Genomic DNA, 126,488 nt, shown 5'->3' on the forward strand with positions numbered 1-126,488 from the left:
ACAAAAATGGCCATAACTAAGCAACTGTTTGTCCTATCAACATGAAAATTGGTATGCACAGTCTTGGTCTAAAGTGCTGAAAATGGCTATAAGGACATTTGCATATCTCAAAAAACATGGCCGCCATAAGACGATGAACTTTGAGCACCTGGTTGTTCGTAACGAAACTCGGTGGACCTGCTTGACTCCCAGCTCTAAAGGTCTGTGAGAAATTTGAAGAAAATAGGTTTTTCACTTAATCTAAAAAAAAAAAAAACACTGCAGGGCAATTCTCCGGACTCTAGTTCAAAAATAATTAAAAACGGCTGAAATTATAAGCTGTAACTGGGTCGTTTAGTAAAGGGGCCTGTCCAGATATACGCAAAAGCCTATAAAGCCCAAACAAAAGCTCAGAACTTTACGAAACCTGGTGAGCACATGCGGCAGGTAATTCTAAACAAGCATGCATGCGCTGTAACAGTCATAAATGTTGAAAACATCATATTTTAAGGGTAAATTACTAGTATTTGCAAAAAATGCTTTTTTTGGTTGATTAGGTGGTTACAGGCTTGCTACAGTAAATAATATGTAGTGTCTTTTTTCATATGTGCTTAAATGTCTTAAAGCGCTAATTGCTGCTTGCAGCTAAATTTTTTATTACATTTTGATTGTTTCAAAATTAATTTTAAAAAATCGTACAGACCCCAAACTTTTGAACGTTAGTATATATTTCATGTATTTGTTTGTTTGTATCAAACATTCCTTAACCATCTCCACTCTCAGGAAGGTCTCTCTCCGTGCCACCTGAAGAAAGCCAAACTCATGTTCTTCTACACACGCTACCCCAGCTCTAGCACACTCAAGACATATTTCCCTGATGTCAAAGTGAGTATCATTCATATCTAGAACAAAAAATAGTATAGCTGTGTGTGCATAACCTGCACAAATTATATGGGCTAATGATTTATTGAGTGAATTTACGCTGACCTATATACAGTGGTGTGGCATGGTTTCCTTTTAAAACGGTTTGACTCAATTAGAACAGTCAGAATATGTTCCTGCATTTAAAATAAATGAGTATCTATGGATTCTTTTATTTAAATTATGTGTTATAATAAGGCATTAAAAATCACAGTGTCTCCAAAGCATTACACTAAAATGTGCCAACTTACAATCATTATACAGCATCTTTTGAAATGCTGCCGGAATTAACTTGCCGTTTCTGGTTTTTCCCTACATAGTTCAATCGCTGTGTCACTTCCCAGCTGATTAAGTGGTTCAGTAACTTCCGGGAGTTCTTCTATATCCAGATGGAGCGCTTTGCCCGTCAGGCAGCCAGAGAGGGGCTTACATCTGCCAGGGAAAGAGCGCTCCGTCTGGGCAGAGATACTGAGCTCTACCGCATTCTCAACATGCACTACAATAAGAGCAATGATTACCAGGTCAGTGTGTGCATGTGCACGTGTATAAAGGCTCGAGTGGTGCTTGTAACTGTTTGGTTACGTGTATAAACATCACATACATTTTCTAGGTTCCAGAGAGGTTTGTGGAGGTATCTGAGGTGGCCCTGAGGGAGTTTTTCTCTGCCATACAAAGTGGTCGGGATGCTGATCCGTGCTGGAAGAAGGCCATCTACAAGATCATCTGTAAATTAGATAGCCCGGTGCCTGACAGCTTCCGCCTGCCCGGCTGCCCTACGGACACTTACCGGATGAGCTAAATAGAGTTCATCACAAACACATGCACAGCCTCATAAAAAAAAAATATGTGCACGGATTGATATCATTAAGTGTGCATAGAATGGTTAACAGTTAGTGACAAAGAACCAAGAAGAAAATACAAAATCGTGCTGTAAAGATTGAGAACACGGAATAAGTGGTTTAATATAATCATGATGCTCAAAAGTATTACTTGTTTAAGCATTATCTGAATAATAATTCTACTTTAGTCAAGCATTATTGCAGTTAGCACTGAAAAACGTTCTGATTATATGGAAAAAATGTTCTCATTTTATTCACTGTTACATTAATGCTAATTAATTTATCTGAAAATGCAGGCCTGGATGGCTCTTAAGTTTTTTTTATATTACTTGTTACTCGTTATATAATGTTGCTGAGTTTCTGTAAACCTGTGGTGTCATGTAATAAAAAAGTCAAACACTCCTTGCTCTCAGTCAATGCTACAAATTAGTGCAACGGTATAAATGCTTATTGTAAAATGCGTATGTAGCCTTACATTACATATTATTGGCCAAGTACACTAAACAACATAAAAATGTCATATGTTCTACTGTGGGAGAGTAAGGAGACCCTGGCTCTCAAACTATATAACTGTGACAGTTACCCTGAAGCTAAGCCCAAACACCTGACAGCTACCACGAGTCTAAAGTGGAATGAGCATCTACTGCTGCTTATTTTACATTCAAGATTGGTTGACAAATTATTGGAAGTGTAAAGGTTTTTTGCTGTGTGCACTCATCTTAAAGAATTAGTTCACTTCCAGAATAAAAATTTACTGATGATTCTCACACTTCTCACACAGTCACACTGGAAAGGTTACACGTGACGCAGACAGAAGTACCGACCCAGTGTTTACAAAGTGTACGTGCAAAGAAAGTCAAACGCCCTTTACAAAAATATCAATGTCGGGCAATTTTGATTTTGGAGGAGAAAATGAGATGGAGTTTTTCGCCCTACCTTAACTTTTTGAACCAAAGTGCACAGATGAAGAGCTAACCTCATGTGATGTTTCCAACGTAATTACATAATGCGTCAAGTTAAAAATGCACATCGCAAAGCAAGTAATACAAGCATTTGTGGTTAAAAAGTATATAAATATTTATTTTTCTTAGAAAATGACGATTGTTTTGCTAGATAAGACCCTTATTCTTTGGCTGGGATCATGTACAGCCCTTTGAATCTGCAACTGAAACTGCAATTTTGACATTTGGCCCATTGGGTCCCATTGAAGTCCACTATATAGAGTGTTTTCATCAGTCGGCCATATTGGCAGCACTGAACGTAAACAATGCCACTGAACTGAATGAAACTTGCATATTTTTCTGATTATTGCTCCTGAACATGGTCAATTATTGTCATGTTTTGGGCTGTGCTAATAGGACGGACTGGGAAAAAATACTTGGAGTTATATAGCCAAAAGTTAGAAGAAATCAAGGAGAAGAGTGCAAAAAAAAACTTTCAGAGGAACAAAAGGCATTTGTGGTTGGCCAAACTGAACCAAGATTTCCAGGGTAAGAATCTTGACAACATTCATGTTTGTTCTTATCATTTCCAGTCAGGTAGGGCAATTATTAGGCTAATACCTTAATTAATACTGATAATACGTATCTTTGCCACCTATTAGCTTTAGTTTGTCAAAATATTGCGCCCTTTCCTGCATACTAATTCCTTCTCTATATGATTTAGCAGCTTCCACACGTTTTTTCGGTGGTTTAGACAGCATAAATTACCAGAACAACATAGTACATTAACCGTGCAATCCATGCTGTTGTTTACATATGAGTATCGCCAGTATTGCCGCGCATCCGGGTAACTGAGAAAAATCGTGCAAACCCACTACAAAGAAAAAACCTGGAATGCTTTTGTCAAAAACCTTAATTTCTTTTCAACTGAAGAAAGAAAGACATGAACATCCTGGATGACATGTAGGTGAGTCAATTATCAGGAAATTATTCTGGAAGTGAATAATCTAACAGAAACCAATTACAAGTAATAAGGTATGAAATAATCATAGTTCATCTAGTTATACACTAAAATCTAGTTAGAAGTAGGTAAAACATGTAAAACAATAAAACATTTACGCATTAAGGTGGTCGGTATCATAAATGTGACCTATGCTGTACTTACAAAAAATGCAAAAGAATGTGGTCCAATTTATGGCTTTGTGCGATCATATGATTGTCGTTAACTCATGATGCGTTTTGGACGCACGAGTGTGTATGCGCGCCGCCGCGGCTGGTTAAAGACAGTGTAGAGTTGTGGAGCGCGCACACACACACACACACACACTATGGCGCTTCCGCGGCCTCTGTTGCTGGAGCTGCTGCTGTACGGCAGCTGTTTTATTTGCGGGATTGTCACGGCCGCCTCCGTTAGCATCTCACAGGTATCTGCTGTTTGTTATTTGACATAGAAGACTATAAGAGACTTTACCTCGGTGTTACACGGTGCTTCCCACTCGGAAACACGGCAAAACGCACGTTTAAAACTCATAATTTTAGCTGAAAGCTTGTTTACAGCTTTGTTTGGCGCAGTTCTTTGCAGGTAGTGTGTTTTGGTGTCGATATGTAAAAGCATAACTTTCTCTCTGGAGGTATTTTGTGCTTACTCTCACGAGTTGCCCTCAAAATCGTCATAGTCATGTGACTGAGGAAAATAAGACTAGAAATCTCTTTAAATTTGTTTTGAAAGTGTCAAGTTTATTTATCAGTGCTGTAGAAGAACTAATACGATTTTAAAAAGTAAAAAAAAAAAGTGAGGGAAATGTCCGGAAGTGAGGACAAACTGAAAGTGTGACAGGAGGAGCAACTAAGCCTTCCACTTCTATCACTTTCACCACTGTTTTCTGTCATGTGACCAGATGAAAATCTGCTCCCAAGAGTAATTGGCTTATTAAAGTCAGATGAGCAGGAAAACGGTGTGTAAAATTAGTGTTTGAAGCGCCTCAGTCAGGTTTCATTCTGCTAACATAAGAAAATTATGTCTTTATGTAGTACTGGAAGATTTCAATAATAAGGTACTCATATACTGTACGTGAGTCTTACAAGGACAAATCTCATTTGTTTTTAAATAATAGATATGTTTGATAAACTGTTATCTAACATAACATTAAACATTAAAAGTATATAGTTGAATGAATTAAATTATATATTATATATTCCACAATTTATTTTTGATTTTAAGGTCTTAATCCAACAAATAACCTACTGTATCAAAAAATTAAAAACAAAATCTGTAAAAACAATTTTATGTAACATAATTTGAAATCTTTCTAGCATAATGCAAAGTTTTTTATTATGATTTTTAATAAATGCTGTATTGTAAAAATTGCAAACACCATAGGAAATTAATAAAAACATATAAATAGCTCATATAAAATTTAATTTGACCCCTAGCTTTACATTACCAGTCAAAAGAACAGTAAGATTTTTTAAATGTTTTTCAGAAGAAGTCTCTTCTGCTCACCAAGCCTGCATTTATTTGATCCCAAGTACAGCAAAAACTGTACAATTTTGAAATATTTTCACTATTTACAATAACTCTTTTCTATTTAAATATATTTTAAATTTTAATTTATTCCTGTGATCAAAGCTAAATTTTCAGCATAATTACTCCAGTCTTCAGTGTCACATGATCCTTTAGAAATCACTCTAATATGCTGATTTGCTGTTCAAGAAACAGTTATTATTATTATTATTGTTATTATCAATATTTAAAACACTACATTTTTTCAAGATTATTTGATGAATAGAAAGATGCAAAGATCAGCATTTATCTGAAATAAAAAGCTTTTGTAACATTATACACTATCATTCAAAAGCTTGGAGTCGGTATACATTTTTTCTTTTTCTTTTCTTTCTTTTTTTTTTGGAAAGAAATTATAGAAATAATACTTTTATTCAGCAAGGATGCTTTCAGTTGTTCAAACAGACATTTATAATGTTACAAAAGATTTCTATTTCAGATAAAAGCTGTTTTTTTAACTTTCTGTTAATCAAAAAAATCTGAAAAAAATTCTACTCAGCTGCTTCAACATAATAATAATAATAATAATAATAATAATGTTTTTGAGCAGCAAATCAGAATATTAGAATGATTTCTGAAGGATCATGTGACTGGAGTAATGATGCTAAAAATTCAGCTTCAAATCACAGGAATAAATGACATTTTAAAATATATTCAAATAGAAAACAGTTACTTTAAATAGTAAAAATATTTCAAGATTTTACTGTTTTTGCTGTACTTTGGATCAAATAAATGCAGACTTGGTGAGCAGAAGAGACTTCTTTAAAAACATTAGAAATCTTACTGTTCAAAATCTTTTGACTGGTAATGCATGTTGTACCTTGTTACGAAGAAAATAAACACTCTTCATGAATAAGATGCATTTTTGTAATCCAGAATTTTTTTTAACAGGGCAGTTTTGATGGGAAGTGTATGCTGTACGGTTCAGTGCGTCTGAACTCCTCATCCATCGGTGTGCTTTCATCCAGTTCTCCCTCTCTTTGTTACTTTGTGTCAGCCATCTCGGTGTGTGTGGCCGTCTTCTGCTTTTCACTCACTCTCTACTGGATCTACATGGCCTGTGTTGACGGAGAGGTGAAAAGGTATGTCCAGGAATGCAGTAAATCATGTGCTAGTGAGTTTGGTTCAAGAATGAGGACAGAGGTTATCTGATGGTACCTCCGTTTCTGTTTCCTGTTATGCCGTGCTCTAGTGTGAATGGATTGCAGGAGGAATTCTAAACGGACATGATGCAAACTCATAAAAATAAGTTGTTATTATTTAGATATGTGACAATGAGGTTCCTTTTGAAAGGAATTTATACTTTTATTCAAATAAGGATGCATTAAATTCATCAAAAGTGATGTGAATGACTTAATATTACAGAAGATTTCTATTTCAAATGAAATCAGCACAACTACAATTTTTTTTAAATGTAATGCAAACATTGTGCACTGTTGTTTCTGTCTGATGTCAGAGAGAAATTATGGATGAATATTACTCTTGGCTTGTCTGGAGTCTTCCTCTTCTTCCTCTTGGTAACGGGATGCATCCTGAAAATTGGCCGAGACACACTGTGTGACTCTGTGGTTAAAACAGTGAGCAATATAACCAGGTGAGTGTGAGAGAAAGACCTCTGTAATAGCTTTTGATTATTGCAGAGAGATGGTATTGACAATGATAGCAAGCGTAAATGACTTGTGGGACTCGTGAGTGTGTATACACTGTTTTGTGCATTTGCAGGTGTGAAGAAGCACAAAATAAGCCTTGGATAAGTCCTATAAATGGGAGTCAGTTCTACTCCAGACTACACAGTGCAGAGGTACTGCAGCTACAAACCTTGATCACAAGCACATTGAGATAATAGCTTTTCATATATACGCTGCCAGTCAAAAGTTTTTGAACAGTAAGATTTTTTAAGCATTCTCTTCTGCTCACCATCTTTTTATCCAAAAATACAGCAAAATCAGTAATATTGTGAAATATTTGTACTATTTAAAATAACTGCTTTCTATTTGAATATATTTTAAAATGTCATTTATTTCTGTGATCAAATCTAAATTTTCAGCATAATTACTCCAGTCTTCAATGTCACATGATCCTTTAGAAATCATTCTAATATGCTGATTTGCTGTTCAAGAAACATTTTTATTATTATTAATATTTACAACAGTTAAGTACATTTTTAGAATGATTTCTGAAGGATCACATGACTGGAGTAATCATGCTGAAATTCAGCTTTTAAATCATAGGAATAAATGACATTTTAAAATGTATTCAAATAGAACACAGTTATTTTAAATAGTAAAAATATTTCAAACTTTTACCATTTTTGCTGTACTTTGGATCAAAAAATGACTAGTGTGTTTTGAATTTTATTCAAAAATTATTATTATTATTTAAAATTTTAGTTTAAGTTTTTGTGTTTTTATAAGCTTTTGTTTTTAATTTTTGTGGGTCATTTTTATTCATTTTAATTTCAGTTTTAGATATTTTAGTACATCAAGTTAAACTAAATGAAGAAAAAGAAAAAAAAAAGATGGAAAAAAACTAAACTAAAATGTGAAATTTGGGGCATGGCAATTAAAACAAAAAAAGATCATACCATATCATGAAATTATTTCATTATTATATTGTTATTGTTAATCTATTTATTTATTTATTTGAAGTAAGGAAATAAGGTCTTGATATAATCGTAGTTAAAGGAGAAGTCCACGTCCAACAAAAATTTACAGATGATGTACTCACCCCCTTGTCATCCAAGATGTTCATGTCTTTCTTTCTTCAGCCGTAACAAAATTATGTTTTTTGAAGGAAACATTTAAGGATTTTACTCCATATAATGGACTGCTGTGGTGCCCCGATTTTGAACTTCAAAAATGCAGTTTAAATGCGGCTTCAAACGATCCCAAATGCGGTTGTAAATGATCCCAGTCGAGGAAGAAGAGTCTTATCTAGCGAAACAATCAGTTATTTTCATAAAAATAATACAGTTTATATACTTATATACTATTTTTTTCCGGTTCATGACAGTTAGGGGATGTTAAAAAACTCCCATCTCATGTTCTCCCTCAACTTTAAAATCGTCCTATATCACTGTTTTACCTTTTTTGTTAAGGGTGTTTGATCTTTGCATGTTTACTTTGCAAAGACTGGGCCGGTACTTCTGCAGCGATGTAGGATGATTTTGAAATGATTTTTGAGGTTGAGGGAGAAAATACGATGGGAGTTTTTCGACATACACTAACTGTCTTGAACCAGAATACACAGAGTTCAAGGAGAGAAAGGCAAGACGAGCTTTTGAGATTAAAAAGTATTTAAATTGTATTTTTTTCAATGAAAATAACCATTCGTTCCGCTTGATAAGACTGGGATCGTTTACAACCACATTTGGAATCGTTTGAAACCGCATTTAAGCTGAAGTTCAAAATCGGGGCACCATATCAAAGGTAAAATCTTAAAATGTTTCCCTCAAAAAACAGTTTCTTTACGGCTGAAGAAAGAAAGACATGAACATCTTGGACGAGAGGGTGAGTACATTATCTGTAATTTTTTGTTCTGGAAATGGACTTCTTCTTTAATCTAGTTATACACTAAAATCTAGTTAGAAGTAGCTAAAACATTTAAAAGAATAAAACATGTATTCATTAAAATAAGTTGGAATGGTCATTATCATAAATGTGACCTATATATATATATTATGCACTATATTATATATTATGCACTACTCTTCAAAAAGAAAAAAATATTTAAAAAATACTGTAAAAAATCTTCTATTTTAATGAATTTGTAGCAGCAATTACTCCAGTCTTCATTGTCACATTATCCTTCAGAAATCAATTTAATATAATTTAAAAGAGGTACAAAAAAAAGTTACATTTGAGGCATGGCAATTAATAATTATTATTATTATTGTTGTTTATTTTCATTATTTTTTTTATTTTTTTTATTTTAATATTGTATTTTTCCTCATTTTTGAAAAAAAGTACCATGTCTTAAACTACAATGGCATACAAATTTTATTTATTGTTTTTCCTCCCCAACATCATCTTTAAGGAACTTTTGTTTTTCTCTCTCTCAGATAGCAGTATGGGTGAATTTCTTCTTCTGGTTGACCATAGCAATCCTGGTCCTGCTCCAGCGTAACAAAGGGTCAGAAATCCGGTCCAGCGGAGAGGACCCATCAGTGACCCCTTCTGAAACAGAGCCCTTCTTCAACCGCCCAGGACGTTCTTAATGAACAGAGACGCAACTAATCTATGTCGCTCCACACTAAAGCAGTCTACGTGCCGCTTAAATGCACTCACTCACACATACATATGCTCGCATTGACAGTTGCACTGCTGGCTAGCAGTTGGCTAGCTGAGCCGAGAGGATTTTGGCAGCACCAGTATACGGTCTTGATTTTGTTCACTAGCTTTGCCAAGGGTTAGTTGCCATGGTTACTGATCTGTGGCTGGCAGCACAGACCTGGCAGGTGATAGTGTGCGGTTGCCAGATTGGTGGTGTGACCTGAACTGATTGAGACACAGCTTCATGTAAAGAGATCAACTCTGACAACGTCTTTGGTGTTTTCATAAGTGACAAAACGATTTCAGAAAATAAACTTGTGGAGTTCATAGACAAATCTTTAAGAAAAGGCTTTATATTTCAGCACTTATTGCTAAAACATTTGATGAGTGCATATATCAGCTCAAAGGCTTTTGTAGAATATCAACCATTAAATCAAACCTAACTGACGTCAAAACGAGTTAACCACTGTACTGTAACTTTTAACTTATCTCAAGCAAAGCTTGCTCTTTATCAATGTACAACATTTTCGCCCTCTGCTGTCTGTTTATATGAATTACTCCAATAAATCCCATTAGACGGTGCTCGCGTGCCTATTTTGTAGGCCAGGAATCTCCCACAAGTGTTTTTTTCTCCCTAATTTCACATTTCTCCTACTCATAGTCCTTGGCGTCCTTAACATAGGCAAAACTACTTGAGAGTGTCTTTCCGAGAGTGTTTGGCTATTAATCTTATGCCCAGTAGAGATGTCATTTTTTAATGGCTTTTTCCTGCACACAGCCACGGGAGGTAGGAGTGTGTGTGTGTTTAGGATGACAGGGACATAAATCCATAATTTGGCCTGTGATGGTATCCGCTTTCCACAGGCGAAGTGCCAAATCCGAGGTGCTGTCCACAGCACTAAAGTCCTCAGAAACACAGTGTCCTTCCTCCCATCCTGGCAACACAGTGTCCATGTCCAGTGTCCACTAAATGCTACATCATCGAATCATTTTTCCTCCTCTTTTTTTGCAACTTTTTGTACATTTTCATTTAACTTACTACTGTTGTTTTAGAACTGCTGGTTATGAATTACGCACTGACGTTTTTTATTAATATTAAATCTGTTGTATTACGCACTATTTCAGAGTCTATGGCTGTGCGAACATTTCAAAACAATTAAATTTGTCAACCTTATGAGACCAAGTGCTTATGGTCTCATAATATGGTTTGTATGTTAAAGGTGCATGAAACGAAAATGTCTTTTTCAGTTAATTCTCATATTGTATTTTCAGAAATATTTGTTTTTCAGAAAGAATTTGTTACTACAGAAACACAGTAATAAAAATTTACTTAGAAGGGTTATATTGACCTATTAAGAGTTTGCTTATATCTGCTGTACACTGTAAATATATTTGCTATTTTATAATTTTTTTTAGATTTGAATGTATTTTAAAAATGTAATTTATTTCTTTGATCAAAGCTACATTTTCAGCATCATTTCTCCAGTCTTCAGTGTCACATGATCCTTAAAGAATCATTCTAATATACTGATTTGCTGTTCAACAAACTATTTTTTAGAATGATTTCTGAAGGATCACAAGACTGGAGTAATCATGCTGAAAATGCAGCTTTTAAATCACAGGAATAAATGGCATTTTAAAATATATTCAAATAGAAATAAGTCATTTTAAATAGTAAAACTATTTCAGAATTGACTGTGTTTGCCGTACTTTGGATCAAATAAATGCAGGCTTAGTGAGCAGAAAGACTTCTTTAAATAAACATTAAAAATCTTACTTTTCAAAACCTTTTGACTTGTAGTGTGTTTTGAATTTTATTAAACAAAATATTTATTATTATTATTATTTTTAATTTTAGTTAAAGTTTGAGCAATTTTGTGTTTTCATAAACTTTTTTTTTTGTAAAATATGTCTAAATTATTAATTTTAAATATTTTCCTAACCTTAATATTTTAGAAAATTAGAAATGTTGTTTTGACAACTAGCTAAACATATATATATATATATTTTTAATATTTTATGCACTACTGGTCAAAATGTTAAAAAATACAGTAAAAATCTTAATATCATGACATTACGATTAAAATTTATATTTTAATTCATTTTTTAGCAGCCATCTAGTCTCAGTGTCACATGACTGTTCAGGAATAATTCTAATATAATTTAAAAGAAAAAACAAACTAAACTAAAATGTGAAATTTGGGGCATGGCCATTAAAAAAACCATACCATATTATTTTGTTATAGTTGATCTATTTATTTATTTGAAGTAAGGCAATAAGGTCTTAATATAATTATAGTTCATCTAGTGATACACTAAAATCTAGTTAGAAGTAGGTAAAACATTTAAAAGGGCAAAAAAAATCCCACATTTTGGTAATGACTGCAAATTTTCAGTAGCGACAGTAATGCTTTGGTAGCGACAACATCACATTACAGAATTTTAACTTGCATACTAAAACACTATTAAAACACGCTAAAATACTAAAATTTGCGTAACTGTACTAAAAAAAAAAGTTATGTCCCTCAAATATGAGGATTATGTGTTACTTTTTGTCACTACCTAAACAATGATGACATGTTTTGGTTGTAACTGTGTTGGTAATGACAAATTTATGGAATAAATGAAAAAAAGATGCTCTTCATACACATACATACATATACATATACATACATATATATATATATATATATATATATATATCAATAAACATATTTGGAAGCAAAAATTCACTAAGGAAAGCTTTTAGAGTTATTAGAGGCCTGCATGTTTGCTCTTAATAAAACTTTATTTATGTACTTGAAAATTATATAAATAACTTTTTACATTGTACTTTGCCATGTATTTGCTTTCTTACAATTTTAATCTGTATTAGTTCTTTAAAATGGTACTCTTTCTTCAAAGCTGCTTGCTAAGTTTTCTTGTTTGCCTCTCACGGGCCTCGTAGGTGTGTTTTGTATCCAGCAGCTCATCTAGTGTTCGTCGCAGGCGAGCCATGTCCAGCTGTGTGGCTTCACACTGTTCCCGCAGGCTCTGGGTCTCCTCGTGCAGCTCCGCTGCAGCCGCAGCCAGCTCCGCACTGCGCTCCTTGCACTGGCTTTGTATTCGGGCAGCGTCCGCCAGCATGGACTCCACACTGGACACCACTGAATCGGCCTGTGCCTTTGCTATCTCAGTCATCATCTGGCAGAGGGAAAAAGAGGACAACATGGCCATGAGTGAAGACTGGAAGCAAAGACATATCTTACGCTGACCAAGACTTTGTTCGATCTTAAATACAATAAAGACGGCAATAGAGTTTGCACTTACGTCACGGTTTGGTTTGTACCTAGATGCACGGCCATACTGGAGATACTTGGATGTAAACAATAGCGTGGATTGCACGGATAATGTACTACTGAATATGTTGTTCTGCTAATTTATGCTAAAAATGTGTGGAAGCTGCTAAATCATACATTGAAGGGCTTATTAACCAGGAAAGCACGCTATATTTTGACAAACTAAAGTTAATAGGTGGTAAAGATACATATGAGCAGTATTAATTAAGACATTAGCCTAATATTTCACCTACCTGACTGGAAATTATAAGAACAAACATGAATGTTGTCAAGATTCTTGCCTTGGAAATCCTGGTTCAATCTAGTCAACCACAAACACTTTCTTTCCACAGACAATCTTTTGCACTCTTCTTGATTTGTTATAACTTTTGGCAGTTTATAGTACTTCAAATGTTTTTCCCGGTCTGACCGATTAGTACAGCCCAAAATTTCGTTCAGTTCAACGCCATTGTTTACATTCAGTCCTGACAATATGGCCGATTTATGACGCGTCGTGAAAACACTATAACGGCTACCGTAAATTTTTCACGTTCTAAGAAATATGTTTTGTGTGTGCGTCCAACAGAAGAAAATCATTCAGGTTGGGAACAACAGGTGAGTAGACAATGACATTTTTAATTTTGGGGTGAACTGTCCCTTTAAGAAAACAAACTTTGGCGGCTTTTTACATCTACAACCGTCAGAAACTCAAGAGCTGTGTCGCATTGTGTAGATGATTTATGTACAGTGCTTGCCAAGGACTGTCATTAAAGGCATACTAGCAGACATCAGTCGAGCATTTACACTCGGTCAAAGTGAAAATGCGACAGTCATCAGTCGTGACGCCTCATTATAGAGCAGCGGCACTCGGTTTGATCCGCCGGGCTGCAAGCGGTATCAAGCGGCTTACAGAGGCTTACCTCACATCAGCCTCATCTTCTGATTGCGAACATTAGCTACTTTTAAAACACCAGGTGGTATAAAAACAACAGCAGGTGAAGTCGTAACCAGTTAAATGACTTAACTGGAAAAGGTAGCGTTACTGTGAATGTTTTGTATGCAGTTCTTGACTAGTTAGCAGCCAAAACAAACTTTACAGTTGAACGCAAACAGCTAAAACGCACATTAAACATTAATCATATAAGATACCAGACTTACCAGACGTTTCCTTCTGTCTTGTTCATGCAGTTTTTCTGCTTGCTGTCTCTGACGCGATTCAGCTTGACTGTTAAATCCGTGATTTTCTCTAACGAGTGGCTTAAATCTACTTCACCTCAAATTAAATACGACAGGATTAAGAGAGAGACAGGGACAGATTGAAACTGAGAGAGACATTTTCATAACAGGGATTCTGTTTACAATTTGTTTACACTTTTGAATATAAATAAAAGTAGACCAAGGACTAAAAGGGACAATTTACAAGTGAGTATATTAATTTTAAACCGAGCTATTAAGAAACATGTAATACCAGCACTGACCGCATGGCGGCGTAATACAACCTGCGTGCTCAACGTCATACACGACGGTGAGTTCTTGATTCTGATTGGTTGATCAATGGCGTGGATTCGTTTTCACCACTGCTGTCAGGTATGTTGACCTTCATATAACTTTAACACGTTCTTTATTAAGTAATATTGGACCTAACGGGGGCTTTGACTTAAAAACAAGAAGTTAATCAGTGATATAAGGAAGCAGTTCTACACAAAAGGACTTAAAAATCTGCAGACATGTCTGGATAGCATATCAACACTACAAATTGTGGTAAACACTGCAATTAAAAGGTCACTGCTGTTGAATTGACCTTACAGGTGCAGTGCACATTTTCACACAACAAATTACTTAAGCAGTTAAGTTTATTAAATGATAACTGGACACCAAGTTGATAATGTCAAGGCACAAATACGTTTTTAAATCAAGCAGTTTATTATGTACCATCAGTATTACTTGTATCATGATCATCAGTCTTGACAATCCTTATTTTCAGGCTGCCCTCCAACACACACTCTCAAACAAGCTTACATACCTCCTTTCATAACTTTAAACCAGATTACTGTAAAACATAATTCAGGCAAGCCTTTTGTTTGAGGCATAACAGCAATATTTTACTTGCTAACAACCTAGGGGGACGGACAAATATAAAGCTCTTGTTTATTTACTGTAAACTGAACAAATTAATCATACCGTATCTCGCAAACATCTGTTATTTTGGCTACATCTGAAAAGGCATCGTCACAAAAAGGAAAGTATTGCTTTAATTTTGCTACTTTTAAATATTAAAGGGTTCTTATGTCTCATCGAAATCTCAAAAAAATACAAACATTCGCATTTCCTTGAAAACACACACATGCCAAACACAAATCTTCTGCAACTTAAAAGTAAATCTAAAAAAAACCCCTCTTGTCATCCATTTAAGCTCCAAAAGACAGTTGTGCATTCAATTAAACAATTCAGATTTCTGAAAATTCAAGTATACTGGGAATCCAAGTTTCCACCATCTGGGTATCAACAAGAGGTGAATGGATGAAACACACTGCACAGTCAAATACGGATGACGTACTTTACATTCTCATTGTGATTTAAATAGACACCACATCACTGTTAGATCAACATTCACGTTGTGACATAACATTTTGACAGTATTGCAAGAATATTTTTTTTTCTTAATCAAAGGTGTTTTTAAATTATCTGCAGTACTCCAACATCTATGTGACCCGCTAAAGGATAAATGAGAGAGCATGTCTGCATGCTGTAGGCTTATGGTAGGACTAAGCGTGTGCATTTTGGCTTATTTGCAGATTATATTTGAAGCTCGACAGCATAACACAAGTAGGAAGATTTGCGTTCGTACACATTTTCCAATTATGAAACACATTCACATGTGTATGCTGCAATGAGCTCACTACTAAGACGTCTCACGAGGATCCACAGTTACCAGGAGATGGATGTATCTTGGCACACTAAGCAGTCTCATCTACGATTGGCCTATTTATTCACATGACGTTTCAGCCAATCACAGACGAGCACAGAGGCTACGATGGAGGGCAACATGCTGTGCCATTATTTATGTCTGTGAGGTGCTCTTCTGTGTCAAGCTCTTCATGAGGCAAATTGGTGATATGATGTTGTACAAATAAACAATTATCCACTAACAAACAATAAATATAAAATACATACATACATACAGTAAATACAAATTGATCACAGCACCTCACAAAAGCAAAATGTAGTGCTTTAGTTTCATCTGAGGAAACATTTTCACATACTTTTACTAGTTGGACTTGCAAGCCTGCAGAAAGAAAATACTCCCAATGAAGCTGCAAGAAAATAGCTTAATATGGTTATACAATAATGGAATCCATTAGTTCTTTCAAAGATCCGTTTCATAAGAGCAGTAGATGAGAGAATTTTGAAAGAAAAAAGAACAATAAATAAATAGTTACAACATTTGTGCAAGTTTATGATGTTCTTTTCTTTTTTCTTTCTTTTTTATAAAACAAAACTTTTTTTTGACTTGTGGGACACACGGCTACAGATTAATAACATTCCTCTTGATGAACTGAAATGTTCTGTTCTCTTCATGATCTTTGGAAGACTTTCCAATGGTATTGTCTTTCGATAACATGTCTTTTGGTGCATTTTGCTCCTTGACCAGAGGAGGTGCGGTTTATTGAAAGTTCTTCTTTTGTTGCACATCCTCTTACATTTTTACAAACACACTCTTGCTATTTCTTTATTGCATAGATAAGTTTATATTAACATCAGTCATTGTTTGGTCAATTTATGCATCAGTCTTAAAGGAATAGTTCACCCAAAAATGAAAATTCTGTCATTAATTACTCACCCTTGTGTCGTTCCAAACCTGTAACGGTACATTCACACGGGGCGTCTGCGCCAATACTTGACGAAGGGCGTGGCTAAAGCTTAAAGCTGATGAAACGGTCAAAACTGCCAATCACATTACTTCTCTGGTGTTGCATGAATGTGATTGGCTAGCGTCTGCACAAGTATATTTGAATAAGGCGATCTGATTGGCTGACGCCTGCACTGCCGCTTAAAAAGTTGAAGTGTTTTCAACTTCTGCCGTGAGTAACCCTAGTGATGTGACGCAGCTGCCCTCGGCAATGCTTGACGTCACTCCAAAGTAAACGAGAAGCACTGACGCCCCATGTGAATGCACCAAAAGACCTTCGTTCACCTTCTAATAGAGATATTTTAGATGAAATCCAAGAGCTTTCTGATACTCCATAGACAGCAAGGGTCCTAAAGTATTCTCGTAGCTTCGTAAAAATTACAGTTGAACCACTGATGTCACATGGACCATTTTAACAATGTCCTTACTACGCTGCCTTGATCGTGGTAGGACTCTTGCTGTCTATGCAGGATTAGAAAGCTCTCGGATTTCATCAAAAATATTATAATTGGTGTTCAGAAGATGAATGAAGGTCTTACAGGTTTGGAACGACATAAAGGTGAGTAATTAATGACAGAATTTTCATTTTTGGGTTAACTATCACTATAAGCTGAACCAACTGACCATTCTCTAAGTGCTGCCTTAAAAACTTTATTGACCAATCCCACTTAGCAACTGTTGCCACTCAAGGTTTTCTCAGACAAGCTTTTGCACTTTTTTTATGAAAGTCTATGGTGGATCTGAGTAATTGGATACTTTTAAATGCAATTTTACCGATATTATGGTAAAGCATTGTTGCCAGGTCTTATAATAGTGGCACGAAGCACCTGGAGTCAATACAAGCTGTATTTTTTTTCTTTTTCTGATCTTTAACCAAATATGTATTGATTCATCTTTTCATTCTCCTGTGGTCAGCATTCGCATTGGTTTTCACCTTTTTTTTTTTTTACTCAATCATATGCATGCATTATTTAAAACTGTAAAAACTCACTGTGTAAGTATATCTTCAGTTCATTCCTGTAGTATATTCTGTAAAGTTTGTCTGAGTTAGCAACAGTGACCAATGGGAGTGGAACTTACTTTCTTCACATTCTATTTGGACATGACTTTTCTAATCATCCCCCCCTCCAAACTCAGTGCACTTTTTAATGGGAGTCCTTCAGGAAATGTCCTCACCTGAATGGCAACTCTCCTCTCCATGCACAATCAAGACTGGGAAGAAAAAGGCATCCTGATATGTAGGAGGTCTGTCTCCTTCCCTTGCTTCCTCTTCTACTGCGTCCTCCTGTTGCTCTCTTTCCTCCCCGTTTCTCTCACCTTCTTCTTCTTCTCTTTCTACCACATTTGGCACCTCCTCATCCTCATCACCCTCTCCCCCCAGCACTCTTCTGCTCTCTTCATCTTGTCTAGCTCCCAAACCCAAGAAACCACCTCCCCCACTTGCCTCTTCTCCTCTTGTTGCAAGTCCTCCACCGACACTTCGGGAGTGGAAGAGAGACGATGGCCTAGGAGCCTGAAGCCGCCCCAATGAGAAGCCACTCCTGCTCAGGACAAGCCGTCCTGGGCCTGCAGGAGCACCTCCTGATCCACTTGCTCTCATCCCAGCCATGGTTCCACTCAGCAGGGCCGCAGTTGGGCCTCTCAGCCGGGACGGCAGGGAAGCACTACTTGTGGTGCGCCGGCAACGAGGACAGTTCTGGAGCAAGTAAGCCGAAGCGAAGGCCACTGGAAGAGTTGGGCCACCCGCTGTTGAGTTAGTCCCCTGCCCGGCTGGAGGAGTGTTGCTGCCTTGGTTAGCCCCTGAGCCGGGATCCATCAAAAGGGCCTCGGAGTAGCTTGGCACCATCTGCTGGTTGCAGCGAATGTGCCATTCCAACTCCGTCATGTCCACCGTATTAACACGTGAAATGGCACGATAGCTTGAGCCGGTCCCAGGACCAGGTCCATTTCCATTCTCGTTGCTGCTTCCATTCTCGGTTACATCACCCCTGCTGTTATCATCAGCATCACCAAACAGTTTCTCTACGTGGTAGTGCACATACGCAGTGCGATACTCCGCGACAACCCGAAGCGGCCAGGACAGGAGCAGGGCTGAAGCCAGCCAGAAAACTTTACGCCTGGCATACCAGGGCTGTCTGGCTGGGTCCGGGAAAGCAAGGATGTGCTCACGGAAGTCTACGTTCTTCAAATGCATTCCCTCCCGTGCCTCCATGTAATCATCTAGCCCTTCATTTTCACCAAAAAAACGTGCACGCTGGGTGAGGTAGGCAGCCTCCGCTCGGGCACTGGCAAAACTAAAGCATTTGGTGAAGCGCAGCCGTACCGCAGGGTAATCCATTAAGCCTCTAAGCTCCTTCGAAACATCTTTAACGCCATACCTCGCATAGTCAAACTCTGAGCTCGCAGCATGCGTGTTTACACGCTCGTGATACACTTGAGTAGTTGTATAGGCGTCCCCGTTGCGGTAGCGCGTTACCTGTCTCGTCCGTCGCACGTAGTGGTAACTGATTGCCTTCCACCAGATGCACGGCGTTGCTTGCTGCAGCCTCTGCACACGCTCGTACACCTCCGCAACCTCTGCTTGAGCCAACATGGCCGTTTTGGAGTAGCAGTGCCAGCATTCCACCAGGTAGACCACGTAGAGCATAGCCAGGAAAGCGAGAGGAATATAAATGTAGCCGCTGGAACAGGGACTATCCAGATCCACTTCTAGAGGGATGTAGACATCAGAGCTTGCTGAGGTTGCAGAGGGGTCTCCAGGCTCTACAACTGCAGCCTCAGGCTCTGTCGGAGCTAGCACTGGAACTTTGCACAGCTTGCACCAGGCCAGTGTGCCAAAACAGCCGAACATGAGCAGAGTGAGGAGAAGACACTTCCAGTGAGACTCTCGACACAGAGAGGCAGCCAAGGACTGCTTCACTGGACGCTGCTGCAAAGAGGTAGGGACAGAGAGAATATATCAGAGTGAGCATGTGGACAATAGGTTATAATAATTAAAGGATTAGTTCACTTCCAGAATAAACATTTCCTGGTAATTTACTCACCCCCATGTCATCCAAGATGTTGATGTCTTTCTATCTTCAGTCAAAAAGAAATTAAGGTTTTTGAAGAAAACATCCCAGGATTTTTGAGATGGTCCTCACTGCGGAACATGAGATCCACGAAGCCAGGTTGGATCCAGATCCAACTCCTTCCACCTTACATATACCAATAGGTGTGTTCGACTTAAAGCACGGCTACAGACGGCAGAGTAGCCGAGAGCAGTCGGTTGAAAACTGAGCCGTCAAGTCGGACACTTTCTGCACTCGTTAGTGACGCTCTCGCGGGGTTTGTATGCTCTATCACAGATTAAGTGAATTAAATGCAATATTTTTCAAATACACAGTAATTTCAGAAGACTTTTCATGAGCAACGGAAACACTTTTCATATACTGCTTAATACAGCGCCATCTGACCAAGAATAAAGTTCAACATACACATATAGTATTTAAATACTAATAAACTGGGGTTGAATGTTTATATCAGTGTTTTACGATAAATGTGACTACACATTGCGTAAAAAAAAAATTTTGCTGTTCTAAAAACAGATTGTGAGCATTGCACTTGAGGATGTTAGAATAAATCCGAAACACACGTGATCGTTGTCATGCGGTGAATCTGGCCAATCGTAAAACAGCTGTGTCGTCATCAGAGCTCCTGCAGCTGTTCTGGAGAAACTGCGGCAGCTGAGTCAGCCAGCTACTCTCGAATCGCTATTGTGGTACTTTGATTCCACACGTGACAGTCAAGTGATGCCGGCGACATCTAACTAGCTTTCTAACTAGCATGCACTGCTTTAAGTCAGAATCCGATCAAGCTGCACTAAGTCGAACACACCTTAAACCTACTCATCTCCACCCCCTAGAAATGGATCCAACCTCACCCCCTGGATCTTGTGTTCTCCAGTGAGGGGCTACTGGGATTTTTCTCCATATAGTGGACTTCAGTGCAGCTTCAAAGGGCTGTACATGATCCCAGCCAAGGAATAAGGGTCTTATCTAGCGAAACGATCAGTTATTTAAAAAAAAAAATAAATAAATAAAAATTTTTAAATTATATACTTTTTAATCCCATTGGAATTCACTACATGGAGTAAAATCCTAGAATGTTTTCCTCAAAAACTTGAATTTCTCATCGACTGAAGAAAGAAAGACATGAACATCTTGGATGACATTTGGGTGAGTAAACTATCAGGAAATTTTTATTCTGGAAGTGAACTAATCCTTTAAGGTACATATTTAAGATTTTTTTGTGTGTGTAAATCGTTGAATATTGCCTGGAGAAAAACAGATATCAAACTATACTTACAAATTACCTGTATGGTTAAATTACAAAACACTCTTGGCCTGGTCTGAAATAAATTGCATGCACATTAGGTTGAAATGATAATAATAAATAATAATAATAATAATAATAATAATAATAATAACCTCATACAAACCATGAGATTCCAGACAATCACTTTTTAGTGCAACTGTCAGAAAAGGTATGCCAACACTTGCTGAGAAGCTCTTTGCGAAACTGTCTGCTGTTTTATTTTTTGCACCTAATGGATCCCATTATGCAAATTCTTATTATTAACTGAATTCTGAATTTTAAGCATTTTTAGTCTATAAACAATTCATTCATTCTCATGCATTCAAAAAGACCTGCCATGACAAAAAGAAACCTTAAGTCTGATGTCACAGGACCATTATTTCAAACATACTGCAAAATAATCTTATAAGTACTTCAAAACGATCAGAAATTCCAGATGCTTCTTTCTGTATATATAAGATGTCAACTGGGATAAAAGTTGTTTCCTAATAGAAAAAAAAGAAAAGAAAAGAAAAAACATAGAAAATCATGTCCTTGTTATGTCTAATCTATAATCGAAATGTGCATTTGTACTCTTAAACAATCTGCATAATAATCTCCTCTCTTCCATAGCTCCATAGCCCATTTTTCCACTCTTTGTTTATTAACCAAACCACAAATTTAGAAGTTAACACTGAAGTGGAAGCAGCAAGAGGATATTCGCTTTTGAATGACTGGTGTAGCTATTTGAATCTAAAGATTCTGAATTTGTGGTTTGGTTAATTGAAAATGGGCTGTGCAAAAGCGAGGAACACAATACAGAGAAAAACATTTAAAGAAGGAATGTGATACATCTTTTCAGTCAGAGAGATAAGTATGTTGGCAGGTGGAGCGATAAGTCAATGCCAGATACTCTGTCAGCATCCTTCACTTGACTTCAGTCTTTCATTATCTTTCCACAGCCTGTGCCACACTAATGCCATACTAAAATGCACAGAAATAGCACACTATCTGTTGTAGCCTATTACTGCTGCCATCCAAATTCATTTAAAACTGCATTTCTGATATGACTCGCAGCTTTCTTCCCTTCAAGCTGTCTCCATTTCTATTGATCTTCATGTAACAAGAGACAGGAGGTTAACTCAGCAGCAATGAATGAATAGAGGAGAGAGAGAGAGAGAGAGAGAGAGAGAGAAATGCTGTAGTTTGTTAATATGGAGGGCCTGGAGGTCAGTGCTGACTCTGGTCTTGAGCATTGTCACAGATTTGTTGACCTAAACGAAGTCATTATCTGCCTTGAAATAACACAGGCCTCCTTTGATCAGATACTGTACCAGTGAGAGGACATCTATCAGACGGAACAGCATGATAAATGTTAAAAGTGCAGAGTCTAGCTAAGTACAGTGGCAGACAAAATGAGGAAGAGACGTTGCCAAGAAGGCTGGTAGTAAAACAACAGCCCCTAGGGAAAAGCTCTGCCAAGACCTGAAGGTAAAGACCAACATATTACCCTGTGTGAAGATGTATCATTTTATGATACACGCTGCATTATTTAAATTGTGTTCTATGGGTAACATGTTCTGATTAATAAACTAAAATGTGAGTTACCAATTTAATGCATCTGTGGAGATTATGCACTTGTGAGATGGAATATGATTTTACACCCCCAAACAGGGTTACACACCAACACTACATAATAATACAATCTTTTTAAATATCTGCCATGTTACTACAGTGGTTTTCTTTAAAGTACCTTATAATATAATCCAAACATGGTATGTGAACATGGCAGTCATTCAGTGCCAAGATATTAGCATATGATACCATAAATGCATCACCACAGCACTTTTTGTGCAATTATATTTTGTGCCAATATGACCTCTTTTTTCAAAAGAGAAAAGAGAGCCAGATTGAGGACAGAAAATCTGGGGAAACAACAAACTGCAGTGCAGAGATAAAACATATGGCTAACAGGGAATATTTTGCAGCATGTTTGCTGTGGAGAGACATAATAATATTAAACTGGTCTCAATATTTACCACTAAAACAATTATGAGAAAGACATTCTGTGAAGAGAACAGTTTGACCACGTAATATGGCAAGCTGATTATATAATTTATGATATTTCCTCATTATCAATGGTATGTATTTTATGTTACTATACCTTAACTATATTTATATACAAGTAACTCAACAGAGACCTGTATCTTTTTCAAGTTCACTAGTAACTCTTCATAATATTCACTAAACATATGTATACTATAAGTCACTAGTACTTATTCATTACATATAAATTTTATTCTTTCGCTAAGAATAAAATAAAAGAGCTCAGGTGTTTGTACATTTGTAATTATTCAGATAAAAGTCTGTTTCAGTACTCTTAGTACCAACTGAATACACAGTGGTATTTATTTATTAGACAGTACTGTCTAATCAAAACTCTGAATCAACAATGAACTGACTTTAACTGAAAATTTTGTTTTTGTCCTTTTGCATTACTGACAAACTATTTTCTTGTTTGACACTGTGCAGCCGCTTTGACACAATCTGTATTGTATAAAGCGCTATGTAAATAAAGGTGACTTGACTATTTCCATTGTTGCTTACATTTATAACCTAATTGCAATTATGACACTGCGTCTACGCTGGATGCGACAGTTGTCACGCCACAACAGATAAAGTCTGTCTACACTGGACAAAATGACCGTTGCAAATCATTTGAACTTTGTGTGAGGACGTCATAAATAGAATGCGGAAGCAGTTTACTGTCGGGGATTTGTTGTTGCGCCGCATCCAGTGTAGACAGCGTCAATGATTGTAGTGGCTCCTGCTGTATTTTGCACATCCAGTGTAGACACGGTGTGAGACTGAAATACTGGCAAGTGTACAGTTTCATCACATCATATGGCAAGCTGTTCATATGGCTTATGATATTTACTCATTATCAATATTATGTATTTTGTTACTATAACATAACTATACAGGCCTAGTTATATAAGCAACGTGAGACCTGTATCTCTTTCAATTTCACTAGAAACTCTTCATAATTCTCACTAAAAATATGTATAATATAACAGTACCTAATACTTATTCAATACATATCCATTTTATTCTTTCGCAATTAAGAACTTTTTTGGGTATTAGTACTTTTGTTGTAAAAGTAACTATTCAGTTTAAAGGTAGTTACAGTATTGTTAGTAACTACTGAATAACCATTGGTATTTATTAAGACAGAACTGTCTAATCAGTACTCTGAATCAACAATGAACTCACTTTAACTGATAAACTGACCGTTATTGTCTTCTTGCATTATTGACAAAATATTTTACTGTTTGACACTGTAAAGCTGCTTTAACACAATCTGTATCGTATAAAGCGCTATATAAATAAAAGTGACTTGACTACTGTATTTCCATTGTTGCTTACATTTATATGCAATTGTTAATATTCTTAAATTAAATTATAAATAGGCCATTCTGACTAGTCCTGATGTGACAAGTAAATGTTTAAGACAATAAACTGTAACAAAGCTAACAAAAAAATGTGACCCCAGACCACAAAACCAGTCTTAAGTAGCATGGGCATATTAGTAGCAATAGCCAAAAATACTTTGTACGAGTCAAAATGATCAAAATGTTCTTTTATGCCAAAATCATTAAGTAAAGATCATGTTCCATTAAGATATTTCGTTAATTTCCTACCGCAAATATATCAAAAACCTTTGCCTTTCGAAGTTAATAGGTATAGTTGTCTAAAAAGTAGCCCTACTAGTAAAAGTGGAGTAAAAATACGGAATAAATACTAGTATCAAATATAATTAGGTGAAACTGAAAAAGATACAACTGTATTCGCTACTCGAATGTTTAGTAAGTAATTTAAAAAAAAGAAAGAAAAGAACATAATGTTAAAACGGCTTGCCATACATGTCGTGACAGTGTTTCCGTGCTCAACATTAATAATGAGCGTACTATACAATGCTAGCTAACCTGTATATGTAAACACACAAACACAACATTTATGAACAATTTGGGAGAAATGACATGCCCTCGTCTCACCTCTTCCCTCCCAGCTCCGTTGAGAATGGGCTCCTCTGCATCTGCCGTCGCCTCCTGCATCTTTCCTCCGTCCCTCTAGCCCCACGGAGACACCCCGGGGATCGCTTCAGGATGTGGCGGCCCTCGTCCGGGTCTTCCCCTGCGGGTAAGTCACCCCATCCGCCGCTGGTCCCGATACGGTTGCTCGAGAGCGGCAGCCTGGGCGAAGTCGCATGAGCAACGCCACATTACCCACCCGCACTCTCCGTCTCCTCCTTGCCCTTCACACATCAAGTGCATGCATATCTTCTCAAATAGTCTCTCGGTTCTGACCATTTCACCACCAGCTTCATCACCTTCACAGTGGTGAGGATGATGAGGTTGTTGTTGTTATGGCTGCATGTCCAGAAACATGGATGATGGGAAGAGAATGCATCGAGGATTTTCTAACGCACACGCCTGTCTGGATACTGGATGCAGGCAGCAAAACGTCAAAACACATTTCCACGAAAGCAACCAGCGTCGATCCAAAGCGCCCTATTTGTTTTTGTCGATATGCGTGTTTCTCCTTGAGGGAGATTCAGAGGACGTCAGCGGAGTCCCCCTCCAATCTCCTGTAAGGCAGAGCAGCTGTTACCTCAACACTCCTTTCTTAACACTGATGTCACCCACCTGCCCCATACAGCTAGTCCCAATCCATTGCACCAATGCCCCTTGCAATTCTTTCCCTCATTTTAATGCACATTTTGCCTTTTTCGAAATCTTACGCTTCAGTGCTTAACGCTTAGGCACAGCAAGTTTGCAGTTTTTGTTTGGAAGCATAGAATTGAACTGAAATACTCCAGAGGGGTGAGAGAAACACACAGACAGCAAGTTAGAGAAACTGTAATTTATATCTTTATTACTTTAGACATTATTTGAGGGTCAACAAATGTACAGAAAAAAAGAAAATACAATGATTAAACTGAAGTGCACCACGTAATAAGGTGAAAGCCTATGATAGAGGTCCTTTTGTACAGTAAAGCTGATAGATAGTGCGGCTCAAGGCTGGTCCAAGATTCCTGCAATTAAAAAAATGATTTGATCAAAAATACACTGAACCCAGTCATATTGTGAAATAATATAACAATTTAAAAATAACTTTTCTATTTTAATATTTAAAATTATTCTTTATTTCTGTGATGTTTAGCTGTTTTTTCATCATTGCTCCACTCTTCAGTGCCACATCATCCGTCATAAATCATTTTAATATGAGACTTCATGCTCAAGAAACATTGCTTATTTATATTATTTTGTGGAAATCGTAATGCATTTTTCTAGGATTCTTGGATAAATAGATAAAGAGCATTTAAGATAAACAGATGTTCAGATAAACAGCATTTACTTAAAATATATCTTTACAGTAACTTTTAATTTATTGCATCTTTACTGAACAGAAGTATTAACTTCTATAAAATACTTATCCTTGAAAATATTTTCTTTAAAAGAATTCTCTAAAAATATCTTAACCCAACATCCTGAACACAAACGTTTGAACTGATATGTCTGTCTATATATGAAGAGTTCAGATGCAAAACCAGCTAAAAGCCATCTTGGTCAAAAATGAGATAATGATACTGAGTGAATGCTCTCGAAACATATAAGTCCATCAAATACCTTTTCTTCAAACTCGCTAAAATACCAGCCTCAGCCCAATCAGAAGTACTGGTACTTACATAGAAACCTATACATCTGAGCCTGATAAAAAGGCATTTTTAAAGAAAGACATCAGATAGATTTAGCTGGTTTTGCATCTGAACTCTTCATACACATACATACACATATATATATACATATACATATATATATATATATATATATATGCATATATATAAAGAAATATTAAGCAGACATATAATAATCCACGCTTTTTCCAGTGTACAGAGGTTTACAGGTTTTACAGGAGTATTTTGTTAATTAGATGCAAAGAAACCCCACAAAAACACACACTGTGTTAAAAAACTGAGGTACATATTGAACCGTGGACAAATTGTATTGTTGCATCCCTAATAATATATTAATATATTAATATATATATATATATATATATATAATAATTTTTATATTTTTAGAATTATTCATAGCAGATAAGCAAGCAAAGCCAATATATTATATTAATGTAAAAATGAATTATTTAGAGAGAGAGGGAGAGAGAGAGAGAGAGAGAGAGAATTAGATACTAGAATATTTACAATCAGTACAAATAAAACAAACCTTTTCAGTTTTCCATATTTGATAGATGAAAGAAGCTTCTCTTTTTCTGTTTCACTGGAGCACTGATTGTACGCTTGCAATAAACTAGAAAAATAATGAAAAAAGATTTTAAAAAAAATCAGGTGAACCAATAACAGGGTTCCTACACATTTTCCATTTCAAAATGCCATACTATTCCAGGTTCAAATTTCCAAACATCTAAGTAGATTTTAAAACCATATTTAACATGAATGGTTCATACAGCATTATTTTCGACTTTATATTTGGTATGTAGTACAGTCATCTGTAAATATTTTTTTTTGTATCATTGATTTTCACGAAGCCCCTACAATTAAAAAAATAAAAATAAATAAATAAATAAATAAATAAATGTTGCATGTGCAAACTTTTTTGTGCCCTACAGAAAATACTCACATGCACATGGGCCTTTTTTTTTGCATGCTTACGCATTATAGTTTCTAATCTTACTGTGAATAAAGCGAGAGCATGGATGCATATGAATTAATTAGAAATCCACCTGGTCAAAATTTGGCTTTCCTTATGGTAGTACCTCTAATATCAAGGCCTCACGTCCAATTTAACACATCCTCTGCAATAGGTAAAATGACATGGCTACGACATGTCAACCATGTGTGTTACCAGCAATTGCTATGAAATGCAATCATTTCAATTTCATACTGTGAGTCTGTGATAGTGGAATATAAATGAGTGAATTAATGAGTGTCTGTCTCTGATAGCAGGATGGTACACAGTAATTTAATGAGCGAGTGTCTGTGATAGTGGAATGTAAATTAGTTTTAATGAGTGAGTGTTTCTGCAATAGCAGTGAGTGAGTCACACCTGCTGACTGTGCTGTAGTGTTCAAGAACAGCGGCTGCTTTATCACCAGAGACTCCACTGATCTGCATAAGCTGTCGTGCAAATACTTCCCGTACTGTCTGGCACTGTTTGTACGAATCAGAGATCTTGATTAGAAATAACAGTAGAATTTAAGAAGGGGAAAAAAAAAAAAAAAAAAAAAAATTCGAACATAATTTTAATATCACTGCAACCCTACTTTCTCAAATCTCCAATGATTTGTTTTCACATTACCTTGTTCTTAATAGCCCCATAGTTAAATTCTGTGAAGGCCATGAGAGAACAGGAGAGGTTTGCCGTTTGCTCGCTCTCATCTTCTCCATCACCCTCCAGTTCTCTGGAGCGACAGAATAATGTACAATTCTGTGGATGAAAAAAAAAAAAAAGTCTCAATGGAAATAAATGAAGGAATATTTAAAGACATGATTTACACATGCTGCACTGATTTGGCTTTGAAAAAACACACCTGGTAGAGTTTCTGGAGGTATCTGGTCATGATGGTGAGGTAAGCAGCAGACTCTTTCACATCCTGTACACGCTTCACAAAGAAGCCATCAACCACCTGTGAAGTACACACTTATACAATCACATCATCATCATTATCCATTATTGCACTATGTCTGTACGGCCTGCTGTATACCTGCGTATTGACTATAGCTTGTTGTAATGTACTCTCAGGTAAACTAAGATGAGCAGCCGCTGATCCGCACTCCTCCACAAGATAAATGGGCTTACGCAGACCACACCTCTTAAGTCGAAACTAGAAAAAAAATAAAATAAACAGGAAAATAAATCTCTCACAAATTAGGTCACTAATGTTTTCATTATATATAGAAAGCAGAGCAGGTTATAGGGAAAAATGGGATTCAAGGTAAGGCTGCATGATAAATCAAATGTGATATCCAAAGCGCATCTTGTCAGTAAAGCCAGTTGTGTAACCAGTAGTAAATGTCCATCACATGCGTGCTTTCAGATAGAGCAGCGTTTACCACACAGAGCCGTAGTTCACTGACAAGCTGCACAAGCTTCACAATATCGTCTGCGTGGTTTTGTGGAGCTTCTCATTGAACTACAGCTCTGTGTAGTAAATGCTGCTCTATCTGAAAGCATCTCGTGGAGCCCTAATTCAAAGTTTATTTTTATAACTTTCTTTTTGGTCATGGTTCAAACCTTCTGCTCTCTGAAGCGTCCATCTATGATGCTTCCACACAGATCATCCATCCTCTTCCTCTCAATTATGTAATCAAGCACCAGTTCTTTTCCCACAGGTGGACGCAGCTGTCCTGAAGGAGGACACAGCTGTTTGTTGGAGTTTATACATGTGGAAACTTTATAATTTCAGCAAAACTTAGTGTATTTAACATATTAAAGGAGAAGTCCACTTCCAGAACAACAATTTACAGATAATGTACTCACCCCCTTGTCATCCAAGATATATTTATGTCTTTCTTTCTTCAATTGTAAAGAAATTGTGTTTTTTGAGGAAAACATTTCAGGATTTTTCTCCATATAATGGACTGATATGGTGCCCCGAGTTTGAACTTACAAATGTAGTTTAAATGCAGCTTCAAACGATCACAAATGCAGTTGTACACAATCCCACCTGAGGAAGAAGGGTCTTATCTAGCGAAACGATCGGTTATTTTCATTTTAAAAGATAAAATTTAAATACTTTTTAATCTCAAACGCTCACCTTGTCTTACTCTCCCTGAACTCTGTGTATTCTGACTCAAGACAGTTAGGGTATGTTAAAAATATCCAATCGTATTTTCTTCCTCAACTTCAAAAATGATTGAAAAATCATCCTACATGACTGCAGAAGTACCGACCCAGTCTTTGCAAAGTGAACATGCAAAGATGATCAAACACCCTTAACAAAAAAGGTTAAACAGCGATATAGGACGATTTTGAAGTTGAGGGAGAAAATACGTTTGGAGTTTTTCAACATAACCTAACTGTCTTGAGCTAGAATACACAGAGTTCAGGGAGCGCAAGTTGAGTAAGAAGGGTAAGACGAGCGTTTGACATTAAAAAGTATATAAATTGTATTACTTTTATGAAAATAACCAATCGTTTCACTAGATAAGACCCTCCCTCCTTGGCTGGGATCGTTTACAACTGCATTTGGGAAGCTGCATTTAAACTGCATTTTGGAAGTTCAAACTCGGGGCACCAAATCAGTCCATTATATGGAGAAAATTCCTGAAATTTGCTTAATTTAACCACTCTCATCTTAGATATAAATGAGTTTGTTTCTTCAATGGAACAGATCTGGAGAAATTGATCATTACTTGCTCACCGATGAATCATCTGCAGTGAATGGGTGCCGTCATACTGAGAATTTAAACATCCAAGAAAAATTATCACAAAAATCCAATTTGTTCCAATGAAGAAACAAACTCATCTACATCTTGGACGGCCTGAGGGTGAGTAAATTTTCAGCTAATTTTAATTTTTTGGGTGAACATTAAAAAGCAAAAATAAATAAAGATTTACAATATTAAACTGACATCATATGGCATTATTTGTAGTTTATGTGCTTTCATTGTAACAGAACTACATGCCAGCTTAAATAGAAGAGCCTTCCAATATTGTCTCGGACAAATGGGATGCTTTACAAAAATGACTTCATTTGACCTAGTAAACCATATCTTCTAAGAGCAACACTGCCATCTGCTGGTTAGTAACTGGTCCAGCACCTCTGTAAAACGATGTTAAAGTTGCTAGTGGACTCACCAGGAACAGGTGTCACTTTCTCACGTGCCACCCAGAGGAAGTCGCCCACATTCAGTTTCCTAATGTCAAAGGTCACACCATTTCTTTGCAATTCTTTAACCAATTCTTGTTTGCGACCACTGCTTCCCCTGTCGCATTACAGAGAGAACACAACCGTAATATAATTCTATAAACTATTTTGTGTTTTATAAAACAACACATTAGAGAAAATCTTTTCCTCTCACCCTGTTGTTTCTATGAAGTCTACGCATAACACAATGTCATAAGAGCCAGGTGGAAGATTCCAACCCATTGCTGTTCTCCCCGTCTCTAAGGTCTGAGATTTTCCTGTGGGATCTGATTCAGAGATGTGACCTCTGGGCTGGGTTACAGAAAGAGCTGTGGCAGGCCTTTCTGAAGACTTGCTGGACCTATTAGCAAATGAAAGTATAATTTATACAGTTAATATGCAGCACTTATGCAAAAGCCAACTTGATTTTACCAACCAACTCTGTTTCTCTTCCTGCTCCTCTTCATCCTCCTCCTCCTCCTCCCCCTCTAAAGTCAGATCTACAACGTCTGGTGCATCCTGAGAGTCCTCTTCTTCACTAATTTTCCCCACCTGTTCTTTAGCCATCCCCGTCTCTTCTGAATCCAGCTTCTCGGCTAGTGCCAGACCCTGATCGGTCAATGAATACCTGAAATAAAACATGGACAAGACAGATGAAGAGCAACTGAACTTGCCCTTAAAACAAAAACAAAACAAAACAAAACAGAACACTGGGGCTGTGATTGCAGTTTACATCTCACCTGGCAGGATTGTGCGTCTTTACCACAAGATCTTTCTGAATGAGCGTGCTTACCGATGACCATGCAGTGTACTTGCTACCAAGATCAGGCTATGTGTAGAGAAAAACAACATACTTAGGATACAAGCAGTGGTTACAGAGTGTTTTCATGATGCATCATCAATCAGCCATATTGGCAGCACTGGACGTAAAAAATGCCAAACCTGAATATTTTGCTGATCACTGCTAGTGAAAATGATCAATTATTGTCATGAGTTGCGCTGTACTAATCGGTCAGACCAGGAAAAATATTTGAAGCACTACAGACTGCCAAAGGTTAAAACAAATCAAGGTGAAGAGTGTAAAAGACTGAAGAACAAAAGGCACTTGGTTGGCCAGACTGAACCAGGATTTCCAAGACACGAATCTTGACAACATTTGTGTTTGTTTTTACTTCCATCAGATAACGAAAATATTAGGCTAATATCTTAAATAATACTGCTTGTATGTATCTTTACCACCTATTAACTTTAGTTTGTCAAAATATTGCACCGTTTCCTGCTTACTAAGCCCTTCTCTATATAATTTAGCAGCGTCCACAAGTTTTTTTAGACCGTATAAATTAGCAGAACAACGCATTCAGTAGTACATTAATTGTGCAATCCGTACTGTTGTTTACATCCAAGTATCGCCAATATGGCCGGACATCTGGGTAAGTGACTAAATTGTGACGTAAGTGACAAATTCGGCAAGTTTTGTGTAGAAGCGTGTTTGCCTTACCACTGTGAAGGACTTCTCACACAAAGGCTGTGCCTCAGTTTGTAGTTCATTCCTAAACATGAAGCCTTTACTGCCAGGCATCTAGAAATAAATAACACCCTTACATTTTATAAAGTGCATTAGTGCCACCACTATTTTTGTAAAATTGTAATTTAGCACAAGTGCTATTTACCTGTGTGTGTCTATACAAAGTGAGCAGCACAGCGTAGCCTCCAGACCTCTTCTGTGGCACATACTCCCTCCTTTTCTTAGTTCCCTTCTCCTTTCGTACTTCTTTTTGTGTTTTTTTCTGCAAAACGAGTCATTCGTTTTCTAATATTAAATTGAACAAATAATTGCAACTCTTGTTTTTTTTTTTTTTTTTAAAAGGGTTAGTTTACCCAAAAAATTTAATTCTATCATTAATAACTCACTCTCATGTCATTCCAAACACTTAAAAAAAAAACAAAAAAACAAATTAAGCTATTTTTGATGAAATCCGAGAGCTCTCTGACCCTCCACAGTCAAGGTCCAGAAAGGTACCAAGAACATCGACAAAATAGTCTATGTGACATCAGTGGTTCAACTGAAATTTTATGAAGCTATGAGAATAGTTTTTGTGCGCATCTGCATGCTATCCTCTGAACATAACCAGAGCACGGGGCACACGTGTTCTACGTCAACAGCACCATGTGCATGCCTTGTTTACATGCAGAGGAAAGCACAATACTTTCCAAAATAGCACTAGGGTGACGCAGAGGAGAACAATTGTTGAATAAAGTCATTATTTTTGTTTTTTTTTTGCATGCAAAACAGTATTCTCGTAGCTTTGTAAAATTACATCTGAATCACTGATGTCACATAAACTATTTTAAAGACATCCTTACTACCCTTGCTGTCTATAAAGGGTTTCATCAAAAATATCTTAATTTGTGTCCGAAGACGAACAAAGGTCTTATGGGTTTGGAACGACATGAGGGTGAATAATTAATGACAGAATTTTCATTTTCGGCTGAACTATCCCTTTAAACCAACCGAATGTCCACTCAAGTTTCCTGAAGGTTCCTTCTGAGGTCCTTCCATCTGTTTAGTGGAAGCCATGTTGCTCCTATGGCAAGAAGCAGCCAAGTGGATTGGAGCATCAGAACCTTTCAGGAACAAAACAGAAGATTGTAAACATAACACCAACAAGTTAAACAACTGTGGATACTTTAAACATTTCAGGGAAATTCAACGTCTGCACTACACTGAAGTCCCTCACCGTTTTCCCGATAATGCTTCTGCAGTCGCTCGTCCAAAATCTTACAGATCCCGTCACCAAAGTTCTGCAGGATCTTCGCCTCCTTACCGTTTTTCAGCGGCAGAGGATATTTTTTCAAGGAGTTTATGGCCTGTGAGAAAGCACAGCATTGCAGTCTGGGTTTATTTACGTGTTTACAGTCAGTTAAATGCAACATTCGAAACTGAATTCAAGAAAACCATCACCTTCTGGTACACATACTGCGTTTTCAGGCCTTTCTCTTTAGCGCTGTCTCGCAATTCTGTTAACCACTCCAAGAATAGAGGATTCGGGCATGAAGGCACCGGGCGCTTCCGACCCAAACACACCTGATCCGTCGGCATACTTGCATCGAAGATGCAATTTACATCCTAGAAAGTAAAAATTATTCATGTTGCTTAAATATCTGAAATGCAACTGACATAACCTCATTATATAATAAACTATATAACCTAAAAATGAATATATTTACATTAAAAACTAAATGCAGTTGCACGTTTAGTTATTTGCTTGCAACCGATGTGCTAAAAATCGGATTACAAACTATGTCGGATCCTAGAGCGATCATCTTTTAAAATGCATGTAAATTATCACTATTAATATATTGTCTGAAGTGGTTTATTTACCTTTAGCGGCCCACCGTTTCCCTGCCTGTCCTTTCGAACGTATTGTAGTTACGTCATTTCCGTCTGATGATACACGAGTAGCGCCACTCCAAGGATTGATGGTGCATGTTTATAAGGCTCAAAACGTTAAAAAGGGACATACTGCATGCCAATTGTTTGGACTAAACACAGACACAATAGCCTATGGCTAAATGATATTTACTGTTTTGCAGTAATATGCAAAGATAATAGTTAACTTATCTAACTTTGATTCGATTAAGTACATTTTCTATTTCACTTCAGCTTGTGTTTGTTTAAACGAGAAATTCTTGTAGTGTTACCGTTTAAAAGGGTGGTACTGAATGTGTTGGTGCTGTTGAAAATAACGGTTCTAAAGGGATAGGCACCTTTGAGCCGTTAATGCCTGATGGCCCCACAATGAAACAGCCACTGAATTCCATGAACAAGACCAAACAAGGATCTGGAATCCGCCGACATCCACCCACTGAATGTCTTTCTCTCCTGCTGTGTCTTTTTCATTTGCTCTTGCATGCAAATTCTAAAATGCTTTATTGTTCTTATCTCCTTCCATAACTGTTTGCGTCCATGCAATCATGCATTAAAAAAGTACTGTAAAACATTAATAATTAAGTTCTAAGTAAGTAGTTGGGTTTCTGATATGTTGCTTGTTCTTAAAATAATACTGAGAGAATGACTCACACTTCGTTTTAAACCATCAACAAAACATTTATTGTGGAGGTGTGTTGTTATAGATTGCCACAGCGCCTACTTAATTTATCTAACAGTGACACGAAATTAAAATGTTATCACATTTATGATGCCTTTGAATATAAAAAGTACAAAACATAATGCATCCCAAAAAACACATGTGTTACAGAAAGGCTATTACATGTGAAAATGTAAGTAAATGTATAAAAACTAGCAAAACATACCCAGGAAAATATAAAAACTACACCAGGATAAATATAAATCTTTTATGATAAATTTATGCAAGTATATATTACATACAGTAGTAAATCAGCAACACAAAATTAGTTTTCTTTCAAAATCCCTTTTTCAAACATTCAGAGACCACTGATATGTAACTATCAGCTGCCGCACAGTTCACAAAAGTATTTTTTAGCGTTGAAACATTGCTACATAAAATCATTGTCCCACACAGTTCAAATGGAACCACTGAATGTCACATTCATCCGTGTATGTCTCCTGAGTTGTTTTATCTCATCTATCTTAATAATAATAATATTATTATGTAAACTGAAGTAGTGCATCCATATGCCGTAGACGTTATCGTCTGCTTTTGTGTGTCTCACAGGGAAAGGTACAGCCTGATTCTGCAGCAAAAGTGTAAACTGAATCTCAGCGTACTGCCATTAAAAGCATTTTGCATGACTTCACTTTCCCTTTTTTACATTTTCTAAATCATTAGAATGCACATTAATTGCATCCCTTTATGTATATAAAAATATTTTTTTAGGAAACTCTCTTGCTCTACCTTCCTCCTGACCCTATAGTGTCATCACTATTATGAGAGAGAGGAGAACCAGGTTGGGAGGTGTCATCTCTCATAGCATTCAGCAGTGGTGAGTGTCTTCGTGCCCCCTTGGCCCGTAGGAGGACACTGTTTGGATGTTCGGTGTGGAGGTGGCGCACCAATGCATCCTGGGTTGAAGCCGTATGGCCGCACTCTTCACAGACGTACAGCTTGCTGCGGCGCTCCTTGTAAGCGTACTGTTGCATGACACCGTGAATCTTCTTCATGTGGGACTCCAGAGAGCAGCGCTGAGTGAAGGCCTTCTCACAGAGATTGCACTTGTATGGACGAACTCCTACAGGATGAACGGAAGAATATTTTTGTGTTAAAAAGTTGATGTTTTACATAGCACTTATTTATTCTAATTAAAAAAAAAATCAAATTGAGAAGGAAATTACATGCTGATTTGTTCTAATTTAAAAAAATAATTTAAATAAATACAATTTAATTTAATTTAATTTTTATTTTAATATATATTAAATTAAATAATATTTTTTGTTTTAACACACACTACAGTCAAGTTTTTGAACAGTAAAGTTTTTTTGAAGTCTTTCTGCTCACCAAGCCTGCATTTCTTTGTTTCAAAGTACAGAAATATTTTTACTACTTAAAATAAGAGTTATATATAAAAATTTTATTTTATTTTATTTTATTTTATTTTTTAGGAATTTATTCCTGATTTCAGTTGAATTTTTAGCATCATTACTCCAGTCACATGATCCTTCAGAAATCATTCTAATATTCGGATTTGCTGTTATAAAAATCATTATGTTAAAAACAACTGAGTAGAATGTTTTTAGATTTCTTTGATGAATAGAAAGTTCAGAAGAACAGCATTTATCTGATATAGAAATCTTTTGTAACATTATAAATGTCTTTATCGTCACTTTTGATCAATTTAAAGCATCCTTGCTATATAAAAAAAATTAATTTATATAATTTCTCCAAAAAAAAGTATACTGACTCCAAGCTTTTGAACTGTATAGTGTATAATGTTACAAAAGCTTTTACTTCTAATTATTTTTATTTTAATCATCAAAGAATCCTGAAAAAAAATTTACTCAACTGTTTTAAATATTGAAAATAATAATAAATGTTTCTTGAACAGCAAATCAGCATATCAAAATGATGTCTGAAGGATCGTGTAACACTGAAGACTGGAGTAACGATGCTGAAAATTTAGCTTTGATCACAGGAATAAATTACGTTTTAAAATATAATCAAATAGAAAACAGTTATTTTAGATAGTAAAAAATATTTCAAATAAATGCAGGCTTGGTGAGTAGAAGAGACTTTTTCGAAAACATTTAAAATCTTACTGTTCAAAAACTTTTGACTGAATATATATAAACTTTTTTTTGCCTTTTTTTTTTTTTAAATCAAAGTGTCTTAACTTGTTCTTCCAGTGAAAACACTTAAATCCCGCCCCTCTACAACATCCAAATCTCAAAATCCAATCAGCAACCACTCATTTGTGGCTACTTCCGTTTCACCGCAAACAGATGAAGCTCTTACCTGTGTGTGTGCGGACGTGCCTTTTGAGATCGAAGGTGTCGTTAAATCCCTTCCCGCAAAAGTCACACAAGTGTCTCTTCTGCTCGCTGTGACATTTCAGGTGTCTGTTAAGCATCCGCTGAAACTGGAAAACTTTTTGACACACCTGGCAAACATAAGTGCCACCGCTCGACTGCGCCGGAGGTGACTTAGCGGCAGGAGGGGAGCAAGGTGTCACTATAGAAGCAGGTGGACTTGCAGTTAAACTAGGAACAATAGGTGAAACCTCTTTGGGAAGCTCACCTGTAGTGACCTGCAGCGAGATAACAAACAAAGAGGGAAATATAAAGATGAAATTAGCGGTAGTGTAAACATTCAGACTAGTAAAGCGATATGAATATAACCTACACACACAAGCAACTCGCAAATCAATTATGTCCAACAGTGGCACAATGGCGGATGAATATGAGCTTATTGCCTCCGTAACTAGATCTTAGATAAACATAGTAAAAGTAAACATTTTCCAGAAGCCTCACCTTTATTTTAGTGCGCACATACGTATTGTCGTGTGTGCTTCGGATGTGCTCTGTCTCTGGACTCTGGCCCAGAGCAGTGCATGATGGGAGCTCAGCAGCAGGAACCACCGCACCGGGGTCATTGGTGTACATCTGGTTGTACGTGTACATGCTGTGGTCCTTGCGCGTGGACAGGCACAGCGCCACCTCCGCCGGACTTGCTTCCGTCTCCTCTCGAAGAGCAACGGGAGACATGGAGACTGGAAGAAACGGAAAACAAGCTTGCGTCAAATTTTAGAAGTACAAACTGCATCATTCACTGTGTCGCCACAATATTTGCTTTGCACATTTAGCCCGAGTATTGTTTAAAGACAAATGATGACAAGTGCAAGATGTACAAATCTTTCCTGCACAACATCTCAGCTTTGTGAACAAGTGTGGATTACATCCTACATAGCTGAAGATGAAGGATGTGAGTGCTAGACAATCAGAAACTGGGTGTGTATGCGGCTCTCGAGGCTAAGGGGGACAGTTGTGCCTCTGGGCCAGGTGTGTGAGAATGCGAGTGTGAGTGGGTGGGTTGACTGGTGCGCTGAGTGTGTAAGCGTATTGTGCCGGGTTGAAGTCAAACCACTCCTGTTACTGCTTTACCAGTCAGACCAGCTGAGCTAGAGGCACAGGCTCGAGCTCCCTTTATACAAACCTCCACGCAGCACAATACATCAGATGGATAATCTACAAATGTTTGCCCGTAAACTATCATGTTCTTTCCTGAGAGGTCGTTCGATCATAGCCGCATCCACTGAGGAGATTATTAGGTCACGGGGGAGAGAAAAAACATTGGTTGCATGGAGATTTCAGATGATCAAAAACGCTAATACTAGTAGCCTGAACAATGAATCTGTTGATTCTGGTGTGGCACAATCGACTGGGTTGCAAATTATAATGCAAATATCTAATGTGTGCAATGCCTAACGGTAACATGCACCAATCTATATTTCATAACGACCATATGATCCAAGCTTAGACTTGTAGAGTTGGTTGGTTACTGGTCATTAACAAACAAAACAACAGCCTATAGTAGTTTCACTGCTGAAAAGACCAGAATGTCTGTATGATTTATAAACAGTGTTGGGGGTAATGCATTACAAGTAACGTGTGTTACATAATCAGATTACTTTTTCAAGTAACACATTACTTTTTAATGTACAATAAAATATCCGAGTTGCTTTTTCAAAGCAATGCCAGTTACTTTGTTTTCCCATTTATTGACTGACAAGTCTACTATCCTCATGTTGAGGGAAATCAGAAGTATAGAGGCGTTGTGTGCACTGAGTGAACACGATGTTACTGTACGTCTAGACTAAATGTGAACATGCATTAATTCATGTCACTCTTAAAAACAGATTCAGTATTTTAAAATGAATTAAAACAGTGAAATGCAAACTTAGAATGTGTTTAAATATGTTAAATAATGTATTTACTTCCATTTTATTAATTAATTCCTTTGCTGCTGACCTTTGATGATCCAGTTCAATAAGCAAAAATCACTTTAGATTAACCAACATTTATGCTTCACTGTTTGTTTTATGGCTGAAGAGTGTTAAACCTTCTTCTCCTGCATTCAACTGTACAGACATGAATTTAGTTTTCCTTCAGCCTTAGGCTTTTTCATTTCACTTTTTTCCTAAAAATATAACAAGCGCTGCCCAGATTTTAAAAGTAACGTAAAGGTAATGCAACACGTTACTTACCATAAAAGTAACTAAGTATTCGTAATTTGTCACTTTTTAGAGAGTAACGCAATATTGACAATATTGTTATTTATTGTATTTTATTAATATATTTTTACGTTTTAACAAGCTACACGTAAAAGACAGTACATAGCAGTGATTGTTTCTTTTTGCCTTTGCCCTCATGTTTGCCAACCCCTCCCTTCACAGACAGTGACACCGCAAACAATAACACGAAGATGAACGACAGCCAACAGTTTTATCTTAAATATCACAAATAGATTTGACTTTATTAGGATATAATAAATATTATTAAGATTTTATTATTTTATTTGTAGGTTGATGAGTGAAAAAGCATTTTAATTAAATGCATAAAAAACATATTTGATCTCATTACTGAATATAAAATGCGCAGCAGGCCTGAACCTAAACTGGTTTATCAGTCACTGAAGCAATGCAAAGCAAGTGTGTAGTTAATTTAGATTTTTCAAAAATTTTTATTGTTGTTTTTATGTTTCAAAGACAGTTTTACCCGTATAACCGTTTGTTTTTGCCTCACGCTGAAGGCGCAGAAGAATAAAACCATTAAAAAGAACGAAACTAAGTTAATGAATGGGTTAAAACAAGAGTCATAAAACGGGTAGGCGACGTCGATAAATATATAACAATGCCTGTGCTCCGGGTTTGTTCAGCTGATATCGAAAAGTGAGGTGAAAGGTACACTCGCTGTGTGTGTATGTGTGTTTGCTAAGGGTGTAGCGGGAAAAGGGAGACAGCGCGGCGAAGCCCGTTATTTCCTTCACCGCTGTAAACATTAACCCAAAACCATATCACGGACGACAAACTAAAGAACCACGATGCGTTAAAACGGATGCGGCATTGATTAGAAAAAGAAGAAAGAAAAGAAAGAAAGAAAGAAAGATTAGATAAATTAGACTTTTTCATAGCCTTTCAGCATTGCTGTATAGGGAGATTATCACAATTAATTTAATCACTGATTAACACCGCTTTAAGTAATTAGCCTATACAGTAAACGTTATGGCAACGAAAAGAACAGGTACAACAACCTCCTGACATACCTGCGTGAATCAGTGATATAAATGTCTCTGTTTCAGGTTAGTTCAGTTTATGAATGGGCTGTTATGCAAATGGATTAAACTTTCGCACACACACAAAAAAAAAAAAAAAAAAAAAAAACGCAGGGTGACAAACACTAAAAACATCTGAACGCATTCTTTTAGAATGTCACAATTCTACAACACACAATTCGTCTTTAACTATTAACCGTTCATATTTAAAAATGACACTAATACATTATAATATCTCATTGCGGATGATCATAAAATGATGACCCGTAGTCTTAAGAAGGGGCTCATAATGAACACTTGTGTCTATTCCGTTAGGTGACCCGCAATAATAGCCAAAATGTTTACCTCGAAAAACAGTTAAAATAAGCTTGTAATACGAATACGTAAATAAATACCACCTAATATATAATCTACACTGCCTAATCTAGCAGTAGCAGCTTTCAGTTAAAAAGTTTCCTTTACCTCGAGAAAAAAAAAAAAAGCTTATATGGTGCTTGACTATAAATGTTTTGTGTGGGCCACTGGCACCTTACTGTGTTGCAATGAGTTTTATGTTATAAGGAAGACAGTTGGGTCTGAAGGTCAACTAAAAGAGCAATAACGGCCCTCTTACACACAAACTCATTGTATAAGAGCATTTTTAGTTCAATCACTCACAAAAATAGTGGAATTTAGGTACGTTTTGTAAGCCTTTTAAAATAATGTAGCCTACCATAAAAGCTACGCACATTTTTAAAAATACATTTAAAAACAAAATGCACAAAACAAGCTATTAAATCACAAATGGATGTTGCTTAAAATCACTTAGGTTTTCTTGGGAATGAGCTGTTGTGTTAGTGAATGTGCCATTCGATGCATCCGTACCGTTATCCCGGATTGTGTGCTAAAAGTGTTTACTTTTGTATCGTCTCACCTGGAATATAAATGTCACCGCGTTCATGATCTGGCAGATCGCTCCAGTTTCTCTTGCCGGGTGAATTTCCCGTTTTCTTCACTAGGAAAGCTCGTGGCATGGTCTATTCCCGAGGTCCTTCCCGCTATCTCTCAAAAATTAAACAGCAGTTTTTTTTAAACACCGACCTACTTTTGGAACTGCTTTAAAATACACATTAACTGTAAAGTCCTTCTTGGATGGCGTCTTCAAATGCTTTTCCTCAGTTTGGAAAAACCAACCCAAGTTCTTGGCTCTATACGCACACCTCTGGACTCCAAACTTTTTGTACCTGTGCAGGTTTCCGTGGAGTTTCCCACTACATTTACCCGCTTCTGCTTACACCTTCCGCCGTCTTCCGCTACTCGGAGTTTACGAAGTCTTCTTCGAAAAATTCACCCAGTCCAGTAGGTTAAGACACAGCTAGGTGTCTTTGTCAAGATGGGAGGTGATGTTTGTGCCAGGTAAATAGTCCAAACTGCTCAGCCGACGGACTACAAAACGAATTTCAGTAGCTGATTAGAGCGCAGGTACACTTTTCATGAGGAAACAGGTAACAATGCGCATGCGTTTGAACATAACGGTGACAACAAACCCGACCCAGTCCGGCCTCTACGCCTTACCTGTCCAACCGGTTTTCTCTCTCTGTCTTCCCCCCTCCCCTGAACAATTCCGCTTCAAGGTGGCAGCGAAGTGAATGTAGAGGTAATAGCCTACGAGGAAAGATGTGACCAAAAACGAACTAAGACGAAATGTTACACCGATTGTATACAGGTAAAGTTGACTATTACGTCATGTACAAAAAACAAAAAAACCTGAAAAACGGTGTAGTTTCCTCCTTGGGTTTTTCTTCTGACACTTTGAGAGCATGTCTTGGGCATTTAAATATGGTGGAAACAGCTCAAATGACCAAAGGTCATTTATTATTTTTTTTTGTTTAGTGTAGTCACTCATATTGCTTATTGTTCATTAGACTAAGCATTGGATGTGGGAACAGCTAGTGATGATGATCATTGTAACTCAACGGCCAAATGCAGCTGCACAGGCTTTGTTCCTCTTAATTCACTAAAAATAAAACTTTAACAATATTACTGTGAAACTTCTGAGCTAATCCCCTGGAATTTCACACCTTATGTATGAAGCAACTGATAATGACAGTTAAACTACACAAGTGTACACAAAACAGCAGTTCATCATGATGCTAATCGAACAATTAGGAAAATACTCAGTTTCAACGGTTTCATGTCAGCAGCTACTTTTTGCAGTTTCGCTTACACTTCAAAAAATAAAGGTTCTTTATTGGAACCTTTCAAATGCAGAAAAAGTTCTTTGGATTTCTAAAATTGGATTTCAAAACCTGTTCTTTCAAAAATGGTTCTTCTGTGGAGCCTATATTTTTAAGAGTGTACGCTGAAATGTTTGCTAGAGTAGCAGTACACACTGTATATTTTCCGAAATGTTCATGCTATTCTTCTGCTTTAGCCTACAGAGTGCTTCCATCATATGAAAACTAAAATTGACATCAAGTCCTAAAATGCTTATTTTCCTCAGTCATGTGCGTTAGCTTTAAATGACCCAGATAATGGGAGGAGAGAGCAATATATAAATGAAAAACAGGCTGAGGTAAAAAGAGCAAACAGGCGGAAAGATGAAGAGTTGATAGCACAAATGAGAAAGAGAAAGACTTTGAGTGAAAAAAGGAGTGTGTAGGTGTGCAGAATGACAGGTATGCTGTTTGGGCTGTTGGAGTGGTTGTGGCAGAACATTAGGCTTAAGTTTTTTTTTTTTTTTTTTTTTTTTTTAAATCAGCCTCTCCATCCAGCTCTCACTAAAACGGCTCTATCAAAATTAATATGAGAAATTATCATGATTTAAAACTTCTAGAGGTCTCATAAGTGAGAATGAACATCCCTCATAATGCAGGCCTTGCATTCTATACGCCGTTATAAATCAGTTCAGCCACAAGACGGAAGTCCCGTGCACCTTATACTGTAAACTTACTGTTACAAACATCGGTCTCAAAGACCAGACGTTGGCAGCCATGCAAGTAGAGCTGCCAGGAGGGCAAGAGTCAGTACATTCAAGCTGAACCTGATAGACGGCCTACGACCATTTCTCTGACAATCACCCCATCCCTTCCCCCATTTCTCTTCTTCTCTTTCTGCTCAGAGCCTGCTTTACTTCATTCACTTCTAAGCCATAAGAATGACTGGTAGTGACTTTTATTAAAGCTATGGGTTTTTTCCACAGCTGGGTGGAGTTGTGACCAGCACGCATTACTGTCACAGTATTTGTGTGACATGACTTTAGCGTGTGTCACACCTGTTGACCAGAATCGATTTGTGGTCTGAAAAGGTAGTTTGGAAAAACTCTTCTCACAGATCCACATTCTAGAGTGCATTAGTAAGGAATGTTTGTTACTATTGAAATATGGTAGCAGTCATCACACACACATGCTTTCTCATTCTGTCTTTTTTGTTATGTCAGTGTGCGTTCCTGCTTGGCTTGTTACACCTGTGATTTGAGCCACGATGAATTTTAAAGTTCACATGATGCTATTTTTTCCATTTAATCATCTGTTGAACTTCCTGGAATGCTTTTTTGCCTTTATTATTAAGTGGTAATATCTGCCACGTGGAATTGTTATGATGCAGTTCTCTTTTACCTTATGAGGGCAGATTTTCTTCTAACCATAAAAAGCAGTGTTAATTTTCAATACGAGGATCATTATAGTTGGTAGTTATCAATCCAAAATTAAAAAAAAAAAGTAGCTGAAAATAATGACAGCTATACACTGTCTATGCCCACGGTGTATGCTCACAGTTTGCATTGTCTGTACGTTCAGAGCTTTAATGTAATGATTTTAATGAAAGCATACTTGTTTAGCTACACATTCAACAACTTACACTTCTGAGGCAGCAAATACAAGCACCTGAAAGCTACTGTAGTTTAGCACAGTATCTACAGAGACATTTCAACTTTGCTGAATATTGACCTACAACAGAATATCAGTCAAATAAATCAAGTATTCAAAATAAAAACAATAAAGGAATTCACCACAAGGCATTTTTGCCACTATTTTAAATATTTAGGGTATTTTTTGCTCCAGCTCTGGTTAATTTCTGACCGTCATTCATATTTTTATTAATTTTCATTATAGTAGACTTTAAATGCCCATTTCATGCACATTTATTTAAGCAATTTATTGCATTCAAATGACATATTTACAGATGCTACATAAGTTGCTTTTGCACTGATTTCAGATGTTAGATTTAGTCATGTTTTAAAAGCAGAAATAGCAAACATAACATTAAAACACAGAAATAGCTGGTGCCAGAAAACAGGAAAACAAAATGGATTTATTAAATACAATTAAAAACAATATTCCAAAAAAAAAGTAAGTAAAAACAGGTCGCAATGAACTGTGTTAGTAGGAATTTTCTGTATTGATTTTTCACAGGTGTTTTACCTGCTCTGTACCTGTTTAGTTTTTTTTACAGTTTTATTGTTTTTTTATTTTTAAACAGTGAAACAAAAAAGAAATTTGTAAAATCGTAAATGCATGATGAGTTAAAGCATTTAGGAAGACAGGACTAGATGTCACAAGATTAGTGAATAATTCTAATTATGTTTACTTTTAGAAGCAAATTTCTGAATAGGCACATACCTTAAAGTCTTGGCAACACAAAAACTATTGAACTTTACCTTTAGTGATGCCTATAAGAAAAAAATAAAGTTTATCGAACACACTATGACCTTTTGTGACAACATGCATTTAGTGGGGCATGCTATCACAAGGGAAACTGTCATTAAGTATCCCATTAGCCAAATTGAAACAGTAAAACGATTATACAATACAAAACAATAGATACTGAGAAACTGCTGTTGTGACAACTTCGATGTGTGACAACTATCCCTGGTCTCCCTTGTTTGTTTCATATGGATCAGTTTAACAGATTGGCAGTGGCATCTATTGGTTAGCATAGAGTGAGTTTACTTTATGTAGTTTTATATGCCACTAAAGGGCCTTTGGATAGATGGCGAATGTAAGCACGTGTTTGCTTTAGGAAACGTTAGCAAAAAGTGCAGTTATAAAATCAGTAGGTCCGCCACCTGGCGGCGCGTTGAGGAAACGCAGCCTCGCCGAATCCAGTCAACCCTCGGGTATTTTCTCTCTGACAGTTACTTTTTGACATGCTACAACACGAACGATGTACGGAGAGAGAAAATACCGTTAGGATTTGATTTGGGAGTTACCTAGAGCGGCAAAAACAACAATGTAAAAACAGTTAGTGTTGATTACGGTGCCATTAACAAACACAAAGTAGTTGTACTGTATTATGTAAGTCTAAGCTGTATATAGTCTCACTCTGATGTTTGGAAATAAGGCCCAGTCTCGGTACTAAGGTATGTGAAAGAGAGAGAAAGGGTGGGATGTTATAAAGAGAGAAATTACCTGCAGTAACTTGCCATCTGACACTGTAATGTTTATTTCATTGTGTTCAAGTACACTCATCTTAACAGAAAGTTTGAAGTGCAGTGTGTGAGAAACTAGGCCAAATGAACTGTATAGGCCTGCAACAGTGAATGAAGCTAATTTATAAATGAAACAACATGAATTTACTAATGTTCATGTTGTATTAAAGGATTAATACCTGAAAAGTAATGACTATTTGTTGGCATACATAATGGATTGCAGTGCAGTCTTGTTTAAGAAAAATATATTGTATTATTTTAGTCTTTCCATCCTGAAGAGATGATTAATTAAAGGCTCCTGGTGTTTTGTTAATATAACAAGTAAAATTTGCATATTTGTTTTGTATAAAAAGACTTTTAGTAGTGAAAGTAGTGTTACCATTCGTCCTCTTTTTCCCAGACATGTCCTGGCGGGATTTCTAAATTGCCTAAAATGTCTGCGATTTGGCTCTGTTTTTTTGTCTTCATATTTGCTGAAGATAATGACTGAAAAGTAGTTTTACCATTAGCAGGCAAGCATTGCACATAAGTACATAATCCACTAATTGTTGGGATCTACAGAGAACGGACAAAGCAATGCAAATTCACATAAATATAATGTATGAGCACTGTAGAGATCATGTCAATATAAAAACAGTAGCAAAACATGGAAAAACAGGATGTGTGGTCATCCTAGTGGAAGTGCTCTTTGTGTTATACATGAAAATTTAGTGCCAATGTGGCAGCAAACAAATCATTTACTGTGCAAGACAAAAAAAAATGTCACTCTTCAGTCCAGCAGGACAGGTGTGATCACCAGCGGAGCGTCATTTTTCCCTGTTTTGTTGGTACAGGGACTGAAGAACGGATAAATAGTCTCAGAGAAGTTGTCCATAAATGTATAGATGTGTGTCTTTGCATCCACATTATAAAAGGACACTTGGCCTTTGTCGTAATCTACAAACAGCCCTATCTTCTGGGGTTTCTGGCTGAGGGGTAGGACCGTGGAAGGCTCAGTCCTGAAGGCATAGTTGTTCTTGTCCCGCAAGCTAAGAAACCAGTAGCCGTTGCTGGGGCTGACTGTGATCTTACCCTTCCTGTTGCAGGAGTGACTCGCCACTCCCAGGTCCCAGTCAGTCTTTCCACCCACCTCCACCTCCCAGTAGTGTCGGCCACTGGTGAATCCCTCGCAGCCGAGGACACAGACTACACGGTCGAAGCGCTCACGGTTGTTGGGAGCATGCTGGTGCCTTTCACCACACCACACCTTCTTCTTGTCTTCTGATAGGAAGAGACGTGGATGAGCTGTGTTGGAGTCCAGGGTCACATTCACTGGGGTAAAAAGGTAAAATAATAATTATATTTAGTATTTAGGTAACACTGACTATATGATGTATCTGGCTCTGGCTGCCACGTTTGGAGTACTTTTTTTTTTTTTTTTAAAGAAATTAATATTTTGATTCAGTATTTCAATGTTTCTTGGGCAATCATCATATTATGATGATTTCTAACGGATCTTGTGACAATTAAGAAATTGTAGCTTTACTACAAAAGGAATAAAGTACAAAGTACATATTTTTAATAATAAAAATATTTTATAATATTGTTTTTACTGCATTTTGGATCAATTAAATGCAGCCTTGGAGAGCATAAGTGACTTCTTTCAAAAACATTAATAAATCTTACCAACCCCAAATTATGTATACACATACATAATATTTGTATGTAATGTATTGAAGAATTGAATTATATTTACTTATATTACAATTTTAACCAGTTAAATTGATTTTTATTTAATTAATTTGATATAAATACACTACTAGTCAAAGGTTTTTGAACAGTAAGATTTTTAATGTTTTAAAGAAGTCTCTTCTGCTCACCAAACCTACAGCAAAAACAGTAATATTGTGAAATATTTTAACTGTTTAGAATAACTGTTTTCTATATGAATATATTTTAATATGTAGTTTATTCCTGTAATTAAAGCTACATTTTCAGCATCATTATTTCAGTCTTCAGTGTCACATGATCCTTCAGAAATCATTCTACTGTGCTGATTTGCTTTTCAAGAAACATTTTATTATCAATATCTAAACAGTACATTTTTTCAGGATTCTTTGATGAATAGAAAGATCCAAAGATCAGCATTTATCTGAAATAAAAAACATTTGATGATAAAGACATTTATAATGTTACAAAAGATTTCAGATAAATGCTGTTCTTCTGAACTTTCTAATCATCAAAGAAACCTGAAAAGATTTTACTCAGCTGTTTTCAACTTAATAATAATAATAATAAATGTTTTTTGTGCAGCAAATCAGAATATTAGAATGATTTTTAAAGGATCATATGACTGGAGTACTGATGCTCAAAATTCAGCTTTAAAATCACAGGAATAAATTACATTTTAAAATATATTCAAATAGAAATCAGTTATTTTAAATAGTACAAATATTTCAAAATTGTACTGTTTTTGCTGTACTTTGGATTAAATAAATGCAGGCTTGGTGAGAAGAAACATTAAAAAACATTACAATTTTTTGACTGGTAGTGTATATACCTGTATATTTAATTCAATATATATTTTTTTTATAAATAAATAGTCCTATATGTTTAGTTTAGAAAGTATAATGCACACGCATCTATAATGTCTCTTAGTTAATATACTGGCATGTAAAAAAAATAGAAATTAATATTGCTGTTTAATAACATTTTAGATAACATGCCATACTTCCTAACAAGTTCCAAAATGCTTAAAAACATTCTCATACTTGCACAAAAACAACAGAACTGAAGTTCATATGGCCTTCAAGGGATGCAGATGTGATGTGCAGGAATTAACAATCAATAAACTGTTATCTCAACTATTCAGGACTTTATACATAACAGGACAAAGCTGTTATCAAGTCTTGAGAAAAAAACTTTATAGCACTTGCTTATAAATGCTCAGCAATAAAAGCAATAAAATGTAATCTCTAACACATACCTGCATATTCCTGTATTCTCTTGACTTCTGCAAAACATTGAAATAAGGTCATTGTTATTTAAGAGACAAAGATTAAAATGCATTTCATAATTCTAAATCCATAGTTATATAACGAATCATAGTAAGACAAATACTTTACTTACTTGGGTGTGACTTTACCGGTGATTGGTTAGCGGATACAGACAGGCCTAGAGCAGAAAGAAACAAAGTCAACCAAAATAGGCTGAAAATGCATGAAGTAACTTCTCCATCTGCCACTAGATGGCACTGTAGTGTAATGTTTGACAGGTGTCACTCACAGACTGCAGGTACTTTCTGAAGCTCCTCCTTAAACTGTTCCAGTAGCTGACAGACAGAGGTGTAAATTGTTTTAGTCCCAAGGTCACAGGTCAGCGAGACACCCGTCCAGTCTTTCATTGACATGGGAGTGCTGACCTCAGAGTAGCCCTGTTAGAGAATTCAAGGCAAATTTATTTATATAGCACATTTCATACACATCAAAGTGCTTTACATAAAAAATAATCACAACAATAAAGGCAAGGAATTAAAATTTAAAACAAATTAAAACAGTCAAAAATAAAAGATGATGATATATAAAATAGTACAGAGCAATTAGTTGGGATGTAGCACAGTGTTTATTCAGTAAATAGCAGAAGACCAAGAGCAATTTTTGATCTTGATTTTTGCTAAGTCATGCTTATTTTCTTTTTATCCACCTTTTCATATATTTAAGGTGACTTAGGTTAGATTTTATGGGTCTGGCTTCTGGTCTCATCTGCGTTCAGCTATTTTTAGCTGTACAAAACAGCTCGTTTTACTACTTGATATTGCAAATTGGTGTTTCTTACAATATTATTTTAATGTATTATCTTAATTATGGACACAGTGGTTTGTAGTGCAAACAGTTTTACTATTTACAGCATGTTGTTATTCTTCTCATTATTTCCCTATAGCGACTAATAAACCGGAAGTTTTGCTCATAAGCATACTTTCACATTGAAGAATAAGGTGGATAATCTCTATAGTTTGTCAGTTGTTCATTGACTGCTTCCATTGTAAAATGTCTAATAGCATTTTTAACTCCACTGGCAAATAGATTAAAAATAAATAAACAAATAAGTATGGACCACAAAACCAGTCATAAGTAGCACGGGTATATTTGTAGCAATAGCCAAAAATACATTGTAGGGGTCAGAATTATAAAATTATTTTTAAATATATTTTATTTTAGAAATTATTTTATGCCAAAAAATCATTAGGATATTAAGTAAAGATCACGTTCCATGAAGATATTTTGTACATTTCCTACTGTAAATATATTTTGCTTAATTTTTGATTAGTAATATGAATGGCTAAGAACTTTAAAGGCAATTTTCTCAGTATTTAGATTTTTTTGCACCCTCAGATTCCAGATTTTCAAATAGTTTTATCTCGGCCAAATATTCATATTCATTTCCAAATATTCATGTCTTAGCAAACAATACATCAATGGAAAGCTTATTTATTCATCTTTTTGATGATGTGCATATATATATGTATATATATGTATATATATATATATATATATATATATATATATATATATATATATATATACATATATATTCTTAAACAAATATTAAATATAACAGGTAAATACAATTAATGTCTATTTATTTCTCAATGAATTAATTTAAATATAAAATAATTGCATTTTAGATTTATTGTTGTGTATTTATTTATTATTATTTATTTATTTTCATTATTATTTATTTTTAGTTAGAAATTTAATTTAACTCAAATATAGCTGTTATTTGTCAGTAATTCATTTATTTGCACTGCTGTTGAAAGCTTTGGGGTCAGTAAGAACAGTTTTTTTTTTTATAAAGTAATACTTTTGTTCAGCAAGGATGCATTAAATTGTTTAAAAGTGACAGTAAAGACTTTCTTTATTACAGAAACCTAAAAAAAAAATCCCTGTTTGTTTAATAAGCTGCACAACTGTTTTCAATACTGATAATAAAAAAATGTTTTTAGAAAATTCTGCTTTGCCATAACAGAAATAAATGACATTTCTAAAACATTCAAACAGAAAAGAGTTATTTTAAACTGTAATATTATTTATTGTTTTTAATGTACTTTTGATCAAATAAATGCAGCCTAGGTGAGCATTAGAGACTTCTTTCAAAGACCTAAAAAAAAAAATCATACCAATACTAAACTTTTGATCAGTAGTGTGCATTTCTTTCATTTTTTTAATAATGAATTGATAATTGGCAGTAATAATCCTTCGTCTTTCAGAATCTTTTTTTTTTTTTTTCAGAGCAAAATACGCATAATGCAGTTGTATTGTGAATGATTGCTAAGGGCTTTGCTATGTTGTTACTCAGGTATTCTGTGTTTTCTAATGTGTTGCCCCAGTTGAGATCAAAAGTTTACACACCTTGCATGATATTTTTTATTTAGTACTGACCTGAATAAGATATTTCACATAAAAGATGTTTGCATATAGTCCACAAGATAAAATAATAGTTGAATTTACAAAAATGACCCCGTTCAAAAGTTTACATACACTTAATTCTTAATACTGTGTTGTTACCTGAATGATCCACAGCTGTGTTTTTTGTTTACTGAGTCCCTTCTTTGTCCTGAACAGTTAAACTGCCTGCTGTTCGTCAGAAAAAATCCTTAGGTTCCACAAATTCTTTGATTTTCCAGCAGTTTTGTGTATTTAAATCCTTTCCAACAATGACTGTATGAATTTGAGATCCATCTTTTCACAAAAGGACAACTAAGGGACTCACATGCAACTCATAATGCTGAAAAACCAAAGAATTTGTGGGACCTGAAGGATTTGTCTAAAGAACTCAGCTGTGAATCATTCAGGTAACAACACAGTATTAAGTGTATTAAGTGTATGTAAACTTTTGAACAGGGTAATTTTTATAAATTTAGCTATTATTTTCTAATATGAAAACGTGAAATATCTTAGGTCAGTACTAAATAAAAAATAACATGCATTTTGTATGATCCCTCTTATTTTGGTCAAATAATTAACATTCTGTAAGGTGTACGTAACCTTTTGACCTCAACTGTATGCCTTTGTCAGGGCATTGAGGTGATTTCTTATTGGTTCATGTCAAACAAACCTACTTGTGTGTCTGTGACATTCGAAATAGAATAAATAGCAGAAAAGATGAGACTGAAAAGAACTGGAGAGTCTGTTACTCAGATTAAATCTGACGCCTAAGGCGTGTGTATGTTGTTTTGACACATTACAGACCTTCAGTCCAGTGATGTAATTTTCAGTCCGGGCCAGTTTAGCCAGCGCTGTGCTTCTCCTCCTCAGCTCGGTGATCTCCTGCTCCAGCTCTCTGATCATGAGCTCAGCCTGATGCTCTGCTGAGCAGCGGTTTATCTCAGTCATTTCCAGCAGCCCCGCCTGACTGCGCTCGAGAGAGCTTATCAAAGCTCCAAACAGCTGCATGCTGCGCTGTACCTCATGCTCTGACAACATCTGGAGCACAGGAGGAAACAGTAGCAAGAATGATGGAAGACTGTGTGACCAAAGGTCCAATGCTCGTTACCACTAAAAATCAGTTGACATTTATACTATAGCTGTTTACTTTTCTCCAAGACTTTGGGGATTTTTTGATGCTGTGGGATGAAGAGAACAAGTGAAGCTACTGCGTTACTCACTTTGACACCAACCAGCGATTGTTTGATCTCCTCCACTTTCTGCATCCTCTCTTTGGTCATCTCCTGTATCTCGGTCTCTGTGATACCAATCTTCATCTTTGTGAAAGAAAACAGGAAATGATGCAGCAGGAAGTGCCCCAGATTTTACCAGTAAACACATGGTCGTAATGCAACATTTATTTCAAACAAGTGCTTAAGCAATGTCAATGCTTCATATATGTTTACCATACAATTTTACATCCAAAATGACAGAAGAATGACAGCTTTTTGATTTTGAGTAAGAGTAGTGGCCAAAGGTCTCTGCCCCACAATTGGTCAGTAATATACAGTGGACCCAAAATGTATGTGAACACCTAAAACACTTCCAGTTGTAGACTCTCAGAATAAAACGTGCAAAAATTGTACCTTCAGGGTTGCAACAGCTTGCCACTGGGGCAATACTCTTAAAGGGACAGCTTTGTGCATTAAGGCTGTATTTTATTCCATTGAGACGTCATGAGTACTCTAAGGCACTAATATGCTCCCTTTCGGGGTAAAGAAGGTACAAAGGTTTCATTTTGAGATTTCTGACCCTGTGATAAACTGTTGTACCCCTAAAGGTACAATTTTTGCACATTTTTTTTTTCTGACAGTGTATGAGCACCACTGGTTTAGCTAACAAAATCAAACCAAGTGGTATTTTTATTATTATTATTTTTGTTTAAATATTGACAGCACAAGAACACCTTTTAAAAAAACAACAAAATTTCATGAGTTCATTTGCAAAACACAAGCACAAAAACTAAATTTTTTACATGTATTTTTTTTTCAATTCTTATTTTATTTTATTTTATTGAATAAAAGTCATTGTTAAAAATGTGAAACGTTTAAAAATTTTATTTTATTTTATTTTTGCATTTATTACTTATTTCTTATTTCATCTTACCTTATTTGAACATGTGTTTTGTTTAATTTTCAAAGATAACACTTTTTTTTTTACCTTTTTATTTATTTGTTTGTTTTGTTTTAAAGATCGGTAGCACAAGCACACTTTTCAAACAAGATTTTTTAAATTTAATTTGTATTTTATTTTATTTTATTTTATTGCTTTGTTTTAAGTAGCACAATTACACTTTTCAAACAATATTTTATTTTATTTTATATTTTTTATTGTTTTGAACAAGCACACTTTTTAAACAAGATTTTTTTTATTTTAAAATTTTGCTTTAAACATCAATAGCACAAGCACACTTTTCAAACAAGATTTTAATTTTATTTTATTGCTTTGTTTTAAGTAGCACAATTACACCTTTCGAACAATATATTATTTTATTTTATATTTTTTATTGTTTTGAACAAGCACACTTTTTAAACAAGATTTTTATTTTATTTTAAAATTTTATTTTAAAAATCAATAGCACAAGCACACTTTTCAAACAAGATTTTATTTTATTTTATTTTATTTTATTAGCAGTTATTACTTATTTCTTATTTCATACTACCTTACTATTCTGCTGTTTTGTTTAATTTTCAAAGATAACACTTTTTTTAACCATTTTATTTATTTGTTTGCTTTGTTTTAAAGATCAATAGCACAGGCACACTTTTCAAACAAGATTGTATTTTATTTTTTATTGTTTTATTTTAAAGATCAAAAGAACAAGCACACTTTTAAACAAGATTTTTATATTATTATTATTATTTATTGTTTTGTTTTAAAGATCAAAAGAACAAGCACACTGTTCAAACAAGATGTTTTATTTTATTATTTTATATTCTTTTGTTTTAAAGATCAAAAGAACAAGCACACTTTTCAGATTGGATTTTTTATTTTATTTTATTTTAAAACTTTTTTAAAGATCAATAGCACAAGCACACTTTTCAACCAAAATTTAATTTAATTTTATTATTTTATTTATGTTTTATTTAGTTTTAAAGGTTAATAGCACAACAAGCACACTTTTCAAACAAGATTCTATTTTTTTTTTTGTTGGTTTTTTTTAAAGATCAATAGCACACACACACTTTTCAAACAAGGTTTTATTTTATTTTTTTATTTTACTTTACTCTACTTTACTTTACGTTATCCAGGTAACCAGTTATTGATGAATTACAGTACACTAAGTTAAACCAGTTGATTATAAGGCATTGCTGAAAAGGTAACTGATTTGTTTTCAAAATTTTTAACCCTGTACAATGAAATTAACACATTTTTAAAGTGTCTTAAGTAATAGTAGTTTTTAGGGCCACTGTTTGGTTAAGATGTTACGGCTTTTATAGATTTTCTGTCAGTATTAATTATAATATAACATCTTACCTTATGACTCTGCCACTCTTTCTCGGCACATGTGATGTCATGTGACTGGTGTTCCGTCTGTCCACACTCAACACAAATACATTCCAGATCAGATCGACAGAACAGCTCCAGGTTACGATGATGTTTTGGACAAAGGGGCACTTTCATGGCATCTGCAGCCCCACTCAGGGTATACCTTCGCTGGGACAGCTGTCTGCAAAAAACAGGCAGCTGGGTGTCACTAGTACTATCAGTGTTTGGTGTAACGGTTTGTTCGGACCCCGATTCGTGCTGAGAGGCCACTGAATTGCTGTGAGCCCTGTGCCGTGTGAGTCTCCGCTTCATTTCATCCATAAGATAACCTGGAAGTTTCCCATCCATTGAGTCTTGTTTTACACCTTGCTCCGAATCTCTACCTGTCCCCTCCCCACCAGAGGCCCCCGGGTTTTCCTTCATGCGCTTGAACTGTTCAGTGATCTCACGGAGAGTTCGATTAATGTGGAGATCGGGCTTTCTCTTGAAGGTCTGTTTGCAGAGAGGGCACTGGCAGTGCTTCACTGCGTCCCAGTAGTGGCTGATGCAGGTCATGCAGAAGCTGTGGCCGCATGGCGTGGACACCGGATTGTCAAACACGTCTAAGCAGATGGAGCACAGCAGCTGCTCTTCAGACAGGAAGCTTCGTGACAATGGCATGGCTATAGAGAGGGAAAAAGAAATACAGAGGGAAAAATGGCAAGATCAGAGATGACAATGAGGGAAAAATGAAAGGAAATGTAAAGATTTGAATGGCATGGATAGAAAAACCAACACAGAGTAACACTTTACAGTAAAGTCCAATTTGTTAACATTAGTTAGAACTAAGAAGAACTAACATCAATGTACATCATGTGGTACTAATCTAATTATACGTCAAAAGTGTTATTTATTAAATTCACCTTACATACAGGGTTACACCAATATAATCATTTGCAGGTTAACACTTTTTTTTACACAACATTTATTAATCTGGTTAAATCCTAATCTGGTCATATATAAATATTGTTTTGTAGATTCATGTTCATTTGTGTTAATTAGTTGATTCATAAAACATTAAATAATATTAATTTGTTAAATGTTAACTTGTAATGTTAAAAATGTATACACTGCCAGTCAAACGTTTTTGAACAGTAAGATTTTTTATGTTTTTTTTAAAAGAAGTCTGTTCTTCTCACCAAGCCTGGATTTATTTGATCCAAAATACAGCAAATGTAGTAATATATTAAAATATTTTTACTACTTAAAATAAATGCTTTCTATTTGAATATATTTAAAAATGTAATTTATTCATGTGATCAAAGGTAAATTTTCAGCATTATTACTCCAGTCTTCATTGTCACATGATCTATCAAAAATCAAAGAAAGATCCAAAAATCAGCATTTATCTGAAATAAAAAGCTTTTGTAACAATATATTCTGTACCATTCAAAAGCTTGGAGTCAGTATATGTCTTTTTTTTAAAGGGAAAGAAATTTTAGAAATTAATACTTTTATTTAGCAAGGATGCTTTCAAATCAAAGAAACCTGAAAAAAAATCTACTCAACTGCTTTGAATGTAATAATAATAATTATAATAATAATAAATGTTTTTGAGCAGCAAATCAGAATATTAGAATGATTTCTAAAAGTTCATGTAACTGGAGTAATGATGTTAAAATTTAGCTTTGAAATCACAGGAATAAATTACATTTTATATTCAAATAGAAACAGTTATTTTAAATAGTAAAATATTTCAAAATGTATTGTTTTTGCTGTACTTTGGATCAAATAAATGCAGGCTGGGTGAGCAGAAGAGACATCTTTAAAAACAAAAATCTTACTGTTCAGAAACTTTTGACTGGTAGTGTACGTACAAATAAACTTGAAGTAAGATTAATAACTGTTGTACAAATATTTACTGTTAGTTCATGATACCAAACGCATTAACGTTATAAAAATGTTAACTGATACAGAATTCACTTCTACAGTAGACAAATAGAGACAGTTAAGGATATTGTAAAAAACAGTTTTCTTTTTGCCCTACAAGACAAATCATAGACAGTGTTATTTTAACCGAGATACTATTACATTTTTTATATTTTGAACTTGAATTGAATTTAGTATTTATTTGTATTTTCTCTTTTCATTTTATTTTTGGTTAAAAAATTTTGTTGTAATTTTTATTAGTTTTTTTTAGATGTCTCTATAAGGGTTTTTTTTTTTTTTTTTCAATTTTCATACTTCAAATTACTTGGAAATGAGAAATATTGCTTTGGCAAATTTTTTTATTAAAAAGTTTTATTTTATTTCATTTATCATTTATTTTAAGTGAAAGTATGGGTTTAGTTTTACTAGTCCTTTTACTTTAATTTTAAAGGGGTCATCGGATGCACATTTTCCACAAGTTGACATGATTCTTTAGGGTCTTAATGAAAAGTCTATAATATACTTTGGTTAAAAATTTACACAACCACTGAGAACTTTTTACCTTGTCAAAATGAGCTCAGCAAAAATCATCTCATTCTGGTCAAGGCTGCTTTAAATGCAAATGAGCTCTGCTCGCCCCGCCCCTCTCTTGTCTCTGTGGAGAGACGAGTCTGTTTACTTTAGCCACACTTTAGCCCCGTTTAGCCACTAAACTTGCTAACTAGCACATTATTTGGAAAGGCAGATATTCTTGTCTAATTTACATCCTGTGACGGCAATGAAACAAAGAGGGCGGACTGTGACAGCTGATCTGAGGTAAGACGCTCATGTCAATCAACTATCGTGGGAGCGGCCTCTGTTGGTGTGACGCCACAACGACAGGCATCTGAGAACGGCTCGATTTGAAAAAGGGAATATTATTTTTACTGATTAATTGAATACCAGTGCATTTATTTTTATCATTATAGGGTAGATTTGTACATACACGTCCAACACACATTAATGTTCAAACATGCAAAAGTGAACTTAGCATCCGATGACCCCTTTAAAGGATAAAGCATTTTTTTTCTCCTTCCAAGGTTTTAAACTCAAGCACTTGGCTTGAGTTTAAATATTTCAGCCAGCACAACAGCAAACATACAAGAAGAATATGATCACAAAACACAGTGCCAATAATAACACTGTGAGAATAGTAGCAAGTACTAAAACTACACTCCAGACAAAAATGGTGCTAAATAGCACTAAAAATTGTTCACTGGCTTGTAATCATATGGGAACTTTAAGTGCTATATAGGACCTATCTTTAAAGTTGCTATACAACATCTTTGTCAAATGGTGCTATGTAGAACCATAAGAGAAACCCAATTCCCCTCTTTAGATTTTAGACATGTTACTCCACTCTCATATGTCTGCTATGAATGGGAATTTACTACAATGGCAAAAGCTGTTCTGAATCACTTTTATGCTTTTCTAAGGTCAAAAAGTTTTGTGTGGGAGAACTGGAATATTTTTTATTTCATTTTTTATTCCTTTCCCCAACTAAACTAAGAGACTAAACTTAATACTTTAATTTAGGATGCTTTAAATTGACCAAAAGTGATGATAAAGAGAGCCTTTAAAGAACTACACTCTTAAAAAAATAAAGGTTCTTTTTTGGCATCAGTGGTTCTATAAAGAACCTTGAACATCCATGGAACCTTTCAAATGCAAAAAAAAGTTCTTTAGATTTTAAAATGTTCTTAAAAATGGTTCTTTCAGGAAGTGTTCACTGAAAGGTTCTTTGGGGAACCAAATATGGTTCTTTTATGGCATCACTGCAAAAACACCTTTATTTTTCAAGAGGAACACTCTTGATTCAGGGGCTGAATTGGTTCTTTATATGGTAGCGGTGGTATATTTCACCTCAGCCATTCCAAAGAATCACTGAAGAACCAATTTATTGAAGTGTAGAGCCAATATACAACATATTCAAATGCAGTATACAAGGTCAAATAGAGTTGTTATGCTCACAGTGGTTTAGTCGTCAATCTTCACAGAAAAAGCAAACTATAGGATTACTGGATCAGTGTATGTTAGCAGTAATAGTCTAGGATCAGGTTTAGTTTCATTGAGGAGGTTTAAAATGTTTTCTAAATCTCGCTAAATTATATAGATTAAGAAAATGGTGTTCTCACCTCTAATCAGCAGTTTCACACTGGAATGAGGCACTACTGGCTAAAGTGTGCACATGTTGTGTAAGAGCACTCGTCACGTTTCAGATCTTTGTGTTTCAGTGGTATGTTTCTTCTAGCCGCCAACTATCTTAGTCCGGTGGAGCAGCTTGGTGGGTTCTGGGAATTCAAACCTATTTCTAACTAAGAAAACAAATGCACAAAAATGCAGTTGTACTATTATGTCAGTGGTACATAGAAAGATTTTTTAAGCTGTGCTTAAAACTCCAGAATGTCATTGAATAAAGATAACAAAAAATCAAACGAAATTACGTCTGCTAACAAATTAACCATTTTCTCAGAATGAACCATTTTTCTAGTCTAGTTTTTTTTTTAATCAGCTGGTCCTATGATTTTTAGTACATGTATGAAGTCAGTTTCCTCAGGTTCACAGTGTGCTTCATCACAGTGTCTCTGAACCAAGTTTGACAAGTGGTAAAATCCTTCCATACTTCTTAGTTTAATTCATTCAGTTAATTGTTTTTGTCCAAATACTTCTTTAACTATGATTTAGAATGAACTATAACAGTTTTTAACTTGCATGCTTAACACCAAATCTATATTAACAGTCATAAAATTGTATTTGCATTAAATCTCAGAGTAAATTACCTCCGTGAGACTGTTTCTTCTATATCCGGTGGTCTCTCACTCTGTCCTCCTGTTGAATCCAGAGGTTTGTACAGGTATGATCGAAAATCTTACATGTGGTTTCCTTTTGGTTGTCTGAGCTGCCCCTCCCTCTTCATCTCTCGCTCCCTCTGTCCCTCTTTCTCCAGACACTGTGAGTTTAAACCTGTCTGACGAGATTCCAAGCAAGATTACATGCTTGTTTCAGACACACTTCAGTGTCAGGTTTTGTCAAATGGATCGTGTAGAAACATAAGTAGTTTATATTTTGATGCAACTAATACTGACATCGATCACAACCAGACCCAGGCAGAGCTGCAAAGATGTCATTTTATTCAATACTGTTCAAAATAAAGAAAAAAATTTAATAATATGAATAAAATGATAGACAAAATAATACAAGTTGGATTAAGTCATTGCTAAAATGCGTGTTAAAAAAATAAAAACAAATAAAAACATAAAAATACAAACATTCTAAACGAATGAATGAATGGCCTGATCATGATTGAATACAGCTAAATTAGAAAGATCTTGTGCGGTCAGTTTGTAGGGTGAGCCAGAGTTTAGATGCTTAAAATAAAACTTCACTATGGAAAAACCTTACATAGTGTTAAATCAGCAGAAAAACAGATGTTTTTCTTAAGGGGGAACCAGATGGTGACAAGTTTTTTAGGTACATACCGTCTGCAGAGACAGATAGAATCGCCTCATTTCAAGAATGGTATTTCAAAAGTCAAACGCTACTCTACAATCGGCATTTAACATTAGGGAAAGCTAGAGAGAGAGATAAGAAAAACCAGGAAGAGTGCAACCGATCAGGGTATTTTTGTCACGTACATCACTAAAGTTAGTTCTAACCAGTTCTTGCGATTTCGAACTTGTTGTTCATTAGTGTTTGTCATTTAAATTGGCATACGTTATAAAATGATTTGAAGATTGGCAGTTTTAAAGGGGTCATCGGATGCCCATTTTCCACAAGTTGACATGATTCTTTAGGGTCTATATAGTCTATAATATACTTTGGTTAAAAATTCTCAGTGGTTGTGTAAAACAACACCCTTTTTACCTTGCCCAAATCAGCTCTTCAAAAATCATCTCATTCTGGTCGAGGCTGCTTTAAATGCAAATGAGCTCTGCTCGCCCCGCCCCTCTCTTCTCTCTGTGGAGCGACGAGCTTGTTTACTTTAGCCGCGTTTAGCCGTTAAACTTGCTAACTAGCACATTATTAGGAAAGACGATCGCAAAGATTCATTAAAAAAAACCTTATACTCACTTCCGCTGTAAGTGAAGCTGGATCACAAATGATTTGCGTGAGCATAGACGGATATATGTAGATCGGGAGGTGCATTCCCTTCACAAACAAACGTAATCCACTGCATCTTTAGCGGCTCAGATGTCGGGAGTAAATGATGACCACTATGTTCATTATTACATCCAGCAACACAACACCTCAATCGCTCAATCGGAGATATTCTTGTCTAATTTACATCCTTGCTCCAGCATCGAAACAAAGAGGGCGGACTGTTACAGCTGATCTGAGGTAAGACGCTCATGTCAATCAACAATCCTGGGAGCGGCCTCTGTTGGTGTGACGCCACAACGACAGGCATCTGAGAACGGCTCGATTTGAAAAAGGGGATATTATTTTTACAGATTAATTAAAAACCACTGCATGGATTTCTATCATTATAGGGTAGATTTGTACATACACTGCCAACACACATTAATGTTTAAACAACACGTAAAAGTGAACTTAGCATCCGATGACCCTTTTAAGGTGACGTAAATAGAAAGAGTAAAAAGAATCAGACTGTGATTTCTATACAATGTGTTTTATTTGTTTGCATTATATTTATTAATACACAAGCATTCAAGCTGGTAATCTGACTTGATACTAGGTTATCAACTTATAGTTTGCATATATTTTATATTGCATATGTTCCAAGCAGTATTCATTGTCCATAGTTTGAAATTGATTATAGCAGCCTATATGACTGGTTTCACATTGTAAAATGACCGCTCACGAGTTTCAGTTTGAGTTCAGTTCTCCAGCATTGCAACTCTCTTTCCCTTTCCGGTCACACTTTTCGCTCTCTTCATTTGGTAGACCACCTTGGCTGCTGCATCTGAGAGACTCTGGAGGAGAAAAAAAAATTATCCATGATATCATTATTATTAATTTTTTTTCAATCCTAACAAGTTTCTTTGTACATCCTAGATTTTTAACTTACCGCAGTGGAAGGTGTTCGGGACGCTGCTCTGGTGTCAGTTTCTGTTGTGTTCTGTTGAGAGTAAAAGCGTGTCAGGCTTTTAGCACAAGGACTTTATCATTTAGTCACAATGATTCATCTATAATGCTAGTACGGCTTGGGGCATTTTTGGAGCTGAGCAGATTTCAAAATATGTTAAATGTTAAATACAATTTCTGACACATATCTACAAGTATGTGAGAGTTTGTTTATCCTGATTGTGGTATGCTGAACTAAGTAAACAATGACAATGCAATTTTTTATATAGTTTTGATTTTTTAAGCATAAAATGTATTCATGTAATAAAAATGTCTGATATGTATTCATATTTGAATAGCACGACCTACTGATTAGTTAAATATTCTATGTTTTGATGGCTTAATATTATTAATTATTATATAACATATGGAAATATTAAAATAATTACAATTTAAAAAAAAAATATTTAAAAAACTGTTCACTCACCAACGCTGTATTTATTTAATCAAAATACAGTAAAAGTAGTAATATTGTAAAATACTATTGTAATTTAAAATAACTGTTTTTTGTTGTAATGTAATTTCAATAAAATGTAATAAAATGTAACATTTCTCTAATGGCAGAGCTGAATTTTCAGCAGCGATTAATCCAGTCTTCCAATTACTGGTTTTGTGGTCCAGTGTCACATATATTATAAGGATGATGTGACACTGGACCACAAAACCAGTAATTTATACATCATCTGAAAGCTAAATAAATAAGCTTAGGACAATATTTGGCTGAGAAAATATGTAATCTGACGGTGCAAAAAAAAAAAAATCTAAATATTGAGAAAATCACCTCTAAAGCTGTCCAAATGAATCTTAGCAATGCATATTATTAACCAAAAATTAAGTTTTTATATATTTACGGTAGGAAATTTACAAAATAGCTTTATGGAACATAATCTTTACTTAAAATCCTAATGATTTTTGGCATAAAAGAAAAATCAATAATTTTGAACCCTTACAATGCACTGTTGGTGCTACTTATGACTGGTTTAATGGTCCAACGTCACATATAGCAATAAACCGTTTTCTTTTTAAACTTTTATTAGTACTTTTATTCAGCAAGTATGCACTGATCAAAAGTGACAGTAAATGCATTTATAATGTTCTAAAAAAATCTATTTCAAATAAATACTGTTTATTTTTACTTTGTACTTCCCTTTCATCAAAGAATCCTGAAAAAATGTAGCACAGTCCACAAAAATCTTAAGCAGCACAGCTATTTTCAACATCGAAAGTAATAAGAAATGTTTTTAAGCAGCAAATGAGCACATTGGAATGATTTGGAGTGACATTGGAGTGACACTAAAGACTGCTGAAAATGAATAAAATTACAATGAAAATTATATTTATACTATTATTTAGATGGTTGAGGGTGTACTCAGACCTGGTTGACAGTGGTGAGGTCTTCACAGATCATACTCATGGTACTGATCCAGTTCCCATAGATGCTCTCTTCTTTAGGACTCGGCTTCTGTTGGCTGTGAGATATACAGTGAAAGAGATATATTTTATACATACACATATGATGTAGCAGAAAGCCATCTGGAGAGGTTTGCCGTACCTGATGTCTTTGAGAAGGTCCTGCTGAGCTCTGAGTTGTCTCTGTGCTTCCTGAACCCGGCCCTCCATAGTCAGCCTGGCACACAGCTGGGCACAGTGAACGCCCAATACGGACATATTTAAACTGCCTGCCCACACCCAACTACACACACAGAATAAGACACAGAGACATATATAAATAAAATTGTCTTTTTATGTCTGCAATTAAATTATTGTGTTGTATTTTGAGTGGTTTGCCTGCTGGTGGTGACTCGTTTCTGTTGCGTGATGACTCTTGTCACTTTTTGCAAATCTCGAGTCTTGAAACTCAGCTGCAGTTGAAAAGGGACCCGGTCTCGTTGTTGGAAAACTAAAAACACATTTAAAGATTCCACTTTTGAGTTCCATACAAAAAATAAACAGAGTTTCATTGTTTCTCCAATACTTCATTTTGTTTTTATTGCACTGTATATTTTGTGCTCACTTTCAACTTTTTCTGGTCTGACCGCAAACTGAAAGGTGATTTCAACACCATCTGTTACGTTGCCAATTTCTCGCACTAACCGATGATTATCCTCCTCATAGGGGAAGTACCTGCCTCAATCAAAGAATACAGAGAAAAATAGAGACGCATATTATGAAATGTGTGTATAGTGTGCACATGTGTCTTTGCATGTGCACTACCAGTCAAAAGTTTTTGAACAGTACGATTTTTTATGTTTTTTAAAGAAGTCTCTTCTGCTCACCAAGCATGCACTTATTTAATTCAAAGTACAAAAAAAATTCGAAATATTTTTACTATTTAAAATAACTGCTTTCTATTTAAATATATTTTAAACTTTAATTTATTCCTGTGTTCAAAGCGAAATTTTCAGCATCATTACTGAAACATTTCAGTGTCACATGATCCTTCAGAAATCATTCTAATATGCTGATCTGCTGTTCAAGAAACATTTATTATTATTATTATTATTAGCAATATTTAAAACAGTTGAGTAAAACAGTTGAGTACATTTCTTTTCAGGATTTTTTTTTAGGGGGAAAGAAATTGTAGAAAATAATAATTTTATTCAGCAAGGATGCTTTAAATTGATCAAAAGTGATAATTAAGACATTTATAATGTTAAAAAAGATTTTTATTTCAGATAAACGCTGTTTGTCTAAACTTTCTATTCATCAAAGAAACCTGAAAAAATCCTACTCAGCTGTTTTCAACATAATAATGATAATAAATGTTTTTTGAGCAGCAAATCTGAATATTAGAATGATTTCTGAAGGATCATGTGACTGGAGTAATGATGATAAAAATTCAGCTTTGAAATCACATGAATAAATTACAGTTTAAAATATATTCAAATAGAAAACATCATTTTTAAATAGAAAAAAATATTCCAGAATTGTTTTTGCTGTACTTTGGTTTAAATAAATGCAGGCTTGGTGAGCAGTAGAGACTTCTTTAAAAAACAAAAAATCTTTTGACTAGTAGTGTATTTACATGTGTTTGTGCGTGAATACTTACATGCCATCTGGTGCCAGCAGTGTTGCCATAACACTAGTTGCTAGGACATTGTCAGCTATAGCGCTCTGAATCTCTGTGGCAACTGTACCGATATTTACAATATTTATCTGGAAAACGGATGATGAAAAGAACATAATTAGTTTTTAACATTTAACATCATGGCTTATCTCTCGTGTAATACTGCAGCTCTCCTTTTAAAACTTTGGGGTCGATTTGTGAGTTTTTTAAAACAAGTCTTTTATGTTCTCCAAAGCTGCATTTGCTTGATTAAACATATAGTAAAACTACAGAAATGCATGATACTAAAGTTATTGATGTCTTGCAAAAGTATGCACCAGTTTCCTATTATCATCGTTTCAAAGCAGAAAACTCCTTTTGACATTCAAAAGCAGCTGAAGGGGAAATACTGAACACAAAATTGCTCTCCTTGCATGTGTGGGTGTCACTGGTGATAAGAATCAGTTTCTTTGAAATATGCTTCAAGCATGTCTTAAACCCATTAAAAACAGTTTAAGCTTCCATAGAGAGGTTTTACAGACAAGGTTCAGGATGTGCTAGAAGTGTGCAATGTAACAGAAGTAGTGACAGACAAGTGCTGTTAGCAGAAAATATAGAGCGAAGGGGTCATAGAGAAAATGTGAGAATTTCTCACATAGTTTACAAAGATATACAAGTATGTGAGACGTAACCAAATCTGAAAAGACAACACCCTCAGGAGAAAAGAACTGCTGCTACAATCTTGATCTTTATCTTGTATCTTTACCATCTTATCTGATCCCACAAGACGACCCAAACCGCTAAATGATAAGGCAGACTGTAGATGAACACCAGTAGTAACTCACTCTGCCTCCTGTGTGATCAGCCAACCTCCCAACGTCTGCCAAACGACAGTCTTCTCCTTCAAAGGTCATCACGGACACGATCACACTATAAATAACCACAGCAACAGATATGTATGACTTAATGACCATAGTAGCACTTGACATGATTTTATTGGGTACACCGGTCATTGTTGTTCTTAAAAACGAATCTAATAATCAGAAAGAGATTCGTGCTTTATAGTCGCTCACCCCCTTTCAGCAGCATAATGGGCTAACTGGTTGTAAAAATAAGGTGAGGGGGTGGGGCAAATGGAAGATTCTTGATCTAATTGGCCTAGGCCTATGTTGGCCTGCCCATCTGTGCAAATTATAACCTGAAAAACAAGAAAAAAATTAATAGAAAAAAAAAACAACAACACACAAATTTATATACATATATGCATAGCATTAGTATGTGCATCAGTAGCTAAAGCAGCAAATATTTGTGTAAATATGAAATATGTGACACCTGACAGTCATAAAAAGCAGTCATACGTCGCATGGGTATATTTGTAGCATTAGCCAGAAATACACTGCCAAAAATCATGAGGATATTAAGTAAAGATCATGTTCCATGAAGATATTTTGTACATTTACTACCGTAAATATATCAAAACTTAATTTCTGATTAGTAATATGCTTTGCTAAGAAATTAATTTGGACAATTATAAAGGTGATTTTCTCAATATTTAGATTTTTTTTTCACTCTAGATTCCAGAATTTCAAATAGTGGTATTGACCTTTCAGATGATGTTTAAATAGCGATTAAAAAACCCTTATGACTGGTTTTGTGGTCCAGTGTGACATATATGTAATAAGTGTCCTATATTATCTATAAAATTCTATATTATCTCAGTGAATAGTGTTTTTTTTTTTTTATTTTAGGACATATTTATCATAACAAAATAGTTATCGTTGTCAGAATTATGAGTAGAGACCTTTGACCCTGTGAACTGAGATGCCATGGCAACAGAGATGAGGGCAGCGGGTCCCAGTGCTGTGGCTCCATGCTCTCTGAGTCTGAGGAAGAAGGAAGAAACCTTAATTAATAACAATGAGACACACAATGAGACATGCTGACTTAATACTACAGTGTATTGCCATTCACGAACAATATAAAAAGGAGAAATAAAATAATACTGAAGCATTTTCATGAAACATTAGGATCATTAGGATCAATCATTTTAATATGCTGATTTACTGTTCAAGAAACTACTATTATGACTATTAAACTACTACTATTATTATTAATATTTAAAACAGTTGAGTATGTTTTTTCAGGCTTCTTTTATGAATAGAAAGATCCAAAGATCAGCATTTATCTGAAATAAAAAGCTTTATAACATTATACTATACCATTCAAAAATTTGGAGTCAGTCTAATTTTCTTTTTTATAAAGTTACAAAAGATTTCTATTTCAGTTAAATGCTGTTCTTCTAAACTCTCTCTTCATCAAAAAACCTGAAAAAATTCTACTCATCTGTTTTCAACATAATAACAACAACAATAATAATAATAATAAAAATAAAATTTGAGCAGCAGAATATTAGAATAATTTCTGAAGGATCATGTGACTGGAGTAATAATGCTAAAAATTCAGCTTTGAAATCACAGGAATAAATACAATTTTAAAATATATTCAAATAGAAAACAGGTATTTTAAATAGTAAAAATATTTCATAATTTGACTGTTTTGCCGTACTTTGAATCAAATAAATGCAGGCTTGGTGAGCAGAAGAGACTTCTTTAAAAAACATTACAAATCTTTTGACTGGTAGTGTATACATTGATATAGATTGATTTTAAAAAACAAGAATAAATAAATAAATAAATAAATAAATAAGTTCTGTGGTAATGGTTATACTATCATTCAAAAAAAAATTCAACTTCACTATGAAAAATTTCTTATGTTACTTTATAGGCTCTTATTGTATTATTTTTGTGTTCTTTCATAGCACTAATATATATGGTATAGAAACGTTTTCCTGTGGTTGGTTCTACACTGTTTAAAATGACAATGCAAAGCAATAAAACTGTTTACAGGCTGTGGTATCTGTGTGCTTTGCTAAAATTGATTAATGATATTTTGCTTGCAAATGATGCTGGTAAAAATGCTGTATTGATGCTACTTGACCTTACAGCTGCCTTTGATAATGTAGATCATAAAGTTTTTATTTGGCATTTAGATCAGGGGTATGATAATTCAGCTCATATCTTAGTTACGTAAGTTCTCTTCATCTTCTGCTCCTATTATTAGTGGAGTACCTCAGGGCTCTATTCTAGGCCCACTTTTTTTTTACTTATACATGCGTCCACTGGGGGATATTATTAGGCAGCACAATGTTTCCTTTCATTTATATGCTGACGATACACAGCTATACCTACCAGTGATTCTATTCGACCATTGTTGGAATGTATCTACGAAATGGTTATCAAATAATTTTCTCCAACTTAATGAGGACAAATCAGAAATTATTTTTGGTCACCCAAAATTGAGGAGAGGTCTTATTAAGGAGCTGGGCAATCATTTCCTGTTATTCTCTGTCCTGGTCAAGAACCTTCGCATCATCCTGGACTCAGAATTATGCTTATCCAAACAAATCAATTCTGTCGCTAAGAACCGTTTTTATCAACTGCGGATTATTTCCAAACATAAAGGAGAAGTCCACTTCCAGAACAAAGATTTACAGATAATGTCCTCACCCCCTTGTCATCCAAGATGTTCATGTCTTTCTTTCTTCAGTCGTAAAGAAACTATGTTTTTGAGGAAAACATTTCAGCATTTTTTTCCATGTGATGAACGCTATGGTGCCCCGAGTTTGAACTTTCAAAATGCAGTTTAAATGCAGCTTCGAAACGACCCAAAATGTGGTTGTTAACGATCCCAGCCGAGGAAGAAGGGTCTTATCTAGGGAAACAATCTGTTATTTTTCCTAAAAATAAAACAAATTATATACTTTTTAAACGCCTGTCTTGTCTTACTCTGGACTTTTTCCCGTTCATGACAGTTATGGTATGTCGAAAAACTCCCATCTCATGTTCTCCCTCAATTTCGAAATCGTCCTATATCACTGTTTTACCTTTTTTGTAGAGGTGTTTGATCTTCTTTGCATGTTCAGACTGGGTCGGTACTTCTGCAGTGATGCAGGATGATTTTGAAATGATTTTTGAAGTTGAGGGAGAACATACAATTGGAGTTTTTCGACATACCCTAACTGTCTTGAGCCAGAATACACAGAGTTCAGGGAGAGCAAGACAAGACGAGCGTTTGAGATTAAAAAGTATTTAAATTGTATTTTTAAAATTAAAATAACCGATCGTTTCGCTAGATAAGACCCATCTTCCTTGACTGGGATTGTTACTTCTGCATTTGGGATCGTTTAAAGCCACAATTAAACTGCATTTTGAAAGTTCAAACTCGGGGCACCATAGCAGTTCATCACATGGAAAAAAATGCTGAAATGTTTTCCTCAAAAAACAATTTCTTTACGACTGAAGAAAGAAAGACATGAACATCTTGGATGATGTAAATTTTTGTAGTGGAAGTAGACTTCTCCTTTACACCACTTTGTCTCTTCAAGACTTGGATAAGGTTATTTATGGTTTTATACAATGAGTTCATAAAACTGTTGATCTTTGAACAACAATTCAGACAGTTTTAAATCAACTGACAGAAGCATAAAATCAGACAGTCTAACAGAAAGCTCAGCTCAGCTACAATACCTGACCAAACACAAATACAGACAAGTATACATGACCTTTGACAGATATGCATTCACTGACAGCTTGAGAATGTGCCACTCACTCTTTGATTTTCTGGGTGAGAGGTTGGATAGTCTCTGCAATGCAGTGAGGGGTGCTGTAGTTCTCGCCCTCCTTCTTCAGATAGTCATAATCCACCAGTGCCCAGTCTCTCAGAGTGAGAGGAACCTTTGTACCATCACCATACACTGTCACCTAAAAAGAATACATACATAAATGTCCTTCCTTCTCTGAACCATAATCTATACATTAGACAGCACAATAAAACACTATGAGAGCTATGCTGGTGCTATTTTTTACCTCTGTGTCTAGTTCTCTAAAACAGCTTTTCAATTGCTAAGCTTAGTAGTTTCACATGCTTCATAGTTCCTTCACAGTGAATTTAGGTTTCCACAAACCAGAAGCCACAAGCTTGTCAAAACCAAGACAGGAGTGGGAAATGCTCAGTCATCACAGCTTGACATGTCAGTGAGTTTTATAGGTCTGTTGAGTTTTGCCATCACAAGTATGTAGTTCTTCCTCAATTTTGTGATTCTTGCACAATGTGATTTACAATCAGCTTGGTCCCGTGCCACCAAAACCCACTAGCATAAACTGTGTACCACACAGCTACTAATTCTGACAAAGAATAGCTCACTTAGACAGGAAGAGACCACGTGACTGACATGTAAGATGAACAGCCAGTTTTTGGTGTTGTTTAGCCACTAACCTATCCAAAATATATTTTGCCAGGTGTTTTCAAGCAGCTCTATATTTTCATGTATGAAAACATGTATAACAAATGAAATAAAAGCATGATAATCTAAAGAGTACATATTGGCAAAAATAAATAACTGACCTTTTTATATGGTGCTTTTTACAATAAATATATTTCTAGTAAAATTACATTGAAGAACCCCATTATTTATAATAATATACACTACCAGTCAAATATTTTTGAAGATTTTTAATGTTTTTTAAAGAAGTCTCTTCTGCTCACCAAGCCTGCATTTATTTCATCCAAAGTGCTGCAAAAACAGTAAAATTTTGAAATATTTTTACTATTTAAAATAACTGTTTTCTATTTAAGTATATTATAAAATGTAATTTATTCATGTGATTTCAAAGCTGAATTTTTTGCATCATTACTCCAGTCACATCCTTCAGAAATCATTCTAATATTTTGCTTTGCTGCTCAAAAATATGTTGAGTAGAATTTTTTTTCGTTTCTTTGATGAATAGAAAGTTCAGAAGAACAGCATTTATCTGAAATAGAAATCTTTTGTAACATTATAAATGTCTTTTGATCAATTTAAAGCATCCATGCTAAATAAAAGTTTTTATAATTTCTTTCCCAAAAAAAATGAATCCAAGCCTTTGAATGGTATACTGTATAATGTTACAAAAGCGTTTTATTTATGGTAAATGCTGATCTTTGGATCTTTCTATTTATCAAAAAATCCTGAAAAAACGTACTCAACTGATTTAAATATAAATTTCCTGAACGGCAAATCAGCCTATTAGAATGATTTTTGAAGAATCATGTGACACTGAAGACTGGAGTAATGATGCGAAAATGTAGCTTTGATTATAAGAATAAATTAAATTTTAAAATATATTAAACCAGAAAACAGTTATTTTAAATATTAAAAATATTTCAAGATTTTACTGTTTTGCTGTATTTTGGATCAAATAAATGCAGGTTTGGTGAGCAGAAGAGAATTCTTTAAAAATCTTACTGTTCAAAAACTTTTGACTAGTAGTGTATGCATAATGTATTTTATATAATATATCAAAAATATTATTAATTCTTATAGTCTTTATGATCTGAACTGGGTAAAATAACGATTTGTGCACATCAATTACAAAAAAGTACCATTAATGCTGACATTTTAATAACAGCATAACCTCTCATTCTGCTTTTCTGGCTCTCTTTTTTACCCACAAGTCTCTTTACCTCATTGTTAAACGTCACCAGCGCCACTCTTCGATGAGGTGAGCTTTTCTGCAAGGAGGACAGCACCATCTGAAGAGCTTCTTGAACTCCCTGAATCCAAAAAAATGGGAGTAACCTGTTTATTTCAGCAAAAATTATTTTTATTTAAAGTCAAAAGTCACCTCTAACCTGCAGTCGTGAAACATATGTGGGTGATCGCGTACTGTTACCGGGAGAGATCTGAGAGGAAAATATATTTAATGTTAACACTAAGTAAGGGTGTTGACACATAATGACAGCTCTGGACGTCAGTAACAAAAGTGACCGGCACCTCAGAAGTGACGCTCATACTTCCGGAAATGTCCACGCAGAGGACAATAAGCATGTCGTCTAGATTCTCATAGTCCGTGTCCTCATCGTCGTCTAAGTAAAGTATATCCCTGCCTGGAGGATTGCGCAAAGGAAACCGGCCTCCCTTCAGTGTGGTCTGGGGATACACATTCTCCTTCCCACAAAACTCACAACTCCATATCTAGATAAAAAAAATGGGATGGGAAACACTTTTAACAAAAGTAATTGTAATATAAACATAAATACCAGATGGGTTTTCCACCTACTGGTATAACTTACTATTGTTTTTTGGTGTGTCTCTGGGCTGCTTGCTGAGGACATAATGGCATTGCATTTCCCACAGCGCACTGGTTTCTGGCTGCTCTGTATACCAGATGCTAAAGAGACAGTAAGTAAGCTAAACAAAATGGACATTTTTAGGATGTTTATGCTTTTAAAATGGTTGTTTAACAGTTTAGCACACCTTTACTAACGTCCACAAGGCTTCCCACTTTTAACGACACTACATTTACATTAGCTTTAAGTCGAATCTCTCCACTATTCTCCAGACCTGAGAGAGAGAGTGAAGGAAAATAATATATACAGGTTGGAACACAGAGTTTGTTGTATAATTCAGCTCACAAAAATCATGAATCAACTCTTTAAATATTTTTATTATCAAATGTCATAGTATTTTTAGTGTATTGATCCATTTTAAGCATATGTGAATATTTCCTGTGCTTGTTCGTGATGATGAATCTGTTCTCACCTCGCGGTGGTAATGGTGGTGGCAGAGCGCTACATAGAGTTTCTCTCCTTTGTAAATTACGGGGCGGAACAGGTGGTGGAGCAATCGAAGAAGCTGTAAAAATAAAATTAAATAAATAAGTTATTATATATAATAATAGTTTCTTATATGAATAAAAAACATTGAAACATTTTTTTTAAAGAAAGCTAATACCTTTAATAATACTAATACTATTTAGCAAGGATACATTAAATGAATGAGTTAACTTAATGAAAGTTTTTGAACTGTAAAATTTTTAATGTTTTTAAAGAAGTCTCTTCTGCTCACCAAGCCTGCATTTATTTGATCCAATGTACAGCAAAAACAGTAATTTTTTGAAATATATTTACTATTTAAAATAACTGTTTTCTATCTGAAAATATTTTAAAATGTAATTTATTCTTGTGATTTCAAAGCAGAATTTTTAGCATCATTACTCCAGTCACATGATCCTTCAGAAATTATTCTAATATTCTGATTTGCTGCTCAAAAACATTTATTATTATTATTATTTTTAAAACAGCTGAGTAGAATTATTTTAAGGTTTCTTTAATGAATAGACAGTTCAGAAGAACAGCATTTTTCTGGAATAGAAATCTTTTGTAACATTATAAATGTCTTTGTCATCACTTTTGATCAATTTAAAGCACCCTTGCGAAATAAAAGTAACAACTGCTATATAATTTTAGCTTTAATCACAGGAATAAGCATTTTAAAATATATTCAATTAGAAAACAGTTATTTTAAATAGTAAAAAATATTTAAAAAATTGTACTTTTTGCTGTACTTTGGATCAAATAAATGCAGGCTTGGTGAGCAGTTCAAAAACTTTTGACTGGTAGTGTATAAAGATGTATATTTTTACAAAGGTTGGTTAAAATAACATAAACAAATTATTTACACATTTATACAATGTCATCTACCATGAGCCAGTCGTTTTACTTCTCTTCAAAACCACTCACAGTTGTTTTTATAATATTTAAATCAGTTGATTTTTCTGGCCAGAGCAGATAAAATTCATCTCAGTGCTCAAACTATTGAAGTTTTAAGATCATCAACACCATCTTTTTCATATTTTAGTGCTGGTGTCAGTGTTTCCCCTGCCATTATATTAGGGGGGCGGCCCCCTTAAAGGTCAAATACACTTTATTTTCTGTAGCTCCAGATCACATCAGAAGTCATTTAAGGTTACCTTTTGCTATAGAACAGGTCTATGCCTTGCTCTTTTATTAAACCTACAAAATAGTCTTATGTTATTCATCTTATTTACACAACGGCATGTCATTTCTGTCTCTACGTGGGTGCGCGTCTACAATTTCTCCGCGAATATGCGGACGGGATCGCGGAGTCCATTCTTAAAAACAGATTTACTCTGCCACATAATTTGTCAATTTTTGGATGAATAAAGCAAAAGTAGGTCTCTCACTTAATTTGAATCGCGATATGGACTAGTGTCTGTAAATATTAAAACGCAAAAAGACTGTTTAAATACGAATCATCCATGTTCTGCCTGGCTCTGTATGAATGAATGACGGAGACGCGGTTTTGTTTACTACACAAATAGTGAAGCACACGTAAGGCTCGCGGTGGTTTTTTGACCTTTGGTTCTAATTATATGATGACATAAACACATGAACTTAATCTCCAGAGCTGCTATGAGAGTCACTTCATGTGAATTTTACCGTTTCATTTGAGAAAATTAGCATCATATCATCGTGTATACACACAAAAACTAACCGGCAACCTGTCAAAATAAAAATACGGTTTAACATGTAACAGAAATGTATTAGTCTTGTATTACTTTAGTACAGTATAATGTAGGTGTTTATATATTCCTATTTCTGGCAAATTTAAATAAAACAATTAAATGCTAAAAAAATTAGATTAACCACCTAATTGTAGAAAAAAAATAATAATCTACAATTATTATTACACTTTTATTTTTTATTATTAAATTTTATTTTTTTTTTATTTTCTTCCATGTATTAAATTTAAAAGGGTTTAATTTTAATTTCATTAAAAATAAATAAATGTTTAATGCCTTCATTTAATTATCAGAAAAATTAAAACACACAAGAATTTCTGAAAAAAAAGAAAGAAAAGAAAACGATTGTACGGCCCTATTGTTCAAAATGTTGAAATTGAGATTTTTTGAGATTTTATTTTTTCACTGAAATAAATGTACAGAGAGTAAAGAGTAAAGTAACTGTTACCGAAAAAAAGAACCGTACCATATTATTGTTACAGCCGGAATCCTAGGGAAAACACTGGGTGTCTGTGATTCAACTTTTAGCAGTTGCTTTCATGAATGTTGGCTTTGTGATGTTATCTGTGGTCAGTTTTTGTGGTAAAATTAGGTTCTTTTGCTGCAGTAGCTCTGTTTTGTTTGGACACAATCCCTAGTGTTCAACAGTCCCTATCTTTCGCTTTTGGTTGTCAGCCGTTGTTCCTCTACACTGAGGAAGTCTTGCCTTGCTTTGTGTATGCAGTCATGATCACAAAGAACTGCTGTTCTTAAAACACCAAACAATTGGGTTATAAGGCTACAGATGATTCATCCTTTGTGGAAGTTTGACAAGTCACCCATTTCACAATCCACTAGTACTAAGCACTGTAAAACCTAGAGAGTACAAGCAATAAAAAGATACAAAAAAATGCAAGATTTTTATTTCACTGTAGCCTATACAAATTATATTAACCTCTACTGCATAACAGGTGTTAATGTCATTTTGTTCAAGCTTTGTATGTCACACATCAGTCTGTCAGCTATGAAGTTTCTCTGTCATCATCTTTTCACACCCACAAAAGGATGTGATTATATTTTTCCTACAAACATTTTCTTTTCAAGAGCACGGGTATTTCTTTGTACTGAAAGAGTTGTTCCACTCAACATTTATAATCAGATGAATCAAACAAATGAGTCGATTCTGCTGTTCTTTTATCAGAACTAACAAAACAATTGGTATAAAAACAACATTAATCTCTCAAGCAAACTCACGTGTACAGAGAAAATACAAGCCACTTCACTTATTCGGAACAATGTTCATAAAGCAATGGTAAGATAAAAACAAGGGGTCATTTACTCACCTGGTTTCTGAACGAAGGTGACGCGGTTGTCGTAAGGATGATCGGAGATAGACTGAGCTCTCGACAGACCACAGGGAAGAGTGGAGGCAGAGACTACAAAACATGAGCAAGGATAGATGGTGATACACACTGACTGTTTGTGCCGAATAATATAACAACACCCCAGTGCACTATATGGGGCAAGTTGTCACAATGGGAATTTAATGTTGTTTCAGTAAAATTTTAACAGTAAAACAATTATCAAGGACAAAGAAATGACAAAACAGCAACACATAAAAAGCAATGTAGACTACAAAACAAAAAATAAACCTGCTCTAAACCTGACATTGTACTGACATTGAATCTAAGATAGCTATTAGGGCTACGGAAAGCGTGGACAGAATCACGGAATCCAGTCATAAAAATGACAGTAAAAAAAACACAGTATTACTATTAAATATCTATTAAATAATTTTAATATCTAATAATATTTTTTGTTTAAATAAAATAAATTAATTAGAGATGCTTTTGATTATTAAAATGTAATTAAACAATTAAAATGAAATCCTTAGTCCAATCCCTGTCTGTGAAACCATGCCATAATTCTTCATTACATAATTCTCTTTACATGTCTTATCCGTGCTGTAATTTTAAACATTATTTGCAAACAGTTCCCCATTCTCATTAATACATTCACAGTGTACAACTGACCTTGATTTGAGATTTTAGCTTCATCTTCTGTTAAGGTCTCAGACCTCCAGTTACACACAACATGACTGCAAGCAAACTCCATCTCTGTGGGTGATACAAAGAAAGAAAGTCTTGGCAAAAACAGTCAGAAATTATACTTGCATCAAGTTCTGTTCCTTACAGTCACATTAAAATAGAAACCTGAAACGCCCAAACACTTTAAAAGCAAGTATCTCTTAACTCTTTCTTGCCTGTGCTGTGTACACAGAAAACAGCGGATAATGCTACGTGTTTCTGTGCAGTTTAGGCAAGACTCTAGCTTTTTTTGCTTTCATTTCCTGCTAAAATGGTTTACTTTTACTTTGATCTCAGTTGCTGAAGTCAGTAACACCTGCGGTAAACACTGTGGCACAGTTTGATTTCCTCATAAAATATTCTTAATCCAGTAAATGATGTGATTAATCATTAAAGCAAAGCTAGTATGTGTCTTAGTCGTCATCAATCACTGCGAATTTATCTTGACTTCTTTGTTCTTTCCTTTTCTAGCAAAGTTTACCAAAACCAAGAACCAGCACTCTGGTTTTATAATTAATGTAAGATAAAATAACATAATGTCAGTATAACTCATTCAATGAAAATGAGTGAGGGATTGAAAATACTGATACAAAACACTTGGTAGTATACAGTATAACAGAAACAGCCTATTAATCACAAGGGCACACATCTCTGATAAACTGGACAGTGTTTGAAATGTACCTACCTTGTGATGGTAGTTCAAAACAAAGTGTCGCTCATTCAGTTTGTCTAGAAAGCAAGTAACAATACGGTCTTCACACACCTAACGTTACTGTGCATGTTTGACGTGTGTGAGCGAAGACACAGGAAGTCAGGAAACTGTGGGTGCACGACTAAACGAAAAAACGTGTGAAGAAAGAAAGAAAGAAAGAGATAAACGAAACGAGATGTCCAGCTTGATTGTGCTCTGTGGATTTAAATACACCAGTTTTTTCTCACCCATCTTCCGTTTCATCAAACATGAACTTCGACTTGACGTGAGGCTTATCTTTATATAGAGAGAAAATGCGGTCGTTTAATCATTAACAGCAGTGCACGGCTTTTGCACTCGGTGTAATATAAATAGTAAATAATCGCACTCACGTCATCACAATAAACATCACCCTAGGCACCAAACGGGTCTGTCAAGTTTCTTGAGTAGACAGGAATGAACATGCGGGTAGGGGTATTATGAGCACGTAATCCTTAACATGCAAAATTGTTTGTATTGACGCCTTTCTGCGGCTGAAATAAAGTATGTTCTGATGTTCGTGTTTTTTCGTGTTTTAAGTAAAGAAGAAAAGACCATAGGTTCATGTGTGGATTGATCTAATAAGGAAACACAGTGATCTGTCACGACACATTAAAGAGCGACAACAAAACGGTATTTATGTGTGAATTTCTTAAAAAAAATGACAACATTTAAAAGCTGTGTCTGTTGTCAGTGTCCTTTTTACTCCGCGATTTAAGGTTATTTTTCGGTCGCCATGATTTTGCCAAGTAAGATGTTCCTGGATCAACATCTTTTGTTGATCCTGGATCAACATTACTGTCAATCAAACATAGACTTAACCCAGTTCCTAACTCTAGCCCTACCCATGATTTATTCCTAATTGTTTGTCGGACATAGCAACAGTAACTAAGGAGGGCGAGGCTTTGTGTGGCCAGTTTTTCAGGACAAAACCCATCCAATTGCTACTCAAACTAGCCCAAAAGTACCTCAATTGCATTTTGAAGGGGGCCCCTGTTAAAAATCACCTTTGGGTGTGTGTTTTTTTTTTTTTTTTTTTTTTTTTTTTGGCGAAGTTGCCCTGGTAAAATTAGCATTCCAGGCAGAGATTTTCTTTCTATAGGGCAGGGGTGCCCAGCCCTGTTCCTGGAGATCGACTTTCCTGCAGAGTTTAGTTCCAACCCTAATCAAACACACCTGTCTGTAATTAGCAAGCGCTCCTTGAGATCCTAATTAGCTGGTTCAGGTGTATTTGGTCAGGGTTGGAGCTGAACTCTGCAGGAAAGTTGATCTCCAGGACCACAGGGAGACAAGAGGGTCTGTATTACTTACTATTGGAGAAGGCGTAAAGTATAACTTGGATCATGTGTTCTTTAATAACCAATCACATTACGGCCGAGATGTCATTGAAATTCAGGCAGAGTTGTGCGACACTCAATCACAATTTATGGATACCATAGGAATGAATGATCTTTCAAAGAAATATCAAATTGATTTTTCAAATCAAGCCGGTGACATCACACCAACAAAAGCCGCTCCCAAGATAGTTGATTGACACAACCGTCTTACTTTAGACCCGCCCTGACTGAGCTGTGAACAGTTAAACTCCGACCGCCATTGTTTCAACTCCGGTGCAGGGGAAGACAAAAATGTCTCCGACTGAGTGATTGAGGTGTTCTTTTGTTGGATGTTATAATGATCATAGCAGTCATCATTTACTCCCAACATCTGAGCCGCTGAAGACGCAGAGGATTAACGCTACTTTCATTTTAGAAGGAAATGCGCCAGGCGATCTACATAAATGCCTGTATGTTCGTGTGAATCATTCGTGATGCAGCTTCACCTACAGCAGAAGTGGGTATAAGGGTTTTTATGCATCTTTGCAAATGCCTTTCTTAATAATGTGCTAGTTAGTCAGTTTCGTGGCTAAAGTAAACAGACTGGCTGGTCACCCCACAGAAGAGAGGGGTGGGGTGAGCAGGATTCATTAGCATTTAAAGGAACATGCAACAGAATGTCTCGCTCTGAACAGGGGTGATTTTGGCATGGTAAAAAGGGTGTTTTTTACAATACCACTGAAAAATTTTAACCAAAGTATGTTATAGACTTAGAATCCTAAAGAATCATATCAGCTTGTGGAAAATGAACATCCGATGACCCCTTTTAAAGATTAGCAGATAGGCTGTCGATTTATTAAATGGTAAGATGTTTTCCCCGCATTCCTGCATTCGTTTGACTAGCACCTGGAGCTGAAGTGAAGTTGGAGTGCGCGTCTGAAAAGTCTCCGAATTGATGTGGTCATAAAGACGTTCTGTGACTAAAACACACTTCTTGTCAAGAAAAAAAACAGAGGCAGCAGTTGAGTGGGGTGGCCAACCCTAACAACGTTAAACTGGAAAAATCAATTGCCTGTGTTAATGCGCTAATTTTGACAGCACTAATTACTATACATGCATATATACAGGTGCATCTCAATAAATTAGAATGTCGTGGAAAAGTTCATTTATTTCAGTAATTCAACTCAAATTGTGAAACTCGTGTATTAAATAAATTCAATGCACACAGGTGGTATGGAAGCCCAGGTTTCTTTGACAGTGACCTTCAGCTCATCTGCATTTTTTGGTCTCTTGTTTCTCATTTTCCCTCTTGACAATAGATTCTCTATGGGGTTCAGGTCTGGTGAGTTTGCTGGCCAGTCAAGCACACCAACACCATGGTCATTTAACCAACTTTTGGTGCTTTTGGCAGTGTGGGCAGGTGCCAAATCCTGCTGGAAAATGAAATCACCATCTTTAAAAAGCTGGTCAGCAGAAGGAAGCATGAAGTGCTCTAAAATTTCTTGGTAAACGGGTGCAGTGACTTTGGTTTTCAAAAAAAACACAGTGGACGAACACCAGCAGATGACATTGCACACTGACCCTGACCCCAGCCTCAGTCCATTCCTTGTGAAGTTCACCCAAATTCTTGAATTGATTTTGCTTGACAAGCCTCTCAAGGCTGAGGTTCTCTCGGTTGGTTGTGCATTTTTTTCTTCCACACTTTTTCCTTCCACTCAGCTTTCTGTTAACATGCTTGGATATAGCACTCTGTGAACAGCCAGCTTCTTTGGCAATGAATGTTTGTGGTTTACCCTCCTTGTGAACTGTCAGATCAGCAGTCTTCCCCATGATTGTGTAGCCTAGTGAACCAAACTGAGAGACCATTTTGAAGGCTCAGGAAACCTTTGCAGGTGCTGAGTTGATTAGCTGATTGGCATGTCACCATATTCTAATTTGTTGAGATGTGAATTGGTGGGTTTTTGTTAAATGTGAGCCAAAATCATCACAATTAAAAGAACCAAAGACTTAAACTACTTCAGTATGTGTGCACTGAATTTATTTAATACACGAGTTTCACAATTTGAGTTGAATTACTGAAATAAATGAACTTTTTTGTATATATTTATATATTAGTATATATGCAGGAAACTATTCCTTTAAAGTATGATTATTCAAAATGATGTCCCCACAGATTAAAATGTAGCAAGTGTTTTTTATTCATTTTACAATTAATCTGCATTTAAATTGCATGTTTATTAGTGTCAAGTTGACTTATTAATGTTTCTTTCGCATTCCAACATTTTTAGTCTCTAAAAATGTGAATTACATACATTAAATGACAATAATTGTTTACAACAGTAAACAAAAACAATTAAACTATAAAGCTCAGTCACTCATCATTTCATTGCTTCATTAATGTACTGATTAATTATTCAGTGCTTCCAGGACTAAACCTTAAACCTGCAAATTCTGTTAAACCAGTGTCACCAAAATGCAATGCAAAAATGAGGACTGCTATAAAAAGATTTCTTGGACGACACTCACGCAATTGATTGTGACATTGGTTCTATATTGCCCAAACACAGCTGAATGTTGAGCAAGAGAGTTTCCACACTCTTTTAAGCAAGTCAATCCACTTACATCACATTTAACATGGATCTGAGAATGTATTTTAAAATTACACACTTCATCTTGAAGATCTGTAGTGATCAATGTTAGTAAACTAGTGTTTTGTGTACAGCCTTTTTCTTTACTGTTCCTTAGTAAACTTCACATTGGGGAGCTTCTCTAACTCTAGGCCTTCAAAGCATTGAGTATGGCCTTCAGAATGGCTGCTACTGCCACGGCACCAGGGTCAGGCTGGGTCAAATGTTCAGTCGCAATGTAACTGGCACGCCCAGCCTTTGCGGTGAGATTGCGGGTAGATTCCGCTCCCAAATCTGCTTTCTGTTACAGATAAGCAAGAGGCTAATATTATAGATGCAGGAAATTATATGAAATTATATGAATTATAAGAAATCAGGAAAAGCAAAAAATGGCTAAAGTGGTAGCCCATACCTGAACTGCTGATTGTAGTATAGCTATGTGACCATCAGGAGGCGCTGTGGAAAGCTTCATCAACTCTTCCACAGCAGGGCACAGGGCATCAAGCTAAAGATTACACACAGGGTCAGCTTTATTAATGATTTGCAAGTATCAAAGGCTTGATTTAATGAAGGTGTAAACAGGAAACTACAACACTGTTCAAAGGTCTAGGGTCAGTATGATTTTTTTTTTAACAAATTAACTTCTGCAAGGATGCTGAATAAAGACTTTTACTTTGTTTTAAAAAATGTTTTACATAAATGCTGTTCTTTTGAACTTTATATTTATCAAAAACAAAAATTTCCATAATAAAAAAAAAATCAAGCAGCACAACTGTTTTTAACATTAATAATTACAAAAATGTTTATTGAGCACCAAATCAGCATGTTAAAATGATTTCTGAAGGATCATGTGAAACTGAAGACTGGAGTAATGATGCTGAAAATTCAGCTTTGATCACAGGAATAAATGTCATTTTAAAACACAGTTGAAGTCAAAAGTTTACATACACCTTGCAGAATCTGCAAAATGTTAATTATTTTACCAAAATAAGAGGGATCATACAAAATGGAAGTCATTTTTTATTTAGTGCTGACCTGAATAAGACATTTCACATAAAAGACGTTTACACATCATCCAGAAGGAAAAACGATGCATTAGGAGTCAGGGGTGTAAACATTTGAACAGAATGAAGATGTGTAAATTTTTCTTATTTTGCCTAAATATCTTTTTTTTTTTCCATGTAGTACTGCCTTTCAGAAGCTACAGAAGATACTTACATGTTTCCAAGAAGACAAAATAAGTCAAATTTACCCTGATCTTCAAATTGAAAAAGATTTCACCCCCAGCATCGTTATTAATGCATCGCATCGCCCCCCCCTCTGGAACATCAGTGAGCATTTGAACCTTCTGCAATAATTGCAAAACCAAAAAAATTTGACTATATGTAAATGTCTTTTATGTGAAATACCTTCTTCAGGTCAGTACTAAATAAAAAAAATAACATGCATTTTGTATGATCCCTCTTATTTTTGCTAAAATAATTAACATTTTGCAGATTCTGCAAGGTGTATGTAAACTTTTGACAAAAACTGTATATTAATATAGAAGACTTATTTTAAAATTGTTTTTCCAGTATTTTTATTAAATAAATGCAGCTGACTTTTAAACAGTAGTGTAATCCATGCCTATGTTACCTAATATGCATTTTTATTTACTAACTCAAGAAAATAGATTATCAATGTGTTTAAAACAGTTACTACAACTAAAATATGACTCTTAATGCATGTTTAAATCATACCATGGTCCGATCGCCTGGTTCAGCACCTCCATATCTGTTGGAAAACAACAAACTATTTATGTTTGCAATAAAATGACATCTTTATACTTCATACATGTCATTACGTTCACAGTTTGGCACATTTTATACTGAGTATAAATGAAAACAATGAAGACTGAACGTGTTCAGCTAATACTGATATCACTAACTTCTTCATGGCCTCTGTCCCAGCATGCAATGCCTTTGCCCAAGCCGCACCATCACAGTTTTGTTTGAGATGAGGGGCAGCCGCAGACAAAAAGAGGCAATATAACTGGGGAAAAAAAAAAAGATCATTTCATGATAAAAATGTAATTTTGTTTCCAGATTTTATAGAAATGAATAAGCTGTTTTGTAAGTCAAGTGTTCACATACCGCCCCTGACGATCCTCCCATTCTTTCCTGGACCAAAACAGCAAGCTCTGCTAGAAGCTGGCCAAGGTTCCCAGGGATTTTGCTAGTCTGGAGCCACTCCTGAATGGCTGAAGTAGGCAACATTGTGAGGGCAAGTATAACAATCATTTAAACAGCATAATACACATGCACAAAATGAAGTAACATGTTGGTTAAAATTACATGTGCATTGTTTCAATGTTTAAAAGGTTTAACCATTAGCTAAGAGAGCATGCGTGCTCCCACAATCTCCATCTCCTGCTGCACGGTCCAAAGCATTGAGTTCCTCTTGCCGCTGCAGGAGGATCTTGCACACGGATTCCAACACCTGTCGAATGACTGAAGACAGAGAACCTGTGGAGCAGCACCACTGTGTTAATGAAGTGATGCAGGTATTTTGGTAAAAAATACACACTACAGTTAAAAAAGTTTTAGGTCAGTAACATCTTTTTTAAAGAATTTAATACTTTTATTCAGCAAGGAAACTGATCGTAAGTGACAGTAAGGACACTGATAACATCACAAAAGATTTCAAATAAATGCTGTTTTTTTTAACTTATTATATTATTTATTATAATGAATTTATTATAATATTTATTAAAGAATCACAGAAAATAAAAATATTTGAAAATATATTAAAATAGAAAACATGTTAAAAATAGTTACTTTATAATGTAATAATATTTTACAGTATAAGTGTGTTTTTAATGTATTTTTGATCAAACAAAATCCAGCCTTGTCAAGCATAAGAGACTTCTTTCAAAAACATTTAAAAAAATCCTACCGACCACAAACTTTTAAACAGGATATTATTTGTCAAAGTACTGTACAAATACTGTTTATATTATTAGTGAAATAATAGTCTAAATACTGTATTTGTTTAAACCCGAATTCCATTAAAGGAAACAAATATAATGAGGCATATATGTGACCCTGAACCACAAAACCAGTCTTAAATAGCATGGGTATATCTGTAGCAATGGCCAACAAAACATTGTATGGGTCAAAATGATAGATTTTTATTTTATGCCACAAATCATTAGGATATTAAGTAAAGATCATGCTCCATGAAGACATTTTGTAAATTTCCTACCATAAATATATCAAAACTTAATTTTTGATTGGTAATATACAAATAATAACTTGTTTTTCTCAATATTTTAATTTCTATGCACCCTCAGATTCCAGATTTCAAATAGTCGTATCTCGCGCAAATATTGTCCTAACAAACCAAACATTAATGGAAAGCTTATTTATTTAGATTTCAGATAATGCATAATTCTCAGTTTTTTTAAAAAAATGACCCTTATGACTGGTTTTGTGGTCCAGGGTCACATATGCCTGAAATCTATACAATCTATATTTTGTTTTTCTCTGTGTGTCTTCTCTACCTTCATTATAATTATCTGAAGCTGCAACGAGTTTATCTTCAGGTTCCATGAAGAGGTTCCTCCCACACACAGAGGCTGTGCTGAGGTTAGGCCAGGCTGGGGCTGTGGTTTTAGCATCTGAGAAACACAAATCAGACACATTTCACTACATATGCCCTGCACTACACACTACATATTTATTTCAGAGTGTACTGGCAATTTAGTAATTTTAGTATCTTAAATAGAGTGTGTGCAGTGAAACTTTGTCTATGTGTTTAATATAATACAATTTTTAATTTCACTGTTACAATTACTTTCTTTTTTGAGAATGAACTAATAATTCCAATCTCCAGGTAAGTATGCTTGTAAAATTGGTTTTAAACAGAACGCACCAAACAGTCTAAGTATCTCATCATCAACCTTCATCAAAGAAAGAGACATTCCCGCCATCTCCAGCGATGTCATAAATGATCCCAACATCACCCTGACAACCAGCACACCACGCTCCTCTGAAAATGGGAACCATTGAAACATTATTTACTCTATTCATGCAAATGAAAATAAAAAAGTAAAAGCTGAATGCTGTACATCTAGTATATGATTCAGATTGTGTTGTGATACTCGAGTCTCACCTAGGCAGTGTACAGCAGCTTTGGAAACCACAGCTATTTCCAAACATGAAAGAGCACCAAGATTATTCACACACAGCACCACCTTGTCTCCTGTTAGAGAAATACAGATGTAAATACACGTTAATATAAATGCACACTTACAGAATCAACCCTGTGCTGGCCAGTATCTTACCTGATTTCAGGGACAGATGTGATTTGTTTGAGGAATCAGTCATGTGATTTATTATGGTTTTCACAACTTCATCAGCAGCAGCCACCTGTAAAAAATCTAAACCATTAATCTCAAAGAGCCATACACTGCGTTTTATTGTAGGGATTATAAGAACACTGAAAATACTCACTTTTGATCTCTTAATACCTGGTTCTCCATGGATCCCTATACAAATAAATATACAGTGTTAATTTTAATGTAGAAATATAATATACATACACTACCAGTCAAAAGTTTTTCACCAAGTCTGCATTTAAGCAGCAAAAGCAGTAATATTGTGAAATATTTAGTTTTTTTTTTTTTTTCAAGTTTCTTTGATGAATAGAACGTTCAGAAGAACAGCATTTATCTGAAATAGAAATAGTTTAAATTATTATAAATTTCATTCTAAATTTTTACATTATAAATAATGTAACATTATAAATTTCTTTATTATCACTTTTGATTAATGCTAAATAAAACTATTAATTTCTAATACATATTATATATATATTAGAAATTCATACTTTTAATTAGCACGGATGAATCATCACTTTTGATCAATTTAAAGCATCCTTGCTAAATAAAAGTATTAATTTCTAAAAAAAAAAAAAAAAAAAAATTAATTAAATTATATTATATTATAATATAAATTAGAAATTATTTCGCAAGGATGCTTTAAATAAAAAAAAACATCTACTCAGCTTTTTTCAACATTAATAATAATAAATGTTTTGGAGCAACAAATCAGAATATTAGAATGTTTTCTGAAGGATCGTGTGACTGGAGAAATTATACTAAAAATTCAGCTTTGAAATCATAGGAATAAAATAAATTACATTTCAATTACATATTCAAATAGAGAATTTTTATTTTAAATAGTAAAAATATTTCACTGTTTATATTTTACTGTTTCTGCTGTACTTTGGATCAAATAAATGCAGGCTTGGTGAGTAGAAAAGACTTCTTTAAACACATTAAAAATCTTAATGTTCAAAAACTTTTGACTGGTAGTGTATATATACTATTGTTAAAAAATTTGGGCTCAGTAAGTTATTTTTTTTATTCAGCAGCAAGGATGCATTAAATTGATCAAAAGTGACTGTAAACAGATTTATAATATTGCAACTCTAAAATATAAAAATGTATTAAAATAGATTTTAATTGTAATAATCTTTGGTGAGCAAAAGACACTTTAAAAGAAAAAAAAAAGAAAAACATAAATATATATAAGAATACATACTGCTACACAAAACAATGAGTTATTTTTACTCTCTTTAGTTATTAATCTCTCTTACCCAGTCCCAGCTCCATCTCTCCTGGTGGAAGCTGGAAAGATGGAAGACATCCAGGCACACTGCATGGAGACAGACTAACACCCAGCGTGCCTGTTAAACACCAAAATAATTTTTACATAGGACAGTTGACGTACATCCACAGCAAAAAAACTAATTTAATGCAAGACATTTAATCTAAACAACCCAGACAGCGCTACGCTGGTCTTTCTCACCAATGTTTTTAGTCACTTCGTTCACCCGTGCAACAATTTCATCCAATGGACAGCCTTTCTCTGCCAGAGCTCCAGCTATCTAAAAATGAAAACAGCACTCACTAAAAACAACAATGACTGATGATTACAATTCACTAACATAGCCACTCAAACTCATTATGGTACCTTATGAATGAACACAATTCCACACAAGCCTCTCCTGCCAGCCTTGCTGGGTTGAACGAAGGCGCAGTCATCGCCCACAATCACCATGTCCACCTGGACGCCCTGTGACCGGGCCTGTTCGAGAGCTATGCCAAAGTTCAGGCGGTCACCTGTGTAGTTCTTCACGATGAGCAGGACTCCCGAAGCGCCTCCCTTCCACAGTGTCAGAATGGCAGCCAGCACACTGCCTGGAGGAGGAGACGCAAATACTGCTCCCGCCACAGCTCCAGACAGCATTCCCATGCCGATATAACCTGAATGTGAGTGGGGTTCCTTAAATATCATAACAGTTCAACATAGTAGATATAACGACTGAGGTTACACCAACCAATGTTTTTTAAAAGCTTAACCAGGAAGACAAAATGAGCATGTGCATGTCTGCCATCAAGAAAGACCCACTTGTGAGGGTTTAGGGTGCCATTTGGAACAGGCCCAGTGAAGTGAGCCAGAAGAGGGAGTGGCTGGTGTATCATGCATTACCTGCATGCGCGGGCTCATGGCCAGATCCTCCTCCAGACAGGAGCGCGACCTTTCCCTTAATGCTCTCCAGATCGGACCGCAGCACAACTCTGTGGCCCCGGAGCAGCGCCAGACCCCCGTTACTCCTGACGAGACCCTCCAAAGACTCGTCCACACACTTTTCAACTGAGTTCAATAACTTCCTCCGCACCTGCTCCGACCGTATAAAAATAATAACGTTGTATTTTAAACCTTTGTAAAATTTGTCACTACTCAGCAATTGCACTGTGTTTTTAAAATCATCACAGAGACAAAATCTAAAAAGTAATTATGTGCTCTTCACAGTTAACATTTAACTATTTGCTGAAAGGTTTCTGCAGGAGAAACTGCTACATACCTCCATCACGCCTGCACAACCTTCGTCCTTTGATCACTTCCGCAAACAAGCACGTAAGGCGATGGCGTCACAGAGCCCGCCCCAGATCAAAAGCGCTCGTCTCCAGCTGATTCATACAGTTGAGGTCAAAATGCAAAATGTTAATTGTTAATTTTTATTTAGTACTGACCTAGATACGACATTTCACATAGAAAAACACATGTCGTCCACAAGAGAAAATAATAGTTGAATTTATAAAACTGGCCTTGTTCAAAAGTTTGATTCTTAATGCATTAGAAGCCAGGGAGTTTAAATTTGAAGATCAGTAGTGTACAGTAATACTGTGTTGTTACCTGAATGATCCACAGCTGTGTTTTTTTCTTTAGTGATAGTTGTTCATGAGTCCCTTGTTTGTCCTGAACAGTTAAACTCCCCACAGTTCTTCAGAAAAATCCTTTAGATCCCACAAATTCTTTGTTTTTTTTTAGCAGTTTTGTGCGTTGGAACCCTGTCCAACAATGACTGTATTATTTTGAGATCCATCTTTTCACATTGAGGACAAATGAGGGACTATTACAGAAGGTTCAAACACTCACTGATGCTTCAGAAGGAAACACAATGCATTAAAGGCCGGGGGTGAAAACTTTTGAACAGAATGAAGACGTGTACATTTTTCTTATTTTGCCCTAAATATCATATTGTTTTCATTTAGTACTGCCCTTCAGAAGCTACAGAATATAGTTTCCCAGAAGACAAAATAAGTTAAATTTACCCTGATCTGATTTTGTCTTCTGGGAAACATCAGTATCATGTAAGAAAGGAGTATGATATTTAGGGCAAAATAAGAAAAAATGTACACATCTTCATCCTGTTCAAAAGTTTATACCCCAGTCTTTTAAATGCATTGTTTTTCCTTCTGGAGCATCAGTGAGCATTTGAACCTGTTGGTAACAACACAGTAGTAAGAATCAAAGTGTATGTAAACTTTTGAACAGGGTAATTTTTATACATTCAACTATTATTTTATTTTGTGGACTGTATGTAAACATCTTTTAAGTGAAATATCTTATTCAGGTCAGTGCTAAATAAAAAATAATGCACATTTTGTATGATCCCTCTAAATAATTAACATTTTGCATATTTTGCAAGGTGTGTGTAAACTTTTGACCTCAACTGTATTTCTTGAACTCACATTTTATTTTGCTAGTAATAATGTAAGCAAGATTTCATACTTAATTCTGATTAATTTTTTTTCTCCTATTAATCCATTTTTGTTTTTGTATAGATGTATGCTGCAATGCAATGATGTTATTACTTGTTTGCTTTGTTTATGCACTCTGTACTAGTGAATTTTATGATAATAATAAACTCATATAAACTAGAACAGTTCTCAAATTCACCTTTCTCTCCTCTTTATTATTATATATAATGATTACAATTTATTACATCAGCTATAACAAAGTACAGATTTCATTTACACAACATTGATCTTTATCAGTCATATTTTTTACAGTATCATTACACTCAAAGTGTTTACTTAATGCAAGCATATCAACAAAACTAATACAATTATCCACCTTATTTTTCCCATAAGAACGGGCACGGCCACTTGTAAAGTGTATGGGTCTGGCTTCCGGTCTCATCCGCATTCACCTATTTTTAGCTGTACAAAACAGCTCGTTTTGCTGCTTGATATTGCAAATTGGTGTGTCGTAGTATATTTTTGTAATGTATTATCTTAATTATGAACATACTGGTTTGTAGTGCACACAGTTTTACAGTTTACTACATGTTGTTATTGTTTTCATTATTTTCCTGTAGCAGCTAATAAACCGGAAGTCTCAACCAGGTTTACTTCAATGTTGAAGAATAAAATGGATATTCATAGTCAACTACAAGCAAAGAACTAAATTTGTAATAAACATACAGGCCTCCACATTTTTATGAATTACCTTTTCTAGTGCATGGGAATTTCTTTTGCTTGGACAAATAGATCATGGACTGTATTACACTGCTTGGTCGCATGATCAAGAAATTGATGCCCTCTAGTATGCCAAAAATATAATCTGGCAAATACTTCCTCATAACAAACTGGAAAATTTTCATACCGTATGGAACAGATATACAAACTAGAATGCCAGTGATGATTACAAATGTCCTCTTTTTCTGATGGTGCTTCCCTTCCTTCTGTGTTTCACCAGGACTTGGTCTCAGCAGGACCTTAAGCACTCCTAGATTACAAATTGTGATCACCAACAGGCTGATAACGAGGGACAAAATGTAGACCTCAGTTGCAGGGCGTGGATAGGTGAAAACAGCAACTCCTCCATAAACCACAGATGCCAACCAAACCAGTCCAGCACCAATATATCTGTGCTTCACAAAGGCTGGGTTGCGGTAGATCACTGGACGAGCCACAGCCATGTAACGCTCAACACAAATCAAGCAATTCATAAATGGACGTCCAACCAGGTAGCTTCCAGAAAAGAACATGGTAAGGTGGACTATGTTTAGATTAAAAGCACAAGCAATGTTAGTAATGAAATAAAGTATGATTACGAGAACCTCCAGTGCAGACAGGTTCATTGTAAAGATTTCTGAGGCTGCCAGACGTCCCTTTATTCTAACATTACTTATTCCCAGCCAGAGGACCCAGATTTGCATGGGCAGGAGGACAATGAGGTCCAGTGCTATCAAACAAAGTTCAGTTAAATATCCTGGGTTGGAGATGGAGCATTCAACAACAAAAGAGGACGTCTGGTTTTCAGAGACAGTGCTGTTCATGTTTCCTTTCAAGTTCAAGTACAAGAGCAGCTAAAAGACATCAAGAAGAACAAATAATATAATAGTAGCAAAGAAACTTCATTCCAATGTAAACAAATACAAGTCAACACATGTTATTCTCCGTTGTGACCATGAACAATAAAGAGATGTATAGTCAATTACACTGACCTGATGCTGGATCTGCAGAGTGATTCAAGTGTTGCTCTTGCAGCTCTTCTCATGTTGGCTTTGTCACATAATGTATTTTTGCATCTGTATATCTAAGTGTAAGTTATGAAACGAGAACATGGAAATATGCAAATATGGAATGAAAAGCCGATTATAACATCTGTTCGGCGGTGTTTGTGTTCATAGTTTTAAACTCTCAAAATATGAAGTGGAAAAAACTGACATTGTAGTATTAGACAGCGGATTTCATATTTAATTCTCTGATTTGTGACAATGTTGCATAATGACATTCATGCATCATAATGTGTGTCAATGGACATTTTCATCTAATCATGAATTTTTATGTATTTATTTATTTATTGGTAAAAATGTAATAATTTACTCACCCCTAGGCTATGTCATTCAAGACGTTCATGTCTTTCTTTCTTCAGTTAAAAAGAAATGGTGGTTCTAAAGATTATTTTATCAGATTTACCTGTGGTGTGAGGTGTGTGAGTGACTGAATCTGCTCATGTTGAATATTTACTATAGGAAATCCTTATGTGTGGGGGGGAACCCGAGAACAAACACGGATTATCACGGGAAACGCAACAATATCCAACAGAAAGCGAGCTGACAGAAGACGGAAGCAAAACAAACACAGCCATTGCGCGCAGCACAAAAGGACTTGGACAGCAGAGGTGGAGGATTCACAACTTCACCCAAAGCCTTTTCTTTTTCTTTTTTTTTCTCGTGATTTTATTCTGTCAAAATCATTCCAAACACTACACTGTGTGCAGAATTATTAGGCATGTTGATATTCTGGTCATATTTTTTTTCCAAACACATTTTACCAATTCCAAACCACATCAGTCTTAATAACTACTGTTAATTTTGTGTTTAATCATTTATATGTGATATATTATATTATCGTAATTCTTCCTACCTATCGTCCACCATGTTTATTCTCAAGTGTTTTTTTTTTAACAAGATAAAATTACATGTATATGACAAACATACATGATATAAACAATAAACATTATACATGACATAAACAATTATACACTAGAGGGGCAGTATTCAAATACAAGTTTAAGCGTACAAATACAAGTTAATACAAGTTAATATCAAAGCGTTTACAAACTTTTGGCGTTTTAATTGCTTTTTTATGTTTCATAGAAAATCGTATAGTATCATTATAATGCTCCATTTCCTTCCTAAAAAAAAAGAACTTATGAATATAAATAGGTGAATATGAAATTTTATATGTAAAAAAAAAAAAAAGATTTATCATGCAGACTGTGACTGTGATTTTCTTGCTGTGAATAAATAATACAATAATACAATGTCCATAACAAAACAAAATGATTATCAATATTTTGTACAATAAAATCACATTTTGCCAAAATAGTTTTACAAAAGGGCAATGCCAAAATAAATGTACCACTGTTTCAGGGCAAATGACATAAAAGGAGCAACTAAATCAATATCAGATTTAAATTTTACTAAATAATATTTTGCTGGGTACATCCTGTGTATAATTTTGAATGATACTTCCTTAACCCTTTTTGTAATTGCAGTACATATTTATTAGGTATTAACCACACCTTTTTCCAAAAAATATTGTCTGTCAATTAATTCCAATATAAGGCAAAGACAAACTGTCTCGTTGAAATAAAGCTCTTATAGAACTGTTGTGTGATGTTTATTGTCAAGTCTCAAGAGATTTTGCGAGATTTCCCATGTTCACAGTTTGGATTCTGGTTGAAAATCTGTTGGCGTGTGGTCTCTGTCACACTGTGGCACACCACACACTATAGGAGCAAAACAGTTAAATCTATGATTTTTTGTCCTCATGTTTGTGGTCTCTCACCTTTTGAAAATCTTATAAAATTTTTAAAAACCTTTTAGTATGAACCCAGCCTAAATTATCAGGAAATTACATGCATTCTCTCAGTTCATTTGAGATCATAAAAACTGCATGCATAATATTATAAAAAAAAATGCTAAATAGTTTTAGATGTAGCATAGCATCTCTATATTTTTAAAAGAACAATGAATTGTTATATAAGCAATTTTAATAAACAGTTAATTTACATTCATGCAACAGCATTCTCAATATTTCTATACTTTTTACACCATTTTATTTATCATTGGTATAATGTGCTTTGTTTACATGACCTACTGGCATCAAATGCAAACATTTTTCTTATACAATTACATACAGAAATTCCTGTTGTTTATTTATACACTGGACTTTTTTAGTTTCCCTAAGAGGATGTGGCTTCAGCATTTTGTGTTGTTTTAATAACAACCGTTCTGATGCATGAAAATGTACCATGATTGTACAGATAGAGAAAAGGCTGTATTACACTACATTGTTGCATTAACCACATATTAATGCCCAACAGCACACAGAAAGCATCATTATTAAGATTTTTCTTAATACTGAAAATGAACAAATCCAGGCCATATGGAATGGATACACAAACTAGAATGCCAGTGATGATTACAAATGCCCTCTTTTTCTGACGGTGCATTCCTTCATTCCGTGTTTCACCAGGACTTGGTCTCAGCAGGACCTTGAGCACTCCTAGACTACAAGCTGTGATCCCCAACAGGCTGATTGTGAGGGACGAAATGTAGATGTCACCCGTGTGTTGTTTATAGGCAGAAACTGCAACTCCCCCATAACAAAAAGTTAGCATCCAGACCAAACCAGCACCAATATATCTGTGCTTCACAGTGGCTTGCTTGCGGTATATCACTGGATGGGCAATGGCTATGTAGCGCTCAACACAAATCATACAATTCATGAAGGGACGTCCAACCATGTAGCTTCCAGAAAAGAACTTCAGAAGGAGCACTGTTTCTGGACTGTTAAAAGCAAGAGCAGCAACAGCTACAGAATAAAGTATGGTCGCAAAACATTCTAGGGCAGTTAGGTTCATTATAAAGATTTCTGAGGCTGCCAGACGTCCTGTTTTTCTAACATTACTTAAGCCCAGCCAGAGGACCCAGATTTGGATGGGCAATAGTAGAGTGCAGTTCAGTGCTATCACAAAAACATGAATTGAATACCCTGCATAAGAATCTGTGCACATGAGAACAAGAGAGGACGTATGGTTCTCAGAGACAGTGCTGTTCATGTTTCCTTTCAAGATGTCAAGTGTCTAAAGAACATGAAGAACAACAAATAATATAATGGTACATTTAAAAACTATTAAAAAAACAAGACACATTCTCTGTGGTGATGATGAACAGAAATGTAACCACTAAATTAGACTGACCTGATTATGGAGAGATAACCATCAGTGTGGTTCCAGTACTGTTCCTGGAGTTTGGTTTTACTGCAGTTGGTTTTATATTTCTCCAGTTGTATGTCTAATTTTGATTAATGAAAGGAAAATATGCAAATATACAGTTGAAGTCAAAAGTTTACATACACCTTGCAGAATCTGCAAAATGTTAATTATTTTACCAAAATAAGAGGGATCATACAAAATGCATGACCTGAATAAGATATTTCACATAAAAGCCATTTACATATAGAGAAAATAATAGTTGAGCTTATAAAAAATACCCCGTTCAAAAGTTTAAATACACTTGATTCTTAATACTGTGTTGTTACCTGAATGATCCACAGTTTTGTTTTTGTTTTTTGTTTAGTGATAGTTCTTCATGAGTCCCTTGTTTGTCCTGAACAGTTAAACTGCCTGTTGTTCTTCAGAAAAATCTTTTGGGTCTCATAAATTCTTTTTGTGTATTTGAACCCTTTCCAACAATGACTGTATAGTTTTGAGACCCATCTTTTCACACTGAGGGCAACTGAGGGACTCATATGTAACTATTACAGAAGGTTCAAACGCTCACTGATGCTCCAGAAGGAAACACAATGCATTAAGTGCTAGGGGGTGAAAACATTTGAACAGAATGAAGATGTGTACATTTTTCTTATTTTGTCTAAATATCATATTGTTTTCATTTAGTGCTGCCCTTTTGAAGCTACAGAATATAGTTTCCCAGAAGACAAAATAAGTTAAATTTACCCTGATCCTCAAAAAAAAAAAAAGATTTGAATTTTAAATGTATATGAAGTATTAGTGGAAGTTTGTAATGTACTTTATCTGGTCAACTTTATCACCTTTTTGGCTTCAATTCATTTTAGTCCTTCTGTGAAACATTTCGAATACCACAAGTAAGTACAATTCAATTCTTATACAATTAAAAATAAGATTGATTTGATTTGATTGGATGGAGCTAAACTACATGATAGTCACCCTCCAGGCCTGAAATTGCCCATTAGTTTTAGGTCCTTTATCTTGTCACTGTTCAGCATAATAATAATAAGAGAATTAGGAAAATTCTTTTTAAAACCAAGATAGCACACGTATGTCTGCAAGATGTCTGTTAAAGATCACTTGATCTGAAAAGCATCTGCTGTGTACAAACATCTGACAGATGTCTGTAAGATGTCAGTTTTACATAGATTCTAAATCATAAAGATCTTAAAGACATCTAATAGACGTCTATTTGACATCTGACAGGACACGTCCTATAGACGTATTGCAGATGAGCAAACATTCGAAAAAATACATCTGGCAGATGTAAATGCAGATGTCAAATAGACGTCTCCGAGATGTATGTGTGCTATCAGAGTATGTACTACACTGCAGGACATGAAGACTTTCCTCAAATAAATAGGATGATATTTAGAATAGAAAAATCTCTATGGAGTGTTTAGTGTTTATGTAGGATGTATGGGGCCTAATATACAATCAGGGAATGTGTATCACCATTAAGAGCTTTAACAAAACAAAAAAAACAGATTTGCTTTATTTTAAATGTGCTGTTTTGCTTACATATTGTTCAGATTATCTACCAGCATTAAATGCAAACATCTAATACAAAGAAAAACAATATTTAAAGAAACTTAGGACTAAGGTCACATGAGATGCAATCAAAGGCCACTGAAGTCATAAGAAAGACGATTAACATCCCATTTTGTTTATACAACATGACCCAGAATTGAGCTTACATCGTCTGAGAGCCATGTGACACACACAAGACCACGGCTTCAACCTTTTTTAATGCATGAAAACTTCCCAAGCTTGGACAGATAGAGAAAAGGTTGTATTAAACCAATTCCTTCAACTGACCACATATTACTGCCCAACATCATACAGAAAGTACCATAGGGAATATATTTCTTCATACTGAAAATGAACAAATCCATGCCATATGCAATAGATATGCAAACTAGAAAGCCAGTGATGATTACAAATGCCCTCTTCTTCTGATGGTACTTCCCTTCCTTCTGTGTTTGACCAGGACTTGGTCTCAACAGGATCTTGAGCACTCCTAGACTACAAGCTGTGATCACCAGCAGGCTGACTGCTAGGGAGACAATGTAGACTGCAGTGGGGGGATCTGGAAAGGTCAAAATAACAAAGCCTCCATAAGACAAAGTCAGCAGCCAGACAAGACTAGCTCCAATATATCTGTGCTTCACAAAAGCTGGGTTGCGGTAGATCACCGGATGTGCCACAGCTATGTAGCGCTCAACACAAATCAAGCAATTCATTAAGGGACGTCCAACCATGTAGCTTCCAGAAAATAACATAGTAAGAAACAATGTGTGTTCAAAGTTAAGAGCAAAAGCAACCAGTGTGAACAGAAAAAGCAAGACGGTCATAAGTTCTAATAGAGACAGGTTCACTGTAAAGATATCTGAGGTTGCCAGATTTCCTCCTTTTCTAATGTCACTTGTGCACAGCCAGAGGACCCAGGTGTGGATGGGCAGAAGGACCATGATCTGAAATGCTGTAACACTGAGTCCAATGAAATTTCCTGGGTAAGAGTCTGTGCATGTCAAAACAAAAAACGATGAATGGTTCGCAGAGTAAGTGGTGTTCATCTTGCTCTTCAGTCGAAACAAGTACAAGTATCTAAAGAACATGAGGAGCAATCATGAAATGGTGCAATGAAGATTCATAACATGTATAAACAGAAATGAAAAGTAAACTGTTAGCAATAGTGACACAGAAATGTAACTATTAGATTGTATACTGACCTAGTACTGGACAGATAATTATTAGAGTGGTTCCATAGTTTTTCATGCAGTGTAGATCATCTCACCTGGGTGTGCATGACTTACAACAGCTGTGTGTCAGAGGATGAATTATATCTGGAAAATATGCAAATAGACAGCAGCTCTTTAACATTTTGTTGTTTTTAGAATTTACACATTTCCAGTGTTTACACAGCTCCAAAATGTCTTTAAATAAAGAGAAGGGAACTGTTATTGTAGCATTTGCATTTACATTTATTCATTTAGCAGACGCTTTTATCCAAAGCGACTTAATGCAACTAGCAATTCATCATAAAGAGGCAAATAAACACAGGAAGTGCTCATAATGCAAAGTTTCAGACATGCATACAAGGGAATAAAGGATAAGTTCACTTCCAGAATATTAATTTATGTCTTTCTTTCCTCAGTCGCAAAGAAATTATGTTTTTTGAGGAAAACATTCCAGGATATTTCTTCATATAGTGGACTTCAATGGTGGCCAGCGGGATGAAGGTCCAAATTGCAGTTTTAATGCAGCTTCAAAGGGTTCTACCCGATCCCAGCCGAGGAACAAGGATCTTAACTAGTGAAACGATCAGTCATTTTCTTTAAAAAAAAAATTCTATATTTTTTTGAATCACAAATGCTTGTCTTGCACCATCCCAACCTCACGCATTACGTACTCATGTTGTAAAGGTCACACGTGACGTAGGCTGAAGTACTGACCCAATGTTTACAAAGCGAATGTGCAAAGAAAGTCAAATGCTCTTTACAAAAAAAGGTAAAACAATGATGTTGGATGATTTTTAATTTGGAGGAGAAAATGACGTATGACGTTTTCAACGTGATTACGTACTGTGTCAAGTCGCGCATCACAGAGCTAGTACAAGACGAGCCTTTGTGTTTAAAAAGTATAAACATTTTTAATTTTTAAAAAAAAAAAGACAGATCTTTTCACTAGATAAGACCCTTATTCTTTGGCTGGGATTGTGTAGAGCCCTTTGATTGCATTTAAGCTGCAATTTGGAAGTTCAAATCTTTGGGAACTATAGAAGTTCACTATATGGAGAAAAATCCATTTGGGCAATACACATACATTTTCTTATATAAATTATCTGTGTGGTGCCAATATAGTCTGGATCTTTTAATAGCATTCTTTTTTGTAAAGCCTTGATATACATCACCAGTCAAAAGTTTTAGTTTCAGCAAGATTTTGTATGTTTTTAGAAGTCTCTTTTGCTCTCCAAGCCTGCATTTATTTGACCAGAAGTACAGAAAAAAACATTGCAATTTTAATTGAATATATTTTAAAATGTAATTTACTCCTGCTGAATTTTCAGCATCATTACTCCAGTCACATGATCCTTCAGAAATCATTCTAATATTCTGATTTGCTGCCCAAAAAACATTTAATATTATATTATTATAATGCTGAAAATAGCTGAGAAAAAAGTGTACTGACTCCAAATCAGAATATTAGAATGATTTCTGAAGGGTCATGTGACCAGTGTTGGGGAAAGTTTTTACATTACTTAGTTACCTTTTATGGAAAGTAATGCATTACATTACTTTTGTGTTACTTTTCCGTTACTTTTTAAATCTGGGCAGGCGTGGCTTGTTTGTTTTTAATATAAAAAGTTATATTTTTAGCAAACATAAAAGCCCTTTCACTCCAAAAAGTGAAATGAATAAGCCTAAGGCTGAAGGAAAAGTAAATTCACGTCTGTACAGTAGAACTGTAGAAGAAAGAAGTTCAACACTCTTCAGGAATGAGAAAAATGAAGCACTAATCTAAATTAAATTCATCTAAAGTAAGTTTTTTGAATTGGATCAACAAAGGTCAGACATTGGTTAATAAAATGGGATTAATTACATAAAGGAAACAAAAAGTAACTAACCCTAATCTGATTATGTAACTCACCTTACTTGTAATGTGTTACCCCCAACACTGCATGTGACACAGAAGACTGGAGTAATGATGCTGAAAATTTAGCTTTGATCACAGGAATAAATTACATTTTAAAATATATTCAGATAGAAAGCAGTTATTTTAAATAGTAAAAATATTTCACAATAACATTGCTTTTGCTGTATTTTGGATCAAATAAATGCGGGCTTTGTGAGCAGAAGAGACTTCTTTAAAAAACATTAAAAATCTTACTGTTCAAAAACTTTTGACTGGCAGTGTATTGTGACAGGCTTTATAATATATTTTGTAATATATAATATATTAATGAGCTTTTATGTTTGTTTGTATTATATTATTATATTATTTCTATTTTTTCTAATTTAAATGTCAATATTAAGTAAAAACTAATGAAAAAGCTTTTGTACATATCACATAAATAATAAGGAAAATGAGATATTTAAGATTTGTGCAGATGTTTAAGGTATATAAAACACAAAACACAAATGCATTTACATTTATTCATTTACTGACAACTTATAAATGAGGAATACAACAAGTAAAACATCCTATAACGAAGCAGTGAGAAGAGTTCAAACACAAACTACCAGATGTTTCAAATTAGCAATGTTTACAGAGTTTGTTCATGGAAATGATGAGTCTTTAGAGTCACTCTGATATCTAAATAATTATAAACTCACTTACTTAAGCAGTAATCACATGATGCACACAGTAAAAATACAGATATTTCTACATGAATAAGGTTAATGGCTTTTGATGCATGGCAGCTTGCCTAGTTTTGACAGATAGAGGTAAGGTTGAACTAGAGCGCTTGGGACAAGGGTGCACCAACTTACAACTAGAGCTAAACAATAAACATCATATGGAAGATAACCCTTCAGTGTAATAACACATGCGACTGTCCCATAGCCAAACACCAGTGTGATCAAGATGACTGTGACAGCTACAAACGCCTTTCTCTTCTGTTGATACACTCCTTCTTTCTCCTTCTTTCCGTCCCCAGGCTTGGGCCTCTTCAAAACCCACAAAATCATGACAGAACAAGATGAACACACAACCAGCATTATTATCAATGGCCCTATGTAAAATTTAGGTATACTAGGGTATGATTCCATAACAAACCATCCACATATCAGGATTGACAGCCAAACTAGTCCAACAAATGGTAGCTTAAGTTTAGGGGTTGTCATGTATTTTGGGTAAACCAGTGGTTGGACCACAGCCAGGTATCGCTCCACACAGAAAATGGTTTGAAAGAGTGGTCGACCCACAATTAAAGTACAGCACAGGTAAGTAGAGATAAGAATAACCACTTTCTTATTAAAGATTGAACCTAACAGAAAAACAATGATGGAGGCGTTAGCAATGACCTCAGCAGCTGACTGATTGAAAATGACAAAGTCTGGGGATTTAACACCTGTCGTTTTTCTTGCTAGCCACAGAATCCAGATGTTCAAAGGGAGCACGAAAGCAACATTCACAAGTGTAGAGAAGCCGGTGAGAACAACTCTAGGAAAGGAGTCCATGCACTCAAACAATGGATCACCAGAACAGTTGCTTTTAGCCTGGGAGGTGCAGTTGGAAAGAAAGTCAGTGGAGCCGTTCACTGCCATATTTTCTTAGTTTGCTGTTTGTTTTCTGTACGGAAAACAAGTAAAATTGTTTGTTGTTCATCTAACAGAAACAGCAAGACAAGTTTAGGTACAATGTATTGTAGCACACTAGTAAATGATTTATGGTTTATACCAAATACCTACATCAAATATTTACATCTATTTACTTTCATTTATTATATTTAATGTCTAAATATGTCCAAAACATTCAGACATTTTCAGAAACATTTGTTTTTTCAAAAAGAAAAGAAACTGACAGACATACTCACACATGAAGAGTTGCACACATATCTATGAAGTCTGTGTTGTGTTGTAAGAATTTTGCATTTATACCATGCATTTTTACATGACAGCACCTCCCTTTATCCTCAGAGAGATTCACAGGAGATGACTGCAGTTCTCAGAACAAGAAGACACACACACATTCACACACACAAACAGATGCCATTACCACCAGTGCACTGGTTGTGCTTTTTTCATTTTCATAATTCACATACTTTTTTATTTTCATAATTCACAATGTATGTAGCCTATAGTGCCACAATCAATCAATAATCAAATAAACATTTTTAATACAAATAAGCACAAGTCCTGACTATACCTGACTGTTACTTTAAAGGGGTCATCGGATGCTAAGTTCACTTTTACATGTTGTTTGAACATCAACATGTGTGTTGGCAGTGTATGTACAAATCTACCCTATAATGATAAAAATCCATGCAGTGGTTTTTAATTAATCTGTAAAAATAATATCCCTTTTTCAAATCGAGCCATTCTCAGATGCCTGTCGTTGTGGTGTCACACCAACAGAGGCCACTCCCACGATAGTTGATTTGTAACAGTCCCACCTCCATTGTTTTGATGCCAGAGCAAGAATGTAAGTTAGACAAGAAAGTCTCCAATTGAGCGATTGAGGTGTTGTGTTGCTGGATGTAATAATGAACGTAGTGGTCGTCATTTACTCCCGACATCTGAGCCACTGAAGATGCAGTGGATTAAGTTTGTTTGTGAATGGAATGCGCCTCCTGATCTACATATATCCGTCTATGTTCACGCAAATCATTCATGATCCAGCTTCACTTACAGCAGAAGTGAGTAAAAGGGTTTTTTTATGAATCTTTGGGATCGCTTTTGCTAATAATGTGCTAGTTAGCAAGTTTAGCGGCTAAACGCTAAATGCAGCTAAAGTAAACAGGCTCGTCTCTCCACAGAGAGAAGAGAGGGGCGGGGCGAGCAGAGCTCATTTGCATTTAAAGCAGCCTCGACCAGAATGGGATGATTTTTGCAGAGCTGATTTTGGCAAGGTAAAATAAGTGTTGTTTTACACAACCATTGAGAATTTTTACCCAAAGTATATTATAGACTTTTCATTAAGACCCTAAAGAATCATATCAACTTGTGGAAAATGGGCATCTGATGACCCCTTTAAAGTGCCCCTATTATGCCTTTTCAAATATGACCTTTCATGCAGTGTGTCATGTAGCTGTATGTGATCATAAAATATCTGCAAAGTTGTGAAGTCGACTGATAAATAAAGTTATTGTCTATATATATATATATATATAAAAGAGTCGGCTCACAATCGCCTGAACGAGTCGTCAGGAATTCTGTTACAGGAATTCTGTTACAGCTGCACGTCACGAAGTAACACATTTGCATAATGTCCGCCCACGTTCTACGTCGCAAACAACTTGCCCGCCCACAAACACAGTAAAAGTTCCATGTGGTTTATGTCATGTCGAGAAGACACTGTATCCACTGTGAGAGTAAATTTGTTTTATATTCACTTCCAAAAGATGAATCTACAAAGAATCACACTTTACACAGTGTAATGCATTATACAATGTTGAAGTTTACAACATAGAGGTGTGCCCGGTTCGCTTACATAAGCAAATTGCGAGCACTTTCCACGGTAGTTCGTGCTAACTTGTCGATCAGCCACTTAAACCGTTTCATCGTCAGACTCCGGCTCGAATTGGTAAAGTAAAATCAATGCCATCTTTTCTCTGTATTGACAAGTCTCCAGGGCTGTCAATCAGTTATGGCAATGGGCGTTTAGTTTTCGACAAGCGCTGTGCGTGGTAGACCAATCATAAAGGACTGCACCATCTGACCAATCACAGCACAGAGCTCTCACAGAAAGGAGGGGTTTAGAGTCATTTACAAATCAATTAGAAATTAGGTCAAATTAATTCTATTTTTGGAGAAAACTGAAGTGTTTTTTGACCTTGCATACATGTAAACCTGTTTTAGGAGACTTATAAAACAATATTAGCAACCTTTAAAATTGCAAAATAGGACCACTTTAATTTTCACAATTCACAATGTATGTATACTGCCTCAATCAATCAATCAATATTTAAATAAAATTTTGAAAAAAAAATCTTCCTGACTGTACCTGACTGCTACTACTATATGGATCGATTCACTAAACTGAATCACTAAACCTCTGACCACCACATAAACTAACACACCTTCAGCCAGCAACAGGAAAAAGACTGTCATGTTCTCAGAATTGCAAGTTTATATCTCATAATTCTGACTTAACAATTTGCAGTTGCATGCTATAAAGTCAGAATTGTGAGATATACACTTGCAATTCTGAGAAATAATTGTGAGTTTATGTCTCACAATTCTGAGAAAAAAAGTCAGAATTGCGAGATGTAAACTCAATTAAACAATTTAACTTATTTGTGTCTCAAAATCATTATTAAATGCTTTATTTTCACAGGTTTGTTGATTTTTTTTTTCTGAAAACCAACAGTTAAACATATTTTGATGGGATTTTTTGTAAGAATTCAAACAACACATTACAATGGCAATGTAAACACATTTACAACATATAAACATATGCATATTCATTTTGTGCAATATTGAATTATATGCACTGTAAAGTAAAATGACATATACTGTTATAAATACTATATTATAAACACTGATGTGACAACGTAAAGAGGTTGTCATTATAGACTGCACTACATTCAAATAAACTGAAACAGGTGGCGCTGTGGTTTTGGGCCTCCTGTATAAACACATATTATATGAGTTTCCAAGCCATCTATCTATCTATCTATGCTATTGTTTAAAAAATATAGAACAAGACATTGTATTGGATCATATTTATTCATTTAATAAGTGCTAAAATACAACGTTTCTAAATTTCTAAATAATGTATACAATGTAAATACACTTACACATCTATAACGTAATGCATATTAACAACAGACATCTCTTAAGGTTACCAGCTTTTGATGCATGGCAACTTGTCTTTTGACAGGAAAAGGTAAGGCTGAACTAGAGAGTTTGGCAAAAGGGTCCACCAACTTACACCTACAAGTACACAATAAGCGTTGTATGGAAGTTGTTCCTTTCTTATAATAACAAATGAGACAGTCCCATAGCCAAACACCAGTGTGATCAAGATGACTGTGACGACTACAAAAGCCTTCAGCTGACACGCTGCTTCTTTCTCTTTCTTTCCTGGTTTGGGCTGCTTCAAAACCCACAAAATCCTGACAGAGCAATATGTGCACACAACTAACATAGCTAGAAACAGTCCTGTGTAAAATGTTGGTATTTTAGGGAATGAATCCATAATACAGAATCCAAACATCAGGATTACCAGCCAAACAAGTCCAACAAATGACAGTTTAAGTTTAGGGGCATTCGTGTATTTTGGGTAAACCAGTAGATGGAGCACAGCCAGGTATCGCTCCACACAGAAGTAAGTTTGAAAGAGTGGTCGACCCACAATTAACATACTGACCATGTAATTAGAAATCCGAATTATAGCTTTCTCATTAAGGGTTGCACCTAATAGATAAATAAGTATGCTGGTGTTGCCAATGACCTCAGAGACAGACAGATTGAAAAGGACAAAATCTGAAGATGCAACACCCGTTCTTCTTGTCAGCCACAGAAGCCAGCAGTTCAGAGGCAGCATGAAAGCAACAGTCAGAAGTATGAAGAAGGCAATTAAAACATTTCCTGGATAGGAGTCCATGCACTCAAAAATTTCAATACCAGAATTGTTGCTTTTAGACTGTGAGGTACTGGATAGAAAGTAAGTAGTGTTGTTCACTGCCATGTTTGCTCAGATTTGCCTTTCTTTTCTGTATGGAAAGAAGTTAAATGGTTAACTGTCTAACAAAAAGAAAAAAGAAAAAAAACCATCCATTTAGAAGTGTGGTGTGTATGAGTACATTTCGACAGTGCAGTTGCTAGATAAGTGTTGGTTATGCAAGTGAATACCAAATAAATTTTAATTACTTTTCATTATTGTTATTATAGTAAAATATATTTTTTAAAAATCAGCCATCATACTCACACATGAACAGTTGCACACATATCCATGAAGCTTTTGATGTGTTATGAGGATGCTGCCTTTATACTGTTTATGTTGTTACAATAACCCCTCCCTTTATCCAAATAGATCATATGGAACTGCAGTACATGAAATGTTATTTTACTATTTATTTTAACGGAATTTGTTCCCCTCTTTAGTAACAATTCAAGCTACAGATTATACACTACCAGTCAAAAGTTTTTGAACAGTAGGATTTTTAATGTTTTTTTAAAAGACGTCTCTCCTGCTCACCAAGCCTGTATTTATATGGTCCAAAGTACAGCAAAAACAACATTTTGAAATATGTTTACTATTTAAAATAGCTGTTTTCTATTTGAATATATTTTAAAATGTCATTTATTCCTGTGATTTCAAAGCTGAATTTTGAGCATCATTACTCCAGTCACATGATCCCTCAGAAATCATTCTAATATTCTGATTTGAGCTCAAAAATAATTTATTATTATGTTGAAAACAGCTGAGTAGAATTTTTAGGTGTTTTTTGATGAACAGAAAGTTTAGAAGACAGCATTTATCTGATATAGAAATCTTTCGTAACATTATAAATGTCTTCATCATCACTTTTGATCAATTTAAAGCATCCTTGCTAAATAGAAGTATTAATTTTCATAATTTCTTTTCCAAAAAAATAAAATAATAATACTGAGTCCAAACTTTTGAAAGTAGTGTATAATGTTACAAAAGCTTTTTATTTCAGATAAAAGCTGATCTTTAGATCTTTCTATTCATTAAAGAATCCTGAAAAAAAAATGTACTTATCTGTTTTAAATATTAATTATAATCAAATCAGCATATTAGAGTGATTTCTAAAGGATCATGTGACACTGAAGACTGGAGTAATGAAAATTTAGCTTTGATCACAGGAATAAATTACATTTTCAAATATATTCAAATAGAAAGCAGCTATTTTAAATAGTAAAAATATTTCAGAATTGTACCGTTTTTGCTGTACTTTGAATTAAATAAATGCAGGCTTGGTGAGCAGAAGAGACTTTTTTAAAAATCATTAAATCCTACATGGTAAAACAGGATTTTATATAACATACATTGATTTGCATATGTAATAGACTAAAATATGTCTGTATATACTGCCAATATAATAAATAGTCATGTGACAGTTTAAATAGGTAGCCACTATAGATTGCACTGCATTCAAATGAACTAAAACTGATGATACTATGGGTTTTGTGCACTCTGTGTTTCCACCAAGTTTACAAACCACATGCTTACAAAGGTGACAGTAATAAATGATGTCATAGTGTTTGCTAATCACTAAGATTTTATATGAACCCAACGGATGGACTAAACCTAGAGTATCTTTATTTAAAATGTATTTTAATTAATATAACCATGGCATTTACAACTATTAATGCAATAACAGTTTAAACAGATATTCAGACAAGACTCAGATAATTCTTAACGTAAGGAGATGTCTTCTGGCACATTACAGAAATATGTGAATAAAAACTTAATGCATTTGACTCTGTTATCAGAAATATGTACACAAAACAAACATATCATTTAACAATCCACATCAGTCAATATCATATTAAAGGGGTCATCGGATGCTAAGTTCACTTTTACATGTTGTTTGAACATTAATGTGTGTTGGCAGTGTATGTACAAATCTACCCTATAATGATAAAAATCCATGCAGTGGTTTTTAATTAATCTGTAAAAATAATATCCCATTTTTCAAATCGAGCCATTCTCAGATGCCTGTCGTTGTGGCGTCACACCCACAGAGGCCGCTCCCACAATAGTTGACTGACATGAGAGTCTTAACTAAGATCAGTTGTAACAGTCCAACTTCAATGTTTTGATGCCGGCGTTAGACAAGAAATGAGCGATTGAGGTGTTGTGTTGCTGGATGTAATAATGAACATAGTGGTCGTCATTTACTCCCGACATCTGAGCCGCTGAAGATGCAATGGATTACATTTGTTTGTGAAGGGAATGCGCCTCCCGATCTACATATATCCGTCTATGTTCGTGCGAACCATTCGTGATCCAGCTTCACTTACAGCAGAAGTGAGTATAAGGATTTTTTTATGAATCTTTGCGATCACCTTTCCTAATAATGTGCTAGTTAGCAAGTTTTGCAGCTAAACGCGGCTAAATGCGGCTAAAGTAAACAGGCTCATCACTCCACAGAGAGAAGAGAGGGGCGGGGCGAGCAGAGCTCTTTGCATTTAAAGGAACAATCCCTCAGAATGGGATGATTTTTGCAGAGCTGATTTTGACAAGGTAAAAAGGGTGTTGTTTTACACTACCAATGAGAATTTTTAACCAAAGTATATTATAGACTTTTAATTAAGACCCTAAAGAATCATTTCAACTTGTGGAAAATGGGCATCTGATGACCCCTTTAAACTTTTCTGATGCACGGCAACTTGTCCACTTTTGATAGGTACAGGTAAGGCTGAACTGCACCAACTGGCAAAAGGGTGGTCCAGCTTAAACTTAGAGCTAAACAATAAGTGTGGTATGGAAGATGATCCCTCAATACAATAACACATGCGACTGTCCCATATCCAAACACCAGTGTCACCAATATGACTGTGACAACTACAAAAGCCTTTCTCTTCTGTTGATACGCTCCTTCTTTCTCCTTTCCGTCTCCTGGCTTGGGCTTCTTCAGCACCCACAAAATCATGAGAGAGCAAGATGAACACACAACCAACATTGGAACGACCAGTCCGATGTAAAACCATGTCGTCATTTTAGGGTAGGAATACACAAAATACCATGCAGACATAATGATTATCAGCCAGACCAGTCCAACAAATGTCACTTTACTTTTAGGATCTCTTATGTATTTCAGGTAAACCAATGGATGGACCACAGCCAGGTAGCGCTCCACACAGAAAAAGGTATGAAACAGTGGTCGACCCACCAGAAATGTACTGCACAGGAAAACAAAGGCAAGAATAAAAGCTTTGTTATTAAGCAAAGCACTTATGAAAAAAGAACAGAGGGAAATCCCACTAATGATCTCAGCAACAGATTGGTTCAAAACAACAAAGTCTGAAGATGCAACGCCTGCCGTTCTCCTCACCAGCCACAGAATCCAACAGTTCACAGGCAGCATTAAAACACAGTTCACCAGTGAGATGAAGCCAATGTAAACATTTCCTGGATAGGAGTCCATGCACTCAAAAGCTAGATCACCAGAACAGTTGCTTCCAGATTGAGAGGTGCAATCGGATAAAAAGACATCAGTGCTGTTCACTGCCATATTCAGTCAGATTCTCCTTTTCTATATCAAATAAAGGTACAATTATTCCATACATGTGCATTGCTTCCAAGCTTATTGTCTGTCTTTTTACAAATTTTCAGTATTACAGAAGTATACAGTATTAAAGCATTACAGAAACAGCCACTGAAATACAGAATTTTACATGCAATACTGTTAATAACACAGTAATGAACCATATAAATTTCTATCATTTGACATTATTTATTTTTTAATTATTTTACTACAATAAAAGACAGAATATTAAATTACTTTGTAATGAATCACATACACTTCTCATATGACAGCTGTAAAAAATTAAAAACATCAATCACATACTTACGTACTATGAACAGTTTCACACGTACAGTATATGTGCAGCTTGTCGTGTATTGTGAGTATTTAGTCCCTATACTTTATATAATTGTGATAGCCACTCCCTCCCACAGTGAAATTTTTGTGGGGTTATTACAACATTTTAGCACTCATGCACTTGCAAATTGCTTTATTTACATCATATCTTAAGTTTTCACACATAATTAGGCATCCCTATTTAATTTATAAGAATTTTTTAAAATTCTATTTTCACGAGTGTTACATTTTTAAGAATGTAATTAAGAAAAAATAAATAAATTAATGAAATAAAAACAACAAAATAACAACAGCTAGTAAATGGTGGTGTAAAAGAGCATTAATAATGAATCCATTTAACTAATATAGCGTAAACCTGGACCAGTGGCTAAACTCATGAAAGCAGAGTTACAGGTTTGAATTAGTCTGGCAAATTCTTAATATTAAGGCCTACTGAACATCTGTTCTTATTGCTGTTTTACAAGTGAGACACCACTCAAATGTTTTAATGTATAAGTAAACTGTATGAAAGATTCATGAATTTTGAACCGATTAAGATCAGGCAAGGCTAATTGGAATGGAAAATACAGGGCACACCACATGATCCCTCATCAGAAAAATATTTTCCTTTGTATTATGCAACCAACACTACCCAGTTCAGGCAAATCAATGTCTGATTATATTCCCAAAAGAAAAACACTGATGTGACAATGTAAAGAAGTTGTCACTACAGACTGCACTACATTCAAATAAACTGAAAATGATGGCACTATGGGTTTGAGCCTCCGGTAAGAACCATGTTTCCACCAAGCCCATAGACCACATGTTGAAAGCGGTGACAATAGCAAATGAAAATAGAAAAGTGTTTGCTAATGGGACTGTAAGTACTTTACAAATTTGATTGACATTAATTATAATTATTACAAACCACGGAAATAGTTTAACCAGCTGTCACTAGAATGAGTTACATTTACTGTTTTTCAATGAATTTCTGCAGATGAAATCCAGTCATTAGGGGTTCAAGTGTGTAGCACTGAAACCATGTTGTAATTGTTAGAATGGTCAAGGATCAGCGATCTCCGCGTAAAACTGATTGTGCAGACCAAACCGTAAGTTGTAGAGACTTGAAACTTGGAGGGATGGTAGTACTCACACTGCCTACAATGTCACCAAGGCTCGCCCCAATCGGCTTGATGGGGGCGCTACAGCAATAAAAAGTCTGAAATCACTCATAACTCTTAAACCATCAGTCGCAGACTCAAGTGTCGTATGTCATTGGAATCCTTGGCTCACGTCGGACAAAATGCAAAATGCACAATCAAGATGCTCTTGATTTTTGGGTATTTTGCATTTTTTCTTAGTCCTAGGTTTTTCGCCGATCAGAACCAAACCAGTGCAGAAAGGCTTATTTTCATTAACATAAAACAATTTAGATACTTTTTCTGGTCTGGTCTTACTCTCCCTGAACTCTGTGTATTCTAGCTCAAGACAGTTAGGATATGTCGAAAAACTCTCTCTATTTTCTCCCTCAACTTCAAAACCGCCCTATATTGCTGTTTTATCATTTTGTTAAGGGTGTTTGATCTTCTTTGCATGTTCACTTTGCAAAGACTGGGTCGGTACTTCTGCAGCGATGTAGGGTGATTTTGAAATGATTTTTGAAGTTGAGGCAGAAAATACGATCTGAGTTTTTCAACATACCCTAACTGTCTTGAGCTAGAATACACAGAGTTCAGGAAGAGTAAGACCAGATGAGCGTTTGACATTAAAAAGTATATAAATTGTATTATTTTTATGAAAATAACCGATCGTTTCGATAGATAAGACCCTTCTTCCTCGGCTGGGATCATTTACAACCGCATTTGGGATCATTTTAAGCCGCATTTAAACTGCATTTTGGAAGTTCAAACTCGGGGCACCATATCAGTCCATTATATGGAGAAAATTCCTGAAATCTTTGCGACTGAAGAAAGAAAGTTCATGAACATCTTGGATGATAAGGGGGTGAGTACATTATCTGTAAATTGTTGTTCTGGAAGTGGACTTCTCCTTTAACAGAGGTTGATCGGAATGAAACTCGGTGGGCCTGTTCTACTCAGGGCCCTAAAGGTCTGAGAGAAATTGAAAAGAAATCAGCCACTGGGGGGCCGATATCTCATTTTTCAAGGGTGTAACCGATTGTACGTCGCACAGGTGATATTCAGATCTTACGATCGAACTACTCATTCTGGACAACTTTGCCTTTAGAACCACTGCTGTCAGTCAAATCGTTTGTTAAATGATTGAGAAGATACAACAAAAACCTACGTTTGTAAACTAGTCCTAGTTTTTCACTCTGCAGTACAATTCTCTGGACTCTCTAGGCCAATAAGTATCTAAATTGGAATTTACCCTTTGGGAGGCTATAACGACATCGTTTAAAAAAGGAGCCTGTAAAATTTACCCAAAATCCTATAAAGCTTAAAGGAAAACTTCACAAAACCTGCTGAGCACATGCGAGCAGTGATTCTAAACAAGCATGCAAAGTTTTAAGAGGATCAGACCACAGCTGGCGCTATAACAGTCATACACATTAAAAAAACAACATTTTTATGGTAAATTACCTGGATTTGCCAAAAATACTTTTTTAAATCATTGGTTTACGTGGTTACAGGCATGCTTTTTCATATGTGCTTAAAGGCATTAAAGTGCTTGAACCCTGGTAATCGCTGCTTGCAGCTATATTTTCAATAGCAACCCTTGCGCAAGATTTATTGCATGAACCAATCACAGCTGAACAAAACCAGTCATAGCCAATCATATTGCAATGAAGGCTTGCCCCCCTCACATGACTTCCCCCATTCATTCTCAGTTAACCCCCACCAACTCATGGCACATTTGAGGGTCTGTTAAAACTCAATGGGCTCAGGGGAGGTGAGAGAGACACGGACTTACGCTGTGACTTTACCTGCTGGTGTTGCTGTTGGAGAGTTTCGCTTTAGAAAGACGAGTGATTTATATACTTTTTAATGTTATATTTCGTAATATTGGCGTTTTATTTTTGTATTTAACGCCCCTGTTAACTGGTCTCTTTCATGGAACACAGTAGAACAAGTAGTAAACTGTCTTCTGCTGTACATCATTTAGTGCGCATGTGCTACACTGGTTATTATTGGCCATATTATTGACCAAGGGTTCTCAACTCTGCCGCTTGATTAAACTGTAGACAGACAAGTGCAAGTATAAAGATAACAATTTGCAAGCCTGTTTACCCATTGTAAAGAGGTTGTCACTGTAGTCGCCCTACATTCAAATTAACTGAAACAGATGACACTGTGGGTTTGTACCTCCAATAGTAATTTTCCACTAAGCCTATAGACCACGTGTTGACAAACGTGACATTACTAACACCTGGGGTTTTACAAAAGTACACAGAAAAGTCAACAAAGTCAACTGTACTTGAAGTAGTATTTGACACTTTATTTTAAATAATCATGGTAAGATCAATAATCAAATTTTAGAGAATTTCTGGATTTATTATTATATATTACGCAGAAAAAAACATGCTATTTGATACATAATTTAAACAACATCTATGGATGCATTGAACATTTCTGATGCATGGCAACTTGTCCACTTTTGACGGGTAAAGGTAAGGCTGAACTAGAGCACTTGGCAAAAGAGTCCACCAAGTTATACCTACAAGCAAACAATAAGTGTGATATGGAAGTTGATCCCCCAGTGTAATAACACATGAGACTGTCCCATAGCCAAACACCAGTGTGATCAAGATGACTGTGACAGTTACAAATGCCTTTCTCTTTAGCTGATAGGCTCATTCTTTCTCCTTCTTTCTGTCACCAGACTTGGGCCTCTTCAAAACCCACAAAATCATGACAGAGCAAGATGTGCACACAACCAACATTGCTACATTCCCATGGAAAGCCATATAGCTATGTTAGGGTATGAATCAACAAGATACCATCCAAATATCACAATTATCAGCCAGACTAGTCCAACTAATGTCACTTTACTTTTATCTTTTGTGTATTTCAGGTAAACCAGTGGAAGGACCACAGCCAGGTATCGCTCCACACAGAAAAAGGTTTGAAAGAGTGGTCGACCCACCAGGATTTGGCTGCACAGGTAACTAGAGATGATAATAACTACTTTCGTATTTAGCAAAATATCCATCAGAAAAACTGTGAGAGAAATCTCACTAATGATCTCAGCAACAGACTGGTTCAAATTGGCAAAGTCTGAAGATGCAACTATTATATTTCTTTGCAGCCACAGAATCCAGAAGGTCAGAGGCAGCAAAAGGACGGCTTTCAGCAGTATGATAAAAGTTGCTTCCAGATAGACAGCTGCTGTTTACTGCCATGCTTGGTCAGATTTCTTGTTGTTGTCTATGAAACAAGGGTAAAAGACATATATTTGAGACATATGCAATGCTTTCAAGCAGATTGTGTGTAAGTGTAGAAATTCAGAGGGTCAGGTTAATGCAAATAAAGCCGCAAGATGTTTCATCTCATATTCACAGGTTTAGAACATATTACAAGAAAACTAATCAGTTTTAGATAAATCTCATTACTGTTATATACAGACACATGATTATTAGTTGATAATACAAAAAAGTCATTCTTCAGATCCTCCAACATAAGCTGATAATTTTTAGTAATTATTAAGATGAATGCCTTTATGATAAATGTAATTTTTTTGCAATGAGAAGTAAAGAAAGTCCACGAACATACTCACATATGAATAGTTGCACATGTATGTGTGCAGCCTGTTGTGTGTTCATGGATTTAGGACATGTTGTGATGGCCACTCCCTTCATCCACAGTGGATTTTATGTGGTGATTACAGCAGACAGTGTGTAATTTAGTACAACCCCAATTCCAGAAAAATTGTTTTGTGAAATGCCATAAAATCAGGAACATGTTGTCTGTTCATTCTCTTTACCCTTTATTTAATTCACTAAAGTACAAAGAAAAAAGGATTCCACTGTTTTGAAGCAGTTTACAGGTGAAATGGAAATAGGTGAGGATAGCATGTTTGGGTATAAAAGGAGCATTTCAGTCTTTGCATCATGTCTCATCACTTTGTGCCAAATTTCATGACAAAAGTGTCAAACAAATCAGAAATCACATTTCTTAAAAGAAAATCACAAAGAATTTAGGTCTTTCACCAACTGCCACACATAATATTGTGAAAAGATTCAGGGAATCCAGAGAAATGTCAGTCTGTGTAGGGCAAGGCAAGACACCTTAGGTGAATGTGGATGACCTTTAAGCCCTCAGATGGTATTGTGTAAGAAACTGTCATGCTGCGGTGTTAAATATAGCCACATGGGCTCAGGAACACTTCGGAACACTGCTGTCACTTAACACATTCTGCAGCTGCATCAATAAATGTAATCTGAATTTCTGTTACTCTAGCAGAAAGCTACACATCAATTCTATGCAGTGATGCCATGGGGTTCTCTGGGCCAGAGCTCATCTCAGATAGTTACAAAAATGATGGAAATGTGTGCTGTGGTCAGACGAGTCCACATTTTAGCTTGTTTTATCTTGGAAAAATTAACATAGAGTAAACAAGAATCTAAATGCAGCAGTTTAATCAATGAAGACAAACCAGGAACAAAATCCGGGAAAACTGAAAACACACAACCATGAAACACAAGGAATCACAAAGGGCTTGAATACACAAGTGTTAACAAGGAAATAAGACACACTTGTCGAATCAAAAGAAATAACAATCAAAGAAAATACAAACGACTACAAACTAGCACAGTAAACCTGAGACGAAAGAACTACAATATGAAAGTACAAACATAAGACAGAACTGGGAAAATGTGACATTTTAGCATTTCATAAGAATCCACGCAAGTTAAATAGAGTAAACAAAAACGAATCTAGGAGACAGATATTCTAATTATATTTATATTTTAAACAAATTAAATAGATATTATGATTCAGATAATAGCATGTGTTCGATTTTAAGTAAGTCTTCTTACAAATAACTATACAGAACAATTGTATTCTACAGAAAAGCAACTGAATATTTTATTGTAATATTTCGCTACTAAAATATGTGACAGATGTTCATGCAGATTTTTATAGACATTTCATTAAAACAATTAACCAATTTTAGGCTTTGCAATTGGAATTCAAAAAATATACTATTTTATCCACTTTGGACGTAATCATCTCTAAAAATGTTAAAAAAAGATTTTTGATGCAAGGCAATTTGTTGATTTTTGACAGGTAGAGGTATGGTTGAATGGCACTGCTTGGCAAAAGGGTCCACCAACTTAAACCTAGAGCAAAACAATAAATATCATATGGAAGCTGATCCCTCAGTATAATAACACACGAGACTGTCCCATAGCCTAGCACCAGTGTGAACAAGATGACTGTGACGGCCACAAAAGCCTTTCTCTTCAACTGATACGCTCCTTCTTTCTCGTTTCCATCCCCGGGTTTGGGCCTCTTCAAGATCCACAAAATCATGAGAGAGCACAATGAACACACAACTATCGTTCCAAGATATATTCCAAAGAAAAGCCACAAAGGCAGCTTTGGGTGGGAATCCATAGTATGCCATCCAAGCATCATGATTACCAGCCAGACCAGCCCAACAAATAATACTTTAGCTTTAGGGGCTTTGGTGTATTTTAAATAAACCAGCGGATGGACTACAGCCAGGTAGCGCTCCACACAAAACACGGTTTGAAAGACTGGTCGACCCACAAGAAATGTACTGCACAGGTAATTAGAGATCATAACAACAACTTTCTTATTAAGCAAAGAACTTGACAGAAAAATAGTGAGGGCAATCTCACTAATGATCTCAGCAACAGATTGATTCAAAATGACAAAGTCTGACCATACAACACCTTTACTCCTCCACACCAGCCGCAGAATCCAGCAGTTCAGAGGCAGAAAAAGGATGACGTTCAGCACTATGTAGAAGCCAGTGAAAGCGTTTCCTGGATAGGAGTCCATGCACTCGTAAAATGGATCATCACAGTTGCTTCCAAATTGAGGGGTGCAATTGGATAAACAGTCAACAGTGCTGTTCACTTCCATATTCAGGTAGATTTGCCCTGGTATGAAATAGGGGGAAAATTGTCTGTATGTGTCATTTCTGTTTGTATGTATCATTTCAGAAATGCTCAGATTATTCCAAATAAAACTACAAACTGTTAATCTCGCACATTTAGCAGAAAAGATGAACATCCATTCTAGATGCACTGTATTACCACGGCATAAGCACACTTTACTATTACATTGAACAGTGTTCAAGATCATAACAGATAAACTGATAGCTCCATTTTTACGAAACAATAAAAATAATATTTAAATGCTTCAAGAAAAAAATCCCACCCTTGTACTTACACATGTATAGTTTTACATGTATATGTGCAGCCCGTAGTGCATTGCGAGGTTTTACTCTTTATACTGCATAAACTGTTCTGATGGCTACTCCTTTTATGCATAGTGAGATGTTAGGTAACTGCAGCAGTCATGTGTTTCAGCCACATTTAAAAAAAAAAAAAAAAAAACATGCTCTTGTTATATTATAGGGCTGCACATGTGGACCCATTTCCCTAACAGTGCCACTCAATCATATCTCTACCTATCACAAATCATAAATACCTCCACCTATGACTTTCAGCAAAAACAAATTAAGATTTTCAGAGATGATCATAATAGATTAACATAAAAACAGAAAAATGTAATTTCAAAATATGTCCTTAAAACCTAAATGTCTCTGTCATTTAGTTTAGTAACAAAATATGACCTAAAATATTGTTTTGAGGTAAGGTATCAGTTGTTCTCCTACAAAAATACTATTTTTTATAGTTATTTGCAGGAAGACCTAAAATGCTTAATATTTAATTCATGCTATTATCTGAACCATAATATCCGTTTAATTTTCTAATGTACACTAGTAAGATTTTTTATATTTTTTAAAGAAGTCTCTTCTGCTCACCAAGCCTGCATTTATTTGATCCAAAATACAGCAAAAATTGTACAATATTTTTAATATTTAAAACAACTGCTTTCTATTTGAATATATTTGAAAGAGCAATTTATTCCTGATTTCAAAGCTAAATTTTTAGCATAATTACTCCAGTCACATGATCCTTCAGAAATCATTGTAATATTCTGGTTTGCTGCTCAAAAAACATTTATTATCATTATTATTGTTATTATTATTATTATTATGATGTTGAAAACAGTAGAATTTTTTCAGGTTTTTTGATAAATAGAAATCGAATATCATCACTTTTGATAAGTTTAAAGCATCCTTTCTAAATAAAAGAATTAATTTCTATAATTTCTTTGCTAAAAAAATAGACAAATAAAATAAAAAAAATATGCTCCAAGCTTTTGAATGGTGTAGTGTATAATGTTACAAAAGCTTTTTATTTCAGATAAATGCTAATATTGGGATCTTATATAATAATAATAATAATAATAATAAAAACAATAATAATAACAGCAAATCAGCATATTAAAATGATTTCTGAAGGACACTGAAAACTGGAGTAATGATGCTGAAAATTTAGTTTTGACCACAGGAATAAATTGCCTTTTAAAATATAATCAAATAGAAAATAATTTTAAATAATAAAAATATTTAATAATTCTACTGTTTTTACTGCACTTTGGATCAAATAAATGCAGGCTTGGTGAGCAGAAAAGACTTCTTTAGAATTTTTTTTTTTTTTTAAACTGGACTGGTAGTGTAAATAAATGTATTTAAAAATACACACACACACACACACACACACACACACACATATATACATAAATATATATATATATATATATATATATATATAAATGTCAAATGTTCTCAGTTTTCTCTTATATTTGGATTTTCATGTATTACTTCTTGTCTCTCCGTTTATCGTTTCCTGTGGTGGTTTGTAGTTCAGTGTAGTTTATTTGATCATTGGTTTTTTGGTTGTTTCAACAGGTGTTTCTTACTTGAAATTGTGATTTATGATTATACGTGATTTATGGTAAGTAGTATATGCGTTTTTAGTTCTCCTAGATTCTGTTCCTAGTTGTTTATTATTGTTTTTATTGACTAAACTGCTGCATTTATATCCTTGTTTCTCCCTGAAACTTCTTGTTACACACAACCACATAGGCATCATTTAATTTAAAACTTTATTTTTTATAAATGAGTCATTAAATGCAGGTTTGAGTTGCAATTTGTCATAATGTCACCTGTATTCTCCACAACTGACTAATCAGAATCAAATATTCCAGAGAGCATGTGATAAAAAAAACTTCACTGCATGTGAATATATTTATTCAAACTTACACATGCAAATAACATTTAAAGAAATATCCAAGATATTACCCTAATGCCAAATTAAAAAGGCTCTGACAATAGTACCTAGTGGCCCAAAAAAAGTATTTATGCATGCAATCCACATTTAAATCAAAAGTTTCAGAGACAAGACTTAAGCCTAGTCCCAGACTAAAATGTAAGTCTGAGCTGTTTCAACTAAAAGAAACTTGCACTGACTGATCTTAAAATATATCAGTGCCTCTATTTTGTCACAAGATGCTCACTAGTAATGTTTTTTTAGACTAGTAATGTAAGGCATGTTTATAAAAATTACCTAAATGTTAATTATACTATGTTATCACATGTATTTAAACCAACACGTTTCAAACAATAAAATTACAAAAGGTTTGTTAGGCCTAAAATGATGAACCAATAAATATACTGTTCAGAAACAAAATAAAACATATTGTTTCTTATTTCTTAGTTTTGCAAAAGTTAGAAGTTATAGCAAAAGTGCATTTGTATTTTGAATGAACTGATCACAACTCATAGTTTAGTGAACCGTCCTTATTTTAAAATGACATTTTGCTACCAAAATTTGCAAGACTTTTATGAAGACTCCTCAAGAATTTAAGCACAAAAAATACTTTCTGCACTTTTGACAGGTAGAGGTAAGGTTGAACTGCGGCACTTGGCAAAAGAGTCCACCAACTTAGACCTAGAACTAAACAATAAGCGTGGTAAGGAAGTCGATCCCTCAGTACAATAACCCATGCGACCGTCCCATAGCCAAACACCAGTGTGATCAAGATGACTGTGATGACTACAAAAGCCTTTTTCTTCTGTTGATACGCTCCTTTTTTCTCCTTTCCGTCCCCAGGCTTGGGTCTCTTCAAGACCCACAAAATCTTGACAGAGCAAGATGAACACACAACTAACATTGCTAGAAATAGTCCCATTGCAAGCCATACAGGCATTTTTGGATAAGAATTCACATTATAAGATCCAAGCGCCAGGATAATCAGCCAGACAAGCACAACAAACGGCAGTTTCATCTTGAGAGTTTTTGTGTATTTTAGGTAAACCAATGGATGGACCACAGCCAGGTAGCGCTCCACACAGAAAATGGTTTGAAAGAGTGGTCGACCCACCAGAAATGTACTGCACAGGAAAATAGAGGCAAGAATAAGAGCTTTGTTATTAAGCAAAGCACCTAAGACAAAAATACAGAGCGAAATCTCACTAATGATCTCAGCAACAGACTGATTCAAAATGACAAAGTCTGAGCACGCAACACCTGGCGTTTTCCTCACCAGCCACAGAATCCAGCAGTTCACAGGCAGGAAAAGCACAGTGTTGAACAGTAAGCTGACGGCAGTGAGAATATTTCCCGGATAAGAGTCCATGCATTCATAAAATGGATCAGCAGAAAAGTTCCTTTCAAATTGGAAGGTGCAGTTAGTGTTGTTCACTGCCATATTTGCTCAGAAGTTCCTTTGTTTTCTGTGTGGAATATGTGTTAATAAATAGGTCAGTTCATAAGATTATATCAAATACATTAATGATTCAATTGCATTATAATTGGCTAAATATTAAGACACAACATATTTGATATCTTCACAATAAAACATACACAACAACATACTCCAAAAACTTTACAGGCTTTCATTGATGTTTGATACTTAAAAGAGAAAAATGCATATACATACTCACACAAGCATATCTGTGCAGCCTGTAGGGTGTTGTGAGGATATAGTCTGTATAAATATATGTTGGTGTGATAACCACACCTCTCATTCATATTCAGAGGTGGTTCAATATCAGTAAAAACATGAAAAATCAAATGTAGCTAAGCAATTGTTGTTTGATACTAAGACTTAATATAACCTAAATGTTGTTTTGCTTAACCAACCAAGCACAGTTCTTCTACTTTGAAAATATAAATGTAAAGAGATGCACAATGCTGAGATGGTAAGCATATGATGAAGAATTAAAAGTGACTTTAAAGTTTTGAGTTGCTGGAAAAAGTTTATTATTTGAAAATGGAACATGACAGGTCTCACAATGTACAGTAATTTACACTATTTCTGTATGTATTATTACAGTTTTTATAGGTGTGTTAACAGCAGGTTTTTATGTTCCCATTTCTACATCAAATAAAGTTCAGAACTGAGTTACAGTTGAGGTAAAAAGATTACATACAAAATGCATGTTATTTTTTATTTAGTACTGACCTGAATATACAGAAGGTTTAAACACTCACTGATGCTCCTGAAGGAAAAACGATGCATTAAGAGCCAGGGGTGAAAACTTTTGAACAGAATGAAGATGTGTACATTTTCCTTATTTTGCCTAAATATCATATTGTTTTCATTTAGTACTGCCCTTCAGAAGCTACAGAAGATACTTACATGTTTCCCAATAGACAAAATAAGTTACATTTACCCAGATTTTCAAATTCCAAATTCCAAAGTTTTCACCCCCAGCTCTTAATGCATCTTCTGGAGCATCAGTGAGTGTTTGAACCTTCTGTAATAGTTGCATATGAGTCCCTCAGTGTGAAAAGATGGATCTCAAAATCATACAGTCATTGTTGGAAAGGTTTCAAATACACAAAAATGCTAAAAAAAACTTTTGCTAAAAAAATTTGTGGGACCTGAAGGATTTTTTTGAAGAACAGTGGGCAGTTTAACTGTTCAGGACAAACAAGGGACTTGTGAACAACTATCACTAAACAAAAACAGCTGTGGATCATTCAGGTGAGAACACAGCATTAAGAATCAAGTGTATGAAAATTTTTGAACAAGGTCATTTTTATAAATTCACCTATTATTTTCTCTCGTGGACTATATGTCTTTTATGTTAAATATCTTATTCAGGTCAGTACTAAATAAAAAATAACATGCATTAATCCTAACATTTTGCAGATTCTGATTCAAACTTAACCTGCTGCATGCAAATCCTTCAGTAGCTCTAGCTATTTTTTTTTTTTCAAAACAGATGTTGATGTATGAAGTAATGCAATTTACATGAGCTATTACTGTCACATTAATTACAGACGTATTCAAATGATCAGATTGTTTCCTTTTGCCATCTGTGCTGTACAAAAACATGCCAATGTTCTGTTTATCCATGTTATTTAATAAAGATCAAAATTTATATAAACTTCTCAAGTATAACCACTACAAAACCTTTAAATTTAAAGGTTAAAAAAGTTTACACCTAATATTATACATTATCACTGCTTTTCCAATTGTTTTGTAGGAGATACACAAGAAACGAAATCTGTGATGTGTTATTTTTACTCATTATCCCAGTTCACAAGGAAGAATAAGTTAGCAGGTCTCATCTTTATTCATAAAATCATTTTTAAAAATAAAGATTCATGCCATTACCCCGTTTTTCAACTTTTCCCTAAATGAATCTTCCTTTAAAGGAATGTTTTTTTGAAGCATGGCAGTTTGTTGTACTTGGACAAATATAAGATAGGTTGTGTTGCACTACTTGGTCTCAGAAACCACATGCTAATGCCTCCCAACAAACAAAAAGTGTCATATGGGATATCTTCCTTTATAAACACAATTACCAACAATAAGAAATAGGACAAAAACAACTGCACTAAAATGCGTGTTATAACCCAGAAAGTCCTCCTTTTCTTTTTGCGCATCCCTTCTTTCTCTCCAGGACCGGGTTTTAACAGAGCTTTCAGCACTCCTAAACTACAGGTGGTCATGCACAAAAGACTGGCTGTGAGAAAGATACTGTAGATTTGCAGTGGGATTTGCGGATAACTGAAAATGGCATAAGCTCCAAAAGACCAGGTCACCAGCCAGGCCACTGCAACACACACATATCTGAGCCTCAGAGTGCTGAACTTGTGGAAAACCACCGGGTAGATGACAGCAATGAGGCGCTCCAGACAAATCAAGCAGTTCATTGTGGGCCGTCCAACCAGGTACTTTCCAAGCATGAACAAAGCCATATACATGGTCCAAGTAACTTCAAAAACAATTGAAACAATACACATGAAAAAGCCTAAGAAGGAGATCATTTCCATTACAGACAAGACAACTGTAAAAATGTCAGTAGCTGGAATGCTCTTCCCTTTAGTCAGCTCTTTGAAGCACAAGAAGAGGACCCAGAAATGTAATGGCAAAAATAAAATTAAGTCTAAAAGTAAAGAGCTGAGAGCTATGAGAATTCCTGGGTAAGAGTCAAGACATTCATAGACTTTGAACGTTTGGTTGACAGAGATAGTGGTGTTCATGTTTCCATCCGAACTGCTTTTGCTAAAGCCTAAAGAAAACATTAAGAGGAATGATAGTAAAAAAAGGAATTTCCAGTTTTAATTTAAGTTGACATAGTGTAAACACACTACAATAACACATCAAAAGTGGCCCACTAACCTGGATGAGTGTTTACAGAATCCTTGAGGTGTTTGCGCCAACCTGGTCAACAATGTTTTTGAGGCACCTATGAGATCTGATACAGTTTATGCCTGAAATGATCATATTCAAATACTTTTGGAAAAACTGAACGCCCACCTGTGCTATTATATTCAGTTTAGAGATTACACTGTCAAACCTATTTCTTATCAATTATTTTTAGATTTATTCTTATTAAAAATTATTTTCATTCACTTTCTGTTGTTCACAGACAACATTTCGTTTGTTAAAATAAAAGATCAGCATTCTTTAGGGATTATGTTCTGACAAAGTAGTTCATAGGCTTTTCAATGTACAGTTTTATTTATGAAACCTGCATATTCTACACAAATCATCTTTGTCTCTCTCATGAACAGATGACAGATGTCCTCACAATGCAATATGCCACCATGGTACAATATAATATGTGCAATATCTAAACAATTCATATCTATGTATATGAAACTAACTGAACATTCTGGCCAAACTTTTGCTAGAAGTTCTTTAAATAATTGCATAGTATCTTATTAATATAGTAGTACAGTTAGTGGAAATCTCCACTTATTACACAATGTTTTAGAATAATCAACATGCATATTTGTTTTCAGAAAAAGAGCAGCTTTCACATGTTGACAGACCTTTTATATTCCCCAGGACAAAGGTCATTTGAGTTTCAAGCAACAGTGGGAAGAAGGTGACAGAATTTGAATTTGACATAAAAATGGATACCACAGCATTTTACACAACACCTTTTAACCATAATGCAACTTAATTCAAAGATACAAATCAAAAACATTTTTTTTAGATGCTGAATTCATCACCATCCTTCCTATGATCCTTGTACCTTTCTTATATATATATATATATATATATATATATATATATACTTCACCAGAAGCAAAACATAACAAAATTAACATTTGTTTATTTTCTGCTTTTTTTTAAACTGAAGCCTGCATTATTCTATTTAGTTGCTCAAACTCAGACTGCAAAAAACAAAAACAAAAAACAAAACAAAAAAACACTATAATCACTGTGTCTTGATTTCTTCAAGCGTCCTTAAAACAACATATATTTACAAGTCAAAACTTGTGTTTAAAGTAGTACAATTAATCACATCCAAAACAAAAGTTTTTGTTTATCTAATGAATGTGTGTGTACTGTGTATATTTATTATGTATATATAAATACACACACATACAGTATATTTATATTGTATTTATATGTATATATTTTTATTGATATAATTAATATTATATATTAATACATTTAATATGTAAACATAACATATTTTTTAAATAAATATTTTCTTAAATATATCCTCGCATGGGTGTGTATTTACATGTACATAATAAATATACACAGTACACACACATATATTATGTAAACAAAAACTATCATTTTGGATGCAATTAATCATGATTAATCGTTGCACAGGACTAATTTAAAGTGTCTAGAAATGTTACTTTTTCACTTTTTTAGGTATAAATGTATTATTTGTTTTTTTCCAACAATCTTTTTTTCCAGTGCATTTATTTATGACAAATGTAAAGTACATATATGAAAATTATAGTCATTTAAAACTGAAGCCAAATTACCTCCATTTTAACATTTCAACATCATTTTTGCTCTGCAGGTGGTGATTTTACTATGGTTGAATAGATATATGGCATTGTAAAAATACATATTATACAAATGGTCAATGATCTGGAATCTCTTACCACTTCATAAATTAAACTATGCAAACTGTAAACATATAGTCTTTGTACATAAACATGTAGTCTTTGTACATACCATTACATTTAAAAATAACTTTTGAAGATTTTGTTCATATACCTAAAGTGACATACTCTGTTTGTTTGTTCTTGTTTTACAGGCAGACAGACCATTTAAATGTTGCTATTTGGAAAACATAGTGTAGGTGCTTCAAATAAATAAATGTAAAAAATTTTTTTGAAAAATTACACAAACAGTGATATACATATCAACGCCTCAATCATAAACGACTGAAAACAAAATGTAACAAACAAAAAGCGAGAATCCTTTTTGGTGAATCCGAATTTTTAGACAGGGTCACTTCCATCACATACTGATAAATTAATCTAAATGAACTGTACAATACATATGATGAACTGCTTAGTCACAACCCTCAAAGATCTCATGTTTCTCGAATTCCAATTTGAATACAGAGATAAATCTACAATATCTAATAAATTTGACTGTGGAGCCACATCAGAAGACCCCTCAGCAATGGTTTTCATCTCATTTTACTTCTATTATACACTTCATCAGCCCTCTGTGCATTATGAGCAAAACATTATTTCTGTTTTTTCTGTTCTCAATGTGTCTAACAATAGTAGTGTGTCAGTACTTAAATTAATCCTATATCAGAAAGGTTATCATAATCAGAATAACCTTCTAACAATATAACTAAGGCAAGATGTTCTTACCTAATAACTAACCTTCCTAGAACAAGGTGCTAAGCCTTCTCTGATGGCACTACTTGGCAAGGACATTATCAGGTGACAATAATAGCGCCTCTTCTCAGAGCCTATCTTTCTGCAGTTTAATTATGTGTATTATTAGGTGTTATATTTAGTACAAGCACTTTATGTGCCAACAGTGTTGTCACGCACCAGTGTGTCACCCAATCTTTGGATGTTTGTATATCTATTAGGGGTGGGAATCCTTCGGTACCTCACGATTCGAATCAAATCAATTCTTGGGGTCAAGATTCAATTAAAATTTGATTCATGATTTTTTTTTTTTTTTTTTAATCAGGATTCACAATTTTTCATCTTTTTTTTTTTTTTTTTTTTTTGCACACTGGAAAAATGCACCAGTATTTTAATAAAAACACACCAGTCTATAGTATGGGTAGTACTGACTCGAGAAATCAGTGTTTCCTATTAACTATTAAGTTCATAACAAATCAAAAATATTTTCTTCCAAAACATGCAATGTACTCACCCCCTTGTCATCCAAGATGTTCATGTCTTTCTTTCTTTAGTCGTAAAGAAATTATGTTTTTTGAGGAAAACATGAACTTCCAAAATCCAGTTTAAATGCGGCTTCAAACGATCCCAAATGTGGTTGTAAACGATCCCAGCCGAGGAAGAAGGATCTTAGCGAAACAATTGGTTATTTCATTAAAAAAATACAATTTAAATACTTTTTAATCTCAAACTCTTGTCTTGTCTTGCTCTCCCTGAACTCTGTGTATTCTGACTCAAGACAGTTAGTGTATGTCGAAAAACTCAGATCGTATTTTCTCCCTCAACTTCAAAAATCATTTCAAAATCATCCTGCATTGCTGCAGAATTACCGACCCAGTCTTTGCAAAGTGAATATGTAAAGAAGATCAAACACCCTTAACACAAAGGTAGAGTGAACTGTCAAAACTGAAAATTGTGTTAGAGCAATGCACTTATAATGCACTTAAAACAGTGATAGAGCACGATTTTGAAGTTGAGGGAGAACATGAGATGGGAGTTTTTCGACATACACTAACTGTCATGGAAAAAAACAGTCCAGGCAGAGTAAGACAAGACGAGCATTTGACATTAAAAAGTATATAAATCGTATTATTTTTATGAAAATAACCGATCGTTACGCTAGATAAGACCGCATTTGGGATCGTTAGAAGCCGCATTTAAACTGCAGTTTGGAAGTTCAAACTCGGGTCACCATATCAGTCCATTATATGGAGAAAAATGCTGAAATGTTTTCCTTAAAAAACATAATTTCTTTATGACTGAAGAAAGAAAGACATGAACATCTTGGAAGTGGACTTCTCCTTTAAAGGGATAGTTCACCCAAAAAAGTTCTATCATTAATTACTCACCCTCATGTCATTCCATACAAACTAAGATATTTTTGATGAAATCCATGAGCTTTCTGACCCTGCGTAATGGCACTCATAAACTGCATTCTTTCATTTATGGCTGAACCACTGATGTCACATGGACTATTTTAATGATGTCCTCATTACCTTTCTGGGCCTTGAACATGCTAGTTGCATTGCTGTTTATGCA

The 126,488-nt window shown here is 35.2% G+C and overlaps 8 protein-coding genes across 9 annotated transcripts in view; 2 read left to right on the plus strand and 6 right to left on the minus strand.

Moving 5' to 3' along the window:
• prox3 (prospero homeobox 3) overlaps positions 1 to 2,141 on the plus strand; it is a 5,657-nt gene extending 3,516 nt beyond the window's left edge. Inside the window, exons 3-5 of the mRNA XM_051115893.1 lie at positions 757 to 864; positions 1,221 to 1,421; positions 1,511 to 2,141. Of these exons, the coding sequence (XP_050971850.1) occupies positions 757 to 864; positions 1,221 to 1,421; positions 1,511 to 1,699 (498 nt within the window). The 3' untranslated portion in view covers positions 1,700 to 2,141. The remainder of the gene's footprint in view (positions 1 to 756; positions 865 to 1,220; positions 1,422 to 1,510) is intronic.
• A 1,834-nt stretch (positions 2,142 to 3,975) lies between these two features.
• tmem179ba (transmembrane protein 179Ba) lies at positions 3,976 to 11,279 on the plus strand. Its single transcript, XM_051116114.1, has 5 exons — positions 3,976 to 4,104; positions 6,135 to 6,325; positions 6,700 to 6,837; positions 6,966 to 7,044; positions 9,304 to 11,279. Exons 1-5 carry the CDS (start codon positions 4,009 to 4,011, stop codon positions 9,457 to 9,459), a joined length of 660 nt encoding a protein of 219 aa, XP_050972071.1. The 5' UTR covers positions 3,976 to 4,008; the 3' UTR covers positions 9,460 to 11,279.
• Positions 11,280 to 14,731: 3,452 nt separating this feature from the next.
• Positions 14,732 to 25,759, minus strand: LOC127168776 (transmembrane protein 151B). The gene is made up of 2 exons (XM_051115846.1): positions 25,132 to 25,759; positions 14,732 to 19,670 (listed from the first exon to the last, which is right to left on the minus strand). The coding sequence occupies exons 1-2, from the start codon at positions 25,189 to 25,191 to the stop codon at positions 17,901 to 17,903; spliced, it is 1,830 nt and encodes a 609-aa protein (XP_050971803.1). The 5' UTR covers positions 25,192 to 25,759; the 3' UTR covers positions 14,732 to 17,900.
• Positions 25,760 to 25,984: 225 nt separating this feature from the next.
• Positions 25,985 to 34,471, minus strand: mus81 (MUS81 structure-specific endonuclease subunit). Its single transcript, XM_051115932.1, has 17 exons — positions 34,389 to 34,471; positions 33,969 to 34,133; positions 33,745 to 33,874; positions 33,519 to 33,631; positions 32,677 to 32,793; positions 32,505 to 32,585; positions 31,747 to 31,835; positions 31,443 to 31,634; positions 31,182 to 31,367; positions 30,958 to 31,085; positions 29,392 to 29,504; positions 28,862 to 28,981; positions 28,688 to 28,783; positions 28,456 to 28,584; positions 28,204 to 28,307; positions 27,364 to 27,447; positions 25,985 to 26,171 (listed from the first exon to the last, which is right to left on the minus strand). Exons 2-17 carry the CDS (start codon positions 34,104 to 34,106, stop codon positions 26,105 to 26,107), a joined length of 1,887 nt encoding a protein of 628 aa, XP_050971889.1. The 5' UTR covers positions 34,107 to 34,133; positions 34,389 to 34,471; the 3' UTR covers positions 25,985 to 26,104.
• Positions 34,472 to 35,113: 642 nt separating this feature from the next.
• ovol1a (ovo-like zinc finger 1a) lies at positions 35,114 to 42,223 on the minus strand. Its single transcript, XM_051114034.1, has 4 exons — positions 41,666 to 42,223; positions 37,953 to 38,191; positions 37,438 to 37,729; positions 35,114 to 36,217 (listed from the first exon to the last, which is right to left on the minus strand). The coding sequence occupies exons 1-4, from the start codon at positions 41,763 to 41,765 to the stop codon at positions 35,880 to 35,882; spliced, it is 969 nt and encodes a 322-aa protein (XP_050969991.1). The 5' UTR covers positions 41,766 to 42,223; the 3' UTR covers positions 35,114 to 35,879.
• Positions 42,224 to 44,493: 2,270 nt separating this feature from the next.
• Positions 44,494 to 59,976, minus strand: LOC127167716 (zinc finger protein RFP). The gene is made up of 9 exons (XM_051113907.1): positions 59,838 to 59,976; positions 59,193 to 59,372; positions 55,099 to 55,772; positions 52,803 to 52,898; positions 52,387 to 52,620; positions 49,424 to 49,571; positions 49,268 to 49,312; positions 49,125 to 49,151; positions 44,494 to 47,470 (listed from the first exon to the last, which is right to left on the minus strand). Exons 3-9 carry the CDS (start codon positions 55,768 to 55,770, stop codon positions 46,929 to 46,931), a joined length of 1,764 nt encoding a protein of 587 aa, XP_050969864.1. The 5' UTR covers positions 55,771 to 55,772; positions 59,193 to 59,372; positions 59,838 to 59,976; the 3' UTR covers positions 44,494 to 46,928.
• A 1,689-nt stretch (positions 59,977 to 61,665) lies between these two features.
• On the minus strand, positions 61,666 to 77,708 carry si:dkey-9k7.3 (circularly permutated Ras protein 1). Of its 2 annotated transcripts, none has more exons than XM_051116069.1 (20): positions 77,362 to 77,708; positions 76,623 to 76,706; positions 75,933 to 76,025; positions 72,828 to 72,920; positions 72,543 to 72,629; positions 72,359 to 72,456; positions 72,060 to 72,260; positions 71,918 to 71,968; positions 71,750 to 71,839; positions 69,857 to 70,008; positions 66,990 to 67,071; positions 66,262 to 66,386; positions 66,034 to 66,118; positions 65,192 to 65,298; positions 64,157 to 64,266; positions 63,931 to 64,042; positions 63,695 to 63,835; positions 63,518 to 63,611; positions 62,087 to 62,137; positions 61,666 to 61,991 (listed from the first exon to the last, which is right to left on the minus strand). In XM_051116069.1, the coding sequence occupies exons 2-20, from the start codon at positions 76,702 to 76,704 to the stop codon at positions 61,896 to 61,898; spliced, it is 1,950 nt and encodes a 649-aa protein (XP_050972026.1). In that variant the 5' UTR covers positions 76,705 to 76,706; positions 77,362 to 77,708; the 3' UTR covers positions 61,666 to 61,895. The 2 variants fall into 2 exon arrangements, with proteins under 2 accessions (XP_050972026.1, XP_050972027.1); XM_051116070.1 differs by lacking the exon at positions 77,362 to 77,708 and adding an exon at positions 76,843 to 76,865.
• A 3,188-nt stretch (positions 77,709 to 80,896) lies between these two features.
• tkfc (triokinase/FMN cyclase) lies at positions 80,897 to 88,311 on the minus strand. The gene is made up of 16 exons (XM_051116237.1): positions 88,262 to 88,311; positions 87,886 to 88,075; positions 87,367 to 87,659; positions 87,202 to 87,280; positions 86,990 to 87,079; positions 85,843 to 85,877; positions 85,674 to 85,758; positions 85,502 to 85,591; positions 85,262 to 85,378; positions 84,891 to 85,007; positions 83,716 to 83,853; positions 83,482 to 83,588; positions 83,277 to 83,380; positions 83,089 to 83,122; positions 81,762 to 81,854; positions 80,897 to 81,650 (listed from the first exon to the last, which is right to left on the minus strand). Exons 1-16 carry the CDS (start codon positions 88,265 to 88,267, stop codon positions 81,498 to 81,500), a joined length of 1,731 nt encoding a protein of 576 aa, XP_050972194.1. The 5' UTR covers positions 88,268 to 88,311; the 3' UTR covers positions 80,897 to 81,497.
• Positions 88,312 to 126,488: the final 38,177 nt, after the last annotated feature.

The sequence above is a fragment of the Labeo rohita genome, chromosome 7, assembly GCF_022985175.1.
Source record: "Labeo rohita strain BAU-BD-2019 chromosome 7, IGBB_LRoh.1.0, whole genome shotgun sequence".
In the NCBI taxonomy this organism is placed as follows: Eukaryota; Metazoa; Chordata; class Actinopteri; order Cypriniformes; family Cyprinidae; genus Labeo; species Labeo rohita.

Excerpts from the sequence above, each read along its gene's own strand:
- tmem179ba (XM_051116114.1), top strand. The coding sequence starts at position 4,009 with ATGGCGCTTCCGCGGCCTCTGTTGCTGGAGCTGCTGCTGTACGGCAGC. Across the intron at positions 6,838-6,965 it reads ACAGTGAGCAATATAACCAG|GTGTGAAGAAGCACAAAATA; the intron begins GTGAGTGTGAGA and ends GTGCATTTGCAG. Across the intron at positions 7,045-9,303 it reads CCAGACTACACAGTGCAGAG|ATAGCAGTATGGGTGAATTT; the intron begins GTACTGCAGCTA and ends TCTCTCTCTCAG.
- LOC127168776 (XM_051115846.1), bottom strand. The coding sequence starts at position 25,191 with ATGCAGGAGGCGACGGCAGATGCAGAGGAGCCCATTCTCAACGGAGCT. Across the intron at positions 19,671-25,131 it reads ACGGAGCTGGGAGGGAAGAG|CAGCGTCCAGTGAAGCAGTC; the intron begins GTGAGACGAGGG and ends ACCTCTTTGCAG.
- LOC127167716 (XM_051113907.1), bottom strand. The coding sequence starts at position 55,770 with ATGCCATTGTCACGAAGCTTCCTGTCTGAAGAGCAGCTGCTGTGCTCC. Across the intron at positions 49,572-52,386 it reads ATTACATCACTGGACTGAAG|GGCTACTCTGAGGTCAGCAC; the intron begins GTCTGTAATGTG and ends ATTCTCTAACAG. Across the intron at positions 49,313-49,423 it reads TCAGAAAGTACCTGCAGTCT|GCCTGTCTGTATCCGCTAAC; the intron begins GTGAGTGACACC and ends TTTCTGCTCTAG.
- ovol1a (XM_051114034.1), bottom strand. The coding sequence starts at position 41,765 with ATGCCACGAGCTTTCCTAGTGAAGAAAACGGGAAATTCACCCGGCAAG. Across the intron at positions 38,192-41,665 it reads CGGTGACATTTATATTCCAG|TCTCCATGTCTCCCGTTGCT; the intron begins GTGAGACGATAC and ends CGTTTCTTCCAG. Across the intron at positions 37,730-37,952 it reads ATGTGCGCACTAAAATAAAG|GTCACTACAGGTGAGCTTCC; the intron begins GTGAGGCTTCTG and ends ATCTCGCTGCAG.
- si:dkey-9k7.3 (XM_051116069.1), bottom strand. The coding sequence starts at position 76,704 with ATGGAGTTTGCTTGCAGTCATGTTGTGTGTAACTGGAGGTCTGAGACC. Across the intron at positions 65,299-66,033 it reads CTGATCACACAGGAGGCAGA|ATAAATATTGTAAATATCGG; the intron begins GTGAGTTACTAC and ends TCCGTTTTCCAG. Across the intron at positions 63,836-63,930 it reads AAACGAGTCACCACCAGCAG|TTGGGTGTGGGCAGGCAGTT; the intron begins GCAAACCACTCA and ends CTGTGTGTGTAG.
- tkfc (XM_051116237.1), bottom strand. Across the intron at positions 83,854-84,890 it reads TTCAGATAATTATAATGAAG|GTTCTCTGTCTTCAGTCATT; the intron begins GTAGAGAAGACA and ends GCTGCTCCACAG. Across the intron at positions 83,123-83,276 it reads GGGACAGAGGCCATGAAGAA|ATATGGAGGTGCTGAACCAG; the intron begins GTTAGTGATATC and ends GTTTTCCAACAG.
- mus81 (XM_051115932.1), bottom strand. The coding sequence starts at position 34,106 with ATGCCGACGGATCAGGTGTGTTTGGGTCGGAAGCGCCCGGTGCCTTCA. Across the intron at positions 32,586-32,676 it reads CTTTGTATAGACACACACAG|ATGCCTGGCAGTAAAGGCTT; the intron begins GTAAATAGCACT and ends ATTTATTTCTAG. Across the intron at positions 31,635-31,746 it reads AAGACGCACAATCCTGCCAG|GTATTCATTGACCGATCAGG; the intron begins GTGAGATGTAAA and ends GTTTTATTTCAG.